The sequence below is a fragment of the Neopsephotus bourkii genome, unplaced genomic scaffold, assembly GCF_033783945.1.
Source record: "Neopsephotus bourkii isolate Nb327-2 ecotype Australia unplaced genomic scaffold, CSIRO-AGI_Nbou_v1 NB_954, whole genome shotgun sequence".
Lineage (NCBI taxonomy): Eukaryota > Metazoa > Chordata > Aves > Psittaciformes > Psittacidae > Neopsephotus > Neopsephotus bourkii.
Genome location: NW_026901448.1, coordinates 273,374 through 417,552, shown reverse-complemented (window position 1 = coordinate 417,552; position 144,179 = coordinate 273,374). Strand labels below are relative to the sequence as shown.

The window sequence follows — 144,179 nt, the reverse complement described above, 5'->3', positions numbered from 1 at the left end:
TTGGCACTGGTAATTTCTCTAGAACCAAACACACATTCTTAAAAGACTCTATCTTCAGAAAAACTGTCTAACCCTGGAATAAGCTGTTCGGTTATAGGCAGGAATTTGTGAACACTTTACCCATGGTGAAAGGAAAGCCAGTGTTGTGCTTTCCAACAGACTAGTCACTGCTATGACAAACTCTATTAGTCTCAAAGCCAGCTCTCTCTCAGTACCTCTTCCCACCTTGCCTAGCTGCTTCATTCAATGTCTTCTTCTGCTTGTCACCATGAATGTAACACTCTAAACCCAAATACCCTCTTTACTTGCCCAGTGCCACAAGGCCAGAGCTTTAACCAAAGGTCCCAGGTGCTACCAGATAATAAATGATTATTATCTTTGGATGAGTCCAAAACACACAACCAAGTTCCACTGAAGTCAGTGGAAGCTTTGCCAGAAACTTAACGCTGGCAGGATTTCATCCAGCACTTCTTTCATGTTAGATTTAATTAGTGGCGGGTAATGAGGCACTCTTAAAATTCTCCACATCTGGGGAAAGGAAAACATGATTAGAGTGTACAGTTATAATTCACAAATTGGATTGTTAGAACTAGTTTTGCTCTGCTTTTTTCCCTCCTTTTCTTTGCCAGGAATAACACAATTAAACTCAGCGTCTCCACACATAATTTAGTCGGGAATGACTGAAGTAAGGTGGTGGAGAAACCTGCTGCAGACCACTGAAATGGAGGCCCTGTTTCACAGTCAGGGAAAGTCAGATTACTTCACATATGGTACTTTACAGAAGATTATAAATTAACCACTAGTCACCCAAGAACATGCCTTCCAATGGAAAATAAATCAAGAGGAAATCAGTCAAAAAGTAAACACCTCACTTCTTCCATCAGGTTAATGAACACAGACCATTTTTCTTGCCAACAGCATCCTTAGCTGAATCTAATGAGTTTGTGCTCCTGGGAAATAAGCACGTCTCAGAAAATCTCAGTTGTGGGTACACTAGAAATTCACCTCTGGTCTTAAGGCAGGACCCACAGAAGCCAAGGTGGAGATGCACACTCTGGAATGCCATGCCACACCACTGCCTGCTCAGTCCGAGTCATGGACTGGCTTGGCCCTAACAGCAAGGCTAGTTGATTAAGGCTAGTTAATTAAGTGGTGTTAAATACACTCCGCAGTGATAGGAGCTCTCACTGACAGCATTGTGATAAACTTAATTTATCATAACATTGAATTGCATTTGATTGATTTACTGAATCTGCCAGAGCTCTTAGCATCAGAAACTGAATAGAGAACAGCATCTCAGTCACTGACACTGATTTGACACTGATTTGCAATCTGACACATATTTGCAACAACAACGTATGAATGCACACTCAGAAGTAGGTGTTGCAGGTCTGTGCAGGGACATCCATGCACTGAGAAAGAAATAAGTAGCAGTAAAGTGGGGTGGCATGGCTGGTATGAAAGATACTTTATGCCATAAGCCAAAGAAAAGGTTGCGCAAATTCAAAGCAAAGGGAAAATGGGTGATAAACAGGTGAAGCTCAGAAATCTGACACATGATTTTCGTATTTCTTGGAAAGAAAATATGACCACACCAAGTTTATTTACATTTGAGGATTCTATAGGCAGCTTTTTCCTTGATTTTCTAAGCAAGAATTTTCTTGGTCATGTCAAACTCCTAATATTCCAGGTCAGAAAAGAACAAAGACTGGAAGCTGAGCTGAACAGAAACCCGAAGTCAGACACTAGATGTAATAATGCCTGGAAATGTGGGGTTTATTTCCATTTCCTTTCCTAAGTGCTCCCTGGTTTTCACTAACATTTGGAAGAATTCATGTTGACTCCAAACTGACTAGAAGGCGAAGCCAGCAAATGCAACGTGGATTATGAGATTGTGTGGATTAAGCTGACTAGAGAATGGCCACAGCCTTCACTTTCACAGACCAACAGCTTCCATTTGTGAATGCAAATGAGTGAACAGCATAGTTGCAGCTATATTATTTTATCCAGGACTATATTTTGCTTTCACTTCCCAGAGGATTACTGGTTTTGCTTAGAATAATAAGCAGTAAAAATGAGTAGGCTGCAAAACCAAGTGATCTGGATGGATTTCCCCTCAGCCTATTTCAGAACAGCTAATGGTCATGATCCCTGGTAATGAATGACAGTGATAACTGACCATGGGCAGTCCCAAGACGAACAGGCACTCACTGACTTCCACACTTACAGGATGCAGAAGGATGACTGTACAGGCAGTCTTCCTCAGTGAAAATTCACATTTTAAGACTCCTGCCCTCAAAGCATCCTTTGCTGTAACTGTGGGGGTGTGGAAAATTGGTATCAGTTTCATTATACATCTTAAAACAAGAAGTATTGAGTTTCTAACCTGCTTTTGCTCAGTTAAAACCGAAATGAGCAATGACATTCAGCATAAATGCAAGATCAAATGTCATGAATAACCTGGTGCCTTAATTCTGCCCTGAAGGTATAATGTTTTGATTCACATCAGGTATAATTGTGCATATCTACCAATGTCACATCCATGGGGAAAAGAGTCAACTTGGCATTTTGCACACAATCTGAGATGCTGTCAATGATGCTAAAGAGAAGTTCTATCACTGTGGAAGCTATTTAACACAGTTTGCAGGAGTCAGTTATTTGCATCAGCTGAAATCTCAGTAAAAACACAGTATAGTGGCTGACGTTGCATGAGACTTTTTTTCATTAGGAAGTATTCATTAGGAGTAGGTTTGCAACCAAAAAATGCATCTCAATTCTCCAAAATGCTTCTGGAAACATGTAACCTTCAGAAAATGAGGTGATTCATTATGATTTGAGACTGATGAGCAGCTAAGCAAATGTTATTCTAGTATTTCATGTTGCTATTAGGAAAAGGCACTCTGGTACACAGACCTCCTTCAATTCTTGACGGCAATTGCATATTTGGGGACTTGGTGCTTAGACATATCACAAATTGCATCAAAATCTTAAGAACTGACAGAAACATACTTCTGAGGAAGCTCCTCCAGATTTATATAAAGTTCCTCCCTGTATAAAACAGATACATATTCATAAACATTAATCCATTCACTCGGGACATTCTGAATATACAACTGTATGCATGTAGCCTCTTTTCCAGAACCTGAAGCATCCCAAGGAGCCATATATATAATTTTACTGATTTGATCATATTATATGATAGAATTGTACTCTGTCACTGTCTGGCCAGCCTGTACAATCCAGAGGGAGTGAATCTCTGCAGAACATATTTCTGTTCCAAGCAGATGAATAGAGCTGTTAAAAATTAAGTGCTGCCGATGTACCAGACTTTTCTCAGCATCCAGGTCTGAGAACAAAGATGTTTCCCTCCAGCAGCAGGGTAGGGAGTCTGAAACTTGAACAATTGCTTCCTTTTTTTCTGCAGGACTTTTCCACTCAGAGCGTGCCTCTCTCCAATTCTTTTAACTCCTTGGAGAGCAATCACCTCTTCTAATGAAAGCGATGCCAAAACTCCTGGGAGCACAAGCATGGCCCTAAAGAATATAAATCCTTCTCCCACTTTCTCTCTTAATCTTCACTAAATCCTCTTACATTATGCTGAATTAGATAACAGGGAGGGCATTAATATTTCTGCAGATAAGAAATAAGCCGCCCTCAGTTAAACAGCCCTTATTATTTATATCCATGTGAGCAACGATCATGATTTAGAAGGTGCTGGCTTCCCTGTTTTTTTTTTAATGTTTTCCATCCATTAGCATGTTTGAAATAAACTTGTGAAGGTGGAGCCACAAGTTATTAGAGTAATGGGAAAAGCCTGATGGAACAAAAGTGATCAAAAACATGGATTGAGGAAAATTATGTAACTGTAAAATGTTTCCCAAAAGCAAGTGAATAGTGCCCTGAATCTGTGGAGATGACATCACAGCCTCCTAAGAACTTAATTCCCACAGATCCATTGTATCTTATTATTATTTACAGGGAGAGCACTGAGTGAGATTGTCTCCAAATCACACACTGCGTCCAGCCATTAGGCTTAGGAAGTGCTGTTGCCTCTAATGGCTTCAATAAGTGGGTTTATGGGCTTCTTTTTTGTTATCATTGCTGCTGAGATGTGCATCCTCTTCCATTCTACCTGCTTCTGTTATGGGGGAACTGCTTGTTGTTGATGGCCAGGGGCTTTTGAGCAACACTTACCAGTCAGGAGAGAGCATCTGATTGGAGGTGGAAAAGGATTGTTATTGTTTTCCAAGCCACAGATGGGAACATTAAAAACCCAATTAGAAAAGTATGTTTTTTATTCCCACTTAATCTGAAAGGTTAAGTCTGAACTGTGAGGATGTATGACACAACCCCTGGTAAAACAGAATTCGTTCAGCAATCCAGCAGGACCTGTTGATAAAATAATAACTACCAAATAAACTGCCTGAATCTGCATTTCTGAGGGACAGGTCTGGTTGTCCAGCAGTTCAGCTAATGGCCAGTTGAAAGCTCAGTGGACAAATGATTCAACAGAATATCAATTTGCCATCAGTAACCATATGCAACAGGAGTTACGTGAGAAATTCTTTGAACCTGTTGAAATTAGCAGCATCTAGACAAACTACCTGTAATAATTTCTTTGATGAATGAAGATTTTCCTCCTTGGCAGAGAGTAGACATTTAATTCTTTTTGTTCTATCATTGTCTCAGCAAATGAAAGGAAATGAATTGTTAGGAAACAAATATTTGTGGTTATTCAATCTGTAAGTTTAGTCACAAAATGAGCATAATTTTCTCTTCCTGAGTAGTAATTTACCCTTTTTCTATAATATTTGCTAAGAGTTCCTTGAAAAATACAACACTGTTGCAAATAAGAATAAAGAAGAAACAGTAATAAGCAAAACAAGGGTTTCCCAGCAGATTATCACACACTTCTGTTCATGTAGCCACTACCCTCTGTACTCCAGCTGGTGTGTTTCATTTCAAACTATGAATTGCACCTACTACTCTCAGTCTCATGCACCCACATTGTTCTTCCCCTCAGTCAAAGAAATGAACCTGCAATTTCCCTGTTACCCTACAATTTCGATCAACTCAGTATAAATGAAGTTGCAAAGATTTCACGGCAACAGCCAGGGAGATCGTGTTAATAATTTACATCCGCAGTGTTTAAACTATATCAGTCTCTGCAGGTCTGATGGTGTATTCAGCTCTGGCTTAAGACCTTGCTATGCTAGGCACCATCAAGTCATATGAGCAGAGGGAATGTGCCTTTCCTCTTCTCACAAGTGCTGTGCTCTCCAATCCCTGGCCATACAATCGATCCTTGTCCAAGGCCTGGAGAAGGTTTTTGTGTAGTCAAGCGAAGAAATAGCCTGACAGACTGCTCCCTGTGTCTAATCCTGCAAATCAGGACCAATAATCGTCTTAACTGACCAGCAGATCTATTTTTAATGAGTGCCACCCACTATCTGACTTTCGGCTGCTGATTCCAGATGTGAAGCTATTGGCTGGTGGCTAATACTGGACTTTCTCTGGGACTGTATAATCTGTTGGGATTATTCAGTGAGATGCTTCCCTCTTTTTACGTAACCAAGGGGACCTTTCTTATTTATCATCTGAGTTGACTGTTTTCTAAATTCAGGCCAGAAAAGCTGTTCTCTGAACTCACCCACTGTAACACTGATATTTATCCATTTATAAATACAATATACCAAACTCAGATAGCTAGGCTCCTAATTTTAGGTCTTTCAGATTTTCAGTAATGGTTGCAATTAAATCTCAAATAAGAATGTATTTAACTTCTCACTAGATTCCAATTTTCCCTGGGAAAAAAAACAACCAAATTTTAATCATTGCCCAAAATATAACTCTTCAGGATATGATTCATAGCACAACTGCATCGGATGGCAACTGCATTGTGAAAGATACACACGCAGACACTGATGTTGTCTGCCAGAATATCCATTTTCTTTGAAACATATAAACTCACTCTGCCTTCCTTTGACTGAAGGAAGAAATCTGTCAATGTTTCTAAAGTTCAATATGAAATACCTCTGTTGTGAGAAGAACTGAGTGGGAAGATTTTTCCTGTTCCCTGAAGAACTGTAAGATTTTGGAAGTGTTTCATGTTGTGCATCAGGACAATCTATCAACATCCTGAAAATCTTCAAGGAACAGAAATCAGATTTCACGTCATCATCTGTGCAGCCAGAAAGTTTCATTCCTGCAATCTGAAAACATTTTGTTTCTATTTGAAGCATTTACAGTTTTTGAGCTGAAAGTATCACCTAAAATATTGAAATTAAAAATTAATGCCTTCTAAAAAAACACCAATTTTCTTATTTTGAGAATTATTTTAAAAATCATTTAAAACTAAGCCAAGGAATTCCTTTAAAAGTTTGTCATTTACCAAAGGAAGAAATCTATTATTTTCATGTAGGAACTTCTCAGTGTGGCTATTTCTCTATGAATCAATAAGTCTGTGGGCTCAGTTACCTGTATTATAGTGTTTGGATTAAAGTAATAAACTTCAATAAGAGCCAGAGAAAGCTATTACACCTAGGCATTGCATTACCAGTGCAGTATCTGGGGAAACAGGGAACAGGGGAGGGCAGCTGTCTGTGTTATCTGTTTAATAAAGTAGACATATGTTTCTACCCAGGAATGCTGAAAATACTATATATTCCTCATGGTTTAATTAAGGAAAATACTGCTGCACTTTTTTGTTTTATGGAAATTGGAAGTTTACAGAGACAAAAATATGTGCTCATTTGGACTGTAATGTTTTTGGCTTTTCCTGTTAGTCTCTAAAACCTCAGTCTGAAAAAGAGTAGGACCTTTTCTTTACAATCTTTCTAAAACAATATTGCTTTTAAAACACCCACTTAATAGATAGAAGAATAAGAACCAAGGGATTTCAAGAACAAAAAAGTAATGAAACGTATGTGTCTGGATTTGACTTTTGTAATTGAAAACAGAAAGCATTCCTGTGATTTCTTGTCTACTCCTAAGTCTTTCCCTTCTATCAAGTATTTCTGCAGTGACCTGCAGACTGCTGATGCCAAGCCATATAGAAGAGCCTGCAGAAGTCAACACGTGCCTGGCCAACCTGAGGTGCTGTGAAAGCTTCATAAGCCCACTGGGAACACAGGCAGGCTGGGGGATGTCAAAAACATGTATCCTAGGAAACCATAAAATCCTGAAAATGCAGTTTTGCTTGATGGAAATAGCTCAATCAGTGATTTAACTACTTCCTCTAGATTTAATTTGGTCTCAATGACAAGGTTAGGTTTTCTCTTCTGTTTGGATTCTTTAAGTAGAAAAAGCCGTCACTTTATCTTTAACCACATCTTTGAAATTATATCACAGATAATTCCTAGGGTTTGGGCAAAGATACAACAAAGGTTGCTGGTAGGATTAGAGTGACTTTTGAGCTCTTGACCTTTTAGACCAGAGCTTCAAACTTTCTTTTCATGCTTAATTAAAGATTGGGTCTTCTTCATAAAATCTGTAGTTCCGTTTGAAGGTTCAGGCTTTGTCATTTTCCTGTTTCAATAACTGAGGGATTTCAAACCTATGGCATGAATGCACCAGTTACCACAAATACAGTGAGTTTGCTGTTGTGCTTTGTCCTTGATTGTGTCCACGTTACAGAGTTGGAGATATGTTTTAAGTCACGCATTTATTAAAGCATTTGGTTAATTTTGTAAGGCCCCACGCACTGCATTTAATGTCATTTGAACAAAGGCTGGAACAAAACATTATGAGATGCAGCAAGAGATTATCAGTGCCTGCTTCACATGTCTGGCCTGGGAAGAGCTAGAAGCAGACGCCATGACTCCTATTGTGCTGTCTGAATGAGCTATCACATACAATATCCTTTGTTACTTGAGGACAATTCCTAATGGACTGAATCACTACATCACTGTAATCCGATTTAAAATGAGAAATAGCCATAAACATCTGCTGCATCACTGTCCAGTTTGGCTTTACTAAACTCCTGAGTCTATCGCAATGAAGAATTCACCATCTGTTACTGAGGTCTTGCCCTTTCCGTCTTCTGTGCCTCTAATAATAACCTCCAAGAACAAGAAAATCCATAGGATGACCTTCAGGTAGAACAGGACTGAGACTAGAGCTCAGTGGAAGATGTCACACTGCATGGTAGGTCAAAGCATCCATACAGTCACTCACAGCTACCCATGTACTCCCACATAAACATATGAGTGTACTTGGAGAAGCTCCGGCTGTGGAGTCATCCCACAAACATCTGTGCTATTTGCTACATTTCCTCCTTCAAAGGATCATGGTGACATGGCTCATATTTGGAAGCTAATTGACTTTCCTAAGCTAAGAGGGGTATGAGAGAAGTCTGACTGTGGATCTGTCCCATGAAGTAGGAATAAAAGCAACCTCAGTTGCTGTATATATCAGTATGCTTGTGTCAGTTTCTTGCTTATTTTTCTACTGTCACAGAAAATAAACTGTAAGAGATCCATCAGCAGCTTTTTCTGGCTGCTTCCAGCTATGCTGTTATAAATATCATGGGTTTGGAGAATGCATAATATCCCCTGACCTTCCCCATCAGTCTCCAGCCCCAGTGAAACTTACAAGTGAGAGCAGCACATAGCAGCACACACACCTTTTGGGGTTATGGAAGACCCTTTGCCCTGACTAGCCAAAGATTTTCCTCAGCATTTCAGTTCAGCTTCAAACATTCATTCTGGATCCTGGTGTTCTCATTTCCCAGTGACTTTTGCCAGTGGCAGACCACAAAAAGTAATCAGGGACATTGCATTGTAAAGAGAAAAACAACCCAAACAAACTCGTTGCCAAATTGCCTTCTAAAACACCCCGTTATCTATATACTGAATTAAAAATAACACACTTGCATGATAGAGAAAGAGAAGAGAATGAGTCTTTGCTGCTTGGCTTCTTCTGCATTGGCTGTGTTGTGCAGAAGATATTATTTAACCCCCTCAATAATACTTCACTTTCATGATCTAACGGCTTGAGGATTTCAGCAGGCAGTTCTCACAGTGTTGTTTCAGTCTTAAAATCTCTCTGGTAAGTAAATGTACACAGCCCAGTGACAGATTGGGCTCTTACTGTGCAAACAGAAGTAATAATCAAGCACAGGACAGAAAATCCCAGACACCCATATGACTTTACTGACAGAGAAACCAGTTGGCTTCTTAGATTACAAAGAACAAATAGCAATAATGTTGTGAACTGTGGCTCAATCCCTGCTCTAACACAGTATGGTTTATCCAGCCCAGGTCTAACCTTCCATACCTGAGGTCAGATTAAAAGGAAATGCAAAGCTGGCACAAGTCTTTCAGAAAGATCTGGGGCAATGAGGATGGTTTTCATCTCTATATCATCTCTTATCATGCATGTAGTAAAGTGGGATCAGTTGTGGAAGGGAGACCCTGTGTTACCTAGCAAAGCTCCCCAAACCCCATGGAAGACATCTGTCTCATGTTGGTTATTTAATACAGGAACAGTAATGCTGTGCAATTCAACTTCCTTGTCCACAAAGTCAGGGTTTCCCCATCCCGAGAAGCCACCTCTGCCTGATCACACATACAAGAAGTGAAGCTGATCTTGGCAGGCCCATCCATTTCAGCCCAAGACTGAAGTCTTGACCTTGCTGAAACAGGTAACAAATCTCAAGAGATTAATGAAGCCAAATCTCATCCTAGTCACTGTTTTCCATGTCTAAGAATATTACATTTGTCCATGACCCTTGTAAAGAAGAGTTTCTCACAGATAAAGCATTTAGCCATTAGAGACATCAGACTGGACTTACCTAGGTAACTTTCCTTCTTTTCTAGACAAGTATGTGAAATGATAGATAAGCAGATACTTCTGCTGCTCACGTTTACAAAAAAACTGGCTTCAATCACATTGTCCATCCATGTCTTACAGTTACCACTCTGAGTGAGAAAAGCACCTTCACCTGTCCAAGGCCTCCAGCCAGTCTGGATGGGAGGGAAGGGAAAAAAATCCCTAATCATCAGCACAAGGGCTTGGGATGTGCTGAGAAGGTGTGAGCCTTAATATCTTGTGACACATCATGGGCTCCCGCTGTCCTCCAAGAGTTGAGATGGAGGTCAGTGCCTGTGCAGCAGATGACAGACACTGCTCCCTCAAGAAACAAACTGAGAATGTTGTCTTCTGGCCATCACTGACTTTGTGGTAACATCTACTCCCCTCTTGTGTCCTGCCTGATTTTTGGCTTTAACTGGGTAATGCTGCCTTGTTGAACCTGGATGGCTCCTGGGCTTTTGCAGCCTTAGGCAAACATTAGCAGATATCACCCTTGTTTCTATCCAAGCTAATTTTTAATACTTTATAACTGGTTTATTTAGCATAAAGTCACTGACCTACATTTTCAGTGAAGAAATAACAAATATTTTAAGAGATTTAGTCTCTCTTGTCTTGGTTCTTGTTCCCTGGTCAGCTATACCTTGCTCTGTGGCTTCTGGAAAAGATGTTGCAGAAAGGTTACTGCATCCCTCAGACACTTTCAATGTTCCCTTTTATTGCCCTCATCTTTCTCTATCCCACGTGAGGTGGGTTTTTTTCCCTCCTTTTCTCATTTTATAATTTTTCCTTTGATTTTCTGTCTTATCTTTCTCCTTTTCTTGAGCTGTAGGTACCCTGCCATACCCCCAGTCCTCTAGCTGCTTTTGTTTTTCAAATCCCTGCAGCTGCAGACAGAAAAAGAAGCAGGAGGGATGAGAATCCTGCAGTCTTGTGATGGGAAACAAGAGGGAAGCCAAGAGCCAGATGTGGGCAACTGGACCGAGGACTGTGAGGGAAAACAGCCTTGAGAAACGAACACACTGTGAATGGAGCTTGGAAACACAGCTAAAAGTTATAACCAGAGAAACTGAGGTGGCAGAGAGTGAAAACTTTCATTTCAGTAAAATGCATTTCATTGCCCCCTGGACTCTTCACTCCCACCAGATCCTCCCAATCTGAGTTAAGTCTTGTGGTCCTCAGACAAGCAACTTACCCACTGAGTAAAAGTATCCTGCTGGCACACCTCCTGAAGGATGCATCAGGCTCTGTTTCTTCAATGAAGAAACAACTTGCTCCAAACAGACATACCAGATGGACATACAGAACTCTGAAGAGAAAGGAAGGGAAAGGAAAGGAAAAGAATAAGGAAAGGAAAAGAATAAGGAAAGGAAAGGAAAAGAATAAGGAAAGGAAAGGAATAAGGAAAGGAAAAAGGGGGATTTAGTCTGGAGAAGAGAAGGCTCAGGGGGTACCTCAATGCTCTCTACAACTACCTGAAAGGAAGATGGAGCCAGGAGGTGGCTGCTCTCTTTTCCCAGGTAACAAGGAATAGGACAAGAGTTAATGGCCTCAAGCTGCACCAGGGGAGGTTTAGACTGGATATTAGGAACAATTCCTTCCCTGAAGGGTGCTCAGGCATTGGAACAGGATTCCCAGGGCAGTGGTGAAGTCACCGTCCCTGGTAGTGTTCACAAACTGTGTAGAAAAGGCCCTCAGTGACATGGTTTAGTGGTGGCCTTGGCAGTGCTGGGGAACTGTTGGACTTGATGATCTTAGAGGTCTTTTCCAACCTGGTTGATTCTATGATTCTATGATTGTAATTCCAACATCCGTCATCTAGTTTCTTTGAGGCAATCACTGTAATGCAAATAAATGCTTCAAGCCTGACAGAAAGCAGATGTTTGATTATATGAACAGCTAGTTTTCCAGCCAAAAGTGGCAACAAATTAAATAGCCATCTGAGATGTTAAATAATGAACCCATGTATTCTGGCACAAATTGCCATCTGTGTCTTGCTCACTGAGGTTCAGTCTTCAAAGGCACTGAGCATCTTAGCCTGGATCCAGCAAAGCATGTGTGTGGTTAGTTTTAAACACACATAGTAGCAGCAAAGCCCAAGAAACAACTCATCCAATGAACATGAACCCTGTATTTAGGTACTTTACTAGAATAAAGGCAGAAAATTCAGCTGATGATTTAGCATGTAGATATATCTCAACATTTAGTATTTATGTGAATAAGCACCTCCTTAATTAAAGCAAGTGATGAGTCCCTTCTAATTTGTACTATTAGAAATAATAACCTGCAGTAGATACAGATAGCCTGGTTATTACTTTACAATAGTTAATATTTAAACCTGAAGCAATAAAATTATGGAAATTCAGGGAACAGATTGGATGTGAATTTCTAACAGGATTACTTCAGCAGACCTCACAAGCACTGTTTCTCGTAAAGGATGATTTCTTGTTTCTGAGGTTCACAAGCTCCTGTGTATGCATTTGCTCTGCACAGCAGTGTCATCGAAGAAATGTCAGTTCTGAAGCACAAAATCACACTTCTTCAAATCTCTCAGGTTACTGCTCAGGTGTCTGAATTCTCTTTACAGGAGGTAGCTTTGTGTGAAAATATTTCACCTAAAAAGCCATTGCTGCTAATAAAGGAAAAAGCCCCAAATTACCATGTCAATGTGTAAACAAACTACTTGCCTGGCCTACAAGTAGCGTTTCCATTGCAGCATCATTGTATGGTAAATACGCTTTAAGGTTTCACAGCAACAATACACAAGATTAAGTCATGCAGCCAGTGTTCTGAATTTTGTTTTCTGCTGTTTGGTGTTTTTCCCTTCTTTCTTTAGGTTTCAGGTCCAGCAAGTTGGTGGTTCTGCCAGTTTTAGCCCATATTATAGAAAATAAAAAGAGGAAATGCAACACTAAGACTTCATGGTTGCAATGAAAAGGTTGAAAATTTAGTCTAAATATGCCTCTTGGAACCAAACAGATGGTAAAGGTAAGAGAATATCTTCATTTTTAACCAGTAATGATTTAGGAAGCTTAATTTGTGATTTAATAGCAGGTCTTGGTAATACAAGTGTCAAACACCTGCTCCATCCATATGAAACACTGTTGGCTCAGTTGCCTGGCTCACTTAAGTTTAAGTACATGAGCAAATCTCCCAGCAAGACTGAATTTTAAGGCAACTTATCTCCAAACTTCTCCAACAAAATTCCCTGATCTATTTGCTTACACAGTCAAACTGAAACAGGTTATGTGAAATACATGAAATACAGAACTGTCTTATGCATAAGAACATCTTTGGGATTCCTCTGTACCAATTAATTATGCTAAAATACATTTATATCACTTTCATATAAAGGCTTTGACAACCATACCCCATTATTCTGTATATAACTTAAGTTACCCAGTTTGATTTTACTAATTTTCTGCACTCACCAGTCTTGATTTTCTTCTGCTACTTCATCATGTGCTGTATGACGACATCAAGAAAGCAAACTACTAAGCCCTACTAATTTTGATGGCATTCCCTCTGTCTTTATATTCAGTTTCCGTAGAATAAAATACAATGTCTAATTTCTTCGAAGTTTTGAGAAGATGCCCTGAAGGAGACTATGGGACAAAACATTCTTTGTTAGAAAAAAACACATCACAATGGCTATGCTGCATGTTTATCGTATCACTAGGCAGATAGATGGTACCAGGAAATGCTGGTCCTGCAGTTTCTCATGATCCCATGGGGAGGGCACTCAGCACAATTTCATTTTTCCTATGCTATTGCATTTTTATTTTAATAGATGTCCACGATTTCCAGATGTTGATGAAAATCAGAGCATCTGACTAAGTCAGTACTCCCAAGCACTCCCAGTACTAGCACTGTGTGAGCAGAACAGATGGCCAGTCCTACAGCTTTGGATGTACATTCTCCTGATGGCGTGAGATGGAAGCTGCAGCACAAGAAAAGTGAGGTATTGGGCTTTTATTAGCTTTATTAGGTGACTGGCAATTTGCTGGAAGACAGTCAGGCTATTTCTGGTTGCCATGTGTGCTGCTGCTTATACTTACAGTGGAGATGAAATTGCAGAAATATGTGAAAAGTGATGTGAAAACTGTTGTGATGCAGCAGATGACAGAAGGATGAAAGTCACCGATCGAGATAGATTACAATAGAGTCACACATTTTTAGTTGACTATTGAAGGACATTTCTGCCAGCATTGGTGATGAGTGGACACGTTCTGCTATATGACAAAATAACCAATTGGCTTTATACAAAGAAGTGGCATTATACAAGTAGCAATGAATGATATATAAAGAGATATTATGAGCTTTTTACATTTGAATGTGTAGATGACAAGCTGTAGATAGATATACATATAAAGAAATAATATGCAGACAGGCAACCAGCTGTCAAGATTTTAGTGCCTTGGTACCTCTCATTAAATACAGGCCTAAAGGCAAATCTCCTAACTTTTGTATTATTGAAATAAAAATGATTAAAAAATATACAGAGCCCTGCCTTAGCTTTGTGCATCTCTGACCAGTAACAGGTTTTTCACAAAACCTTTCAAAATCTCTACAGAAAGACAACCGAAAATTGTAGCTGCACTGTTTATTTCATGATTAATTAAAAAGTCTCTATTTCCAACATAGTCATAGTGCACAAATCACCTATTCTTTGACATATTACTTGAATCCCACACTTTTGGATCATTTTCGTATTCTAAACTTAACAAGAATCAGGTAAAAAGTTGCTGCTGTGATATTGGTATCTTTCTGTCCGCGTAGCAGGGGTCAGTTGGGATCTTTGCAAAGATGCTGAGCTACGTAAGTATAAGCACCACCTCATGAGGTGGCTCAACTTCACAAGGCAGGACTGCGTTTGTTGTTGATGCTCCTTATTGCTGCCTTCCACCTTGCATTTAACTTACAGCTTGAGCTCACTGAAGTATGTGAAGTATGTGCTTTCTCTGGGAAACCACATCATATTCTGCATGCGGACTGGCCATACCACGTACTGCTGGAGGCAGAACAACGTTTATATGCGGAAAGAATATTTTTTTTTCTGTAAATAACAAGGGTATTACAATATCTATCTTATTCCTTAAAAATATATTGCATTGATGTTACAAAGTATTGCAGAAGGGTGATGCAGTAACAACTCTGTATCAACATTCCTATCTGGCATGTTGTCCAGTTTCCTCTAATAAATTAAAATGTGTGTTAAGTCACCTTGACACACTGTGCCATCTGCACAAGTTATTTGCACAAAACTACTGTTTCTAACTTCTAAAGTCCTGGGCTGGTTTTAACACATATTCACTCTAAAAATTGTACACTTTAAATGAAAAGCTTTACGAGTTAAGCTGCTCTGCTATATTTCTACAAAGAATGACTAAATCTTTCTCTAGTGCCCACATTAAAGTTGTGTGGACATATGAAATAAATGAATGATGGTTTATATTGACTTCCACACACCGTATTTGGCAACAATACGGCAGGTTAATGTCTTTGAGGCTGGGAAAGTGAGAAATAAGAATGCCCCTGGGAGTACTTCCAGATACAGTCACAACACACATTCCCAATAGGACCCAGGTCAGTTAATTTCATAAGGATTATATATAAGCCAGGTATTTTCCTGCCAGCTATTCTACATTCAAAAATTATTACATCTATTCCTAACCACAATAATCCATTATGCAAGCCAACCCCTGCTTTGCAGACTCAGCACGTTATGGGGTTGCCTGAATTGCTGCAAACACCGCGCAAACACCCTTAAGGGTTTGATCCTTTCCTAAGCTGGTACAAAAGCTTCCACTATTTCTGAAAGTGCAGGATGGAGCTCTAGTTTTGTGTTTATGGGCCCCCAGTCAGACTATGAGAAGTGCTGCGCACAACACCACAAGCTTCCATCATTACAATCTATTTTGGTATCTGTAGCCCAGGGGTGTAAAGAATACTAGAACATGTCTCTTGAAATAAAAGGAGAGCAATAAAGCTGACAGAAGAGCTGGAAAACATTGCTTACAAGGAAAGAATGGACTGGGAATGTTTAGTCCAGACAGTTATAACAGCCTTAAGCTGCAAAAGATGACTTTGTTGACTGCCCTTCTCTTTGTAGTTCTCCATATCCACTGCTGATGGTCAGGAAAGAGCAGGCTTGGATTGCAGAGAGGAGTTTGAAAACTAGATAAAAACCAACAACTGGCTGCTGTTAGAGAGAGTTCAGCACCAGCAGCACAGGACTGGACCAACATGGGATGTTCTCCATTTGCCGTTATAGCAAGAGACAGGGAATTGACAGCAAAGGGGATCAACTTGGGCAAGCATCTGTTAGAAATGGGATCATTCAAGCCTACTTTTAGATGATGCCTATGTGGCCCCTAGAAACTCTTTCCTTCTCCATTTAAGTGAGGCTGGAAGATTTCTGCAGCCCCTCTAGGCACAGATGATTTTGTGACTGCTCAAAGGCAACACCATTTCTCCCAAGGAGTGTCTCACCCATCTGCAGGGGATATATGGGCTGTGTTAACTATTCCCATATTCTGACATCCCAATATTTATCACATTCTGCTTGTTCTATCCCTCTGAGGTACTCGCATTAGGATGGAATTATGATCTAGGTGTTCTGGTTTGCACCATCACTTGTTTTAGAAAGACATCCAAAGAAGGAGAGGAAAGAAAGAGAAAATTGCTATTTTTATTTGGAGCACCTCACCGGAGCAGACAGTATGCTGTTTCTTCACCTACCTGCTTCTCCCTACCTGGTTTGCAATTTTGTTATTTACTCCTGATATGATATTACATAATAGAACACTATCATGATATAATACGTTAATAGACACAACAAAATCCAGCTGGAGATGTATAGCAGTGAGAAAACTAACCACTGAGAGGCTCTGAGTGGCCAGAAGCTAGTGGGATTCACACAAGGCCAGTGGAATGAGTTCTGTGACCTTGTTACACAGATTGGAACGAATACTACAGATTGCTTTGGTTCTAGAACTCTTTCTGGTATTCGTGCACACACAGAGGTACAGAGACAGGTATTTCACAGTTCTCTTATTGGAGCAAGCTGAAGTTTCTCAGCTGGTGTTTCAGATTAAAGAGTTATTAAGGACGGAGCAGTACAGATGCTTGAAATAGTACTAACGCTGGGAGACAGCTATATACTCTGTATTGTAAGCACTTAAATTCTAGCATGATACAAGTATACCCTGTATTTGAGAAGAAAATCGTTGGCTGAATTGTGCTCTGCAATAGCCTGTTGTCAGATAAGAGAGTGGCATAATCAGGTATCAGATGTAATCAGACTTCTTAGAGTAAGCTGTAGTCACACGATTCCTTCATTCAACAGTCCAGTGCTGCTGCGGATATACTGAACTGCAGGTGCCCGGGCACCCTTGTTATTTCTTGTCATTGAGGCAAATGCTTTTCTATTTAATTATGGCAGAGAACTGTCAGAAGAATGTGTCAGACAAAAGGTAAGGTTTAGTTTCCTTTTGCTTAATGAGCGCTGTTTCCAGTGTCAGGTATACAGAAAACCAATCCACTTACAATATGGTCACCAGAAGTTACCAGTAACCTAAGACAGCTCACTGCCCTGTAAAGACAGGCTATACCACAGCAGCCTTAGTAATTCACAGTGCTGGCACTGGTTGTCTTGTTCCCTGCTTATATAGCTGGAGTTTGCTCCTACATCTGCTTTTCCTTTTCCCTTTACAGATCTTTTCTTAAGCAGACAATACCAGTGAAAAAGATAACCCCTTCTCCCCAATTTCAAACAAAAATTATCACTAAAAAACATATTCTTAGGTTATTGCAAAGGCTGAGTATTTTAGCTACCACATAAACAGACTGCAATGTTGTGCAGAACACTGAATTCAGACCAGAATTATGCCACTTATTGTAACAGAAATATGAGAAATACGTTGTTAGCAGTTTGCTGAACTTTGTCAAACAGAGCAATTTAATTAACTTTTCCCTTGCTCACCATTCTGCTGTTCCTGAGACTGCTAGAGCATCATTACAAATCTCCAAGCATTATAAATCAGAATAAAAGCACCAATAAAGTTTACTTCCCCTCTGAACATTTAAAACCCGCCCTGAAGAGGGTGGCAGCTTGACTAATATCCATTCTTGGAACAACAACCTGTCTCTGAAGTGTGTCATTATTACAGACCTTCTTGTGCTGAACAACAGCTTTAGATGAGCAGAGATTTTCTAGTGAACTACATACCAATTAATTTGGTTCTAACCCTCAAAATGGTAATATACCAGATGACAAATTTTTAATAAGGTTATTAAATCTGTTTTAAAATTTAAAACTTATGACCAATTTGTCCTGAGTCTTAAAGAGAAACAGCCATGAAAGCTACATAATAAAAACCACTGGGAATATTTCAAAATCCTTCAAAATGCTTTCTGTTTGGGTGTAGTGCAGGGTCCTGGAGGTGCTGGCTCATACCACATTGACCACAGCGTGATCAGGGCATCTCCACTGGGTTCCCTGGTAGGGATAGAGGAGGAGAAGCAGACCAAAAAGCATACCATCAACCTAATGAAGCTAGGTGGGAGAGAGATCTGGCAAGTAAAATATCATCTACACATTTTGGTCAATGGGATGAAAAATGGCAAGAACACAACTACAAAGTGAGACTGTGCCCTCGTCAAGAAAACCCATCCAAGAAGCACCACAAAATCCCCTCCAGTTTCTCAGTGGTCCTGAAGTCAACAAAAGTTTTCTATTGGCTTTAATGGGCTTATGCTTTAAAAAATACACATATACATGACACTTTCACATGTGACACACATTGTCACATCATCTTAGACACTAAGGCCTGCATGACTAACACTCCTTACAGTTAAACAAACATCATGTAGTAGTACAGTCTCTAAAATGTTGTGACTATTTTGCTTAGCAAGTCTGTAGCAGCTGGACCCAGGCTCATGACAGTGTGAGAGATGGGCAGAAGTACATGTTCCTTCTCATTCTTTTCAGGCACAGATATAATCCTGAAGATATTAAAAAATTCATGATACTAAATATTTAAATTCTTCAACCCTGCTGGTCTGGATACTTCTGCATTCACTAAAAAAGTGAGAAAAAAAGAGCGTTCTAACATATGCAAAAAGCATATATAAAAAGCTAAACAGAAAAAAAAAAAAAGTTTGCTCAGCAAACACAGTTGAGTAGCTGGAAAATAAAAGCTTTAGTGGAATGGTGATAAAGCATTCCCTATGAAATATAGGTGAACATATTACAAAGGCATGACAATAAGAAATTACCTTCCTCACTATACAGTGGCACACAGAGAACTAAGGGCCAGGGTCAATGAATTCTACAGGTTTAAAGGGTAAGATTTAAAGCTGAGACCAAGATTTGATTCCAGAAGTCTTTAAACTACAGGGTCATGCAGTTACATGCCAAATGCCTGCTGCATTTTATTAACAACACATACTTTTCTTTCTTGGAATATTCAAGCCTGGGGCTGGAAGGCATTAGTTAAGCTCACAGACAGGCAGCAGGCCAGTCATTTGTGTTTGACTGCAGGGCAGACGTACTGAAAGTATAAAGATACAGATCCTCAGGTGGGATAGTTTTCCATTTGCTTGTAATAACTTGCTCACAGAAAGTAGAAGGGGAGACAAAGTTGTGAAACCAGGCACTAGAAACTAATGGAGAGCCCAGGTATGGGAAGCCTTCCTTGATGGGAATTTCAAAGCCATGCACTGGTGATGGACACATCCCAGGAACAGGAATTAAAACAGACTTCATAGAACTTGCAGGTTTTGGATGAGGGAGTTTGTGCTTATGAAGAAAACTTCCCTTTTCTCAACAAAGGATGTTATCAAGACTTGATGGGCTGACCTTTTAACAGAGGACACTTTATGAAATATGCCTTAAGAACCTCTAGGCTGAGTTCAAAATCACTTCTCTTTAGATACTTACTAACTAAGGCAACCAGATCCCATATCTCACTTGATTTTTACTGCTCTGCCTTTGTTTTCCAGAAACATTTGAGCCAGGATTATCCACAAATCCACAAAAAAAATGTTGGTGTTGGTATGCTGAATATAGAAAACACATGAGCAAATATCTTCCAGATACGTGCTGAAAACTGCAGTAATAAAGGTTATCCGACTCTGAAAATATAAAGACACAAAAAAGCCAAGCAAATAAAAGGCTCTTTTAACCTTGACAGTTTTACTTTCGAATGCAAACTCAAAGCATTCAAAACAACTGGAGCATTGCTTTCATTTCCAGCCATGATAGGCGGAAATGAACGATGCTGAATTAACACATAGGTTGCATTTGAAACGCTTTGCTCTAATGTTAGGCCTTTGAATACAATTTTTTGTTCCTTGTTTCTTTCTCCCATTCTGTTCTCTATAATCCTGGGGTATATGAAGTAGTTTAATCCTTTAGATTTTCAAGGTTTTATTTACCTTGACACAGCTGAAACCATAGCATCAGGCCACTTTACTGAAATACCAAGAATTGGTACTATCACTCATTACACTGTGACCAGCAACAAGAATTCAGAGTTCATAGGCAAGAATTAATCAGGAGCAAACCATTTTCCAGAATGGTTTAGAAATAGAGTTCTTTGAATTTGAATTCACCGCAAGTAAATTGCCCCAAGTTATGGAATTTCAGAGAGCGTTTCATTTGAACCTGACACACGGTTCCTGGAATTTTTATAACAAATTTTACATTTAAATATTCAGCAATTTTAGATCAAATGTGTTTTAGGAAATGTTTAGAGTGCAAAATTTATACAAAATCGTAAAATATATGCAGTATCCTGCATACAGACACAGTTACTTTGAATATGGTGATTCTTTTCTCCTTTGCACCACCCTCAGGTGCCAATTGCTTCCCATTTGCACCCATGTTGCAGCAGTGTACCCATGTACTCTGTGCAAGCAAAGAGCTGGGACAAGGAGGGATGATTGGCCTTTGCATCAGTGTGAATGCTACTCGTACCTACATGAAGGTTTTTGTTCTTTGCCTAATTTGGTTTGCTGGAACTGCTCTGCTCCGACCAGTCTGGCGTAGGCAGGAAATCAGCTTTTGCCAAACAACAGACTGATCTTTAGAAAACCTAATAGGATAAGTAGCGTCCTGAAAAGCAGCTCTGATTGCGGCAAACAGCCACACGTTCAGCTCTGACCCTACTGAAACATGATGGCAGGAAACTGAACCATTGGGTAGAGCTTTGTCTCTCAACACAGCCAGTTAGCATGAACAGCAACGCATAAAAAACGGGGAGGAGGGGGGAAAAGTGATACCCACCATTGTTCTTTGATGGGTTCATGCATGTTTTGAACTCAGGAGTGCTCTGCAGAGGAGTATGTGAAAGGTGTATCTCATTTCTGGGTCCCCACTGGACTTGGGCATGGGGTGAAGAAACAGAAGCAAAGCACTGTGCTCCTAAAAAGACTCAAGAGCTCAAGTAGCTACAAAAGGCAGCTCCCTCCAAAGCAGGATAGAAACTGATTGTGGGTTTTTATGGATTCCACCATCCACCATTCATTTCCCCTCCATCCCAGTCTCATTTTCAGTACCAGTAGCATCCTTTTCCTATTCTGGCTCTCCTTACTGTACAGACTGCAAGAGAACTTCCACACTCCTTGATCTAAGGTATTCCCTCTGACTGACTGTGATTCTACACTGACAAGATCTGGCAATGTGGGGACTCCTCCTTGTGCCATGGCTCCTGAGGAAGGAAACCTGCATGTGCAGGAGGTACAATGTGTTCTACACTGGGTTCAAGGTCTGGATAGAGAGGGGATTAGGTTCCCGGAGTTCACCAGGGGTCACTCCAATAGGCAAGGAAGGATGCAATTGATGGCCCTCTATCCTCTGTAAGAAAAATGAGGATAAGAGCTCTTTACCACTACTGAGAATGCAAAGGTATTCGCATTAAAACTGGCGAGATATTCAGATCCTGTGATAATGGGCTGGTGATAATGGATGTGATAAGGATGCTGGGGATGGACTCTTCATTAGGGACTGTAGTGATAGGACAAGGGGTAATGGGTTAAAATTTAAACAGGGGAAGTTTAGATTGGATCTAAGGAAGAAATTCTTTACTGTAAGGGTGGTGAGGCACTGGAATGGGTTGCCCAAGGAGGTTGTGAATGCTCCATCCCTGGCAGTGTTCAAGGCCGGGTTGGACAGAGCCTTGGGTGACATGGTTTAGTATGAGGTGTCCCTGACCACGGCAGGGGGTTGGAACTTCATGATCTTAAGGTCCTTTCCAACTCTAACTGTTCTATGATTCTATAAGAGACCCATGCAAGCAAGTTAGACTGAAAGAATGTAATTCCTAGAGAGCTCTTTCTCTTTACTTCCTTTTCTATGAAAGACAAGCTTTAGCTTCACACAGCCAGCTTGTTCACTAGTACCTTCTACACAGTTTTCAAACACTTCCCACACTCTGCCCCAGAGATACTTCACACAGGAAAGCAAAAGGGGCTAGGAGCCACGTTACACAATTCTCTTTCCTCACCTTTCCTTAGACAAAATCCTTAATACTAGTGCAACCTGCCAAAGTCACCCACATGACAGTGCTCAGCATCTGTGTGGCCATATGATTGCCTAATCTGCCTGTTTCATAAGATAATTACTGAATGAGACATTAATATTAGCTATAAGCCAGAACCTCCCCAACTGCAGTGGCTGGGGTTTTGCAGGCATGTCAAAACTACTCAAGTTCAGACATAATTTTGCAAGGAACTTTGAACACTTCATTGAACGTGGAAGGAGAAAGGACAAAACAAGCACTGAGACTGAAGCCTGCTGCTTGTGAGCTCCAAGTCCACAGTCAGTACAACCCCTGTGACTGTTTGCATCAGAGAAGCCAGTGTGAATAATCCATCAGCCATTTAAATAACTTGCCCTTCATTTCTCTAGCTCATAAAAGAGCATTAGTTCTCTCAAAATAACTGTGTGGAAACAGCAAATCTTGTTGAACATGTTAAATTTCTTTACAGGGAATTATAATGCTGAATTATATGCAGAAAACTATTGTATATCAGTCCAGCAGAAAAGTTAAGGAGGAAACTCCCCATTCCTGTTGAGAGACTAAAGGTTTCTTAAAGGAGCCAGCAGTGATTTTGCTCCTGAATTTCTCAAGATCATTCATCATTCGTGACATGCCTATATCATACCCAGTGTGTGCAAATGTATATTTATTTACGCACACAAATATGTTCAACACAAATCATGAGAATTAAGAAAATAAAGTTATGCAGTGCTACATAGTAGAAGTAAACAACAGTTCTTATAAAACACACGTGACAGTGATCCATATGAAAATGGCTGTGAGGAAATGTTCTTTATACATCCATCTTCTGCATGTACACTGCATGAAAAGAAAAACCCCTGAAATGATGTAAATATGAGCATTTGCCATGTTCCTCTCTCAGTAAACAACTGATCCTTGCCAACACAGGAAATAATACACTTCCATTCTTATGGAATGAATGCTTTGGTACTTGTTTTCTTTGGCTGTATTTTGTGACTGCTACCAAACCCCAGGGCTGCTCTCCTGCAAAGCCAGTCCCTGTGACCAGACACCTCGGATGCTGCTGTGCTGACAGACTGTGAAGGAAGCCGCAGTTTCCTGTTTCAGGGGCACAAAGGCAGGCAAAAGGATACAAGGGCAAAGCAGAACAGCAAGCTCATCTGCTGGGCAAACAACAGCAAACAGGCCGATCCCAAAACAATGATACCATTGAGGAGATGTGCTCTTTGATGACACGTTCTAAACATCCTGTCCTGGAATGATTCTTTTCATGACTGAGTCGGTGGTTTTAATGATGATCTCTCGCTACCCATGACCCAAGAGAAGTCTTTAATCAAGCCACTGCTGTTTCTTAAACCATTAATAAGGTATTTGACAGCACCTGGACTGTATATTGAAAGGAAGATAAACAGTCTTTGGGAAGAGAGTTATTTTCCTTTATCAAATGTCAGAGAAGAACAGTTCCAAAACCTGAGCAAAACTAAGACTTACCAGTGAAGAAAACTATTCCTGTCACAGTAGCTCCACTGATTTCAAACAAATTCACAGCACAGGATGGTTTAACAGGCATTTGCGGGGACATCACATTTCTGATACCTCCCCTAGGTACTTGCATAAGAGACAAGGCCCATCTCTTCTCAGAGGAGGGACCATTCTGCTGCCAGCATAACCCAAGTGTGGATAGCTGGTGCAGCTCAGTGGCTGATTGCTTCCCAAATGCTTTGGAAACATTCCCACTCTGTTCCTGCTGGATAACTCATGGGATTTGGTCACTTCAGGAGCCCAGCTTTCCCACTCTGGGTGTCTGTCATTAAGTCAGAATGACCCAGAGTGAATTTTAATAACAGATAAGTAAGAAACAAATTTTCCTTAAAAATGGAAAAACCATTGCATCAGTGAAACCAAACTGCAAAAGGAGGAAGCAATTAAAAATATTAGATTGATAATAGCATTTTCTTTAGATTCTATCAGTGACGGCATTAATGGCAGAAATACAGATGATAGGGGTTCACTCGCAAATGTCAAGTGTAATCCCATTGAATCACATAACTTTGTTTTGGAGGGGATAAAATCAGGTGCTGGAATGAAGTTACAACTAGAAACAATTCCATAAAGTCACAATATAACCTGTTCCCCTCTCAGACAAAGTCAGACACTGGCAGAAATCATGTGTCTATATTCCTGACTAGATGAGGCAACAAATAAATGGGTGAAAACTAAAGGTCATGTTAATCAGCACTAGACAACATCATCTGAAATACTCCCAGACAGAAGTGACCATGATATTAATATCTAAACCCCAGAAACATTCAAGCAAAAAGTCATGTTTTATTATCCTTCAATATGTGCTTTTGTTGTACCTTCAGTGTGGGCCAGGCATTCCAGACTGCAACTTCAAATACATGGGTGGATTTATTCCTTACTTATATAAATATTAAAGCATTAATATCCCTTAAAAAAATAAATGCTAAAAGCCAGGATATCAAAGGCATTTGTAGTCCCTATCATTTCCATATTCAGCATTCTTACAGCACAGATATTGACCTGGAAGAACAATATGGAATATAAGTTCAAGGAAGAAACACCAGGACCCTTGAAAAATCACCTTTACAAGATCCATGAAACTGGCTTCTTAAAATGAAGAATATTAATTGTTATTCTGCAGTTAGTTTGGATGAGAGCTCAGTCCCTGGTCAGATTCCTTAAAATGAACACACTTCTCAGAGCAGAAAGGTTCAGCAGTGACCACCAGTGTGAAAAACAAATACTGGTGACACTAATGTAAACCCAGTATTCCCCACTCCACTATGGAAAGAGTTTGAGTTGAGAGAAGTAAAGAGCATCTTAGACAATTAAACAAGGCTGGAATTTCCTCCAAAACTAATTCTCCTCTTATTTCTTTCCTGAGGAGCTCCTAGAGTTTCCCAGTAGAATTAGCCCCTTACATTCCAGGTCTTGTGCAGACACATGCTGAGAGACTGATCATCTCCCAGAGCCTTTAAATCTACAGAGAAGAAACATGAGTTTACAGACAGGGAACCAAAGCACAAAGGGTTGGATCTTCATCTAAATCCCTGCCTGCAGAGCAGGAGCCTCCTGCTTGTTAAGCCCATACATGTTACCTGATATCCTCAGGTAACAAAGGAAAACTGTGGCATAGATTAAGCACTGAAGGATTAAAATTAGGTTTCTGTGAACCCACCCAACAGGACAAATAAACACGATAGCAAGTAACTGATTTAAGATGAAGAAACTATAGGAATAGTCTCATGTATTCTCACAGCTAATCTACCCACAAATGCATTCAACTTTTTTTCTTCTTTTCTTTACTTGAAACATATAAGCATTATTTGAAACAAATGCTACCAAGAATAGCAAAACACCCAGTTTCTTGTCAATTATGTATTGAACCGTGAGGCATCTAACTAGGGACATTATGGATTCTGCATTAAAAAAACCCAAACATAATAGAGAAACACTTTGGTCTTTTTTTACGGATAATGTCATGAAAATGCCAATAATAAGCCAACTTTTGTGGGAGTTCTCATGAATACATAATCTTAAAGAAGTTTGTCATGAGACTGTATTTTTGAAGAGTCCCCATTCATATTTAAAGATGATATAACTCGTAGTAAAAGCAAAATGATGGATAGGTTCTATTTTCATCTTTAGGTCGGCCTAAACAAAATTAACTGTAGCCAAGTATATCAGGAGAAAGGAAGAAAACCATTTGCTGACATTGACATGCCCTGCACAACCTTGTCCTGGGAGGGGCATAATATATTTCTGACTCCAGGAATATGCAGGGTGGTGGGGCTGGGTGCGATCGTCACAAGCACTTTGCTATGCCATCGACACTAAATGGACCATTAATAAATCAGCATTCTGTATGCTGGGCATGGTTGGATCAGTAATTAAAAATTGATTTTTAAAAACTTGAATTTATTGGAAATTCAAGGATATGGGGATGCTTATATCTCCATATTGCATCTCCAACCAGAAGAGTTTGCCCCTTATAACAAATTCACTCCAGCTTCCATATACTGGCACATAAAATCAAACAACTTATTGAACAAAGACTAAGTTTTGCACAGAGCCTTTTATTAGAATTGTAAATGTAATGAAATTAAGCTCTTTCTAAAGCAAGGTATCTTGAAGACTACTGAATCTTTTATTAAGATGTGCAGCTTCTGACTACTTGACTGCAATCTGCTCTTGCTGTAGACACTCTAGGAGAGATACATGGTGTGATTCTAACAGGACAAAGCATCAGAAAAGCAAATAATTATCACTGGAATTTATTATTAAGTGATGAAATTCAAACATATAACCATTAGCCAGTAAAGTCCACTGTAAATAGATTCTGGAAGAGACTACAATTCAAAGTACTCATTAGATTAAGATGTGCTAATGTCAGCCAAAGGCCCTTAATGCCTGAAGTGAATTTAAAGTTGAAGATCTGAATGATACTAACACTGCTTCTCCACGGACTTTTCTGCATATGATCTAGAGCTCAGCATTAATTTACTGGTGTCTAAAACATTCAGCTTTGGCCTTGGCCTTAAAACATATGGCCCTTCTTTCTTGAACAAGTGCTGACAGATTCTGCTTATCATGTCCATAGGAATATTTCTTGCTTACAGTTAACAGCACAGAATCCATTATGACTGAAATGAACAGAATAATCCAGGGATAGAGGCAAACAAGATTTGGCCCTGGAATTATATGTATCAGGCAATTGGGCAGTTACCAACAATTACAGGAATTCATTCGAGAATTTGTCAGTGAAACTGGAGACCCAATTTTGCCTTTAAAACAGTAAATATTTTCATACAGTACTGAAGTCCAAAAAAACCCACAGTGCCTGGATTAGTCTGTTGCATCCATTTCAAGGGTGAGCTCCCTGAGACAACAACCATCTGTTTGTCCTGTGTTTTTATCAAACAAGAGGGTGTTCAAGACTATCCCTTGGACTCTTCAGCTCTGCTGCACCACTAATGACAAGTAATAGCAAACCCAATCTTGTCTCAGATACCAGAGAGCAAGCATTGATTTCTAGATAATATTAATGCAACAAAACATTGGGAAATCATAGAGCCATAATATAGCAAAGCCATCAAAGAAAGTACATGGCAAGGTAGATATGCTACAGAGACTGTTGTATTCCAATACCCTGAAACACTTCTTCCTGTGAATTGGAATATAAATTATATTATCAGTTCCCATAAAAATAACCACACTTCTGTAACACTAAAGTAATTATGGGCACTACCAAAATGTGAACATGGAATCTACAAGTCCTCCCAAAGCCCTGAAGCCTGCCAAAATATGTAACACAAATCTTCACAGAGCTATTTCTTAAAATTAAGATCTCATCCTAAACCCAGGATACCACTTCTGTTTTTTCCAGTCAGCTTTAGTTCTTTCCTTGTCATTTCATTGGTAATGAAGAATGTATAGTCCAAGCTATGCTGGCTGTACCCTTGGGTCCCCTTCATCAGCAAACTCTGCTTGAAGCTAGTGACTAGTTCTGTTAACAATGCACACAAAGGAAGATGATTTGGTTGCTTTTCAGCTAGCAGGATTGCTCCCCCCAAGCTGGAGGAGGGCAGTGCCATCGGTAGTACAAGCAGTACTTCTGCCTCTGTGTTCAAGCAGGGAATCAGAGATGCTGAGTAAAGCAGTACAGTTTTTCCCTTAGTCATTGCTTAGAGTAGACTGTGCTTTCAGTAGATACTCTCCATTAACCTCGTATTTAGATGACAGCAAATCACGTATTCTCCCTGTTTTTATCTGCTGGTGCATTTACAGAAGAAAGTAGTAAGCATCTGTGTTTATTTTACAAGCTTTTGCAATAGTGTGTGATCAGGAGGGCTTGGAGGAGAATACGAACAATAATACACTACAGTCTCACCTCATGCATAAAATGACGCACCATATTGCCTGACTCCATCAACATGGACTGATACACTGAGATGACTCCTCAGAGGAAACAGGCTGGCTGACATTCCTCTGAAAAGGACAATTACTGCATGAGCAGTACAAAATGGCAGCACCAACAAACCATAGCAGCAATAGGAGTGTGGAGGGCTATGAAAATTCATTAAGTATATGATTAGGAACAAGGGAGTTGAAGGAGCCCATCAAGAATGATGTCAGGGAAAGCTTTCTGATATTTCTGCTGCCTTTATCACTTTACGAGCTTATGACAAATTGGGTTATTTCGTCCTAACCAAAATATTTTCCTATTTCTAATCCCTTCAGCAAATTAAATATTGCTAAAGGAAAATTGATGCCTGTGCACAAAGCCTGGACTCATCCATTTAGTTTAGTTATCAATTTGAGTTCGTTAAGATTGAAAGACAGTCCCTTTTGGACGGCTATATCCCCAGTAGAGGACAAGCAACATAAGAGAGTCAGCCTTTTCGAGATCTCCATCACCCTTTAAGTAGCTTCTTCTTTTTTGCTATGCAAATAAATAGCAGGAATGAACACATTTGGAATTAGTCTCCTTAGTTAAGTGGATGGATCTTCGACAACTGTTGCCATTTACTTAGGTCCTTCTACATCACTGTTAAAAAGGGACATTCTAAATAGTCACATCTTGGAGACAAGATTTGTCCTGGGCACAGTTTGTGAACAAAATCAGAGAAGCACAGAGTGGTTTGGGTTGGAAGGGATCTTAAAGATCATCTAGTTCAAATCCCTGGCCACAGACAGGCATGTGTTAATGGAAAACGTAAATGCACTAATATAAAAGTACCAGGGACTTACACTTACAGTTTCTAGAGCCCATGTCTAACCCAATGAGTTTTTTACTAGGGGTAAAAACTAACTAAATATGATAATTTCTTCTTGGTTCAAGAAAAGGGGTGCATGGTGACATGTTCATTGTGTTTTTCCACGTGAAACAGTTAAGATGAACTACAGTAATTCTGACTTCCATACATGAAGAAATATTACACCCACAATAAGCCTCCAAATTCTCTTTTCTCTCTCATTAATGTGCCATATATTTATATGTAACACAACTGCCTGGTTATTTCCCAAGCAAGCAATAAGAGACCAAGTGGTAATTAAGTTACCTCACTCAAACATCAGGTTTATTTTGAGCCATGGTAATATCTCAGCATCTCACATACCTTTCATGTCCTGTTTAATTATCAAAGGAGCAATGAAAAGGAGCACAGGAATGAGGTGTAGATGAATATGAATTATTTAAAGGGACTAGGAAAAAAGCACTGCAGAAACAGGAGTATCTGTCATTAAAGTTCTATGTAAGAGGCTCTACAGGCAAATGTGAAAATGCTCTAACTGGTGTTTGCACTCCTAATAGAGAGTAGTGGGTGTTGGAGTTCCCACACAACCTGCCTCTCTGCAGTATGGGGAAGACCAGTACTGGGGGAGTACCCAATAGCACCCATCATGTGCAGCCAGCTTCTACAAGGCTACTTCTGCCATCTCAGCTTCAGGAGGCAACTCAGCAAAGGACTGGGGGATAGTGGCATCTTCCAATGCCTCCTCTCTGTCTCACCATCCTTTCAGGACCATTGTTGATACAGTTTACAGCAGTGAGCCGATGGTAAAGATTCGTTCGCTCAAACAACATTCCTTCCTGCTTACACTGAGGGCTTACACTCATCCATATCAGTTTCACTGGAGAAATTCCCCTTTTTATTTAAAACTTATTCTATTGTCTAGCCCAAGCTTTCAGACTGAAACTTTTGGTCTACACCTGAACCATTCAAAGCAGCATTTCCTTTCCTTTCATGTAAATACCCATTGAACAGCTGCGGATGGTTGTCAAGTCACTGATGAACACTTAAATGCTTATTTCCTTTTTTCTTTTTTTTTGTTTTTATAAGACAAAACTTTTATGTCTTCAGATGACATTGCCAACCTCACTCCTTTCAAATTCTGCAAATCTTTTTCAAGCAATGAAATCCAAAGCCCCAGGAATTGAAAGCTGGACATTATTTCCATTTTATCCATGCTCCACAGCATCATCATTTTAAATATCTCTGCAAACATCTTTAGATTTAGTTTGGGGGATGGCCTATATGAATGGAGTAATTTTATGTCTTGTTTTATGCTCCCTTATCATATTATGAAAACAAACAGCATTTCTGCTTTCCAGACACTTGCTTTTCATTGCATTCATCTCTCTTCTTAATTTATTGGCTGCTTTACTTTAGGTTAGTCCCACATAGTGGACACAATAGTCTATTTTCCCTCAGGTCTGGCTTAGTTTTAATAATACCTACCATTTTCTCTAGGCTCTAGCTCTAGCTCTCTATGCACCATAAATGAAGAACTGGACTTGTATGGTAATTAGTTTGAACAGTATGGTATTAGAAAAAACAAGATCAAGTAATCAATCTCACCAGTAAAAAAACCTCGGACCTTCCCTCCCTAGTTTTAAATTATTTAAGAAATAAATTAGAAAAGGGAGAAAAATCAACAACATTCAGTATTCAAACCCACCTCACCTGCTTAGCAATTCACATTTTAATCTGGCTGTTTGTCACAGTAGCTAATACAATTTTAACACCGTTTCAGCAAACTGAAAGCATTATTTTATTTTATTATTGAGCTATGTAACTTTAGATAATCAGTCTTTCTGGTAACTTACCCACTATTAAAAGACAGCCTTCTCCAGCGTAGCTGAAGATCAAACTTTAATACCTCCTGTCCTCCTCCCTGGCTGGGAGCTTGATGTCATGTCTTAGTATTATAAATAGGATTTCTCCTTATAAAACCACAGTAGTTATATTTATTTGATTTATGACTAGGGAACTGAGGCACAGAGATATTAAGTGATATGCCTGGGATGACAAAGAAAGAATTTTACATCGGTAGGAGATTAACAATGAACTTCGGGATTGTAACCACAATATTACCTTTTCACTTTCAATACTGCACTGTCCAACTGCAGACATTGTACTGTGCGCAATAAGTCAGGTGTGTGTCTATGTATACCGATACCATGTGAGCTCCAGGACCAAGGATAATTATAGACCTACATATTCCTCAAGTGAGTATTCTCCTTAGCATCTAACAACTGTGCTCATGCTACTTGGAACACCTGGTCAAGTGTTTCTTCAGTTTTCCTGCCTAACAGATTTGTGAAACCTTATTCTTCCCGTTTCCCTCTTCAAATTCTAAAAAGTGTATTATTTTCTCTAACACATGGTGGCACAGGTACAATTTCCCTGCTACCTATCCATGGGCTGATAGCTTCAGATAGCTTTTCTTTGAAGCAAAGATTTCTCTTTCTTAACCATGTCTCTTGTTACTGACTGTAGAAACGCATAAAAATGATAATAAAACCCCAACCTCAGCACTCAGATGGCAGTAAAATATCAGATTTTATAGGGCCTTTGGAACTAGTAGAAGTTGTAGCCTTATTGCTGTAACCTGGACCATATATTAGGTACTTGTGGTATTTCAATGATCCTGAGGTAGACCACTGAAATCACTCTTTTAATATCTGTCATGAAAATGGTGTGATTCATAAGTGCTTTGGAATTTTGAAATGGAAAGCACTTGGTAAGAAAAATATTTATCTCACTTCCAATTTTTATCTCACCCAAGGTTTTACATTGTCAAGATGTTTTCAGCTTCAACAGAAATGTCAAAATGCACAGCCCAAATCTGCCTGCAGGGGCTCATACTGATATTACCAGGGACTGCTTGAATTCCCTCAGTTGCTATGCTCTCAGTGGGGTCAAAAATGGAGACCAGGTGTTTGTTACTGAAGGCCATGCAGTTAGACAGATGTGCCCTTTGGTTTGGACTCCAGGCAGGGAAGGTTGCATGTATGTCCCATAGAAAGTTTTGGCACCTCTTAATGGACCAGTGCTCAGAGCTGGTAGAAACACTTTTGGTAGAAACACTTGGCTCCATTTTTGGTGGTGCTCAGGGTGAGATTGATCACTGGAACTGCGGTCAGGAGGGAATTATCCTCCAGATCAGCTTACAAAAGACTTGAGATCGTTTTCCTCTAAAGCATGAATCTCACATTACCTGGACATATCTTACTTAATCCATCTCTTGCTATGTGGAAAGATAGAGTAGCACTCAGCTCTATGCCACTGCATTCAATTTGCTGTTTCCTCTGGCTATGCCACACAACATTTTAATCCCCTTTTAAACCTAAGTGATTCAACCGTAATGCAAAATTCATTGGGACTGACATAGGTATGATTATCCATTTGAAATCAGTTTCCTCGGGTACTGTCCATTAACAGGTACAATTTTCCAGAGCAAATGAGCACAGAAAACTTTATGAAACTTCTCTGAGGTGAAATCCTAGGTTCAGTCTTCATGCTGAAGAAGAGTGAAACGACCCAGAAATGTGTTCATTATCTATCATGAACTTTATTTCACATTTGCATAGCAAAGAAAAGCTCTAAATAGTTCATTTGCTTCAGTGGCATTTCACCTAATAAGAAGTGGTCCCTTCTGATTTTCATCGAACTCAACAGAGAAAAAAGAAACAACTTTTTCAAAGCCAAGGATGGAAATAAGGAATAAAACACTGCCACGTGTGACGTGACTCAGTTTTTCAAGACATTTTGTGGCATAACAGGATCCTGGATCATACTGGGGCTTTGAAGGGTTGGGATGACCTAGCAATATATTATAAGAGTGCTTAATAAATCAAGGGCACCCATCGCCTGATTTGTCACATATTCCTGGGCGATTGCTGCATTATTCTACTGGAATCAATAATGCTGCAACTTGGTAAGACTTGAATAATGAAGAGGTAAATCTAACCCCTTATTGTCAATTTAATTATCCACACAAACTATGCATTTGGCAAGAAAGGGTATTTCTATTGCTCTATAAAGACAAATTATGAGGAAATAAACAGGAACATGAAGCTAATATTTCTGGACTGAATAAAATGGTAGCACAAATCCTGAAAGTTTACCTTGCTATGTGTAATGTCATAATTAAACTGAGAAAAGAAGGTTAAGCTATTCTTTATGCCCACTGAGTAACATAAGGATCTGAAAAGATGTTGAAATTCCGTGTAACAAGGCTATCTAAATCAAATTATTTCCAGAACTGTTAACCACCTGTGAAGAAAATAGAAGCATTTAAACTAAGTTTTGAGTGTTAAAAGGCTCTTTTCTATTCCATGTCAAGTGTTCTGCAAAGAAATGAAAAATTATTTTATTTATCATAACAGCTCACGTAGCACAAACACAAAGAACCTGGGAAAGGCCAGGTCTGTACACTGAGTTTTAACAAAGAATTAGCCTCAAAAGGCTGTATACTCAGTTAATAAAAGAAACAACACCTGATGATTTTGTAATGAAATCGTACCAACTGAAGATTCAGCACCGGGCTAATTTATAAGCCAAGGAATGAAGACAGTACAGGTGTTTAAAACTATTTTATTTCCTTTTATTTTGTTCCTCTTTTTCAGTGCATTCATATTTCCTTATATAATTATTTTGATTTACACTTTTGTTTTCTCTCTGACTTTATAAGCCTGAAATGAATCTTCCATTATAAATGCCAGGCAAGGTAGCTATCTTCGTGTTATATTTAAGCGTTACAAAAAGCCCAGTTGGGAAGGAATGAAGATTGACAGCAGTGCCTTTATTAAATTACATGACTGCTCCCTACAGAATGATTGGAAGACCTGCAAGCACATACAATTTCAGTGTGCAGTCGACCTCTTTGTGTGATTTCCCATTGCATACAGACATCATTAGTCTTGAATAAATATATATGTGTGCATACATATATAATCAGTTTTGTCTTTAGCTCTTTTTTGCTGTTCTAACAGAGAAATACTGTAAGTAGCGCACATTCAACCCAGAAATGCATAACCAAACTAGTCCAGCCTAGACCACCCTCCTCAGGTTTCCACAGGGTCACACCAGGTCTGTGCAGCCCCTGCGTACATCATTGTCCTGGGTTCAGCAGTAGCAGTCGTTTTTCTCCTTCTTAGTAGCTGGTGCAGTGCTATGGTTTTGACTTTCAGTCTGGGAACAGCGCTGATAACACCGATGGTTTTAGTTGTTGCTCAGTAATGTTTACTCTGACCAAGGACATTCTGAGTCTCATGCTCTGACAGAGAGGAAGTGAAGCTGGGAGGAAGCAGAGACAGGACACCTGACCCAAACTGACCAAAAAGGTATTCCATACCAGAGCACGTCATGCCCAGTATATAAACTGGGGGCAGTTACCTGGAAGGGCTATATCACTGCTCAGCAAGGCTGGGTATCAGTCGGTGGGTGGTGAGCGTTTGTATTCTCTTCCCTTGTTATTTACTTTATCGTTATTATTATTGGTGGTAGCAGCAGTGATTTGTGTTATACCTTAGTTACTGCACTGTTCTTATCTCAACCCGTGGGAGTTAGTCTTTCGATTCTTCTCCCCATCCCTCTGGGAACCAGGGGGAAGAAGTGGGGGGGAGTGAGAGATCTGCTGCGTGGTTCTGAGTTACAGCTGGGCTTAAACCACGACAATCACCTATCCAAAATCTAGTGGGGAAAAACCCTGAACAGGGCAAACATATACATTGTGGGAAAACACCCCCCTGTTGCTCTGCCCTGGGTTACTGACTTCCCATGTCAGGTGCTGGATCTACCTGGTGGGCATCCTTGCATAAATTTGCTCAGTCCTTTTCTGAATATATTACACTTTTGGCCACCACAACATCATGTGCCAATAAATTCTACAGTTTTATTATGTGGTTTATGAGGAAAAGTGCTTGTTTCTCTATATCTGTATTCTGTATGTATGTGCTGCCTGATACAGGATTCTGGCATAACTGCAGAGAACAAAATACAAGAGATGAAATCACAGGTAAGCAAGTGACAGTGAACATCACTGGCTTTCTTATGTTCAACAGCATTTCATTGTCATCAATATCCAAATTTCAGTTCTGACTGATATAATTCTTGAACTGTGCAAGAAAAGCTGCTCACCATAACCGGTGTTTGTCACCAGATTCTCCCGTGCACATCACAGGGACACGATGTTATCTGCACCGTCATACCCACAAGGTTTCAAGCCAGCCTAGTACATCTCTGCTGTGTGTGTTTGAATTTGAATGCAGCAAGTTAAACTATCAATTATCACACAGTTCAGACTGGGGCTTTAACCTTGGTTTACACAGGGCGAGGGTTAGTCCAGATGAGACAGCTGCACAGCAGCTTGTGATTGCCTTGTCCCTGGAACCATCTGGGTACAAACTACCTCTTCTGCTCAGCTTTTTTTCCAGAAGTAGTATGTTGCCCTTGTTGTACAAAGGGGATGAGAGAGGCAGCTCTAAAACAAATTACAGTAGAATGGCCAAACAACAAAAGGAATGGGACAAAAGGGGAGAGACAAGGATGTCATTAATGTCAACAAAGAAATGAAGCATATGGAAACTACACTTAAGGCATAAAGAGCATGTAAAAGAATTTGATATGACCAAATGGCTAAGGAGCAAAGGGAGAGCAGTTCCAGAAACTGTAAGGGAAATAGAGAACGGAAAAAGAGAATAAAGATTATGAACTTCATATTAAATAGGGAAAATCCAAAGGGAAATTAACAGGGAAACTACAGCAGTAGTTATGAAAAAGAAAACAAAAAAAAAAGGTGAACAGACAAGTCAGCAGAGGTTAGAATTGAGCCAGGAATGTGCCCTTCTTTCCTGGGCAGAGATTTCAGTTTTGTGGTGTCAACATTAGTAGTTTGAGATAATCCACTACTCAGGAGGATCTCATACAGACAAGGGAGTAGGGTCCAGGAGAGCAGAAGGCAAAGACTGGCCAGGGTGGAAGGACAGCTTTGGGTTTGAATGTCTAAGCTCTTCAGAGCTGGGTTCAGGGCCTGGCTTGCTCAGGCACCAAATGAAGTATTTTTCTTTTTGGTGCCTTCCTCTCCCCTTAATAAAACTCAGATAAAAATGTTTCTATCCTTTCTCTGTCTCATTTATGAAGACAGATGACTCTTACAGACTGACTGACAGATACTTGTACGGTTCTAGCTGGCAATGAGGTCCTGATCTAGCTATAGATAAAGCTGCAGATCCCAATAAAGCAAATACTGGAGTATGCAGTACTGCAAGGGAAGGCCTAAAAATTAAAATAGATGCATTTCCTGAATATGAATTAATAAATAACACTCAAGTTACTTTTGTACAATATTTACCCATGGTTTTGGATTTATTCATCTTCTTGTCGGCTGCTTTCAGAAATAGAACATTTAACACCACCACACAAGGGCTTTGCAAGGTGAGAAGGAAATGCTAATTAGTTTTATCCTTTTGTGCAACAATCCACCCAAAGTTAATTAGAATAGGTTTGCTTTTGCTTTGCAAAAATAATCCACAACAAAGACTGATAGGCAGAGCAAACCGCATCTCGCACAAAGGTGGTAGGATTTAAGTGATTTTGAGCTATGCTCCCAGAACTCAGTTGCCTTCAGGCATCCGCCTGGTCTTTCTCTGTGGACGCAGTAATTAGGACTTGAGTGAAACCCCCAGTGGTGAAGCCTGATAAGACGTTAATCTTCAGGGCACCACGTGGACCAAGAGAGATGTGCCTAAAAGTCCAATTAGCAAAGACTTCCCATCCTAGGCTGTGCCACAGCATTGCTCAGCACTGATAAACACCCATAGCATCTGCTTCTGAGGAGCATCAGTTCAGCAGTGCCCAAGTCCCACACACATTATAAGAGTAAGTAGCCCAGTGAAAGCAAATGGCATCACTGCATCCTGTACCCACTGTCCAAAGGTAGAAAAGCAGCTCCGTGAATCAAGTTCATAACACTTACCCATGCGACCTTCATACTCAGAGTGGGATATGTAAATCCCACAGATTCACACACCCCTCTAGTTATAGCTGCTTCAGTGCTTTTAGCCACGCTGGATACAGCCATAAACTATAGCATTCAGTATCTCTTACTGTATTTGGAAGTACCACAGAAGTTACTTGTCAATGTGATCTAACTGTAGTTTCTTGAACCCTCTGACTGAGGCCAAGCAAGTAGAATACAGGTCAAATCCACATTACCCCAACTTGAGACTGAGGCACCTACTGGCAGTACAGAACCTAAAAGCATCACAGCAAGCTCACTCTGGTACAGCCATGTATGAGAAAAGTGAGAAAAGGATTATGTTTGATTTTCCATCATCTATAAAGAAAGATGAAAGTTCTTGGCTATTGGAAAAGCATTGCAGATCTGGAAAAAGAGCACTTAGCATCTCTTCTTTGCAAGCCAGAGACCCTTTCCTTTATGGGATGAAAGCACTTCCCTAATAGCTAAAAGAATGAGGAGGCCCAGCATTCCCAGACCAAACCAACTATCCACTTTCTCTAGGGTTATTTAAGAGCAAATCCTGGTTTCAAGAGGGACACAGGACATGGAAACTGCTCCTGAGGAATTTGACTGGTGTCTCCAAAGCAAACAACTCTGGTATGACTACAATGGAAGGAGTTAAAAGATACTGAAATTTCTTATTAAGTACCTTTGCCAGAATTTATTTATCATTAAAACTCATTAGTCGGAGACTGTCCTTGTACTCCATGTACTTACCCAGTTGCTGCCTGCTGCCTGCTGAATAGACGGAGGGATGCTGGAGAGATTATTTCTAAGCCCTTCCCCCTTCCCTCTCCCCTCCTCTTTCAGGACCACATTGACAGTCCCAAGGGAAACAGAGGATAGACAGGGAGAGGGCAGGATCCACTAGCTCTCACTCAGCATATTTCACCAGGGCACTCCAGGAGTCCAGAAGAGGAGCTGCCACTTCGGACACGGTTTCCTCTGCAAAGGATCTATCAGTACAACATATGGTACATGAACTCATACAAATATTTTTCCCTTGCAGGAAGAAGAGAAAGAGGAAAGAGGCTGCGATCTCCACAGTGCTATAGTGATTTTTTCATGCAATCCATATTGCAAAGCATCCCCAGGTCTTTCTGCTGGTCAGTTTGCGGCATGTGGACTTCACCTGCGGGGAAGACAGGTACCAGGCAGCAGCCCGGGGCACCGTGGTGAGTAACTTTGGGAAGTTTCCTTGCAGTTTTGCAGTTCACTGATTTGGGGTAAAAAATGCCTTTGAATCTTCAGGGCTTATGAACAAAAGCAGAGATTTACTCCTGAAAGGGGGAAGTGAAAGGGGAGGCATCTTTCAATTGCTTTTCCCTTTTGACTGATGAAGTACATTGCTTTCTGTCTGTGTAATAAAGTTTTCTCCAGGGTGGGCAAACGTTCCTTATCATCTTCTCAGCTGTTTGTGGTGACATGAGACCAGGTTGAAAAGAATAGTCATAATTTATACAGCACTTTACCTCTTAAGGCATATTTAAAACATCTACTAGCTAATCCTTGCAATACCCCAGAGAAGCAGGCAAAACAGGCATGCAGTGAAAGGAAGAAGAATTGCAATCTGAGCATTCAAGTCAAAGCAATTAGGAACTTTGTATCCAGCTGATAACAGATAATTGACCGCTCTAACAACTATTAAGCAGCTTAGTTGAGTTAGCGTGTATTTAAGGGTTTATAGAAATAAGAAAGCAGAAGCGACAACCCCTGGAAAACACATTGATCTAACACTGACCGAGATCTGCTCGGAAAAGAAACCGACCTGGTCACATCTAGATTCACAGGAATCCAACCCTTTGTGATAACTCTGAATGAGGCTTTAGCTCTCCCCGTGCCTGTGTGTTGCCAGACAACCAATGAGGCTGCAAAGCACATCTCATTCACAGGCTGCAGATTTCAGGAAGAAGCACAGAAGTGACTTTTACTTACTAAACAGCACTCGTTAATTTTGTGATTTAGCCTGGAACACTTTTTCTCTTGCAATAACCTCTGCTATGTTTTCTCCTCCTTCTTATGTCTTTTGGCTGACAGATAACCCTGCTCTGATGCCGTTTCGGATGTCCCAGTGAGAACTCTTAGACATGCCTATTCTCTCCAAAGGCAGTGACCAAGACTATAGTAACATTAGCTACACTTCTTGTAATTCCTTGAGCCACTTCTTCCCTGTCTCCGTTGAAACCCCTCCTGTCAAAGGGGTCCATTACCAAAGAGCCACGAGGATTTACCACCCTGAACATGTCTCTGCAGTCGATCTGAAGACAGAGATTATGATAAATGTTGGAGGCATCAAATACCTGCTACCTTGGAGCACTTTAGATGAATTTCCCCTGACCAGACTGAGCAAACTGAAGTTTTGCAGCAGCTATGAAGAAATAATTCAGCTGTGTGATGATTACGATGAAGACACTCATGAGTTCTTCTTTGACAGGAACCCCAGTGCTTTTGGGATGATCGTCAGCTTTCTAGCAGCAGGGAAGCTGATGCTTTTAAGAGACATGTGTGCCTTGTCTTTCCAGGAGGAGCTGAGGTACTGGGGGATTGAGGAATCCAACCTGGAGAACTGCTGCTTTCGAAAACTATTTCAAAAACTGCAGGAGTTGGCTGAGGTACGCAAAGAAGAGGAACTTCGGAAGAGCAAAGAAGCTACATGTGTCTTGGATGAGAAAACCAAATTTGGACAGTTTATGAACAGACTCAGAGATATGGTAGAAAATCCCCAGTCAGGACTCCCAGGGAAAGTCTTTGCTTGTCTCTCCATTCTCTTTGTGGCCACCACAGCTGTAAGCCTTTGTGTTAGCACAATGCCAGACTTAAGAGCTGAAGAAGACAGGGTAAGTAAGTCCTTTTTAACTGGTCTAACTGCAGAATTAAATTTGTCTGCCTTGCTAGGCATACATCATTAAAAAAGATACAGAAAATCAATAACTATGAGGGTCAAAACTTGCTGGTAATGACATGGTCTACAATGGAAAATGCAACAATGGTTTAAATGAGTTCTATCATCTTTAAAATGATATTCAATTAAGAATAATGTGAACAAAGTTTGTCACTAACTTTTGGACAGACTACTTATTGCAGCTCCCTGGTACAGCACTGATTTTCCTTCTTAAGAAGTTGTTGCAGGGGTAGTTTATATTAACTTGTTAGCATTGAGACTCTCAGACTGACACTGTGGAGTTTTCAACATACTTTACTTACTAGTTACAAACAATCTCTTTGGGCACATCAGCTAGAGAAATATTTTCCTCTGACAACTTTTAAAATACCTGGGTATCTTCCCTTATGATAACGCAGTCAAATCTTTAAAGAAGAATAAATATTCATTGATTTTTATAATGTTATAATGTTACATTTTAATAGTTGCATAAAGATTGAAGGATGAGAGACAGATTAAGCATTTTTGCAGATACCGGTACTTAAAAGCTGTCCTTCCAAAAATCATAATTCTGTATTTGCTCACATATATAGGTACATATTGTAAGAGTAATGCCAAATACTACCTGAACTGCTAACTCCATTTCAAACATTTTCAAGTAAGTCATCCACACTAATTCAGGGCAAACCAATCAAGCCTGTATCATACATGAAGAATTCTCTATAACATTGCTGTGATTTTTTCAGCATCTTAAGTATTTGTTATTTTAATAATAAAACAGAGGAAGCAACAATCCAAAGTTACTTCAGATGTAGTAATGCTCAAATTCATCAAATAACCTTGACTAATCTCTTTAATGAATAATGAACTTATTTGAAAACTGCCCTTCCAAAAGTGCTGAGAAAATCCAGGTCAAATAAACTCTCTGTCCCAACCACTGCTGTAAGATAACACACTCCTCAGCGTATCATATATCGATGAATAAAGTCATTTTTATATTTATAGCACAGCACGGCATGCACAATACAAAAACTTGTGTATATTTTATTGTTCCAGCAGTAAATCAAAGCGGCACAGTCATGGTGAAGATAAGTTATAATATGAATGAAACTAAGGACTGCACAGAAGGCTGAAATTTAAGATCATTCCCTGTCCCATTTAAACCCTTGAATATTAACTTACATTTGCATGGGAAGACTATTACCTTTCAGTAATAAGTCTGGTGCTGTTGCAGCCTTCCACAGCTATTACTTTTGGCAGGAAAAACCGTAACACTGTTCCAGTGCTTCTTCCCAGGAAGTGCTTTAAATATAGAACATCCTTCTTACAGCTAGATGTAAAAACATTACAAACTTTGCTCTACCAAGTGCTTCCTACTAACTTTGTTAATGGAAGTAGCCAGCTGCATTTTATCTTCATTTCCCAGCCACTGCACAAAAAGCTTTTATAAATACTTTTCATGTAAGAGAACAAGCACATAATGTTTCAGTGCTCAGCTAGATGTAATATGTTGTGCGTTTTAAAAATAGCTGTATGTTAGAAAGGGAAGCATATTGAGGGTTGTATATCTCGTAGCTACTGTCTAGATGCTGTTCCTGGACTTCCTACAACACACAGATATTAGCACTTCTAGTTTTGCATATAGATCTTACGACTTTAAAAAGCAAACTGAAAAGATGGAATGTTTAAAGTGAGAAGGAGAGGATGAAGGATGAACTTGAGCAAAGAACCACATTTATCCAAATACTTGGAAGCATTACCTCATTTACACTTGCAGCACCAGCCTAATGCACTTTGTCACTGTGCAGCAAAAGCATAAAACTAAGCAGTAAAAGTCCTAGCATGTGAATAATTTCAAGTTATGCCAGAGAAAACATAGGGGAATATACAAGACAAAATACCCGTGCTTTGTGGAAAAGCAGGAAATATGAACTGCTAAATAGTAGGTTTTCCATCCCTACAGATGAAAACAATCCTAAATTTCCATCCCTGAATTCTTAGCAACCCCTAAAATTTTCTTATTGGTGTCACAAAACAGCATTTTAGCTAGAACTGGGCAAACCCCTCAGGGAACTTAACTGACTAAAGCCACTACTGCTTGTTTGTGGCTGAGTCATACCCAGGCAAACTGCAACTCTACATTGATTTGTAACTCAGAATTGGCCACTGGACAACTCTGAAAGTGATTTTAAGATAGGGCCACATTTGCCAGCAACCTGGGACAGGCATGCAGAATCTGAAATTCTGGCTTTTGTGGCTGCATATAAAGATCTCACGTTATCTGTTTGCTCAGCAAGAGAAAACAGCCAAATTCCTTCAACAAAGTTTCTGAACAACCTGTAATTCCACACCTGAATTCAGACATGTGTGAAAGATGTTCTTATCCTGAGGTTTAGCCATTTTTGAGTTAAACCTTGGCAAAACCTCTACCGTAAAAGTGCTTACAAGTACTGCAAGGGTCTGTTTTCCAACGTCACTAACACTGAAAATTGAATTTATCTGTTCCAAAATACAAATGAAAAAAAGGCTTTACCTCTGCTGCAAATGCACCACTCTAGGGTCCTTTTCCTCATCATCACAGCCACATTAAGAGTGAGAACTGTCTGAAGGGCAGCTCAAGGAGGAGGATCAGAGACAGAAAAACAAAGGAAAAATAATACAAGGTGACTTCCACTTCACTCAGAGGCTCAGCTGATCCCACCCTGCAGGCACATGGAATCACTTGTTCTTTTAGCAGTTGCTAAATCAGGTCTGCTCAAAAGGGAGAATAGCTGCCTGGGCAGGAGGAAGAGCAAACAGGAGTCACCATCCGAGAGAAAGGGAAAACTCCAGTCTCCGGGAGACAGAGGGATGGCAACAAGCCAAGGCAAGAGCATCCGCATCAGGGAAGCCCAGTCACCCTAGCAACCAGAGGGGAGGGAAGGAGCCACTTCCATGGGCAGCAGACAAGGGAGGGGAGGGATAGCTTAAAGACAGGAATACAGCTGAAAGTAAAATAAAGACTGAGTTATTATAATTGGTTCCATGCACATGCTCTAGAATATGTCAAATGACATTTAGGAACCTCCTCATTAGAGATACGAAAGAAAAACACAGACAGATGGGCAAACAGCCCTGTAATTATATGTGATATCAGCACCTGCTATGAATCCTAACCCAGAGCAAACAGACCTGGGACAAAGTTGACCAAAAGTTCAGGAAAATCTTGGAGTGATAAATGTGTATCTCTGGTGATGGCAAGTTTATGTCTGATCATGGGACAGATATACAAAAGTATTTACCATACATGATGCTAAGGAAACAGGACTCATTAGTTAAATTATGTTATTTGGGCATAAACCAACTGAAATGTCAGCTCCTCCAATGGCAATTCATCCTTATCCAGGATATTTGCATCTGTTCTTTATGGAGACCAAATTGTCTTCAGTAAGGAAGTAAATATAGTGTCACCAAGATACAGCAATCAAGGCATGTGTGTATGTAGATATAGAAAGAAAGGCATATTTGAAGGTGAGAAACTTTATTATTGATCTGAATGGGCAGCCTGAGAGAACCACAAATCTGAATCAGAAGCCATACATATAGGATAAGAAACCTGAAGTAACAAAATCTACCTGCATCTCCCTCAAAGGAATTAAGATCATACCACCAGAGACACGACAAAAGCCCCATCAAAGCCCCCTGAAAGTCCCAGTAGCACATATGAGTTACAATCAGGATCCAAGAGGTGTAACTGAAATATTCACTGCTCAGCACACCTAACCCAGTGCAAAAAACACATCATTAAACCAGAGAACTATGGAATGAAACCACTGCAGAAGAGCTCGGACAGGGAGACTGGTTTGAAGGACTCCTGGGATTTTCCTTAGGAAGGGGCATTTCTTTTAGTAACTCCCTAAAATTGGCATCCTCTGGAGAAACGACTCAGCAGAAAGGGTACAACAAGGTCCTTTTTCAGTCAGGGAAGCAAATTAAGGACAGGGGATGAACGGGGAAAAAGAAACCCCAGAGAGTTCCATTCTCTGCCTCTCAGCACCAGTAACCACCAAATCTTCTCCCCGTGTAGGTGTCTCCCAACAGATAACACCGTTTAAGATTGGTTTTTTTTGGTGACCAGTGACTGGCCAGATCTTGTTACTACTCATTTTTGTATTTGCTCTTAACTGACCTTGAGAAGCCTGTAACTGCTTTATGTATTGTATGTAACGTAAAGAACATAACTGACATAAGTGGCAACCAGTATTGCCAGATCTAATGCCCTTATCTTGAAACCTAGACCATTCATCTTGTTAAACGTTCCTATTCAGGGGGTCTTCTGATTATATGAAAATCTAATTCCTTTTAAAAGGGCAAGGTTTTAGTCTCTAGTTGCACTGAGAATCCACAAAACATGATCACAGCAAAAAGAACCCAACACCAAATATATATAGAAACATTTCAAATTTTCCATTTTACACCATTATTCTGAAGGCACTGGCTTATGTTTTTCACTGTTTGGTACTGAAACAGAATATTCAGCCTGCACGCTGGAGGAAACTGCTGAAAAACTCGTGTTCTTTAAAAGTGGAGTAATTTTACCTTATAAGGAAAAAACAATTTGTTGGTCTTATTGTAAAGAGAAAGAAAATCTAATGCTCATTAAAAAGTGCAAGACTATAAAGGCGTATGTGTACAGGCATATCTATAAATACAATGGTATATGCATATCACTTGGAACAAAATAGAGCTGGATATGCTTTGGTTTTACTGCATCTGCTCAGTACATTTTTCTGTGTTCCTATGAGGACATTTACTGCAAACACTTGACTCTCCGAAGTTATCTAATCATCTAGTACCATTCTCATTTCTTCTAACCATGAAAGTATTGTAGCATTTTAAAGCAGGAAATTATGCTTCACCAAAGCACATAAAAACTTCCAGTCTAGTAGCAGTAGACACAGGAGAGTCCAGGTGACTTACTTGCTCTGTGGATTGAATTAGCTAAACTAATAACAATTGAAGGAAGATATGACATAAGAAGTCATGAAACAAGAGAAATCACAATATTCAGGCCTGGGACTTTGGCATATACAGAAACTGTTGCCTTATGGGATCTTTTGAGGTTTGCATATCTGTCCAGTAACATCAAAAGCTTCCACCTTGAAATTGCACCATTAAGACTCTGATTTCATAGTTCCACACTGTGACTGTTTTTCAAGCATCTGCCAACAGAGTTACATATTTAAGCATTAAATCTAACATGTACAACGTTGATGAAGTTCATATTACTTAAGTCTGTAATATGACTTAAGTAATGACCCCCAAATGGGGGGTGGGCACTGCTGAACATCTGCATCTCAGTTTATCCTCACTGCCACAGAAAACAATTTTCTTGAGGAAGTCTGGACATTCCCATGAGCACATGGATTCTGCACAGCTTTCAAGGCTGGCTCTGCCAGTGCACGGTCCAATGTCCAGAAAGCACAATTAGACGTTATTAGTTTGCCTTATGTTCACCCAGTTTTGGCTGTATCCCAAGAGCACTAAGTCTCCCGGCTTTGCACGCTATCCTGGGGGGACACCCAGCTGTTCCAGCTGCTCTGCAGCTGGAGGTCAATCCACAGTTATTCAGTGTGGCAGCACACATGTTCCTTGCTGGGGGTTGGGCTTTTCTTACCCTTTTGCCACTTTAGCGTTTGTGATGCTTATAACAGAAAAATACTCTGTTCCCTTTCCTCACTTGACTTATCTCAAGGGGCTCAGCACAGATGATTACTTAATAAATGCCTTCCTTAAGATGGGTATTTCCTCTGAGGGAGGCACTTTATCTTTGGAAAACGCTATCTGAAATCAATGCATCCTCCAAGTTCATAGCAATAATGCAACAAGTATTAAAAATAACTAACCACCCAAATTTGTGCTTTAGAAATTTCTCCTTGAATGCGATGGGAATCTTTGAGGACTCTTCTTCCTTCTGCTGCAGTCAAACTCACAATGCAGTATTCTAATTCTGAGCAAACCTAATTGGTAATTTCTTTGCAGCATCAGGGCTATGCACTACATATGCTGCGTGTATTCCCACAGCACCAGCACCTCCTATTAGCACGAGCGTTTTCCCTTATATCAGATTCAACCATATTTGGGACCCCATGGTACACCGTGCGCTACACAGGTACAACAAGAAGTAGTTTCTGCCCCAAAGAACTTATAAAGCAATGAGGAAAGAAGTCGAGAAGAGATAGTAGCAGAGCAAATGATCTGATCAGCAGCAAAACTGGAAACTCAAGGTCATCCTCCTAAGCCCCAGATAAATACCTTGTTATTTCAACTATATTGTTCTTCAGTTACAAAATGAACTCTGTTCAATTTCTTACTAGAAAAACAAGAAGGGAATTCTTTCACGTCCTTCTCCTATCACATATACTGTCGGATCACCTATTGGTTTAAAACAAACTCAGATTCTTCCGATTGATTCTCACAGTGTTTGCAGAATAGGGACCCAAGTTTAAAAGTTAATTGAAATACTTTATTTCAGTTACAGAGTTACAGTTCAGAGGAGATAATTATGTGTTGGACACACAGATAATAATTTCCTTCTATGTTCTTTGTAATGTCCACACTAATATAACCCCAATATTAGCTTAGTTTCCTCATTTGTACTAGTTACGGTAATAGCATTCATAAGTCTAGGCTTCCTTCTCATAAAGCAAAGTGAGTGGGAGATCGTTCTGTGATCAGAATACGCAGCACTCCTTTAACAAGCTCATCGTTCTGTAAATCAGGTTACAGCCTCTTTCTCAGCAGGCTGTAAACCTTTTGATTTTATTGCAGCAGTCTGTAACCATAAATCCAAGTACTGAAGTGATCCACAACACAGGGGTTTCAAGTTCTCCCTAAACACCACTTCATTCAGCAGAGCATGGTTTAATTTTTCAAGCAGCAGCAGCAATGCGGTCGCAGTGATTCAGCACTACCTGCAGCACTGCAGCTGGGCCCCACAGCCCCAGGTACACAGACTGGCACAACACTTCCTCACCGAGTCATCATTTTACAGCCAAAAGGGATTTCTCCCCTGCATCTCTTCATTTCCTGCTGTGGACTGGGATAAGAACAGCCCAGAGTTAATAAGGTATATGTTGTTGCCTCTGCTTCTGCCTACCCACTCTCTAGACTTGTACTCTCACCCTGTAAATCCACCACCTTGGATTTGTGCACAGGCAAAAGCAAGAACCAAAGATTGTTTTTTTCACTATTACGTTAGCCCATGTTTTTTTCCACAGAGGGAACTGCCCAAGAGATGCTATAAACCAGGATGCACTGTACACACATAACCTTGAGATGCGCGAAGGGCTGGAAAACAGTACCTTGCCCAGGAAATGCCAACCGTGGGCTTAGAGAGGAAAGTTCCTGCCTGTTTTGCTCCTAAATCCTCTACATAGAGGACTGAGTGTTTCATCTCTGAGTGGGCAAAAAGGCCAGACTGCAAGAAGAGCAGTCTTGCTGAGATAAGCCTCTCTACTTAGCGCTGGGAAGCACAAGCAGGCAGAAGGCAGGTCGATCCCCATAACACAGGCTCATCCCATCTGCTACCACTTCAGAGGACACTGGCCTCTGTTCATTAACCAGTGTGTAGATCAGAGGGAGCAGGAACTGGCAGTACTTGAATGTGCCAAACAAAATCTGGACCTGCAAGGGTAGGTTTAGCAGATGTGAATTGTGACCTTGCATGAGCCAGAGACAGGCACACTTCTGGTGTGAACGATGATGTTCTTGGCAGCCTACCTTTCGAATGCAGAGTGCTGAGCAGATCCAGGTCCTATGTTTAAGGAAACTCTCCTCTAAGACTCCAAAAGGAGTCTGAATCAAGAAGAGTTAAGCGTATTACTTTATTAATGCCTTCCCTGCTTTGAGTCTTTTTAGTATGGGTAACTGAACACCAACACAGCCTTTACTCAGAAGCACCTACTGCTGCATCTAGGGTGGATCTAGCTGGGAAGAGATTTCAGACCCTTTCTGTCGATCATGCACCCGTTTTATGATGAAGAGCCAGCTGGTTTCCATAAATGTATCCTGGGAATAACAGTGTTTGCATACCGTGGTTCAATCATTACTTCTAACTGGGTTCAAGGACTTATACCAAATTGGCTTCATAAATAATATTGGTTGCCTCTCCCCTAAATATGCTGTATAAGCAACACATATTCATATTGCTGATGTACAGATTGCTTTCCACTTTGAAGCTTTGAAAATATTAATCACTAAGGGTGACATGATTCTCAAAGGATCCATATACTGATATAGCAGAACATATTAGCAAACTGTTCTACAAGCACTGGTGCAACTTTCACTGTTTAACTAGGAAATAGATTACTGCCATAACACTTGAAATCACTAACATTATTATGAACAGTGTTAACTGGCAAGCGTAGAAAGGAGATCACAAGAAATTGCCCTTATCAAAAGACCCACCCTATCAAAAGATTGCCCTTTACAAGGGCACATGATGAAAAGACAAGGGGGAATGGCTTTAAACTAGAAGGGGGTAGGGGTTTAGAGTTGGGAAAAATTCTTCCCTGTGGGGGTGCTGAGGCACTGGAACAGGGTGTCCAGAGAAGCTGTGGCTGCCTCATCCCTGGCAGTGTTGGACGGGGCTTGGAGCAAGCTGCTCTAGTGAAAGGCATCCGTGCCCGTGGCAGGGGTTGGAAATGGATGAGCTCTAAGGTCCCTTCCAACCCAAACCATTCTAGGACTCTATGTTTGTGTGAAATCTTAAATTACACACCATGGAAAACAAGTTCAGATTGCTGCCAATGAAATTCCACCTGGAGTCAGTCACAACAAGGCAGGAAGTTGGTACCCATGCAATTCCTGTTCCAGTACAGGTGCAGAATATAGGCACTTACACTATAATGGGAATAGCAGGGTATTTTTCCTCATTTTTATCAGATTAAGAGAAACTTTGCATGCTTCCTTCTGATATTTCCAGTTGATAATGGTGAGGGGACCAGAGATAAAACACAACCCCTTTTCTATCATTGTGCAACACAGCTGTCAGCTGCTAACAGGCCAAGCAGACACAGGTTCAAATGCTTAGAATCCTCAAAGGGTTTTATAAGAGAAGCACACTGAAGAGTGTGATTTATAAAATACAGATTAACACTGGTTTGTGTTTGCTTCAGCATTTACAGAAAAACATCTTACAATGGACTGAATACCCACTGCAAAAAGTACTGAGATAAATCTTTGCAGTAGGAAATTAATTGGCAAATCAGGTAATGATGCAGAACAAATTTTACAGAGCATATATTAATTATAAAGTGTCTTAGAATGCAGCCAAGTGGGACACAAATGGCCAGCACGGAGCAGACCCTGAAGGCACAAGAGTACTTCATTGGTGTTCTCATCCGGCTATCTATAGAATAATAAGTTTTTCCTTGTCTAGAAAATGTAACAAAGTGAATTGCATCTCAAAACCAAGGTGGATAGGCAAGATACATATTCCAGGGGGAGAAATTCTGATTCATTCTCCCTAGGCATTGCTACAATTACTGACGCATGTAAAGATACTATTTTCCCTAGATGAGATTTATACCTCTTGTAAGATAGGTTAGTGCAGCATAACTCTGAGATCTGATTTTGCTATTATCCTAGATGTCATTACAAGTTAAGTAATGTTTCCTGGTAAACTAAGAAAGCACTTGGACCAGAAATTCATCTTATTTACCTTGTGAGTGGCATGAATCTCAGGTTCATTTAGTTTGAATTCAGAGTTAGTGAATAAATCTTTCTGTAAACTCACCTCTGTGACTGAAGGCACTGGGCTAAGCAGACTCAGCACTGCTGCTCTTACATTTTACCGTGGGCCTGTTTTTCCATATCTAAAGAGAAGTTAATAGAAGTATTGCAAAATGAGCAATTTCACTGTAACACTATAAACATTCCAGCGCGTAAGAGGACACACAAAATAAGCCATTGACTTATACAGCGGAAGGCAATAATGAAAAGGAAGCATGAATTGCTCATTATCTCTGGTGGTACAGAAGTTTCAAACAGCCCCTTTGCTTCTTTGAGACTGTTTATAAATTTAAGAAATCACTCAATATTTCAGGCATCAGGCTCAGTATGTATCTTTTTGCATACAAAATGTTTCCTTTGTTGCTGGGCCAAATGTTCTTTTCATACGCACGGTCAATACCAGGCATGTATTTTATTACATTTACATCACACTTCGTAGGATTTCACCTAGAGAAAAATTCTATAAATCCTGATAAATTCTTGCATTGTTCAAAAGTAAATCTGCATGATAAATGGAATATAAAGACTTAGATACTCACAGCGGCTTTTGTGATATCTGTTCTCCCATCAGAGTCAATGATTACTGATTTGTTTGAGTAATCAGTTTGAGTACTGATTAATGCTATGGTGGAGTAAAACATGTCAAGGCATTATGTTGAAAAGCCCATCTGAAATATGTTGTGGTCAGTGATAAATAAAACCTCATCTTTCGCTCATGTTCACAGTCAACACCATACGGCTTGGAGCTTTCCCTCCACTCCACCACGATATTCTGGGTGCAAAAATGCAGACAGGAGGAAAAATTTGGTCAGTGACAATTTTGTCCCAAAGATCTGAAAATAGAAGCTGAGAATTCTGCTCCAGTTAATGGTGATGTTATGGGAGGGAGTTGTTTGCTGTGGTTTGTGTTGGCAGGCACTGATCACTAGGATGTGCTTGCTTTGTTCAGAAAGAGGAAATACATAGAAGCTGTTGCACAGAAATTGGTTTACTGGCCATTTATGCAAAGAAACCCAACAAACACAACCTTTCATGGATCACAGCATTTGGGCTATAATTTGAGAAGCTGCTGAAAGTAACTAACATCTAATGGGAATTGCAACAATGGCAAATTTGAATTCTACCACTGGCATACAGGCATCCATATTTTGGTATGAACCTGGTATTTTAAAGTCAGCATGTTATTCTGCCTGCTGTACGGGCAACAGTTGTAAGGGGAACATTAAGGACTCAGGTCTAAAAATCATCAGAAATACTGAGAGAAACAGCAAGTGGCTTTGGTAGTTAATATTTCTTCTCTTTCCCCTCTTATTCCAATACATGTTGCTTTTGAACTGGATGTTCAAAAGGATCAAGAATCTTCAAAGGGACTGACATTAGAGAGGGGTATTATATATAAACCACATCAGATATATTCCATAATATATACAAATATTCCTAATACATAAAACATTCACATACAAGCTCACTGGATGAAATCTGTCTCCCACTGTGAAATCAATGAGCATGTTCTCAGTTAATACCACAGAGTGAGGGTCTTACACTCATTATCTAGACACTGATGACAGAGAAATAAAGACAGGCAGAGAAAGAGGCTTGGAAGTTTCTGGCAGATGTTGTATATGGACTGAATAAGTCACGGTATATCTAGAGTATGTAATGGTGTGAATGGCCTTTCTGCAAGTGTAGGTCACCTGCATTATTTCTAGGGCTTAAGGCAGTCACCTCCATACCAACTACCATGCTGCATGGATAAATCAATTCCCTCTGAGAGAAACAGGTCAAAACAGACAATGTGCTAGCAAGGGGAGAGCTCACTGTCCTTTACATCCACAACTATGCACCAAGGAAAACTAAAATGCACAGTAACAGTCCTAAAAAATTTGATGTGAAGGCCACTTTTCTGAAAAATGAGATATGCATTTAGGAAGCTGACTGCATGAAATTGCTTTCTTGAAGTGTATGTAATTTTCCACGGGGAATCCTGAGGCAACTGAGGATGGCAAGAATTGAATAAACAATCTCCCAAGAGTCCTTACAATGCTATACCTTGAAATTTCATGCTCATATCAAAAGACATCTGAAATGTTAATGGTTAAAACCTACAGCAGACAACAGCTCGTTTCTTGCATTTTCCAAGGAAGGAATAGCAAAACTTACATCATGATCTGAAAGCGATGTCACCTGAAAATGTATAAAGGTAAATAAACAACAGATGTACTGGACATTCAATCCATTAACAAAATAAAACCAACCTTGATAGCAACAATGACTAATTCCCAGACCACATCACTAGAGTGACCCCAGGCAGGTCTGTGCAGAGCCCAGTCTGCACTGTACAAATAATCAAAGAAAGTGAACACTGCATAACACAACTTCTGATTGCAAGCAATCTTATCAAGCCAAGTCAGCAGACTGCAGACATCAATGCATTCTAGTTATGACCATGGCAATGACTTCAAATGGAGCTATAACCTGATCCTCTAGCAGGGCCAAGGCTTCACTATCTTTGGCAATGCTTACTAAGAGATAAATTATGATCTTGATGATCTACTGTGTAGAAAATGGAAAAATCCCCAAATGGTGCTACAGAGCTAAATCATTATGAGAGCTAGGCAGGGAAAATGTATGTCAGGAATACGTTACCATTTTACCTGCGGGACATCAGATAGCCAACAACATAAACACTGCCTGAACAAAAAGACTCGCTACTCCTGAGAATAGCAGTAATTCTATCACAACAGACACTCTGCAATGCAGAGGATAACAGCACCGGTAACAAGTTTAATTAGTAGTAGGGTTATCTGTTTCCTGTGGTGTTTTTAATCAACATTTCCTGTGAGAATGGATAACACTATATGAGGAGCTGCTTCTATAAATTGCTTAGTTCCAGAGACAGGCAGCCAGGAAAAACACATACAGAGGCCCTGACTTTATTCTACAGAGGATACAAAAAGCCCTTCACAAACCAAGGATCTGCAGTGATTCCTGACTAAGACATGGCCACTGTGCCATCTCAAAAGGAAGTCCTTTCTCTGCACGGATCATCCTTCAACACAGAATCATAGTTAGGGCTGGAAAGGACCTTAAGATCATCCAGTTCCAACCCCCCTGCCATGGGCAGGGACACCTCACACTAAACGATGTCACTCAAGGCTCTGTCTAACCTGGCCTTGAACACTGCCATGGATGGAGCATTCACAACCTCCCTGGGCAACCCATTCCAGTGCCTCACCACCCTAACATGAAAGAATTTCCTCCTTATATCCAATCTAAACTTCCCCTGTTGAAGTTTTAACCCATTACCCCTTGTCCTATCACTACATTCCCTAATGAAGAGACCCTCCCCACCATCCCTATAGGCCCCATTCAGATACTGGAAGGCTGCTATGAGGTCTCCACGCAGCCTTCTTTTCTCCAGGCTGAACAGCCCCAACCTTCTGAGCCTGTTTCCATACAGGAGGTGCTCCAGTCCCCTGATCATCCTCATGGCCTCCTTTACACTTGCTCCAGTGGCTCCATGTCCTTTTTGTGTGAATCTCTAATTCTGCTTGATCTTCTGCAGCTGTTAACACCTCAGAGATGCTCAGCAAAAATATGAGAAGACTCTTTAACCTTATTAAGCCCTCATGTACCCCAGCTGTAGCTAGAAAGAGCTATTTGCCAAATATTATTTTTCAAAAATCAAAAATGAAATTACCACCTCCCACATTATTTTTCTGGAACATGCTGTGACAACCCATATTCTGCGTCTGGCCTGGAATTTCAAAGGGTTGCGATACTGGTCAAGCCCTTTCTCTGGTTCCCAATTATAGCTGAGATTTCTCATCTTGACCAAAACCTCAGAGCCCATACACTTCATGTGCCAGTGTTTTGATAATGTGCACACAAAAGTGCTTCAAAGTCAGCCAAAGTCCATGAAAGACTCTAGTTCACTTAAACTGTACTCCAAATATTTGCACTGATGCAGGAACTTCATGTAAACAGCTGCATACCACTGAAAATATCTTACAAGTACCTGTTCGGTGGAATTCTTCAATAAACTTATTCACAATGCTAAAAACCAAAAAAATCCAAACAGCATTAGTCCAATCACAAGACCAGGTTTCTTAAGAATATATGAAGTAAGTTTCTGAACAGGTACAGGAATGTATTTATCAGCAGGATAGACAGGATGTGTAAGAACACAGCGACACCAGTATTTTAAACAATGTGTTTCTTTAAGAGGGAGGTTCCCAGCTGCTAAGCAGTAGATGCTGCTGTCATTGCTGTTTCTTATCTCTTATAAGGAGAAAAATGGTGGCAGGACCTGGTTTGCTCTTTGCCAGTTGGAATACAGTAAGCAGAAACCTCAGCCCCTGTAATCGATATGTGCATCTCTGTTAAGATGCTCTTTCCAGGGATAAAATCTAGTGGCTGCCTATCACTAAAGGACAAAGTTTGCCCAAATAATTACAAGTTCATTTGCATTTGCCTCCTTAGAATTGGCCAAAAGAAGTTTTCTTTTTTTAAGTGTAGCTCAGGAAAACAATGAACGCGAATTCAAGGTAGTTGAATTGAAGCAATTCCTCAGTAATAGAACCAACGAAACGCTTTCTGTAGCATGTGGCCTCAAAACTGGAAAAGGAGACTTCAACACAAGTTTCAGCTACTGGGTGGATATTTATTTTCCTTTAGAATAAAACATTTTCATGTACATAAAGAAACAAAATTTATATATGGCACTACTGAGCCAAAGATCCAAATGACTCAATAAGTATCTCTGAACAACATTTAACTGCACCAGTGCACACAGTATTTGTGAAAGCACCATGCATCAAACAGCACCAGAAGTCTACAGAGGCATTCAAACATGAATCTTTCAAAGAGAAGCTGATTTTTGTACAGGCTTATAAACCAGTCAAGTTTAAATCAATTTCCCTTTGAGAGCAGAAAGTGAGACTTATTTGGGACTTATAAGCTGCATGCCAAGACTTTATACAGAGATAAGTTTCATTCGTTTATACTGGAAGAAGCAATGTAATAAGAATAGAAGCTCAACACATCCCAGCAGTGTGTGCTGACAGTCCAGAAAGCCAACTGTGTCCTGGGCAGCACCAAAAGGAGTGTGAGCAGCAGGTTGAGGGATGGGGTTCTCCCCCTCTCCTGTACTCTGGGGATACAAGGTCTGCAATCCTACATCCAGCTCTGGGGCAACAACATAAGAAGGACATGGAGCTGTTGGAGTGAGTCCAGAGGAGGCCACAGATGCTGCAAGGGCTGGAGCAGCTCTGCTCTGGAGCCAGGCTGAGAGAGCTGGGCTGGGTCAACCTGGAGAAGAGAAGGCTCCAGGAAGACCTTAGAGGAGCTCCACTGCCTAAAGGAGCCAACAAGAAACCCAGAGAGGGGCTTTTGACAAGGGTCTGTAGGGACAGGACAAGTGGAATGGCTTTAACCTGCCAGATATTAGAAGGAAATTCTTTGCCATCCCTGGCAGTGTTCAAGGCCAGGTTGGACAGGGCTTAGAGCAACCTGGTCTAGTGGAAGGTGTCCCTGCCAGTGGCACAGGGCTGGAACTGGATGAGCTTTAAGGTCCCTTCCAACCCTATGATTCTATGAAAAATAATCAAGTAGATACGTTCGTTCATTCGGGTATTTCATGTGCTCATTATTGTCCACATACCACTGAAAAATGACCGTCGTAAAACTACCTGCTAGGGATTTGCCTGTTTCTGATACCAGTGACTCAAACAAGTACATATTGCTTCTTCCTTAGTATTTTTGGATGCTGGTTCATAGACTGTTCTTTTATTTAATTCTCTTTTTGTTTTTGTGTCAGGGTGAGTGTTCCCAGAAGTGCTATTACATCTTCGTCATAGAGACCATCTGTGTGGCTTGGTTTTCCCTCGAGTTCTGCCTCCGATTCATTCAGGCAAGGAGCAAATGTCAGTTCTTCAAAGGACCCCTAAATATAATTGACTTCTTGGCTATTTCACCATACTACATTTCCCTCATCTTCTCAGAGGATGACTCAAATGAGGAGGACAATAGGCCAAGTAGCAACACATATTTGGAGAAGGTTAGTTTGGTGCTACGGGTTTTACGAGCCCTGAGGATCTTATATGTAATGCACCTTGCCCGACACTCCTTGGGCTTGCAGACCTTGGGCCTCACAGTTCGGAGGTGCACACGGGAATTCGGCTTGCTTTTACTCTTTTTATGTGTTGCTGTCACTCTGTTTTCTCCCTTGGTCTATCTCGCCGAGAATGAATCTGGGAAGGTGCTCGAATTTACAAGCATACCTGCTTCTTACTGGTGGGCCATCATTTCAATGACCACTGTGGGGTATGGGGATATGGTACCACGAAGTGTCCCAGGCCAGATGGTGGCTCTCAGCAGCATCCTCAGTGGAATTCTCATCATGTCGTTTCCTGCGACATCAATATTCCACACTTTCTCCCATTCCTACTCGGAGTTGAGAAAGGAACATGAACGAATGCAGTCTCGGCTAAACAGAGTAAAAAACGCCAATCACTCTGGTGAAAGTGACACCTTCAATGAGACAGATAGCTTAATCCTGGAGGATCCGGCATCACCAATTAAATACATTTACAAAGGGAACTAAGCCTGGTTGTAAAGCATTCCCAAGAATAAGAGCAGAAATATACACATCTCTATGTCAATATAATACAATAGCAAAGCAACAACACCAGTTACAACACTGCTTTCTGTCAGCATAGGTATAAGAAGTACTCAAGCCAACACATCTAGCTCAAACACATCATTATGGAGCTGGAGGTTTTGAGAATGTCAAAAGTCAGAGTCTATTCAATAATAAGTATTCATTCTTCTCTATAACTAGTAAGAATAAACTCTGCCAGTCATGTATCTTGGTGAATATGTAATATTGAATGAGTAACAAACAAAACAGCTTCTGTCGGCACAAATACACTTACTGTTTTATTTGCCTTTGAGCTTCTAATGTTCATGCAATTAACAACTTGAGCCAAGCACTAGAAAGCATTCTTTCAGGGCTACGCACCAGTGTTGTTTGTACAATGCTCATCCACCAGGCATACAGAAGAAGCCTCGATACAAAAATGAATTCTGTATCTAAAACCACTAACAAGCTTAAAGTAAAAGCACTGTATGTGGAAGCTTTCAAAGTTTGCCTGTAGCCAGACTATCAACCTATTAGTAACAAATTGCACTGCTATTGTATGAAATACATAGTGTCTGCAAAAGAATTCGCTTGAAGTGCAGTTGCGGTGTGCAAACTGTGAATGTTTCATACTAGAAAGCAAAAGTTTCCAAACTTTTTTCATATACTTATTTAAAATAGGGAATAAAAATAACAAGGAATAAAAAGAAAAAAAAAAAAGCTTATTGACCATATTGAAAAGAGTTGGTGTTATCTTTTTTACTGAACGGTGAATGGCTTCTCTGGAAGAAAGATGAAAGAACTACTGAGAATGAGATGATAGCTCAGAAGCATTAAAAGGGTAAAGAATGAGGTGAATAGAGGCAGTGGGAGTATAAATGAGAAATAGTTGTAGTTTACATTCTACAGAGCACACTATTTAAAACCAAATTGAGGAAACAGGGAAGGGGATCATTTGTCCCATAATTTGATCCTTCAGCTCACATACTGCCCTTGTAGTCTGCTGCCTTTTCTTCCAACCTTCTCAGCTACTTTTCCCACTTCCCTTTACAATTGTCTTCAGATTCATTCAAGGATTTAGCCATCTCAGTCAGACATCCTATAGTGAACAGAAAGTGGAAGTAAAATCTCAGTTATGTAATAAAGCATATCCCAAAGAAAACTGGAGAGTCAGTGTGCAATGTGCCTTTACCATCTGCACTGCTCTTGCATGGTACAGTGCCATTTGGAGCACAGGGGTACTTCCCAGTTTTGTGACCTGTCTCCCACATGGACGTACAAACACAGTCACTTGCAGAGTTACACAAGTTCACGGAGGCATTTGGGAGTTTCGGGTTTTAGATACTATCCTCACTGCACTGCATAGCTTAAGAACAGAAAAGCACAGTTGTTGGCACAATTTGGAGCACGTGACTCAAATTAATCTCTTGGATTTACCTTGCTATTGACCCTATGATTTAAGCCACAGAAACTGTAGCGGATTATAGATGGGATGTTCCAACACAACTGAAACAAGTCGACACTAGATGACAGGCATTTATATTTGCCACGCAAAGGGTTTCTGCTGGTTTATGCATAGGTCCAGCTGTATTTTATGATTTTATTTTTTCTTTTCCTTAATTAGCACTTATGTTTTGCCAACAACTCTCTACAGCAGGTGGGACTACTTAGTAAGATTACTTAGGTGGTAAAATAGACAAGATTCCAACCCCAATCTGGACCATGACCCAGACCACTCCAGGATCCTTTGCACAGTGCTGCTACTTGCATTTCTCTGGGAGAGTCTGTATTCCTTCACAGTTACATCAGTTCCTTAGGAAAATAAATTGCACACTACCACAACAGCACAGCTCACTGCTGCCCTTCTGGTCTAGTAGAGCCAAAGTCAGTGCTGACTGTGCCTGTTAGAACAGGTGTCCTATGTAGAACAGACCCAGGTAGTGTAACTGATCCGCTTTTTCGGAATAAGAGTTTTCTTACTAGTGCGGGAGCTAGTTCAACATGGTCCCACAGAAAATTAGCCCTGCTACTGTTCTAAACATGCAGATGTCTGGAAAAATACTGGGGCTTTTACTGCCCAAGTACTTAGACCACTTTAATATCCACCAGGTTCTGTGATGTAGGTGGGATTGTGGACATAACATGCATCCGAATTTACAGCAACCCAAACCTTGACTCACCATTTAAGCCTGTGTAAGTTCTTCCAGAGCGTAAGTTCTTTACATGGAGGTAAAACAAACAAATCACCACTGTTTAACAATGAAGTGAGTGCTTGTACTTTCAACATATTTCTGTTTTCAACTCAGTCTCTTCCTATAGCTGGGTCTGAGCTGCACAAGCTCTCATAGAAAATGTCCTTCATGATTCATTGTGTTACTAGGGAGCGAAAAATATGTTGAGAGGAACATTTAGTGCTGGATAATTCAACTGAGAAACAAATTCAGAACAAGCAGTTACAATTAGCAGATATTGTTATTGCCAAGATCTTAACATTTCATAACCAGACATAATTAAAAGAGCAGTGTAGGTGCCTGGCATCCCGCTTCATTTAGTTCAAAGCCTTTTCCCTGAATCTAAATTCTAGAAGCAGCAGAGGAACAGCACTCATTATCCAAGGGGAAACCATGTTGTTCAGCCCTCATCAATGCATTGCATCTCTTTTTAAGCTTCTAATTGCTACTCTGATGCAGCAACAACTCCTACGGTATGGTGAAGGGACGCGCAAAACTCCCCATCACGCGGCTTTATTTGGGGAAGTTGATAGATACTCTGCTCTAACACCAGAGTGTGGCAGAGTCACATGAAAACACAATAAAGGACCCTTCCAATTACTCGTCTGACTTGGAACTAAAACACAGTGAATGGGTTTTGATCAAGGACTAAATGCAAAATTTGTATGTTGTTGGAATTGCACTGACGGGCTATGACCTTTGCTTTGACCTAACTCACTTCTAGGGATTCTGCAGATCGTTTCATGTTCTCACAGCAGCCCTTGTACCTCCCAGCTGTTCTCCAGCTGTTTCTCCTCTTTGACTTTCACCAGTTCCTCTGGTAGGGAAGCATACATAAGAAGGACATATTATTATTTCAGTAATGAACTCTCATTAATTTTGCAGGTTCGGTATTTTATTATTTCCACCTACTGTTAGATCACCTAAAATTTGCTTTTCATCCAACTTTGTTATAAATAATAGTGACTGGATGCAAACTGCAGATTGCCAAAGTTGCCAGGTTTATTCTTTAAGTCATATAAGCTCATTGGAGGCAATAGTACACTATTCTGGGGTAAACTGCAAAAAAATTCACTAAGTGGACTACATATCCTCTGCATAAATTATAGTAGAACTATTTAAAACTTGCATTGGTCTATGTTTTTATTTCAAACGTACCCAAACAGCATTCTGCAGTTATCTTGAACAATTAAGCACATGTACTGATAGAAATTACCCTCTGATTTTACTTATAATGAAAGATTTTTTTTCCCCCATTCTTTTTGTTCAGAAAATTATTTTAATACATTGCAGTAATCTATAAATAACGATGAAAATCCTTAATGTCAAGGAAATGAAAAGTACAGCACATTCCCTGTAGGAGATGGGCTCCCCGAAGGAGCATTAGAAGGTTTTTACTTTGACAAGTAATAAATTATTAGCCACATGTTAAACTGATAAAAGGCTGATATAATGCTCATGTTTCCTAAATGGAATCTGGTTTCTGCATGGTAAAATCTAGATATTCAAGCACATTTTACTGAAAGTATTGAATTCCTTCTGAACTCCTTTGCTTCTGTAGCAACAGCTTATCTGAGCTAAAGGAGGCTTTGATCAGTTCCCCAAGTCCTAGTCATGGCACAATACCTGGCAAAGCCCTATGAAAGAGGACAAGGTTGTGAATACGTGATGTACTCAATATGCACACTGGGTTCTCTGTTGGCCTCTGGGACAGGACATTAAACTGTATTTTCCAAGCAGGCACAGCACAGAGACTGAGCTGAATGCTCTTCTTTCCCTTCAAGACACCAGCATTTAGCTCCATCAAGGTCTACAGACTTCCCCACCTACTCTGGGCAAACCAATTGTTGCATAAAGGCTGCAGATCTTGCTGAGAAGCTTCAGTTCTTAGTTTCAATATTAGGATGCAAGGTCATACTCTAGGTTACCTTATATATTTTTTTTCTGGATGACTAAAATTGTACTCATGGGGAAAAGATAACGAAGGGAAACAACTAAGGGATTTTCCTTTCCCATGTCTTCCTGTCTTTACCATTGTACTTCCAACAGAACCTAGTTCTCAAAAAAACTTATTTTCCCTAAAGTTTAGTGTTCCTGCAGTTCCCTTATGACAGCGTCTGAGCTCCATGAAAAGCTCACACAGAAGGGGAAAAAGCCCAGCCCAAAGCTACTTCACTCTGAGATGTGCATTCAGAACAGTACCAAAGCAGCTCATGTAAAGATCTGGGCCTGGATTGTCAGCACCAAGTAGAGCAGCTTGAGGAGCACTTTAGCAGAATATAGAATCACAGAATAGTTAGGGTTGGAAAGGACCTTAAGATCATCAAGTTCCAACCCCCCTGCCATGGGCAGGGACACCTCACACTAAACCATGTCATCCAAGGCCTCATCCAACCTGGTCTTGAACACTGCCATGGATGGAGCATTCACAACCTCCCTGGGCAACCCATTCCAGTGCCTCAGTACCCTAACATGAAAGAATTTCCTCCTTATATCCAATCTAAACTTCCCCTGTTTAACCCATTACCTCTTGTCCTATCACTACAGTCCCTGATGAAGAGTCCATCCCCAGCATCCCTATAGGCCCCCTTCAGATACTAGAAGGCTGCTATGAGGTCTCCATGCAGCTTCTCTTCTCCAGGCTGAACAGCCCCAAATTTTTCAGCCTGTCTCCATATGGGAGGTGCTCCAGTCCCCTGATCATTCTCATGGCCCTCCTCTGGACTTGTTCCAACAGTTCCATGTCCTTTTTATGTTGAGGACACCAGAACTGCACACAATACTTCAAGTGAGGTCTCAGGAGAGCAAAGGGGCAGGATCACCTCCTTCGACCTGCTGGTCACACTCCTTTTGATGCAGCCCAGGATACGGTTGGCTTTCTGGGGTGCAAGTGCACACTGACGCTGGCTCATGTTCATTTTCTCATCGACCAGCACCCCCAAGTCCTTCTCCGCAGGGCGGCTCTGAATCTCTTCTCTGCCCAGCCTGTAGCTGTGCCTGGGATTGCTCCGACCCAGGTGTAGGACCTTGCACTTGGCATGGTTAAACTTCATGAGGTTGGCATCAGCCCACCTCCCAAGCGTGTCGAGGTCCCTCTGGATGGCATTCCTTCCCTCCAGCGTATCAACCGAACCACACAGCTTGGTGTCATCGGCAAACTTGCTGAGGGCGCACTCAATCCCACTGTCCGTGTCAGCAACAAAGATGTTAAACAAGACCGGTCCCAACACCCATCCCTGAGGGACACCACTTGTTACTGGTCTCCAGCTGGACATTGAGCCATTGACCACAACTCTGTGTGCGGCCATCCAGCCAGTTCTTTAGCCACTGAGTGGTCCATTCATCAAATTGATGTCTCTCCAATTTAGAAACAAGGATGTCATGTGGGACAGTGCTGAACACTTTGCACGGGTCCAGCTAGATGACATCAACTGCTCTACCACTGTCCATCAGTTCTGTATCCCCATCACAGAAGGCCACCAAATTGGTCAGGCAGGATTTGCCCTTAGTGAAGCCATGCTGGCTGTCACCAAGCACCCTGTTGTTTTTCATGTGCCTTAGCAAAAAATATAACAGTAGATTCAGCAAGAGGGATAAAAATCCAACTCAGATTTCAGTATTTCCATACTCAATTCCTGACACCAGTTGTAAAAATCAAACACATGTCTACAAGGGAAGGACTGTAGAAGACCCTTAGGGTATTTCACTTCTGAAAGTTATAGTCTGTTATATCATCAGCAATAAGTACCATAACTAAGTAATAAAACATAATCATCCTGAAACAAACACTTACAATTTTAAGTCTGCAATGAAAAGGTCTACTGCTTCATGACTGACAATTGTGTTTAAAGAAATATATTAGGACTTAAAGTATTAGTATAGGACTCCATGCACGCATATAATAAGGTCATAATATCTTATGAAATTTCCTGTTTGCCAGTTCTAGCATTCAGTCATTAGTCAGCTGGACACTAACTACAAGACAACAGGTTTTATCTCAGCAACCTCAAAATAATTTCATCAGCTCCCAGGGAACTGTGACCATTCTCAGAATGGAGTGATACAGAATTTCTCTTCTGCTTAAACTTCAAGCAGATGATGAGGCACAATTTATATTGACCTTACAGGGCAATGAAGCTCTCTCAATGCCTCTGTGAGAACCCAATGATGTTTCACTTCATTTCAGACAAGCAGCATAATAATTTGCCCTTAACTCCACATTCAGATGCACAACACTTCCCACACAGACAAGACGCAGACCAAGTACACCCTAGTTCCATTGCAGCTTTTGTTTCTGTCTTCCCACTTTGAACCCCACATCAGGATCTGTTACTTTGCTACACAAAAATTCATCTCATTAAAGAGTTTTCTTATTAAAATTCTTAACCTTAAAGGTACTGTATGACAAATACTGAAGATAATTGGACCTCACTCATGAAGAGAGAATACTCATAAAACAAAGGGAGTGCTTTCATGTCCTTCCATCAACAGGTCTTCTACTGTCTTTTTAGTGTCTTACACGGTATTTTAAGAAAAACCCCATTAAAAATTTCTAATTAAAATTTCACTTGCAAGTCACTGTTTTTGAAATATCTTCACCAGAACAACAAAGCAGGTAGCAAAAAACTTTATGCCCTGAGGTTCTACTTCTCAAAATTATATATATTTCATCGGTCTGATGTTTTACTTTTACCCAGCTAGCCTGAAGCTGTCCAAAGTGCATAGTTCCACACCAAATTAGTTAGAGCCTCTCTAACTCTGAGAGACTTAGTTGAGAATTTCACAAAAATCAGCTCAAAGACAAGACAACAAACCCCAGGAAATTTCAAAGCTTCAGACAGAAGAAAGACCTATGAGCTACTCATGATTAAAGGCATAAAATATTACACAGTTCAGCAAATAACTTGAATAAACTTGAATAGGCTCATACAGCACAATTACTGTTTTTGCAGGATATTTTCAGGAAAGAGAGGGTGAAACCATAAAGGTTTGCCTATCTGTAATTCCAAGTCTGATACATAGCTTCATTCCTTGAATGGTGCTTGCAGGACTTAGTACAGTCATTTCCAGAGATGATAAAAATAATGATTTCAGCTCATTATGATGGAAGCACGCACACTTAAACAAACTAAACTACTTTCATACTGATACAAAGATACCTAAGGGAAACTGAAGGTCAAATAGATTTATGGCATAAGTGATTCAAAGTGTTCTACCAGAATTTAAAAGTGCATTTTGTCTACACAATTTTGTATTTATGAATAAAACTGTAACTAAGGGTCTGTTACTCAGTGTTATTATACAAGCAGCACAAAAACACTCCCCAAAACCAACAAACAACAAAACACACAGAAATACATTTCAAGAGCAAGAATATTGTAAAGAAAACTACACAGAACAAAAGATAAATCAGTTTCAGATTATCTCCCCAATGACCAAAATATGTCAGCAGCATGGGTTTGCAGGTCTTTAATCACTGTTTGTTAAGTAACAGCAAATTAAAGGCCCATTTTTGCAGCTTGTTGTGAATTGCTAACTGCCTCTGGCTTTGTTACAGCCTAGAGAGACTGAATCACCCAGTATACTGAAAACTCTAAGTGCAACTAAATATTATGATAAGGTAGTTAAATTTTATACTTGACTATATTTTAATTTCATTGAAGTAACACAGATTCTGACTGGTTTTAGAAAAGACCTCCATGTTTCACACTGCCTGCTTCTGTACCTCAGCTTCAGATACCAAAGGAAAAAGAAAACAAAAAGCAGCATAGATGTGGTGTAAATCAGTATCACTCTTCAAATCCATACACTTAATCCAGTTTACCACAGATAAGAATAAGGCTGTAAGCACTTCTAAATTGCTGCAATGCATTCACTGTCATTCTCTTCCTTCATCAAGTGATTCTGAAATGTAGAAAACTCAATCAGAAAACTGAAGACAAAGATCAACTTTCCTTTTATCACCAGTGGTAACCAACACTTCAGGTTCCCCAGGTTTTTTGGACTGTGATCCCCGTGACCTGCTGGCAAGAACTGCAAACCGAGACACAAACACAAGCTTTGGTATTTCCATGCTTATCTATGCTTCTATCAATGTATGCTGTAGTTTTATGTATACATGATCTGCCTAAAAAAGTTAGGATGTTGCCACAACCATTCCAACACTCTCCAAACCAGCTACACCAAACACTCCCAAACACACACATTTCCAAAAGGGAAGGAGTGTCATAAGACCCTCAAAGATATCCAGTGTGGCTGATTCTGGGTGGGAAACTGGAAGAGAAGGAATGTGGTTCTTGATTAATCCCATTTCCAGTAGGCCCACCAAAGGCTCTCTAATGCCAAGGAATATCCCAACCTGTAAAGCATTATTAGGCAAATGTTGTGCTGTTGTGTGTGAACGGCACTCCAGTTAAAACTACAGTGAGGTGCTGAACCTGCTCCTTAAGGGCATGCTCACTTGAGAGAAGCTGAGGTTGTCACAGCTCTTTACTCAACCCTGACTAAAAGGTAGCACTGAGGACTGCCAATATTTATGCAACTCTCTCATTTTATTCAGAGAGCAAGATCAACCAGGCAAAAAGCCTTGGAGCACCCTGCACATAACAAGTCAGCAGTAGCACTCATTGCTCCTAACTGCTTTCCTGCTGAATAATCAAGCTGGTATTAACTCTGGAAGTTTTTCTCTTCCAAGATGTCGTGCGTAAGTCAAGAGGCTTCAAAGCTGAGGACTCTGCACAGAGTTTACTCTGCTAAAATTTATGCATGGAAATTGTCCCAAGGAACTCTATTTCCATGACTGGGTCTCATGAGATAGCAGGGAAGCAGGCCTAGAGGAACAAGTAGTAATGGAGCTTTTCCCTCAGGAAATCTGTGGGTTTCCCTGTGAGGAATTACTCCAATTACCACAGCTCACTGATTGCCACAGATACAGTTTCTTCTTTCTTTCTCTTTCTCTCCATTCATGCCTTTTGTGCTGCATGGGCCAATCCATTTTTTATTCACAGGCTCTGAGATGATCAGTAAATTCACTGTGCCATGCCAGATAGGTTTCAAGCTAACATCTCCTCAGCTGTCACCTGCAGTTACATATGTCACCAGTGAAGTGCCCCTATAACACTGCATTGGCCTCCCTTCCCAACATAGTCCCTCAGTGTACTTCTACTGACTGACGAAAATCATTGAAGAAGCATCTTACCAACCCCTCATGGCAGGTGGATGGAACTAGGTGAACTTAAGGCTCTTTCCAACCAAAACCATTCTATGACCCTATGTGCACCAAATGTGCAGATGAGTTTAACTGAATCTGCAGGAATACCACTTCGGTCTTGAGCCAGTATTAAGACACCAGTGTTCAGGATTTTATCCCACTCTTCCAGTCCATCAACAAAGTGAAGCACACATGGATGGATGATGTGCTAACTCTTCAGGGGCTGTGCTCCACCAGCTCTGTTCCAAACAGATCTGAGGATAAGACTAGGTGCCAAACAGGACTCCCAAAGTCAAGTCACTGTGCGAGTCCCTTCTTATTTAACATCTCTGTTTTGTTACTGACTTCTGAGAAACATTTTGTATTAACATAGGGCAGCTTTAAGATACACCTCTAATGCTGATATACAAATTATAACACTAAGCTGAAAAAAGGAAAATGCTCCAGTGATTCGCTCTTTTGATTCTGGGATCTCTGTCTCTTCAACATATAACTATCAAATCAGGGTTTAATCAACCTGACACTAGTAGCTCATAGAGATGCCTCCAGCCTAAATCCCTCAACAGACAATGAGCATTGTGCCTCAAAACCACAGAATGGTTCGGGTTGGAAGGGACCTTAAAGGTCATCCACCTCCAAGCCCTGCCATGGGCAGGAACACCTTCCACTAGAGCAGCTTGCTCAAGCCCATGTGTCCAACCTGGCCTTGAACACTGTCAGGGATGGGGCAGTCACAGCTTCTCTGTGTACCCTCACAGGGAAGAGTTTCTGCCTTATATTTGACCTAAATCTACCTCCTTTCAGTTTAAAGCCCCCTTGTCCTACCATTACATGTTGCTTTCCAAGTTAAAACATCAGTCCATTTATAATTATCGGTGATGATTCGCATCATACAATGCCAGTTCAGCATGACTAGGTCTCCCACCTTGCCTCAAACTTTCTGATAGTTAAGATCCCACCTCAAAAGCACTTTGTAAAGGCCCTACGTTGAATCCTGGTCTACCCTGGGTGCTCTTCCAAAGATTCTCCCGCACACCTTCAGTCTGACAGCCATCTAGTGGTACCTGCACTACTCTGCAAGGTAAACAAGCAGCTAACTCAGTGCTTATAGATGCGTCTTCTTGAAGCGCTGGAAGTTGTTCTGGGAGAATGTATTTACATCCTTTATTTATTTACCACTATCCTATAAAAAAATTACAATGTATTCCTACACATTAAACACATCACCAGAATGCTGTTCATGGATTTTTATAGTTGCCACCTTCCATGCATCCTGCCCCCTGAGGTGAGATGAGGTAACAGGGCTAACGCTGCTGCTTCCTTCAGACCAATGGTGCTGCAGAACCCCCGTCCTTCCTGCAGCCAGGCCTCTCTTCCTCTCTAGAGGGAAACAAAGCATGGGGTATTCCTGCAGTCTTCTTGCACGGCTGCCCAATGGATGGTTGCTCCAGGACACATACATGGTATACAAGTGATTCATCCATGGATGCAGACATTGAAGATGCTATTCTACCCTTAGGCAACACAGTATGGCAGTGATTTTTACAGCTGCCTTTAGCTGCTGCATACTCCTCCTCAGTGCCCCTCTTACCCCTCCTCTGCTTTCAAGCATCCATCTTGTACAACTCAATGACAATTGTCAGATTCCTTCTGCAGACTAAGCTCGTTGTTACACTAATTTCCAGCTGACTCAGAGGGACTTCTGTAACAAATACAACCTGAGCTTTTCTAGTTCCTTCCTCAGTTCCCATCCTTTCATATTCTAAATGCTCAGATTTACCCTGCCTGCCCTCAATCACGTAGAGGTCTTTGTAATGATTTTGTCTTCACGTATCCCCTTCTCTAATCTCCTTTTACCTTAGCCTTGCTCCCACCAGAAGTAATGAAAGCAAAACCACATCTGTGAGATGCTTTGCATGACAAAGTTACAGAAACCCACATAACACTGAGCACATTTCTAAGCTCAGCAGACCATGGCACTCATTCCTAACTATAGACATAATTTACTACTAGACATAACATAGACTGAGAGACAGGCTTGAGACTTTACAGGTTCTGTATTGCCCTGAGGTTTTGAGAACTGTGAAATTAAAATATCTTGGGCAATTTAGCATGAAGGCAAAAAGATTGAAAATTAACATTAAGTTTTATTTAGGTTTACCCAGAAGGCAGGAATGTATTCTAGTGTTAAGGGAAGAAAAAAGGCAAAAGAAGATTTATGGAGTCAGCATCAGTACTCAGAGTCAGGTATGATTATACCATATATTACAAGCAACGCAAAGAAAACCAACTGCCTCTGATGTGTGCCTTTAGCTTTACATGTAGGGGTTAATTCACAGTAGATAGATTGACACAGTTGAGGGGAACACCTCATTGCCAAAAGCATGATTTGACCCCAGAATACAGTAACTTGTCAAACAACTATCCAAGTGGCATCAGGCAGATTGCTCAGCCAAGGGCTCATACTGGAAAGAAATATTGTAAACAAGATTTGAAGGAACACAAGCTCTGGCGAGCTACAAAGACAGTGGCAATGGCAGATCCCAGCATACTGGACTTCATGCCTTCTTTTCCTCTACTTTTAATACGTTCAAGCCCTAACCTAATTAAACCCTCAGCTTACCTCAGCAGAAATGCCTTGTAGAGAACTTGTGTGCAATGTTTTCCTCCAGCACTCAGAAGGGATACAAGAAGCCCTACAACCAATAAATAAAACAAGAGAAACTAGTTCTACCTTTACCACTTGACAGAGAAACCCCCCTTACATTCTCCAGCCTCAATTCCTACAGCAGATAATCTTCCTTCTGACTGTCAGCATGCTGACCACTCAGCCCCAGGCATCTGAACCTTCCATGAGGCCCAAGCTGCTGCTGTTCCTCAGCATTTATAATGATCCCAGCTTGCCTTTAGCCCCAAGCCTGATTAGTTAGCAACAAATTATTTGCTTACTGTGGTTCTATGTCTCTTTGTGAAGTTCTGCAAGCAACCAAAAGAAAGAAGAGAAAGGAAAAGCTCTAGCTGGCACACATACAAACACGTATCTTGATGTGGAAGATAATATCCTTAGGGAGGAAAAAATGAGACATTAATTTTCCCATGACACAGCGCAGCAGAACACAGTGTTATGCACTCTCTAAGAAATTAGGGTTTTTTTCTCCCATTAAAAAAGGCAGCAGGTTTTGTCATGGACCTTATACCAGCTCCTTTCACAGTTCAGATGCATTGATCACGGAAAGCTCTCACGACAGACCCTCCTTCACAAGGAATTCACAGTGAAAAAAGTAAATAGACTTAATTAGTGGTGTGTGCCTTTCCAGAATGGAAGTTCTAACTAATAGCTCAAAAGCTACCTGGGAGCTCCTTGTGAAACAAATTACTTCTTTCTTTTTATGTATCAGAGGAAGTGAACCAAATTACAGAAGTATTAAAAATCATGCTAATATTTTGTCATTTATAATTGCAAATACAGTGCATGCAAGTATACAGAAAAGCAAACAAATTGCTCCTGACCCCTCTGAAACTTGAAAAGGTAGATGGGAAGGAAACATAACAAAATGAACTGATCTTTAGACATCAGCCTTTTTCTGTGCAGATAAATCTCTGCTGAAATTAAACAGAAGTAAACAAGATAAAAAAGTTAACCACAAAACCAAAAGATAATTCAAGTTAGTAATGTAAAGTCAATAGGAAAATAGGGACTATTGAAAATGAGCTCATATCTTTACATTGGCAAAAGATTAAATGCCGTGTTTAAAAGACTTCAGTTTATTGTGTTGTATTACATTAAATTTATTTTTGACAATGGCTTGGTTTTACACTGAGTAGTGTGATATCCAGTGCTATTTTAAGTACAGCATAAAACTCTTAATTATTCTTGAACACAGTTGTTATTACTGTACCATGTTACATTGACAGGCACATATAAATATGGTTCCATTGAACTGGGAGCCCCTCCCAGACATGATTTTGGTTTGGCCTATAGACTTTTTCTTCACATTAAGCCACTAAAATAACTACTTATCACTAATTATCTAGAGGTCCAGCAACATTGTATACTGAGTGTATTACCTGTAGAAAGAATTAAGATGTCTGCTCAGATAGTTCACAGTCAATGCAAAAGGTAAAGGAAGGAGAACCATAGAATCATAGAATAGTTAGGGTTGGAAAGGACCTTAAGATCATCAAGTTCCAACCCTCCTGCCAGGGGCAGGGACACCTCGCACTAAACCATATTACCCAAGGCTGAACATTTTCCACGTCTTCATAGCTTCACATTTTTATGTAATGTTCTTGTTTTCAGCCACCTATTTTTAAACGTCTCAGCAGGATATGCTAGTAAGTGAGCCAGGGGGAAGTGCTGAAGGAGGCAAATTAAAAAGAGAAAAATGAAGCCCAGTGGACAAGGTTAAGAAGGCAAGTTTTAACATGCACAGGGAGCTGGGCTGGAGCACGTACAGTGTGGGAGAGCTGTCTCATTACCAAAAAAACACTTTTGAAATATGGCTTTAATTGTAGCCCTAATGCTTGTCATCACCAGGTCTCACTGATTTTCACTATTGCCCTGACTTGCCTGTGAAGCATTGTCAAGGCCGCATTTTGTGTGGCAAGCACCCAACAAAACAATGTGACCACTTCCCCTCCCTCCTGACAGCAGTAAATATGCAGTAAGGTTAACAGTAGAAGCATTGTGTTCATTAGTCCTGTTTAACAAGTAGATTTTCCCAACTTCAAGAACATCACAAAATCATTAATCACATTATTGACAACAAGTGAAAAGTCAAACTCTAGGAGAGCATCATACAAGACTTCCACAAATTCCAGATAAAGGCCAAAGCTGATAGCTGAGTTAAGGTTATAAAGCTCAATCGTGACCCAACTCTCTAATTCTCTGCTCTTTACATATTAATGTATTGGAAAAGCCCGTCAGCTGTTTCAGTATCACATACCAAGCATGAAGCAGCACAGCAGGTCCACGAACAGCAGCTCAAAGTATGCACCTCAGTCTGATGAGACATTTGCTGTTGGCCTGGTCGTTTTTAAACTTACCTAAATTACCTTTCGGACAGTTTGTATGATCACTGCTATGGAACCTGGAATGATTTTTTTTTAATGCAGAAAATGAGTGGCAGATTAGGAACACATGTTTCTTGAACCAGCATAATACTGCTGAAATGCCTTTAAGAGAAATTGCTGCTACGACATTTTTGTCACAAACTGTCTTCAAAAAACACATTCCTCAAATCAACAAAAAGTACTAGTGATATTTTGCAAATTTTTTCTATTTATAGATTTTTGGTTGGTTGATTTTTACCATACAGCTGTTTTTTGTCCCCAGACAATTAAAATTGTTGATTTATGTAAAGCTAGATCAGATCTTTCAACATAAACACCAACTGTAATTAACAAGTTTCCTTTTCTTACTTGTTTACTGATGAAGTGGAAGGGCAGAACTTTGGTCTGCTATAAGAGAATATAAAATGAAACCCAGTAAGGACTGGCTATCTAACACTGAGGACGCCTGAAAAACCTGAGAACACTGTGATTAGGAAGTTCACTGAAAAAAAACCCAAAGCATAAAATTGAGGAGACAAACCCCCTCCACACATTTCTTTTTCTTTTCCCTGTAACAGCACAAATTTTAACATAAGCTTTTATCTGGCAGCAGTAAAACATGAATTATTTCTTAGGCTGAACTATCACTACATGTTTCATAAGGATTAACTAGCATGTTATTAGAGTAGTCAGTGATTCAGAATGCCAGAAGACTGGAAGATTAAACAAAAGCTAATCTCTGGAAAAGTAGGACAAAATGCTTTGTTTCTTTTTCAGGAAAAAGAATTCACAGCATGCAGGTTCCCAAAAGCTAGCTTCTCCCTCTCTGAATTGGTAAGACAAAGTTTTTCTCAACCATAATACTTCCCCATCTACCTGTCCCACAGGAATGCAGCTTTCAATAACTGTATTACAAAACATGATGGATAGGGAAGGAAAAAGTGTTGCTCATGTTTTTGACAGCTTAACACTAGTAATAACGAATTTTTCTATGAATCAGGCAATTCTTATTGCACTGCTGGTCAGACAACAAGGGTTGACATGTCAGGTTGCTGCTAAGTTTGAAGAGGTATTCAGCAAACCACTGAGAAACAAAATGCTGTGAAAAACATTTTAAAGGAAAATATTGGCAGAATCAACATTTACTTTAACCTGAATACAACAGTATAAAGCATATTTAAGTTCCCATCACAGACTTATCAGCTGTAGGACACATTCTAAGAGAATAAGATCAGTTTGACACATCGTGTTCTACCAGAAGTCCCTTACTACAAAGGACTGTTGCTTTCACAGAACTGTGAGTGCTGCCAACCTTCAATTATTCTCAGAAAAGAATAACAACTAGAGTTTTGGATGCAAAACCTGAAATCAAATTATTAGGGGTTATAAGCAGTGCCTCTTTATTCTCTTCTTGTGTTTTCATGATGGTATGTAAATTTAATCCAAAGCAGCTGTGTGTTCAAGTCTTAGCTTTAGAACTCTGTTTCTAAATGTCAAAACAATGTACTATCATCATATTGATGGAAAAGTTTATATCCAGGTTATCCTTGACTAGGCAGCAATGTCACATTCTTCAAAAGATAGATGAGTTTTCATTCAGCATGACATTTAAATAATGTTAACTGTTCATATGAGAGAGATGGTGAATTTAGAGTCAACCTCCTAATACTGTTCTGCATTAGGTTTGTCTTTTATATTTAACTATTACACTTTTAGCAGCATCTCTCACCAAGTTCTGCATTGGAAATATCAGTGGCAATCAATCAGGACTCTGATAGTAAAAGATAACGACAACACAGTTCTTGGTAACATAAGACATAAACAGAGAGCAACGGATATGCCTCCTACATAATACTTAATTTTCAAAAGTGGCTTAAGTTTTTTTTTTTGACATTTTAAAGACATTTTAAAGAGAGTTTTAGTATTTAAAGGACCTTTGACAGCTATCAATAAAAATACCCAGGAATTCAGCACTGAACTTATGCAGAAAATCATGAAAATGGTCTAAAATGGCCTTTGAAATGTCCAAATATCTTCAGTAACTCTGGAAAATATCTAGTATCATGGTGTATGACAGTGAAATGTCACACATTAAGTAGGTCTCTTGAACACTTCTATTAAATGATCTCCTGAACTAGAATAATCTTCCTATCCAAGTGCAAATTGCCCAGGAATAGCAGTTGCACAAATACTGCAGCTCCTGGGAGGATTTATCCAGGGGTGAGTGAAGCTTTTAAACATTTGCAATTCATACCTGAGTGATCTCTTACTTCCCTCCAAGCTCCCTCTTACAGTCATGTTCTGCTGAGAGACCCAATTAAACAGATGCAGCTGCCGAAATCAGTTCTCTTAACGGTAATGCATCAGTTCATGACTCTCCTTGGGACCAAAGGCACCTCAGAGGAAGCAGCTCTCTGACAGCTGGAAAGGAAGCTCCTGCTCATCTGCTCCAGGGTCAGACCTTTCCTGTGGCAAGGTCTGGACCCAGCAGTTGGTACTGGGCACTTCTTGCCTTCAAGGATGCTCTGATGTGGATGCAATGATCTGATAAGAAATTGGAAGCAGCAGGGCTGGGTTGTGAGGTCTGCTCAGTGCATCCCGTTCAGTTGAACTATGCTGGAAAATAAAAGAACCAACTTAAGACTTTCTGAATTAATATTTCTTGTCAGCCTTGCAGCGCACAGTTGGCTACCCTTTGAGACTGAAACTCAGCATAGATTGACAAGACATAGATAGTGGTATCTTGCAGGAGAAAAATGTTAAGACTACTTGCCAGAAGTAAAGTACATAACACATTCACCTCAATTAGGCAAATTACAAGAAGATTAAAAGCTCTTCTTCCTCTCCTAGGTTTTGCTTTGCTCCCCATCTCCTGTGTATTCCACGTATGGAACCTGATTTATTGTTGCCTTGTACCTCTTCTCAAGAAATATGAACCAAATCAGTGTTCAGTAAACACATAAAAGCCCTCTTACTGATCCATAGTTTCAGCCAGGTCTTGTGTTAAGCATTGCTAAATGTGGAAGTGTGAGCTAGCTTTAAACTCAGAAGACTCCAGGCTAGCAGCTAGTATGGAATGTTTATCAGTCAGATCATCACTTACTGGCTTGTTCTGTTCCCACAAGTTCCTCTATCCAGTCCCTTAAAATTAGAATAACCACTTCTCAGAAATGAATGAAGTTTCTATAGTTTCAGATCTTGCAGTTAAAAATTAACTGTTATCAGTGTTACAATATTTAGCATCTGCTGCAAGTCACTCCTGGCTAGTTATCAGCTCTTCTATGGCTCCCTAATGATTATCTTTGAGAGGGAGAGGCAAGGACAAACTATATTTTATCCTCAGTGAGATAATTCAGCTCATGCTGGCAGGCAGACCTGGCAAATGTTTCTCTTGAGTAGACATTTTTGATGGACGTTGCCACAGTGACATTTGCCAAAGCAGCATCTGTAAAAGAATAAGGGATGAGCACATCTATGCCCATGTTCTGTGTAGGCTAGATGAAAAAAGCCATGAGGAAGAACTTAGCAGATGTTACCATTTGCAAACAGCCATTTTGGAGGATTAATAGCTCCTGTAGCCTGAATAAAATGGCAGAGTTGGTGGGTTTTTTCTCCCACTGGAAAATAACTTTCCTAACTGACCCAAAATCGGAAGGTGGAAGATGTGTTCAACGTCACATGCATCCTTCCAATTTCAGTGAATTCCACCTTGAAATCAAAGGTAGACACCAGCACCATTTCCAGGGTGTTTTGGTCATAAAGCACACAAAATGCAAAATGCCAATATTTGATAGGTAGGGCCTAGATCCTTCCACACGTATGTCAAAAAACACACAGTCGGAAATTTTTATTCACATTCACAGATGTGTATTCCCAAAATACTATATTTGCAGTGACTTTTGGAAAATCTAAGGAAATATCTATTACTTCTCAGGAGCTGGCATTCTGTGATTCAGGTTTGGCTTCCTGCCTGCTCGTTTACTTAAATTTTCACTAAATAATCATTTTTGGTTGACACTGATTCCATTGTATTTTATATTCTAGGCTTACCATTCACTTGAAAGCTCAGGAATTGACTATTGATGTCAAGAATTATGAAGAGATGTAGCAAAGTGTTCTGTTAACTAAGCACACAAGGCAGAGTTATGCCCTGAGACAGATGGAAATTAAAAGAATGCAGAATCTGGAGAATTTTATGATCTTCTTACTAAACACAAATTAGTCATGAAAAATCATTTTCTACATACTGATTTACAGGTACCTGAAAATTTAGGCTTGAAAATAGGGATGATATTTTCAGAGACATAGTAATTGTCCTTTCTCAAATCAGCTTGTTTCTCTAGACATTAACAGTTCCTGGGTGGGCAGGTTTTTATCCTGAAAACACTGCTGCATTTCCATATGGTTAAATGCCGTAAGAAGTTTACATCCCAAGTTGTAATGACTGATTGGGATCTAAAAGCACACAGTAGGCCAGCTATCAACCAGGAATGCCTAGCATAGCCTGGAGAAGAGGAAAATATGGGCAAAACCCAGTAACACATACATCCCCCAAAACCAAACACACTCGTACACAACCAGTAGCTTTTGGAGATGGATCTGACCAATGTGCCATATCCACATGGCAGGAAATGGTAGAGTTGGAGGATGCCTTGTCCAGTGCTCCCATTCAGGTTGGTAATTGGGGTCCGAAATTACCATAATTTCCCCTTGTAATTTGTAACCTTTGGATTAGAAAGGGTCAACTACTGCTTATAACTGTTACTCAGGCTGAGGTGCATTAAAAAGCCTAGAGTGAAAGGGCATCAGAAATCAAGAAACCTAACTTATATTCTCTGCATTTGTCAGAGGTCATAACAACAGGGTTATTCTGTACTCAGGCTACTAAATGGACACAGAAAGAATTAGTTCCATAGTTGTGAATGATTGATTACTCTCCTTGGTTTCTAATTTTGTGTCAGCAAATATCTCAGGTTCCGGTCTTAAGGTGGTAAAATAAATCATGATATAATTATACCTTGTCAGTGTTTCAGTGGAAAAAACTGCATGAATTTATTATTTCTGAACAGCAGTCATATAATAACAGAAGCCTAAGGTTTACCAAATTAAACAAATAAATTAACTTCTATCCATGCATTTGAGTCCAGATTAAAAGGACTAAACTCAGATTTTAAAACTGACATGCTTCATTCTGGAAGATGAGCAGGCTACTGCTTATAGACACAAGGATTATGCAGCAAGATAAGCACTTGTAAGTTTGGAAGGCAGCTAGTTTCAAGCTATGAAATACATCAAGTCAAACTGTACATTGAAGCATTGTATCTACTGTCAATAAATATGAATTGTTTTAAATGATTAAAGAATTTGTAAAATTCTTTTGTAAAGCCAATGCTTGGAACTCAAGGTAGTGAATTTATGCTGTAAGGTACCTGATTTTCGGCTGTCAAGCTAAAAACCTGTCTGGAGAGGATAGAAGTCAAAGGCTGAGATTCATTAGAATTCCAGAGCAAGACTGCCATGACAGATTGGACATAAACTGTTCAACAGAAGAGAAAATCACTTAATGATATGTGATAACTCTGCATGTTTCTAATTAGAAGAGGAATTTCCTTGTAACCTCATCACTGCGTAGCTCCAGAGATGCCTTCCTCTTTTTCTTAGGCACATAGGTAACATGAATAAATAGGAGCTGGCCTCAGCCTGTGTGCAGAAGCAGAAAAGTGCAATTTAGAAAAGCTGAATTAGCTTAATCACTTTTGATTTACCCACGCAAAAGCATGAAGACTTGATCCTGAATTCATCCTCAGATGCAAGAGGCCAACAATTCCCTTGGTCACTTTTGTACCCACCCTGTTGCTAGAAAAACTGGGCCTTATTCAACAGCTATGACAGATAGTAAGCTAGCTATTCGAGTTAATGCATAGTCACTCAGCAAGAACAGGACTCTGCTTGGCAGGAATCATGACCCAGACCCATAACAGCACTTAATGTCACCAGTCTTCTAAATTTACTGTGATAAATGGAATATTTCATTGGGTCCTTAATGATTTCTATTATGAGAGTATAAAAGGCAGACACCTGAAAAACCTAAATCACAAGCCTTTGCTATTTGAATAATAGCTCTGCTCCCTGTTTGCCTGGCAGGCAGGGTGAGGTGCACAGAGCAGCACATGGCAAGCCCTTGCCACATTTCTTTTCTGTAACTCGTTTTAATCAAGCAACACTTGACCTGGGAGACATTCATGTTACATCTGGCATATCATCAGAAAGTAAAGGGAACTGCAGCTTGATGAAGCTGGAGTCCATGCTCCATGCTTGCTCTGCACAGCAAGTAGTCTCTCAATATGGATTACTTTCAGCCTTCTAGTCATCTAATTTTTTTCTCTTTTGAGTCTGAATTATCTACTAATACCTTTTTTTTTAGCAATGGAAACTCATTATAATCACTCTGCTTCTTAATCTCATTGCAATTTCAGCATTCAAGAATGAAAGGGTCTAAAATTACATTAAACTTGTCAGGAGACACTGGGAAATGCTGTTTTAAACACCAGATAGCAACCTGAGCCATAAACTCAGAACAACGGACTTTCCTAACCGGGTAAAGAAAAGAGATTTAATTTCAAATTACCTGATTTTAAAAGACACTCAGCTGTAGTCTTCCCATAATCACCAGACTAATTCTTTGAGGACTTGGCTCAGTTAAAGTATGTCATCTACCTAATGTGATTCCTGATGTACTTTCTTTGCTCATTTCAAAGATACAGGATTGTTAGACCATATTTGTGGGAGAGATTCTTGCTACTTACCACTGATGCTCTCTGAATGCCCAATTCACTGTAGTGCACGCTGAAAAATTCCTACTTATCCAAGGCCTTTAAAACTCCAATGATCTCTGAAACCTGTTGGATTTTGGTGATTGACCTCCATATTGAAATGGTTCCCCAAATATCAATTCTTTCCTCTTTGTTTCAAAACGTCCTGTTTTAACAAAGACTGCCAATTTCAGAGCACCAACAATGATGATGCCATTGTTATCATCTAAACCATTAATAGAATTGCTCAGGTAGTGGTCAGGCTGCTGCAGTCACTCTGGGTTAGAAGACCTCTACAATTGTTATGGCTTTCTACTAAATTAATTAAAAGTTCTATAAAATGTATCTACACAGATTTAAAGCTAAGTGGTGGCTGATGCATGAATGGCTTTAACCTGAGGTTAACGTTAAATGAAAAACAAAGGTAAATGGTACTGCATTTGAATGGGCAGTAATGACAAGAAATAAAAGTTTACTACGTGGAAAAGCAATTTTAGAACAAAATTGTGTATTCAGAGATACTGAATATTGGAGGATATTAAAAAAGCATTTAATACAAGCCACTGGTAGGTAATGTAATTTTGTAGAAAAGCCACAGTGAATTGAAAGAGTTCATAAAGTGGAAAATAGAAGATTAAAATAATGAAATTTTGACACCACAAGATATTTTAAAGCTGTGATTGGGATAAGGCAATCCCATTATCAAGTTCATCATCTGATGTTATTAAGGGAAATAGCTATGAACATTTCAGAGAGTAGATTAGATGCTGTGAATAAGTACATCAATGGCTGTGAAAAAAAAAAAAAAAAAAAAGCCAGGATGTGGAAATCCATCCCTTAGTCTTTGCAGCAAGTCAGAATGCTGAAAACAGCCTAGTTGGAGTAACACTAAAACTCTTACATACATGGAAGGATGGGAGATAGAGTTTTGCAAACATGACTGCTATAGAAACCAATTCCATTGACTGCAGAGGATTCCCAAGGTAAGGCACAGAAGTATTCCTCCCCAGAGCAGTGTTTCATGAACATTCTGGTGACCAAAAGACTTGATAGTAGATGAATCTGAGGCCCATGATATTCAGCACGAATGCTGGTATTGAATGAAGGTTCCTTCTACAGAATATCCCACTGAAAAGCAAAATTTTATCCGAAACTGATGTCTTTATTGCCACTGAAAGCAGCCTTTTAATAACAAGAGCTTTTATGACAACAGATTTCTGGTTCACAAGCCAGGCTACTCAAGTGCCAGCGAAAATGACTTCCCCGCTAATTCCTTCTTCACACTCAATATTTGTGAAAGAAAACAGAACCATGATTCAAATACTGAGAAAGAGGAATTTTGTGACAGCGACCAGAACCATCTGTGCTTTCCTGAAAGTCTAGGACGCCATCTCATCTTTCTTGTTTTTCTCACTTTGTTACTAAAGCACCAATGTTAATTCTACCATACTAGCCACTTCTATTTAGCTTTGTATTTCAGATAAGACTTATCACCTAATTTACACGTCTGTGGCTAGCACTGGCAAAACATCTTCCTTGTCAATGCACACGCAAAGTCTGCAGCAAGCAGCATTGATCATTCTATTATCACTCTGTTATGCTTAATTTCCTCTTTATCTTTCAAGTCTAACTGTCGCACACAGAATCAAGTGGTGGCAACACAAATTACCCTTGCCTTTGGCAGGCATGCTGCAGGTACATCGCTTTTGTTTTACCCCAGCACAACTGAGGACTCCTAAACTATTCAAAGAATCAAATTAACAAGTGCATGGCAAACTTTAAGCGCTCTGATAGGACTTTATAACAAGCAATTAACTGATGCAGCCAGCCAGTTTTACAAAGCACTAGAAATCTCTGCCAAGAGGGAGACTGCTGCAAGCATCAACCAGCTTCAGCATCCACCTGGGTAGCTCCCTGCCTCAGTTCTGCCCCAGCCAGCAACAGGCAGGGCTCAAGTGGTCTTACCCCACTCATAGACAAAGGAGGCAGCACGACTACAGTACAGAGAAGCAGGGATAGTCATTCAGTATTCTCCACTCGGAATGAAGGAAGGAAGAGCAGGAAATGAAATACAAGAAACTTTGTGAATGAAATTACACATTGATGAAAGAATATCCCCATCATACACATTATTTGCTTCTAAAGCAAAGGTGGTTTTGGGAAGGAAAGTCCCAAGAGTTCCTCCTGACAGTACCAGTAATTCCCTGATGAAAGCAGTGGTTGCCACTGGCTTTGGTTTAAAGGATGAAATAAATACTTTTCCTCTTCCTTCTTTTCGGATCCAGCCAAAAACCATCACTTGCCTCATCCACAGGCCAACCTATCATCCTATGCCCCGAGAAATTAAATTACTGAACACACTGGGATTATAAGAAATGCCAATGCAAATATAAATAAGTTGCATCAGTCTATTTTTTCTGATACTTGAAGATTCTTTGAACCTTCGGCATTTCCAAACATCACCAGGATTATCAGAAGCTTGATTTCACAGTTTATCAACACAGTACCTTGCAAACTGTCCTGCATAACAGCCATGCATAGATAAGCAACTCTGCAAGCAGAACAGAAACTGAACAGCAGGTCAGAAGCACAATGTGGTGACCCTTTCTTCTCTTGCTTTATGAAGTTTTTGTCCCTCTGTGTTTAGCTGTGTTGGCTAAGGCCCAAAGCGATGGAAGTTTGCTTCCCATAGGACAGGTACTACTCCAGATGCTGCTTTCATATCTGCGTTGTAATCTGCAAGCCGGTGGCAAATAAGGGAATCTGCTCTATTCCAATATCAACCATCTCAAACAAGAATACTCCACAAGTTCCTTGCCACTACAGCAAAACCTTCACTTTCAAACCTTAATGAAGAAACAATTCCTTTTTAATTGCCATCATTAATTAAGCTTTTTAGAACATTTTAACAATTTTTCTTAAGGCACTGGCATTCCACAGATTAGCACATGCAAAATGCAATGCCCAAACTGCTGAGAGTACTCCATCCATCATTTACCACCCTTAGTGCATCTCTTAGGTCCTGCCTTTACTGTATCTGGTCTAGTATAGTATCCATACTATACACACAAGTTACATGAGCATTTGAGAATATTAATTAACAAGAGAACTTTTGCTCCATTTTTTCTCTGGCAAGGTCAGTTCAGTAAATTGCAGTGATAATTACAGGTGCTCTGACTCAACTACTGTTTGTGTTCCCTAGACTCTACTGGTGCAGATCTGAACACAAGTGATAACTAAACCAGCCAGTATACATTACTAACTCTGCACTAACTTAATTGCAGCAGTCTTTAATTATGGAAAGTGCAGGAGAATAACTACTAGCTTTAGATGGAGTTTTATTCCTGGCTAGCTGAATCATGAAATAACAATGTGCACAAATAACATGTTGACAAGTACTGACTCACAAACATTTATCATATTGTTTTCCAGTTTCAATTTATTTCCAAAATGTGCCTCTTCTAGGTTTCTTTCTCTTACTTGCATGACTATGTGACCCCACTCAAGTTATGTATTTTGACATCTGAAAGTGGGAAACTTATAGTACATAATCTTAACTCTTCCCCTGGCAGTCATGCATGCTCAGACAACTCTGGAAACAATACACTGTGTAAAGTTTTTCAGCCCATGTAGCCTTAAGGCAGGGAAATGAAAGATGATCCCTTCATGTCCTTTTCAGGTTATGCTTCTAATGGATTTCTTCTATAGCTTGAGATAAAGTAAAAGTGTTTATAAGATAATGTAACCAGAACTAGAAGAGTTGAATTTTACTGCCATGCAATTAGAGTGCTCTTGTGGTTTGATTTCTTCTTGAACTTGCTGGTTGTTTCATCCAATGGGCTATGACTATGTGATCCTTTCAAAAACCTTCTGCTTGGCACAGGCTTCACATTTTTGCACAGAGCTAGACAAAATACATCCATGCAACTGAAGATTATAGCAGCAGCCCTACATACATGTTTACAGATTGATATTGAATATTGTTATGTATTTTACTGCATAAATAAGCACTCACTATAGAATATCAAAGGAAACGTTTTGCATCGAAGAACTGAAAATACTCATGTACTATCAATGCAGTCTAAAAATAGGCAGTGTTTTGAGACCCAAGAACAGACATGTTCTCTCACACACAGACAAGCATAGCTATCATTTATCACATGCTCTGAACATCTTTATACAGTTTACAACAACATAAAGAAAGAACTAGTTCTTTCCAATACTAGCCACTCATATTACCGATATAAGGGGAAATTAGATCAAGATGTTAAAACCTGGTCTTTATCATATCTGTTAGGAAAAAGCCCTAAAACATATTCCTAGCGCTGCTTCACAGATACGACACCACACTGAATCCACCAGGAGCTGGAGCCACAGCTTCTCATAGGGAATGCTTACTTAGAAATAGAAAAGAAGAAATTTGGATCAGTGGATATCTTTTCACAGCCATGACACTTTCCGTGCTCTGAGAGTCTTCTTTATCTTAGCAGAGACATATGTCCAGTGTTAGGACCAATATGCTGTTAAGTTCACATGAGGAGACCTTGTTGTATTATGACGAACAGAAACAGAACAGCACTGACATAATCTGAAACTAAGACATGAACTGATGAGGTGTGGTAGGATAAAAAGCTAACAGCATGTTTTAAGTGTATGTGAGTGGGACTAATAAGGAGGAGTAAGAAAGTTATTTTATAGCATGGTTGAGGCAGACTGGAAGTCTGTGTGCAGCTCTGGTAGCCATGTTTGAAAGGATATTGAAAAACCATGAAATGATGGATGAGCTGTGTCTAGTACCTGAGGTTCTGTCTAGCTGTTGCATGGCAACAAGGGGTGCACGCTTCTGGGCCAGCTCTTGATCTCCAAGGAGTGCCTGTAAAGGGAACAGATCTGCAAGCTGCAATATTTCCTACAAACCCTCCTCCATTGTCTGACCTGGGATATGGGCTGTCACAGTCAGGCTCAGGAAAATGGTGACAAGTTTTCTTTCCTCCTGCAGATAAACTCACTCCAGGAGTGTTATGCTGACATATTGCCTATAATTAAAGCAGGTTTGTTTTTTATTCTCCTTTGAAGCACTTCATATTGCCAGATATGATATGCTTAAAGAAGTATTTATTTTTCACTAGTGGCATTTCTAGTTTGTCTGTGATGACAATTTTCTGTATTTTTGCTACTAAAGACATTTCAAGCCTTTCCTGAGGAAGAGAAGGAACCAAATCGAATGATGTTTTTTCCTCAGTTTTAGAACAACAACAACAAAAAAAAAAATACAATCTCTTTTGTGCTATGAGTTTTTGCAGCATTGTAGAAAAAATGATACATGTGTGTTCCACACCACATTTAAAACTCGAGGAAATCTAAATCTCAAGGTTTACTTTTAACACTATCATTCTGCCATTTCTTAAAAACTAATCTTCCCTTCCTGCAGCAGGGACAGCAGGAATACATCTGCCTTTTACATTCCACCCTATCCTCTAGCCCCTGGCTGAAAAGCTAAAAAAAATAAATCAGTCTACCATACAGAGGCAACTGATTTGGTTTGTGTCGAGTGCCAGAAGCCTGAAAACTCAAAAATCCAAAGTCACACTCCAGAATCCATGTGACTGTCCCCAAAGAAAATCTAAATGATGCTCATGTCCACAAATGAATTTTCTACCACACTATCTGTTGAAAAGGATCCATGTGAGCCCCAGCCCAGTGGGGTTCAGAGACCCCTTTGACTTCAGTGGTTTCTGGTATGCATTTTTGTGAGAAAACTGCTTTCTTTTCTGATTCCTGCTCATTCTCACCCCAACCTGATCCAAGTTGGCCTAAGGGCAGGGACTGCACTACCTTTAATTGATGAGGATCTTGCCTTCACTTTATTAATGGGAGTGAGAAAAACAGACTGGGAGAAAATGATCACATTATAAAAGCTCTATCCTGTCAAAGACATAGTCTTGAGAGTTTGTTTACATAGATGTAGCGATTGAATTTCACTTGACATGTCACAAGCATCCAGTCTGCTGGCCACAGAACAAAATGAATAATTTAGCAGGGAACTGCTCTATGCCAAGCAAACAGGTTGTAAAACAGTTCTGCACAAAACCTGGGGAACCAGCTGTCTAGATCTGAGGCACAGAACAGTATTTACTGCTTATGCATCATCCTGAGTTGCTAACAACATAGCCCAAAAATTAGGAAAAGGATGATGAACACAGAATAATTTTTTTTTTTATTGTCCTTCATCAGAATATCTTTTAACACATGGACAACTACAGGGAAATGCAGGCATTGCTTTTATGGTTGCTGACATTTAAAAAGTGTATACTAAAGCAGATCTATCTGGGGAATATCACAGTCTACGTACAACAGATGAGACAACTGCCAGTTTTCATGTGATGAGAGCACTGGCGCACAATTTGGGCAGAAAATGGAGAAGTCATTCCAATGAGTAATTTGGGAAGCTAAATGTAGAGCCATGTTTGCCTGGATGGTGCAGTTATAAAACCTTTCCTTTCCTATCATGACACTGAACAAATGAACGTCGGTTTTATTCACTCCTCAGTGGGTGGATTTTACAAAAGAGCTCTGCACTGACCTCATTGTGATCACACTGGAATCAATGGAAATTTAACGCCAGATTCATCCAGAGTAGGAATTGGCTATCACTGCCCAAGGGGTCCAATGTTACACATTCATACATTCTGCAAAGCCTTCATAATTACCCTGTCATTCAGAGTGGCCGCACATCCATGTAATTGCTCCATTTTCTGGCCTGGCTTCCCTGCTAGCTTCCATGGTAATCCGTTTGTTTCCCAGGTGGCACCTCTGTCCATTTACAAATGACATCTTTCCCCTGGCTTTACACAGTTGGAACTGCAAGGAATTAATTTAAACTTCAATGAGAAAATATTTTGACTGTCCTTAGTCTAGGATATGTAGTTGTAAATTTGTGATCAATTGCCAAACTTTTAATTTAATAACATAGGGGAAAAGCATCTTAGTGGAGCAGACACTAAGAATTATCAACTATTCTCTTCCACACAGAAGTATTTACAATTAAATACATCCAGGTTTGTCCATGTGAAGCAGCAGAAATGCCAATGTATTCTTTAATAAATATTCAAGAAAACGTCATCCTTTAATTTTTCAGCAAATTCTGGATAGATTGTTAACATTCAAAAGGTAAGACATACTTAACTACTATACTTGACTGCTCCTCCAGAAAAAGGCAAGAAACTAAATAAAGGAACATTACAGTATTGTGCATAAAACACTAAAACTGGGAAATAAATCATTAAGTTGTATTTGGGGAAATAAATGAAGACTTCAGCAAACGAGTTGCCCATGGAGATACATTAAAAAGAGACAACAGCTGAAATTTAAACAAAAATGTGTAATTCTTAGAGCAGCGAAGCTCTTTTAATAGAATGACAGCTATCATAAATGGAGTTAGAAGGCACAAGAACAACAGCATTGATGTCTCTCAGAAAACACTAACAATTAACAGTGATAATAATTTTACAGGAAAAAATGGTGGAATAAATAGTACCATGTAGTTATAAGTCATAATTTGGATATAGTTTACAGAACTCAAACCTCAACAATTACTGAATGGAAATTTCACCCTCAGCCCACTGGAGTCTGTAACCTCCAAAGCACTCCTCTCCCCATACCCCACACAGGATTTTAAACAAGAGTAAACCACCATAATTTGTGTCCTTTACTAAGGGCTGCTGTTCTAACCTTCTATTCAATTTAATTTCTGCTCTTCAAACTTTCCAGCTGAGATCAAATATTATCACCTCATTTGTAGCCCAAACATCTCTGTGAGCACTTTCAGTGTTTAAACCAGAAACTGGCCAACATTTAATTAGTGTCTGGCACACTCTGTAACTCAGAAAAACTACTGCAAATCTGAATACATTATTTAGGACTTACTGCCTAGCCTCTGCTTAACTTGGGAGCATGAACAGTAACATCGCATGGTCAAAGCCAAGTTCAAAATGGTTTGGCTACACCCTTAAACACAACAACTGAAGTGGGTAAGATGTTAGTTTGACTTCCACTTTTGAGTGCCCAATAGCAATGCTGTAATATCATAGAATTACAGTATCATAGAAAGGTTTGGGTTAGAAAGGACCTTAAGATCTTCCAGTTCCAATACCCTGCCATGGGCAGGGACGCCTCACCCTAGACCATGTCGCCCAAGGCTCTGTCCAACCTGGCCTTGAACACTGCCAGGGATGGAGCATTTACCACTTCATTGGGCAACTTGTCCCAGTGCCTCTCCATCCTCACAGTAAAAAACTTCTTCCTGAAATCTAACCTGAAATTCCCCTGTTTCAGTTTGAACCCATTTCCCCTTGTTCATCACTACAGTCCCTGATGAAGAGTCCCTCTCCAGGACCCTTGTTGGTCCCCTCCAGATACTGGAAGCTGCTCTGAAGTCTCCGCACAGCTTCTCTTCTCCAGGCTCAGCAGCTCCAGTGTTCTCAGCCTGTCTTCATACGTGAGGTGCTGCAGCCCCCTTATCATCCCCATGGCCCTCCTCTGGACTTGCTCCAACAACTCCATGTCCTGCTTATGTTGAGGACACCCCAGTGTTTGCAAATAAAGCACTGAAATGTCTCTTGATGCATTGGTTAAAAGCCAGTTCTTCTCCCTGCAGTACCACCTACAAAACAGCCTCATCTGTCTCTGCTCTGAAGGTGCATGACCAGGACAGTTCCAGAATTCAAGACAAAGATAGATTACTTCCGGTGATCCCAGGCACAAGTTTCATATCTCACCCAGGCCTTGCAATTCCTAGGTTAGGATGAGAACGGTCATGCAGGAACCTCTGAAAGCAGCACATCAGTGACTTTAACAGAGGTAGTGATCTGTACTAAAAACACTGCACCACAGCCAGACCCAGTAAGATAAGAAGATTTCACTGGTATCCCTACCCAGAGAAGAAAATGAGTATCAATTAAGAAAGTTCTCTCTTCCTGCACAGCAAATGTCCTTTTGCCACAGAGCATCACTTATATTTAATTAGCACAGCAAAATTATTCCTTGTATCTGTGGCATGCTTGCTCTTTTTGGGAAGCTCAATGAAATGCCATCTGGAATGCTTATAATTAAATGAGAAAATAGACTTCAAGTTTGTAAAAATTAAGGTCTTCAGGCACTACAGGTCATAAATGAAATATTTCATTTTCGTGCATGGACCATACTGCAAAGAGGTGCAATGAAAGATTCATATCTCTACATTAACATCTTACCTGTATGGTACTGGGCATCCACAGAGCTCACTCTCTTTCAATGAAGTTGGACTCACATGTCTCTTCAGCAGGTATTTGGTGTGACAGGGCAACAAATCAGGGGTGGACCTGAAACTGTCAGTGAAAGAGGGGTGTCAGCCAGACTGTTACCTCTAGAACTGTTAAAAAGAGACTGAGACAGCAATACTTTGTCCTAGCCAAGTATGGCCCCTTCTTTTCTACTCAAACTGCCTTAGCTGTGGTAGCATTGAGACAAGGAACAACTCAACTTTATGCTAATGAAGACTTTTTAGCAGGAATTCCTCCAGGTCCTTTAGCACTCAAACAATTCCACAGCCTGACTTTTCTCTCCTGTGCAGATGCCTGTCAGAAATAATGGGATTCTGGATTCTGTGGGCCTCATGAAAATTTTATCAAGGCAGAGCTAGAATTGGAAGGTGCAGCTTTAAAGTCAAGTCTCATTTTAAGGTTCACACCTTCTTACCTCTCCCACCTTTCAGTCTTTTCTCATGCTCAATTTAAAATGTCCCTACACACAAAATACAAAAAATTCAAATAGCTTTATAAAGTTACTACACTTTTTTGGTTTTCGTCTTGTACAATCATAGAGTTCTCTTGGTGAATTTAATTATTGCATTTAATGGACTGTTATCAAATGACCTGTGCACATGCTGACCACATAGATCGTGTATATGTTTTTAAATATGGGCTGTCATGCATTCTCTTTGACTAGCATCTCCAAAGGCTGAATCTACCAGAAGACAGATGGCTGTGTGAAGCAAAACGTATCTTAGTAGGTTCTTTAAAGGCTGACCTGTTAATAACAAGAGTATCTATAGTTAGTTGACTTTTCTACTAGTGAAATGTCTTGTGTTGTACCCATTATTAATCCTTTTCCTCACAGAACTATTGGTTCCACTGAAGATAACAAAGATAACATTAATCTTATAATCTCTTCACTGTTACTATTGTCTTCATTATGGTTGGACTTAATGATTTTAAAGGTTTTTTCCAACCTCGTTGATACTATGATTCTATGATTCTCCTCTTACAGGTTGTTTCTTGAGCACAGTTCCTCTTGTCCTGGCCCTAGAGATCCCACTAAGCACTGACATAAATTACCATGAATTATAAGGCAGGTATTATCAGGCCGCTGATACTGCCATGCATCACACTCTGGCATTATTTCTGATTGCTTTATGCCGCTGTCAGCTTAGTAAATCTAAAGGAAAAATAGTGTAACACCCTTCTCCTTCCAGCACCTCAACAGTTTTGGAAAGGGTTCTTGGCTTCGTGGTCATTGACCATCAGCAAGCTTTCCCCTTCATGAAAGTATAGATTACAAAAGTTTTTGTTTTCCCAGTCACAGAAAGTTTAGTAGCAATGATAACGAAGGTATTAAGGTAACATTCTGAAGCGTCTGTGTACAAGAACAAAGTGTGAGAGTGAGGAGGAATGAGACAGTGAAAGGCTAAGGTATGAAGTACGATAATATCGCTCTTACCTTGCTCACTTTCCTCTGGTCCAACCTTATAAAATTAAATCGGTTACTCCTAATGAATCCAGGTCTGTCTTTCTTTTCCACCACATGGCCCAAAGGCACCCAGGGGAGTACTCCTTGATCAGTTCAGATGGCAGGCAACAGCAAGCTAATCAAAGACTGTAAATGCAAAATATGGGATAAATTGCTGGAGGGGAATAACTGCCGCAAAAATAACTGCATTTCATAACAGCAGTTAACTTTGTGTGAGAAGTATTCACACCAAAGTTATTTGGTTTAGTTGCTGAAAAAGCAGTCAGTTGTTTCCGTTTTGATTCAAATCACTCTCACATTTATTCCAGACCTGTGTTTGCTTTATCAAGTTAAATATTCATGAGTTGTGATACTGAACATTTACTTCTCCCATGACAGTTGTTTTCTAAGCACAATGCTTTGCTTAATGTGTTCTGATCTCCTGTATATTTGACAGCCTGTTAGGGGTTTTATTCCTCTGGAAGTAATAAATGAGTTCTATTTGTTATATTTTTATCTTTTCTCAAGAATTTCTGCCACAAGCAATTCAGGTTGCATTTGAGATATTGAAGATTTCTCCAGATTTCATCATGAGTCTTTGGCTTCAATAAAAAAAAACCCAAAACTCTGATTTTAAACGAGTATCTTAAAATCCACAACTCACACTCAAATGGAGCAGGTGAGAGCAGCTGCAACAGTTGGAGTGCACGATCACTCTGTGAATAATATTCAGAACTACCACAACTATTTGAAAATCATCAGGGAGCCCAAATAAGATCAGATAGTCAAAGCAACTGAAGCATGGTTGCTATTTATTGCCTCACAAAATACACAGACATAACAATATAAACTTTTTGATTGAGCTAATGTGCTGGAATTTTACCAGGAACAAAGTCCTCTGGAAGAGCTGCTATTTAAAACAGAGGTAAATATAGCACTGTTCCACCTCTTTGAAGTCATTACACAATTAACAGAAGTGGGTTTGGTAAAAGCAGGGTCTTTGCAAAAGTTGCCTTTGGGAAATTTTATTCTGCCTTTTAAAATTTACATTTCATTAGCTGCCTCCCGACCCCTCTGTTGCAATTACTGGAAAGATATCAATGTTAACATATATCAACATTAACATATACAACATTAATTGTGTATCAACAAATATACAACTAATACTGCAGCATTAACTACTTAATGTGATTTTGGCATTAACTGGCACAAATAAAAAAGCTGTAAATTAATAGCCTTTTTTTTCATGTTGTTGAACTCTAATTCTACACCACCGAACGAAACAGGAACTTAATCACATTTAAAGATAACCAGTACCAGGAATCTCTATCATGTTTCCACAAGGGCAAAGTTAATTTTGAGTTCTCTGGAAAATTGAAAATGTGCCTGGTTTTGTACAGAGCCTGACCATGACTTACTGCTACATGAGATCAAATCATTCTGCATTCTCAACAGACCTGCATATCCCTACATTTTAAAGAGTTTCACTAGGTGGTTTTAAATTTATCTTTGTAAATTTCCCTTGATTTTAAGGAAAACAACAGGCTTATTCTCTCCTTATTCTCTGTATACTTTAAATTAAGACCTTGTCGGTAAAAAAACTAGCAAGAGAATTGAGCCTTCCTGAGTTCCTTTCATTTTAGTAATCTCTGAACATCACTGTGGAAGGATCATTAATCCTAGTAGCCCTCCTTGCACAGCACTTTCTTTCAGTCCAGTCTCAAAAAGGAGACAAAACCCTGTAAATTTTCAGTCACTGTTTCATGCTAGGGAACAAATGAATAATGAAAATGTTTTATCCTGACATGAAAACAGTTCCTGAAGTTATGAGAACAAAAGTGCAGCCATTGGACACTTACTAAAAACCCTAATGGCCCTAATCAGATCTGACTCCTTTCATTACAGCAGTTTAGGGGACACACACTTTAAGCAGTATGTCAAAACCATTTAAGCCTTGTCCATTCCCTAAAATGGAACATGGCTAGAATGTTTGAGCTAGAAAGACCACCAGCTGAACGTATTAAGCACTTCATCTAAACTTGACACTGCTGGTAACAGTATGGTCATCAGCAATGTCTCATTCTCACGGTCAAGCTCCAACAAAACCATCTACAAGAAACTAACTGGAGAATCAGGCCAATCATATCTTTTCCTTGTTAAATCATAGAAAACCAATAAAGGCATGTGCATTGTTACCTGCTGAATCTTAAGGGACTGCTGCAGGGACTCTGGACCTTGTGTCTTCTCCTGCTAGGCACCTGGCCTATGGGCTAAAGCCTTGACATCCTACTCAGGATGCTGCAAGAGACAGAAACGGCCCCTCAATAGTTTGACAGGTCCAGCAGTTTCCTGGAAGCTCCCCCTTTCCTGCACTTCCTAAGAACAGTAAGAAGATAATGGGACACCAGAATTTAGCTTACCAGGAGAACATGTAATAAAATAAATACCATCCTCTGCTCAGAGCCAGAAGGCAGAAGCACACACATCAGACCTCTCCTACTCTGCACATCTCTCCCCGCTGTTTTGCACCTCCTGAACTCATGCAGAAAGCCACACTTCTCTAAGTGAGCCACACACTGTGCACACACGAGATCACTGTGTTGTCTCCCCGTAAAGTCGCATGCTCAGAAGCATGCTGGGGAAGATGCAGTCCCCTGACAGGCACTGATACGCCACATTCTGTGGGGTTTGGAGCAGCTGGACAGCAGCCACTGCCTGGCCCCATGAACGCCCCTGTCTACCATGGGACACACCAGATCTTGGGGAAGATGTAAGATCTCCCTCAGTGAATATGCGGACAACATCAAGTTGGCTGGGAGTGTTGATCTGCTGAAAGACATAAAGGGTCTGCAGAGGGATCTGCAAAGCCTGCATCAATGGGCTGTGGCCAATGGTATGAAGTTCAGCAAGGCAAAGTTCTGGGTCCTGCATTTGAGCCACAACAACCCCATGCAATGCTCCAGGCCTGGGGAAGAGTGGCTGGAAAGCTGCTCGTGGTAAAGGACCTGGGGGTGCTGACTGACAGAGCCTAACATGAACAGCTTGTGCCCAGGAAGGCAAGAAGCCCGCATCAGCAATAGTGTGACAGCAGGACCAGGGCTGTGATTGTCTCCCTGTATGAGATACTGATGAGGTGAACCTTGAATCCTGTGTTCAGTTCTGAGCCCCTCATTGTAAGAGAGACATTGAGCTGCTGGAGTGGGACCGGAGAAGGGCAACGGAGTGGTTGCAGGGCCTGCAGCATAAGTGTGATGGGGAATGGCTGAGGGACTGGGGAAGGGTTAGTCTGGAGAAGAGAAGGCTGAGGGGGGACGTTATTGCTCCCTACAACTACCTGAAGTGAGGTTGTAGTGAGATGGGGTTGGTCTGTTCTCCCAAGTAACATGTTGATAGGATAAGAGGTAATGGCCTCAAGCTGCTCCTGGGAAGGGTTAGACTGGACATTAGGCACGATTTCTCCCCAGAGAGGGGGGTCAGACACTGGAACAGGCTACCCAGGGCAGTGGTGGAGTCACTGTCCCTGGAAGCATTCAAAGAACATGTAGAGGCCCTTAGTGACAGGATTCAGCGGTGGCTTTGGCAGTGCTGGGTTAACGGTTGGACTTAATAATCGTAAAGGTCTTTTCCAAACCAGCTGATTCTATGTTCCATCTGCACTCGGATGAGCACCCAGAGACCAGATAGGCCCTGTTTAAAACAACAGTTTATCTCATTGAAAAGAGCAGTTACAAACCCCACCAACTTTCATAAGCACATCAAACAAATAAATGGGAGTTATTTCTCAGCATTTTTCCAAACCAAAAGCCACATTTACTTTTAAACAGGCAACATTTCCCCAAAATGGCACTAAGGGGCTTTTTCATTACTCCTGCAGTGCTCCAAAAGGCATATTATTAATTCAAATGCCCTGCGTCTCAGATGTGTTGCTAGTTAGGGGGTAAGGCAGGGTGTGTTGGTGCATTGCATTGGCTTCCAGGTGAAATGGGACATTTGAGAGTCATCTGCTGCTAATGGGAAATGTTCTTCATTTACAAACACATACTCCATGCTTTTGTTGTCTTTTATGGCCATACACAATAACCAAGCCATGTAAATACCCACCCACTTCACAAATGAAAATTACAAATGAGTAGTTTTCACCTGAAAAGCCTATAAACATACACTTAGGAAGAGCTTATTCTGCTTCCATCCCCACTGAGGAAATCCAGTCTACAAAGCTTTACAGTATCTTAAGGCCCATGTCGCTAATCTGCGGGAGACATGAATTTAATCTAATGCATGAACTTTATTTGTACTTTCTTTCATGAAGACAATATGCCACAATAATATATTCTCTTTAATCATCAATCCATTTACGTAACATTCCCAGCTCCCAGTGCTAATCCCTAATGCCGCCCACTCCACAGCCAGCCCCTGTCTGAAGCCAGATTACCTGCACACGTTTCCCAGCCAGGTTTAACTGCTCATTCCCTTTTAAATTAAACAGTAAAAGGGGAGATGGGCTCTTCACACAGCACCACTACTCAGCCTAGGAAAATACATCTGTAATCCCCCCAACCTACAAAGTTATGTCCTGAATGCTTGAGTGAACTATTCCATCACTGTGTGAGGAAAGCTTTTACTCTCAGCTTCAGATTAATCTTAATGTTCTGGTGGAAAAAATTGCTTTCCTAGAATGGCTTGGGTTGGAAAGGACTTTAGGATCATTCAGTTCCAGCCCCATGTGATGGGCAGGGACGCCTCACCCTAGACCATGTCACCCAAGGCTCTGTTCAGCCTGGTCTTTGACACTGTAATTTACCACTTCCTTGGGCAACCCATTCCAGTGCCTCACCACCCTCACACTGAAGAACTTCTCCCTTATATCCAATCTAAACTTCCCGTTTAAGTTTTAACCCATTACCACTTGTCCTGTCACTACAGTCCCTAATGAAGACTCCCTCCCCAGCATCCCTATAGGCCCCCTTCAGATACTGGAAGGCTGCTATGAGGTCTCCACGCAGCCTTCTCTTCTCCAGGCTGAACAGCCCCAACTTTCTCAGCCTATCTTCATACGGGAGAGGCTCCAGTGCCCTGACCATCCTCGTGGCCCTTCTTTGGACCTGTTCCAACTCCTTCCTTCTCCATACAGCTGCGCTACCGCTTTCGGCACACCGAGGGGCGCCCACCGCCCCTTACTTCCACATCCCGCTGCCAGCGGCGGCCAGCCACGACCGGCAGCAGAGGAGGCAGAACGCAGACCCACAGCCAACGGGAGAGACAGGCCCCGGCGCGGACTACACCTCCCAGAGTGCTCCGGGGCCCCTTCTTCTCGCGAGAGGAAGAGTCGGAAGGGGCGAGGCGCGGCCGGAAGCGCTGTCGCTACCCTGGAGCCGGGACCAGCGCCCGCAGAGCCCGCCATGGCCGAGACCGACCCGAAGACCGTGCAGGACCTCACCGCCGTGGTGAGGGCACCGGGGTCGTGGGGAGCGCCGAGGGGAGTGCCGAGGGGAGCGCCGAGGGGAGCGCGGCCCTTCAGCGGCCCCCCTGAGGAGGGGCCCGTCAGGAACCGTGAAGCCTTCGGCCTCGCCCCGATCGTTACCTCCTGCTGCCGGGACCCGCGTCAGCTTGCTTGGCTTGGGAGGGGAGGGAGTTAAAGGGAGGTTACCTCAGCCTTTGTTGTTATAAACCGTTGCTACTGCGGAGCTATCCGGGCGCGTCCCATGGCGGCACGAAGCCAGGCGCTTCCCCGAGGTGCTGGAGGCCTCCTGTAAGGAGGAGTTACCGGAGGGCTGTGGTTGAGAGCAACGGTCTGGGAGAGAGGGGAAAAGGGCCGTTATTCTGGAGTCCTCAGCACGGGAAAGACGTGGACCTGCTGAAGAGAAAGGCCACAAAAATGATGGGGGGGATGAAGCACCTCTGCTGTGAGGAAAGGCTGAGAGAGTTGGGGTTGTTCAGCTCGGAGGACGGAAGGCCCTGGAGAGACCTTGTGGCCTTTCAACCTTTAAAAGGGGCCTTTAAGAAAAATGGGGGGGCACTTGTTAGCGGGGCTTGTTGCGAGAGGACAAGGGGTGATGATTTTAAACTAAAAGAGGGAAATTATGGCTGACGAAAAAATGTTTTATACTTAGGGTGCTAAAACACTGGCCCAGGTTGCCCAGAGAGGAGATGGATGCCCCATCCCTGGAGACATTCAAGGCCAGGCTGGAGGTGGTTCTGGGCAACCTGATATAGTTGAAAATGGCCCTACTCATTGCAGGGGGTAGGACTAGATGGGCTTTGAAGGTCCCTTCCTACCCACTGTTTTGTGGTTCTGATACTGAAAGAAGTATCATTGTGATTAACACCAAAGGTGTTAGGATTAGGAGGCTGGAAGCAGCTGTGGTGGGTTTAGTCCAGGTTGTGGAGAGCAGGCATTTTTGGGTCTTAAAAATTTTTTACTGTGAGCTCAGTTCTCCTGTGTATATATATGTATATATACACACACAACACCTAAATACGGCATTATACTGCAGCTTTTTTGCACAGTTGAGCTCAGCAATGAAAGAAAACATTGTACTAACCCCATTATGTGGGATTAATTCTATAGCAACCTCTTTAAAAAAATCAAAATGGAATTCTTTCTTTCCTTTCCATTAGGTGCAGACATTGCTCCAGCAAATGCAGGACAAATTTCAAACCATGTCCGACCAAATAATTGGAAGAAATATCCTTTTCTAAAGGCAGGTGGTAAACACTATAGAATCGTAAGTATTTTAAAGTATATTTACAGTGGGATTTGTAAGATAAAGTAACCATAAGAGTTTGAGCAAAACTGTAACCAAACAAACCAATGCAACCAGTACTGGACTGCAGTCATGTTCCTTAACTCCAGTGAACTTGATGACATGAGCTGTCGCATAGACGACCTGGAGAAGAACATTGCAGACCTTATGACTCAGGCAGGAGTGGAGGAGTTGGAAGGCGAGAACAAGACCCCTGCTACTAACAAGAGTTAAAGTGAGACAGTTGCTTGCTAGCATTTAAATAAATCCATGTATTACTTGAAATTACTGACTTTAAAGTAGATGGACTTTTTCCTTTGACTTGTGAAGGAGTCTGAAATTCATGCAGAGCAGATTTACGTATATAGAATTGTACTGTATAGAATTATGTACAAGAAGCCTTAAGAAGCTCTCCTCAGCAGGCTTCTGTTAGCCACTTCACTGAAGGTATTTTCCTTAATCAGTATTGAGAAGAGAGTTATTTTCTTTGTGTCTAGTTATTTTTGAGGAAGCTGAATTCATTTTCTTGAGTGAAATCTGAAACAACGACTGCTTTTGCAGCATGGAAAGGAGGTGAAGTGGGGAAAAAGTGTTGGTGACAAACCAAACTGTTCTGATTTTTCCTGTGAACTGCATTTGAGTGACCTGAAAAGGACCATAATCTCGTGTACATTACCAACATCAGCTCCAGCTTCCATAGCTGGAAAGCTGGTAGCAGTGTGGCGCTACTTCTCCATGTACTGCACCCTGTATTGTTCAGCTTCTTTTTAGCTGCAAGAGCCTGTGGACCTGCTGTGCACAGGGGCTGAAGAGCAAGGTACTTTCCATCAGCTGTAAATTCCTGTTTGTGTAAGTTAGGAGGTTGCTAGGAGTACAACAAAAACATGTAAATAAACTCAAGTAATCAGGTAGCACCACACACAGCACTACAGCAATCACTAAAGGTGTTTCAGAAGATGGGAGCAGTGCAAGTGTGCGACAATGGTTACAGCATTGTCCTGGGTTCAGCTGTAACAGTTGTTTTTCTTCTTCTTAGTAGCTGGTGCAGTGCTTTAGTCGGAGAACAATGCTGACAACACACCAATGTTTTAGTTCTTGCTAAGTAATGTTTACCCCGATCAAGGACTTTTTAGTCTCGCTCTGCCGGTGAGGAGGGGCACAAGAAGCCAGGTTTCATCTCAGTTTGTATAGAGCTTGAATTTTGTCATCCATGAAAGGTAAATTAAAATACTAGATGTATCATGTTAGATTAAGTTTTTTTTTATTTTTAAAGTGGAATTGACATGTCTCAGCTTCTCTTGGGCTTGAGATTCTGGGATCACATCTGGTGTACTATGCAGCCTATGTAGTGGGCATGTGTGTTTGCAACAGGTACACGTCTTGCTTGTTAAGGTACCTGTTTTATATAATACTTTAACAGAAAAGCAAATTATTTTATTATTCTGTTTCCCCAACAGGTTGCCAATAACTGAAGATGAATCCTGAAAGACAACTTTTTTTCTTTTTTTTTCCTAGAAATCCTTGGAATTACAGAACAGCTTTTTGCATCTACTGTGTGTAAAAGCATTTTTATATTGTTACAGAGCTTGCATTCCTGATGTATATTGTATAGCTACGGATAGGTAATTTATATTTTGATTTGTGTACTGTAATTTAACTTTTTGAATTCTTGTTACGAGGATCAATTAGTTGTGTTATTAAAACACAGATCTTAGGATCTCAACTACTGGGTGTATTTTTTTGTGAAGTCACTTTTTCTCTTTCCTATACTTTTTCTAGATGTTTAATATTTGATAGCTAAAGGTATAGTGACTCCCATCAAATAGAAAACTTAACTGTCCTGTGTAACTTTGTGAAGTGAGGGACAAGACTAAAACTTAACATTAATCTTAGCCTGTCGCTCAACTACGTGAGGACTGCGTGTTGCTTTCTCATACATGTAATAAGGTGATTTTTGGTAAACTTGAGACTAACATGCAAATCATATGTCCTATTCCTGGTATTATCTTATTTGTGTGTTTTAGAACCAGAAATTTAGATTTAGTACTAGAGATGTGTGTACGCAGTTGCGCAACCACTGCCATTCAGGTCTGTTTGTTTGACAGATAAGGAACTATTGACTATGAAAAAATCTCACTGTGGAATTTTAAGTTTTTTAACACTGTAAAATTCTACTTTGAAACCTTGTCATTTAGCATCACCTGTGAACAATAATTGTCATTAGAACAGTAGGCAGAATAGGGATGGGATTGAGCATCTCTCTATGTGGGCTTACAGTTTAAATCCCTGGCTCGCTGCACAAAATGGTTTGCTAACAAACTGATGACATACTGAGTAACAAAAAAAAGGAGTTAGAATTGCAAATCCTTGCTTCTCTTTGAATAACAGCTGGCTAGAGTTCTTCAAAATACTTGATTTGGAAAGATGTTCACTTTACTAATCACATCCACATATATGAGTCTGGAGTTTAATGCGTTACATTAGGGTATTTTGGCAATGGAATATTTAGAAGAGTTTGTATTATGTCACTTGTGGAGAAAAATGACCAATGTTGGACACGACTGACAATCACTGCAATGCTCTTCCATCTTGACACACAAATTTAAAAGGGCACTGATGCCAGTCAGCAGTTACATGTGGACCACACTTAAAACTGTTCTTCGAATGCCACCACTTTGGCACCTATGTATTCTGAAAGCAATATGACAGGTCATTTTTCAAAGCTGGGGACTCTAATGAAAGGTCATAATGGGAATTTTATGAATATTGGAAATGTATCGCTATACATTGTAATACCAGCCTGGGGATCTTTGTAATGTCACTTAAAAATCTAATAAAACTATCGTGGTAACAAATAGTCAGCTCGTATATATTAAAGCAAAATCTAGCATATATGTGCGTGTGTTGTGGTTTAAGCTCGGCCGGTAACTGAGAGCCATGCAGCCGCTCGCTCACTCCCCCCTTTCTTCCCCTTGCTCCCGGAGGGATGGGGAGGAGAATCAAATAACTCCCATGGGTTGAGATAAGAACAGTCCAGTAACTAAGGTTTAACACAAACCACTACTGCTACCGCCAGTAATGGTAGTGGTAAGGGAAATAACGAGGGAAGAGAATACAAACGCTCACCACCCACCAACTGATACCCAGCCTGACCCGAGCAGTGATCTAGCCCTTCCAGATAACTGCCCCCAGTTTCTATACTGGGCATGATGTGCTGTGGTATGGAATACTTTTTTGGCTAGTTTGGGTCAGGTGTCCTGTCTCTGCTTCCTCCTGACTTCCCCTCCTCCCTGGCAGAGCGTGAGGCTCAGAAAGTCCTTGGTCAGAGTAAACATTACTGAGCAACAACTAAAACCATCAGTGTTATCAGCGCTGTTCCCAGGCTGAAAGTCAAAAACAGCACTGCACCAGCTACTAAAGAGAAAAATGACTGCTACTGCTGAACCCAGGACAGCATGGTTGTGTTTAGTTACACGTCATAGAATGACTTTAGCACAGCCACTTATAGAACATAGTTTAGGGTACAGGTGTGTTGTGTATAACGAAAGGGTGGGCAGTTCATGCCCTGTCAAATTTGGGTTTTACTAAGTAATTACAACATAGACCAAATTCATAGGAAAGTATACTAAGGTAGAGAGTAATTTTGTATGGTGTTCATTCAACCATAAATCTTCACCTGGCCTTCCTCCTGTGGGAGAAATGAATTTGCTTCCCCTGTCCTGCACACAGCAGCAGTCAGCCTTCTTTTCTGCAGTTTATTGTGTCAGAATAACTTTCTGGAAACTATTTCAGCTGTAAGAAGTAAGTAGACTCTTCACATCACTGGGAAGATTCTAGCCACTTTCTAGGAGGGGTAGTTGTCCCTCATAAATTTAACACTTGACTGATCCTGAAAAGTAACAATTCAGTTCCAGACAGGCCCTTCAGACAGGAAGGTATTACTTTAGCTCTGTCAATATGACATATTTTGCAGAAACAAGTTTTATTATGACTCAGAACCTGTGACAGAGCTACGTACAAACAGCACATGGAAGCCAATGCACAGTCCATTTTCGCCACGCTTTCTTGAAGTGCAGTTAGTTTAATAGACAAAGCAAAGCAGGTGATGACTGTTCTTAAGTGTATTTTTATATGGATTTGGTAAAACTTCACCAAATAGTAGTGGTTTTGGTTTTTTCTACTGAATATGCTGGTTCACATCTTACCTGACAAATATATTTGTCTTTTCCGCTGGGCTGCCTCACTTGTGAAGAAAAGGATCAATAGCTTGGATAAGGACTGCCTTACTCATAGAATATGAAGAAAGCTGTTGTGTATTTTCATTGAAATCAGAGTGCTGTGTTCTGTTCAGGGCTGCCTTGGAGACTTACATTTGCATTTTTTGGTTGTTTATGCTAAACTCCATATGAACGCTTTAGGCTGCTCCCTATCCTCACGGTAACAGATACTTGGATTTTATTAATGTATTTATGTTTTATGTTATTTAGGTTATACATATTAGGTGAGATAGGTGGAAAATGCACTGTAGAGTGTGCCGCATCCTTTGTTCTTCCCCATCCCAGCCCAAGCTCGAGGAAGGGGATAACAAAGCATTTAGCAAGAGAGCATGAGGTATGGAACTGCAAAGAACAAGTGGAGTATCTATGGGTCCTTCAAAAAGAAGAACAGCTGAGGACAGAGGAGACAGAAGCCCCTGCTCCTGTTTTAAGTCCCTCAAGCTCTCCATTGTCTCTGCTCTCACCTCATTGGATTTCTATTACAGTCATCCTCCCCAGCCCCTGCTTCTCTTCCATGCTGACTCCTCAGAGCTCCATGTCGGCTGTTGCTGAAACGTTTTTCAGTTTCCAAACTGTCTTCAGGAAACTACTACGTATGGATGCTTGTTCAGAGAAGATCTACACTAGGAACACCAAATAGAATGAGTTCTTTTCTATGACAGGAACTATGAGTGACACCACACATCTCTTCAGCCACACTTTTCAAGGCTGTCCTTAATAGCAGTACTGTTTCCTGAGTGCTCCACTTAAGACCTGCGAACCAGAGCAAGCCGAAGACTTTAGGAGCCTTGTGGCCCATGTATTTTACACTGGGTAATAGAAATAAATTCGAAACTCATATCTCAACATAAAAAGAACATGGATCTGTTGGAACAAGTCCAGAGGAGGGCCACGAGAATGATCAGGGGACTGGAGCACCTCCCATATGAAGACAGGCTGAGAAAGTTGGGGCTGTTCAGCCTGGAGAAGAGAAGGCTGCGTGGAGACCTCATAGCAGCCTTCCAGTATCTGAAGGGGGCATATAGGGATGCTGGGGATGGACTCTTCATTAGGGACTGTAGTGATAGGACAAGGGGTAATGGGTTAAAACTTAAACAGGGGAAGTTCAGATTGGATAAAAGGAGGAAATTCTTTCCTGTTAGGGTGGTGAGGCACTGGAATAAGTTGCCCAGGGAGGTTGTGAATGCTCCATCCCTGGCAGTGTTCAAGGCCAGGTTGGATGAGGCCTTGGGCGATATGGTTTAGTGTGAAGTGTCCCTGCCCATGGCAGGGGGGTTGGAACTTGATGATCTTAAGGTCCTTTCCAACCCTAACTATTCTATGATCTTCGCTCTTCTGCTGTTTTAATTCATATGTTCATGGCAGGAATTATACTGTCTCAGTACAGAGGAAAAGCATTATAATAACTCCATTTATTGGTCCATTTTGAACCACTTAGGCCTGCTGGTAAGTGATCCAGAATTATGGTATCCTTAAGAGGATTTTTCATTTAATCTCTGTCCAAAAGACAATGTACGGTAAATAAGACTGCACACACATAGCTCTTCAACTAACACCATCTGGTTCATGCACTAAATGTAGCTGATTATAGGCCAGAGAGGCACACTAAATGATGACACTTGCTATCTGCATGAACTAGATTCTATGCCCTCCTTCCCCTGAGCTGAAGCCAGGTCTCGCAGATGCCTGGCAAGTCCTGCTGCTGGTTTGGGATAGTGCTCACCAAAAATTACTTGGACTTCATCTCACAGTCTGCTGTTGGCAGAGGAGACGGGGAGCATTTGTGCAGGTTCATGTTATATGGCCTCCTCTAGCCTTCTCAACACTCCCAGTGAAGTACCATTGGTACCACTGGTTCCTTTCCTTAGATGAATGAACCACAGGGAATTAGTTTGCCTGAACGTACCATTGAAACCTGGGAGGGACCGAACCCACTGGTCTTTCAGTCCTTGGGGGAGGCTGAAGTCACTCAGCAGTTCTTCCTGCAAGCTTGAAAACACCTGAAACCAATGACTTCATATTGTAAATACATTTGACATTGTGTTTTCAAAAAGAAAATCGTTTTGATTCCATACGGTTTGCTGTGAAACGCCTATAACCAAGGCCAGAGACACTGTCCATCCTCTTTCTAACGTTACACCTGAGACAGCAGTTCTGCAGGTATTCACATGGAATCACTTAAAGCTCTTCACTTTTCCTTAGGATGATAACTTTCTAGCAGATAGTGCCTTCTAGTGGGCACATTCTCACTAATAGAAAAAACACTACTCAGATTAATTATTTGGTTGCCTTTCACATACAAGTTCAGATGTTAGGACTTTAATGAGCCACATGCTGGTTTGAAATGTGGTTATTACACAAGACACTAAGGCTTTGTTTACAACGAAGAAAGTTAACAGGATACACAAGCCACTTCCTGAGCTTTGAGACTTACTGTGCTTTGAAAACCCCTGACGCTTGCTGAGATTTATTTTCTGACTGCAATGTAGAGTTAATGAAATTAGGTCATTAGGAAAATAAAGCGTGGGAATAGAAACTTTCCATCTTACGAGCACTCTGAGATAGGAAAGATTAAGCACGAATTGCCTGTGTGAAAAATGCACGTGTATTAATAGAAAGCGTTCTTTCATGTCGCTTTACTAAAGACTTGACATTTTTATTTATGAAGCTCTTCTAGCTGGATCCGTATGTAAAAATATCTTCGGTTTACGGAGCTGCAGAACATACAATCCTTGCTCAAGAGATCAAATCCTGTTCAAAATAGCACCTGGAGAAGTGACAGAGTTAAGTGTTCCTCAAGTCTCACATTCATAGGCTTATATGGCAAGTCTGGACGGAAGACCCACTACCCTTTTGGGCAAGCCCCCATACAGGTGTGGAAAATACAGCAAAATAATTCATCTTCTTCTGGGCAAAATGGAGAAAACAGGCAAAGGGCTACCTGAAAACCTTAGACGTCCTCACTTCAAAACATGTTCATTCTAAAAAGTATTATTTAGAGCTAGAAAGCAGTAAGAAAAAATCGAAGAGCACTGCAGTAGTAAAATATCTAAGGCCCAAAAGTACAAATCGTATTGATCTTTGCAAACAGAGTGATTCTTCAAGGATTTTGTTCACTTGTGAAGTACCAGGAAGATGACCCTCCAAGGCTTAATCACCAGGTCTTTTAGGAAAAAAAGCATGTGTATTTTTTCCTGGCTTTACAGAGCAGTCAATTCTTTTGATGTAAATGGCTTGTCACCAAAGATAAAACCACCTGCGTGCTTGTTTGCCTAAACTCATGCTGAGAGACACAATACAGGGCCTCAGTCATGTTATTATCTTTAAAAAAATACCTGGTTCCAGCCACTGAGAGTGATTGTTACTGAATGTTATTGTGACATAAGTGGGGAAAAAACAAACCAAAACCTTAGGCTGTTTTTTGTCAGTGAAACCTTAGCCCTCCTGCTGTTGACATTCAAAACATCATAAATCAGACCAAAACTTCTTAACCAAATTAATGTGACTGCAAATGTTAAAACTAATGACAAATGCAATGGACATTTATTAGAAAGGACATCACTGGGATCTCCAACAAGTCAGGCAAAAAATTAAATCAGGTTCTTCCGAGAGGGTTACAAATAGATGTGTCGTTTTAATAACTTTGACAAGTGTACCATGCAGCTGAGAACTGGGTGCATCTTAAAAGACAATTAACCATAGATGTTGAACAGGGTTCACTGCCCTGGAAATTCTTTGTGAATACCTCGTCCATGTTATCAGCGTTACCCTGTTATATGAGAAGGTGCAGAATTGTGCATTTCATGAGTAGCCCCAATTCTCACTTTTTTAACGAAGAATATATTCAGAACCAGTACAGAATCCATAAGTGAGGGCTTTTTAATTCTTTGAGTGTTGCAGGTGACAGTGGAGATGATCAGGGTACCCTTGATAATGTGGTTTTAAATCATAGGATCATAGAATAATTAGGGTTGGGAAGGTCCTTAAGATCCTCTAAAATGCTCTTAATGTTATTTTTATACAAGGTCCTTCACATTAACGTTGTTTTTCTTTTAGGTCAGAAGAACTTCTAAATAAAAATCAATGCAGCAGCTTAAGACTTTATTGAGCAGCTGTGGAAGTGAATGACCGTGATGTTTTAATTGCTTCTCAGGGATTCCGGACATGATCAAGGCCTTCCTCCCTACATCCCCACTGAAGACACTCTTTGGGATTCAAGGTGATTGACAGGTTAGATTATTAGTGCCACTCATTAGTAAGAAATGTAGTAAATTGAAGCCCTTGCAAGCTCTTTTGCTTGCTCAATAAGGCTCTTGTAAAATTCCATTTTGAGCACTTCTAAAACAACAGGCAACAGTAAACAATATTTAGCAGAATGACACCATCTGCCATTTATTTAGTTTTAGTATCATCTTTCCAGTGTTTTAAGCAAAGATTTGGTTACAGGTGCTGACAATTGGCACTATAAATTCTGATTTTCTGCTGTCTGAATAGTAAGGAGCAAAACCAAATAAAGTGCAGATTTAAACCTCAGTTTTCACACATTATTGAGCTTATGAGAGGTGTTTTCAGACCAATTCGCTCTTGCCTCATGTTCATGGGAGGGGATCTGTAAACTACTGAAGAGCATTCAGTGCTGTTTGTAATTGGTTCTGCTTTGGCTGGGTCACCTGGAAGTGGGGATGAGGTTCTGCTTCATAGAGGTAACAGCAAGATGAATGGCTGACGGTGTGGATCAAGACAAAGCAGTTGCTCTGTATCTCCATTTGGAGGCCCTTCATGTCCCAGTGCTGTTCCTTCTAAAGCATGGATTTGCGGGAGTGTCCTGTTCTTTCAAGCACTGGGAAATTTATAGGAGCTCTGTGTTCTTCCTGTGATACAAGACAACAAACCAAATGGAGATTTCTGCTGTTTTTACTTGTTTGTAGCCCCATTGATCCAGAGCAGTTTAGGAAATCCTGCTCCAGCCCCCTGAAAACACTGAACAAGATCACTGTTCCACACATAGTACAAGATTTAAACCAAATTCATTGGACCTGAGGTGTATATAAAGATCAGGAGGCTTTTTGTCCATAAGTTGTTTTAAAACATCTTTGAAACTGCTCCACAGACTGAAGTTAGACAATTAAAATGCATAATCGCATTTCAAAAGCAGCACCAAAAATGTAAGTCACTTTGTCACAGAGGCCGCTCCGGCATGGTCTGATTATTTAATGTTATGCCCTAAAACCAATTTATACCCTATACCCTTGATCTCTATTTCAATTTCAGGACGTTAATGCGCTCACCATTGCTGTATTAGCTGGTAGGGCAGAACAAATATTTCAGGAAAAGATATGATTAGAATATGAAATCTCTCTCAGCCATGTTTAATACCCAAATGTACTCGCCTTGCTGGCTTGTCCTGCAGGTTTTCCCACTGGGACCCCATGTCTTATACCAGAAAAGAATGGTTATTTGACATTGGTAACCTGTGAGTGTAGAGCTCTACAGGGAGTATATAGGTGCAATCACTACTATGAATGGTGAAATTATCAGGCATCAACTAAATCCCTCCAAACTGAACTGTCAGACAAAGAGTCTGTCTCTCTAGGCAGGGAGAACAAGCATTTGCCATGGAAATCTTAGGATCCAGACAGCCAAGTCCAAAGGTGCAAAGATTTTGCTCACGTTCCTCTTGGCATTCCTCCATTTTATGCAAACTTTCCTCTACCCTCTGTGCTGACCCTGTTTCACTGTGTACAACACTGCAATGAGAAGATACTGAGGGATTTGGACCACCAAAGCCCACCAAATGTTTTGAAGTCTAACATTGCGCTGAGTTCTGTTCAGTCACTACTAAAGGAAACAACATGCTAGGTAGATAAACAAGGAGACAGAATCATTGTTGCAGGATAAATGATTTTGTATTCCAAGCATCGGCAAAGAAATGAGTGAAATTTGAGGAGAAGCTTATTTATAGGAATTTAGCCGGCAGGCAACATTAACACAAGGGCTACCATTCCCTGTGCTATTAATGCTTTATTAATTGTATGCATGCAGCTAGTAAAGTGATTCATTACCTTGTTCAAGATATATTATATATAAATATAGCCTACTATTCCCAAGCATCTCATATATATCCTGCTAGACAAGTAGTTAACATGCACTCTTTGCAGGAGGCATGGGGGGAAACTGTTCACATACTCCCCAAGTTCATCCAGCAAAGGAGGGGTGTTGCAGTTGATTGTTGAAAGTCACAGGGAGATAAGGGCAGTGTAAAGCATGTGTATCCATGTCTCAAAGCTCAGCTGGGACAGATACAAGTCTTTACCCCCTCAAATGAACATGTGGATACTGCTCAGTGCAGTTACCTATGGGACAGTTGCCATTTCAGGTAGCAGAGGGACTTGCACTTGAAGTGGGATTTATAAGGCCGGTGCCTGCTTTAGAGAAGGCAGATCTTTGCTGCCAATCTTCACAGTGGCACAGCAAAGACCACAGCAACCTTTCTCTATATCTGCAACAGGGCTGTCTCAAAAACCCTGCTTAAATAAGCCTGATTCCAATGAAAAGCAGCAAGTAACTTGAAGGAGACAACTTTGCCTAGTACTGAGTGAATAGTTCTTTTCGCTGCCTGTTCCAAATTCACTCTTAAAGATCTGCCTGGTGTTTGTGTAATGAATTTTCAGTCTGAGGACAGAAAGCTTTAATTTTTGGCATCAGTTGGTGTTTTTCTCGCTGTTTTACAGCTTGTCTCGGAAGAGGATGGAAATCGCCGCCTATAGCAACATCTTAAAAACCAAAGAAGCAAGTGGCTCCTTCCTGATAGCAATGCCTATATAATTTCCAAGGAAGGTTTACTAAGCGAAGGGACTGTGACACTTTGCAAAAGTTCTGCAGTTTCTCTTGTACAAGACAGGGAGGGATGACAAAAGTAGAGAGCTGTCCTTCAAGTGCCCTTGCCTAAACAAAATGAACAGCTTGAGTGCCTATCATTAGCAGGCAGAACACCTCTGCAGGAGGCACATGGCTTGAAACGCAGAGAATTCGGCATGTTTACAGCTAAGTAACCCCACAAAAATCAAGCAGAAAGTTTTCCCGAGGGAATTTATCTATGAGAAAATGTTTACACTAAAGTTAGTGTTTATTAACTGAGTCCGAGTGGAAAAACTGCTATTTGGAGATAAACAGGGAGTTTCAGCTCTCAGAGGCGGAAAGGGTCGAGGGCGCACACCCTCAGTGCAAGGATACAGGTGATATATGCTTCACCTCAGGGTACTGAGAGCTATCTCCAGCTCCAAGGTGATGGGTAAACACACACTCATAGCATAGCATAAATACACAATTATTGGAAATTTTCCTTAAAGATGGGAATTGCCATGCAATGCAAGCCTGCTTGGAAATGTCTGCTTCTGTCAAATGGGAAACTGGAATTGCTAACTGCAATTATGCCATATCAAGGCTTTTCTAGCTTTGTTTTCTATGATTCTGTGTTTAGAATCATAGACAAAAAATAGGAATTACTTTAAGAAGTCAGTTATCTCTCAGTCTGTTTCAAAGCATAACTATGTTAGAAAGGTTGACAGATTTAGTTTAACTGTTTTACAGATGCTCAACGATAGAGCTTTCAATGACGTTTTGTGATTCTGGAGCACTCCTACCTGACCATTCTCTTGGACGAGCCTCAAGGATGATGCTCAACCAGTAATTCTTCAGGCTTTAGATGATGTGTGCTGAAGTGAAAGACCAGAAACATTGAGTACAGGTCAAGCAGGTCAAATTCCTAATGATAAACAAGGCTCTCATACTTTGGTAAGAGATCCTACAGGTTAAGCTTTATCACAGACTAAGCAGACACAGTATAATTCCTCAGAATTATTGCACAAATACCACTAGGATTTTTATTTAACTAAGGAATTTGGATCTATGACTAAAACCCCTCTAATCTTCACCCAAATATCTATTGCTATTTAAACATCAGCCCATTCTTGTTGCAATGAGCGTTTGATAACTCTTAGTCTTATGGTAGTGTTAACTAATTAGATTCCCACTGTTCTCCAGTGCATAGGACTGAATTGTCAACTGTGGCAAAAAAATCCTGCTAACAGAGAAATATTTCTATAGGTTCAGTAGTATAAATATGTTTTGCTTCTGAGCAGACGTCTTCAGACTGGTGCTACAACTCTATTACAGCAGCTTATTACAGCTGGAGTTTCGCTTCAGTATGAAATTAGTTCAGGTTTTTGGGATTTCTTGTAAACTGGCTTGCATAGAAAATATATAAATCTACTTTTGCCATTGCTTTGATTTTAACACTTTTCAGATATAGCTGGAACTGGTTAGTTTCTGAAAAGATCACATCAGTGAGCAGACACATAGGCCAGACCCAACCTAGCCAGGTAAGGTTCAAAGTCAAACTAAGAAAGTTCAACAACCTAGAAATCTGCAGTTGTTACACTGGAGTCAGAGGCTCATGATGACAGCACAATCCCTTGATTTTTCCTGTTCCAAAGAGCAGGAACAGATTTATTGCCTGAAGGGAAGGAGTGAAGCAGCACTATAGCATTTATAACTGTCAAACTTAGAGCCTGTGGGACAGCAAACCTCCCATGTTACATGAAAAGAGCAAATCTCATCCATTTTCCCCTTTAGATGACAGCTGTGTATAGCCTTTAAAACCAGCCAGGACAGTATTGTTTAATTCATTAGCTGTAGAAAACCTCAATGTTTGTTTAAGAATCAGTCTCCATTTACTGTAGAATTCTGGCCCACCAAGTAGATTCCATACTCTTTTCCTTTCTCAGAACAGCTGTGTTCTGCATATGTTTGTCAATAGAACTAGGAAGCTTTCATGTAAGTGGCAGATACAATAATCATTCACAGCTAAGAGTTCAAGAGCTATACAATTGCAAAAGAGCCTAAAAGCTGATGGAAATATACATGATTTAGATAAAGATTAGGTATTTTCTATGAAATTTGTCAAACGATCTTCAAAATGACACAAAGCCATACAGGAAAGTGCTTGGATTAATGTGATTTCAAAATTGCTTGTGTGACTATTGTGTACTATTGATGCTAAGCTATTGTCCATTATTTATCCTTAGTGTATTCAGCTCTTGCAGAACACAGACAAGGACTCAGGCTGAACTGAAGGAGCAGAAAGTGCTATCTTAAATGAAGTCAGCAGAGATAAATCGATAAAAGTACAGGACCATTTCATATTTTTTGAGGATACAGAAGTACATTGTCAGCCTGATGCAGTAGATGGCACTCTACCCTCTCTAATGAAGCCGTGCTTCAGCACAGTGCTAAAGGAAGAATCAGGTTCTGGATGAGAAGTACAGCAGAGCTCCTTACTCCTTATAGTCATTAGATGCTCAGATACCGTGGCGGTAAGTGCCACTGATGGGCCTTAACAGATGGCAGGATCCAGGGTGCATTTCAACTCCAGGCTTGATAGCCCAATGACCCAGTTGTAGATGGGGTATTGACAATCTGCCTCCCAAAATTCCTGTAAAGTGGAAATTGGGCATAATGGCATCATTCATTTCCTGTCCTAAACTCCTTGGTCATTTCCATGTGACTTCCCAAAGCAGCAGTGGATTGTTTTCCAGGCTGTGCTGGATGATTTCGGAAAAGATGTGTCAGACAGCAAGACGTCTTGTTTAGGCTTAGGGGAGGCACTTTACAAGTGACATTAAGTAAGCAAATAAAGACATAGTCCTTCAGTTTTTCACAGCCAGCCTCCTTCATGGTGTGCCTTCCTTTCTTTTGCTCTTTCTTTGCTAAGGAAAGCAATTCTCTCACCTCAGTCTCAGAGAGATAGACAGACACATTTCAATAGTAGCACTTTTGAACATGACATCTTGTTGCAGTAACACCTTAGACTGCAACCAAATTCCCCATGGTGTTAAAACTGGGCAGAACAGCATCCTTTATTCCACGTCTTAAATTGCTGCTGACAGCAGTATTCCGACCCAGTACATAGGCTGCATATCAACTACAGATAAACCATATGGGCATGCTTGTCCAGCATTTCAGGGGTATAACAGGGGTGCAAGGTACTGCAAAACTGAACAAAAACAGTACAACAAGCAGAAGATATTTTACTCTAAATTTGGTGACTGAGAAATGAGATTGATCAAAAACTTAGCAATGAGATTGATTTAGTGACCAAATAGGAAGCGGCATTCTGGCCTACTTTGTCCTACAAAAATAGATATAGAAGATTTCAAACTTCTTTCCAAGCAATGCAAGAACCTGCAGCATTTCTGCAGCATCTCTGCGGAAATCCTATTTTCTTTTATTACTCCAGCACAAATCAGAAACAACTCACTTCAATGAAGCAGAATCAGAATGGTGTGAGGAAATAAATCTTTTTGTCCCTGAGGGCTGGCACCGTGAGTGAGGTGGGATGGATGGGTACATTACTGATCTCCTCCTCCTCCTCCCCTTAGAATATTAAATATCCATGACGTTAGGGATGGTGAGGCAGGGAATCCACAGATGAAAAGCACAAATCACACTGTTATCTCACTTTTATATGAAAATAACAACCTTCTTCCTCCTTATCTTCACCTGAATTTCAAACCACATCTTGGCAAAAACAGGATAAGCACAATTTCTGGTGGCAGTGAAGTCAAATTCACATTGTGCTATTATACCTGCACTGTTCCACTCTCATAAGAAAATACTTGCTCAAGAGAGATGGTGTGTCACCCATTATACTACTCCCATAGCCTCTAAGCAAAAAGAGGAAAGAATGGCAGAATCACCCACCTTCTGCTGAGAATTAATCCCCGTTCCTTAGTTTTTTTGGTGTTTCAGACTAAAAAAAAAGCAAGCCCCTGCTTTACTTTTGAAGAGTGATTTTTCAAAGTGAACTCATTCTGCCATGATTCTTCTCATGACACTCTCCATCTTTTTTTTTCCACATCAGCAACTTTCTAATAGCAGCAGAGAAGGAAAGAAGAGCTCCATAAAACAGTATTAAACAAGGAGGCTCATTGGTAATTAAAGTGGGAATGGAGATAAAGGAACAGTGGGTAAAGCCTGCTGGAATGCCTCTTTGGGATATTTCAAACCGCTTTTTGAAATAACATTTCTGTCTTTCTAGAGCTAATTATACATTTGCTGCACACTAAGCAGAAGGCTAAATTAATTGGAAGAACAAAGGTAATTTGTTGCGGGTTGGAATGAGGCCATGGATGCTTGTATCCCCTGTGGGAGAAGAACCGATGACCTGCCCTAGGTTTGTCATAGAAAAAACATGGGATGAAGGACCAGAACATGCCTCCCACCCAGCCCATCCGGTAGCAGTACTACCCTCCATCCTCCTCTTCATCCCGAGCTATACCAGCCACTGTGACCACCGACTGGGTAGCAGCAGGTGGAAAGTCTCTCTGCCTCTTCTTCCAGCCTCCCTTCATTCTTCCACCATCTGGCAGAAGATTGCTTCAGTGAGAGCTGCCAAATTCAACATGTCAATATTAATCACCAGAGTCACAATGGAGTATTTGTGAGGCCCATGCTCATGTTCTGCCTGTCAAATAGATCATCTCCTTTGCGCTGGTTCTTCACAAACAGCTGGAGATTTTTAAACACCTTATTAAAATAGAATAGATCATCAGCAGCTGGAGCATTTCAAAGATGAGTGGGCTTTATGCCAGCAAATGTAGTACTTGCCAAAAACCAGGTGGCAACTATAACTGCAAAACTCTACGAGACTGCTGCCCTTCTTGTTGTATTTACTGATTTGGACAGGCTATACAATGCAGGACACGTTTTGAATACCTACCTCCTTTTCCCAGGTTGTCCAGAGTTGCAAATAGAAAACATGTATTCTTAGGCTTCCAGAGTGTTTGCTTAAATATGAAACAATTCAGTAGTTCCTTTTTCTGACTGGGGATGGGGCACCATGATCGAAAAAATCTGCTGAACGTTTGCAGCAAATCAGTTTCTCTAAGGTCCAAGAGAGCCTATACATTGCCAAGCTTGGAAGCCATTCAAAAATAATACATTTCAGTTCGAGGTGTTAGTGCTTTTATGGCAAAATGTACACATGCAGTTGGTGTCCTTAAACTCAGTTTTACTCCCCCGTGAGAAGGATTTAATTGGCTTCAAATAAGAGATCACTGTTCGACATAGTACAATCGTTCACTTAACACCCAAGAATCCATGTCACGTATTTAAATTGTAAGTAAAATACTTACTAATGAGCTAATGTTTTGCAAACACCCACAGAAATATTTGAACCTAACCACTTTCCTTTTAAACAGGATGTGGTGTAGAGAGGGAGGTAGCTTTTTTGGGTGCTCACAGTATTGGTGAGAGCACATAGCTGCTAAACAGAATTGTGGCCCTTCATTTTACTCCCAGCACTTCCCTCTAATTCACTGTTTAACTTCAGGAAGGACACTTAACCTCTATGCACTTCAGTTCACCCGTCTGTAAAGTAGTAGATAAGTCACCTAATTCACAGGGATGTTATGGAGATTAATTAACTAACGTCTGGAAAATGTCTCAAGATCCTTCTGTGAAAGGCATTGTAAGGGCAAAGGATGGTAGTATAGCCATATGCAGAAGGTTTTATCGCTTGGCACAAGACAGTTTGGTGTTATCCTCCTTCCCACTGCAACATCCCTGAGTGTTTTTACGGGGACCATTGATTAAAAGCAGACTCACGCAGCTTCGCAGAGCACCATTATCTTAAGTCAAAGGACATGTTGCTTCAACCTCGGGAAAATTGTATTTAGTTAGCTCCCGATACTGCTGCAAGATCCCCAGTGAGATCAGAGTCCTGGCAGGCTTGATACTGTACACACAGTCCTTGAAAAACAGTCCTTGAATACGTAAGAAAGCTGCATCTATTTAACGTAAGAGATGTTTTTAAGCTAATTTAATTGAACTGACAAATGCACTATGCAGGCTGTCTTTAACAGCAGTGTGTTTTCACAGCCAGCTTTAGGTAGAGGCAAGGCAGGCAGTTGCCTTGAGCAGCACACTGCTGTGAGTAACAAAATGGCCATGGGCTTCCTGCCAGCTTTGCCTGCACCAGATCCATGAGAAGTCTGACTTCCAATTGCTGCTTCCTGACAGAAGAAGAGTTGGGATGGACTGTGCTGTTAGTCAGTGACTCCTCCTACCCCCAAATCAGCAGGCTCCTGCTCCTGCCCTTCACTCACCATTCTGAATATGCTCTTTCACTCAAGCTGAAAGAGCAGATTGCAGCCCTCTGACATGAGTTTGAGTCAATCAATTGATTTGAAGTCAGACCTTACGTTAATCCAACCGTCACTGCTGTTTGGTGTTTGCCATGTGAATAGGGAGGAAGAAAAGGCAGAGCAGAACAGGGACAAAGTGGGGAAATTACATAGCCTTCAATAGCATAGTCAGAATAACCTCCCAGAGTCCCCAGTGCCTATTGTCCTAACTCCCGCATGTAGCTGGTTCCGAAGGAGGGCTTTGTCTTGGTCCCCCTGCTTTTCCATCAGCGCTTTCCTGTATTATCTGACAGACCTTTTCCCTGAAAACTGAATTCTACCATGTCTTCTTCTCCCCGGAGCTCTGCATGCAGCTTGACATGCTCCACTCCCCTTCACTTGTTACCTGCTCTAAGAGCTGGTTTTAAAATAGAAAAGTATCTGTCACAACCACATTGCTTTCTGCTGCAGCACAGCGTGCTGCAGTAAATTTTTACATTAGGAGGAGAACTGGAAAACTCTACTTTAAAGCAGCTGTTTATCTTCCTGAGCTATTCTGATGCAGCTTCCTCTTGGAACAGCAGACCTGGATGGGCAAGGGAATGGGGAGAAAGAAAGATTTGGTCACAATTTAGAGTCATTTGTTCCTGTCAGAATTTATATGAGTTAGATCTCAAGCCCAGACAAGCCTTAATAACTATCATATTTAAAGTTCAGCTTCACAGGGGAAGACTGCACGGCCCAAGGGGATAAGTAATAGAATATAGAATAGTTCACCTTTCATATGCCCATTCGTACCCAATCCAGGAAGGACAGGCTGGTGCTGGCCTTTCAGAGGCATACATGACATGAATTTAGCAGTCTCTAGCTAATCCCATTGGACTAAAGTACTGCCAGTTGGTGTCCTTGCTGGGTAAAGTCACTGAGTAGGTCACTGGCAGTCAAAAGAGCTAACTTCACTGCTAGTCCTGTGCCTGAGGGCTGGGAAGACTTTGCTTTCTTGTGATAAACTGACCCAAACAGCTTTTTAATGTTCCTGTACAGGAATTTTTATACAGAAAAAACAGATTTTTTTAATGTTCCTATACGTACTATATCTTTACAATCACACAAGGTTTGTTTCAAAAGAATGCACCCTACTGAGACAGTAATCTAAAAATAAGAAAAAGCGACATGTGGGCTGATGGGTTTTCCATAGAGTGAGGTGCGTTGTGGATAGCAAAGACAAGAAACAGAGCCAAAGTTTCTCTTCCACTGAAGGTGGCACAGGTGAGAAATGAAAATGTCCTACAGAAGATGCGGGAATAGCTTTAGCATCCTTTTACCACTGCAGACTGCTAAGAAATGAATGGTGGCAGAGCAAAGTAATAATCTGCCAATTAACTGTACAGAAATTGGCCATTAACAAAGACGTGTCTCCCATTATCAGCCTCTCAAGTTCAGAGCTTCCCTGCTCAGGATTACAATATTATACCTTCTTGTTCCAGAATAGAGGAGAGCTAACACAAGCAGTAGGTCTTTCCCATGAAGATTTCTATGGTAGTTGATAGAGGCCAGTGTTTTCTGCATGGGAGGTCCCAGAGCTGGTCACTGCTCGGAGGTTTATGGTCAAGGGTCATGAAATATAATGCTAAGAAATCCCTCTTGCTGAAATCACTTCTGGCGCTAAAGCAGAATTCAAAGCTAGTGTGTTCAGCTACAACCTATTTCTTGTTAGTGGTTCCGTTACACAAGATACCCACAGCAGCAGTCAGTGTTCCCTGTGGAACTTAATGGAAGAGGCAACTGGTAAAGATGTGTGCCTTTTTGAGAAGGGAGTAAGGTAGAGAAGAGCGGGGGGGAAAAGGTAGCTAGCAATAAATTCAGTTGGGCAACAACCTTAGTGGGCATGTGCGTGAATGCTGATGGTGTTGAATTATTCATGTGTAATTTGGTGTGAAGAGGCTCAGCACAATAACTTTTTGTGGTATCTGTCTGGAGTAAGAAATCACATCAAAAACAAGATCCGAGAGAGACTGATCTGGTGAAAGAACAAAAGCAAGAGGATCCTCCCATAACAGCTGTAGCTGGAGAAGATGCATTTCTCCAGCACTCGAAGCTGACAGCTTTCTCCAGCACGTAATTTGTTCTGGCAAAAGGACAAACCCAAAGAACAGGTCTGACATTCACCATCGAGTCTTTAACCTCTCTCCTCATGTCCCCATGTTCTGTATGTCAGGTAGTATGGATACAGAACAGGTGAATCCTGACAGCAGCTTGCACACGTGAGCTCACCGAACCACGCCATGTCTGGACACAGACACAGCAAGGGCTTGTTATTTCCTAGGGATAACCAGAGAGCTCCCTGTCCTTCAGTACTGACAACCACTTCTGTTGAGGGGCAGCAGCAAAGCCTGAGGTCTGCAGACCATTGAATCTTGTTACTCATTGTGGCCATGAGTCTCTCACAGGGTATCAGTCACACAAAAACTCACTCATTTTATTAGCTGCTGTTGGAATCCTTCCTTATGTGAGGGGGCCTCCTTTGTATTCCCTGCATAACACCCTTCAGATGGAATCTAGGACGTAGTGAGGAGCTTTAATCTATAATGTGCTTACTGTTAGTGGGAGTCCACAGTGAAGAATGTGTGTGCACGAAATACAATGTAGGGGAATAGAGTATTTCTTTATGTTTTAAAAATCAATCTCATAATTTGTTTTTAATTCCGTAAGTTGAGGCTGAAGCCAACTTCACACTTGGTAAGGCCAGGTTTGCACAGGAGAGAGAAAAAGCAGCTCTAAAATTAGAAGACTAAATAATCTCGGATTTAAAAGCATCACAAATGCTGGTCTTGTAAACACTCTCATCAAGAGGAATACAAGTACGCTTGCCATGTAATTGCGTATTCAAAGATAACACAGAAGAGAACATTTTGTAAAGAGATGTAAATTTAGAAAGGTCCTTTCTGGACAGTGTGCAGAAAGAAGCTGCTGTGCTGACTCACTAAGGTGATATGGCAGCACGGCAGGTTGGTCTCCCTCCAGTTCTGCTCATAATGGAACAAAATCACTGCAAATGGCCCCTTATTTACACTTGCTGTTCCTGTAGTTACCCCACAGATTTTCAGCCTTTCATTGTACCTCCACAGCGAGCAGATCTGTAAGGATACACGTTCATTGATGGTCCTCAGTAATTCTGCCTGAAGAGATAGCTTGTCAACAAAAGACAGAAAAATACTTCCTGCCACAACTCCATCACCTTAGACCTCCAGGCTACATGACGCTCAGGCGTGTATCCTTGCTATGTCTCTTTTTTACTAGTAATTCCATATATTTCCAAATCTTTTTCCACCCTGAATTAATAAAAATAGGGACAGAGAAAGATATTTCAAAATAATGGAATAAAAGAGGTTAAAATAACCTCAATTTTCAAACACTTCAGGGGTCTAATGTAGGCTATATCCATCTTAAAATGTCTTGGGGGCTTTTGGAAGGCTTAGTTCCAAATATGAATTTAAACAACAATCAGTCCATCTCTTCAAACTGGAATACATTTCAACCATTATGAAACTGAGATGCTGCTATTCCAATGATCTAAGCCCAGACACTCCTACTGGTGGGTGCCCAACCTTCAGACCCAAATGTTACAAATCTGAGCAGTCTTCATTTTTTTCACACTTACATATAATGTGGAATAGGGGATGGATCTCAGAGCTGCTGTTAAGAACTTAAAAGAGGTTTATTAAGAGGTTTCTCAGAAAACTTCACTCTTCAGTTTCAGCGTCTCAAAAGGGCATTTGCTAAAATGAACCGAAACATCAGAATTTCAAACCTCTGCTCATGGCTTTCACACAGGTCTAGGATCAGCACTAAGCTGCTACCAGATGGTACCATACGCTGTTACTGAGCTGCAGCTGAGGGACCAGACCAAATTGGCTTAAAAAGCAATGAAAAAAACCCTTGTATCTCATGCAAATAATAGACTTGCAACTCTTGCAGTACATTCACACAGACACATTCTTCAAATAAAATCTGAAACTGTGCTATCATCAAAGGATACTGAGCAGTACATTATGCAGCTTAAAAATAGACCCAGAAATTGGTTGTACCAGTTACTGTAACTTTAATCTGCAAGAAAATCTTTTTAATGAGGCATAAATCATAGGATCACAGACTGGTTTGTGTTGGAAGGGATTTTAAAGCTCATATAGCTCTATGGGCATGGACACCTTCCACTAGAGCAGCTTGCTCCAAGCCCCTGCGTCCAACCTGGCCTTGAACACTGTGAGAGATGGGGCAGCCACAGCTTCTCTGGGCACCCTGTGCCAGCACCTCAGCACCCTCACAGGGAAGAGCTTCTGCCTAAGAGCTCATCTCAGCCTCCCCTCTGGCAGGTTCAAGCCGTTCCCCTTGGCCTGTCCCTACAGGCCCTTGTAAAAAGTCTCTTTCCAGATTTGTTGTAGGCCCCTGTTAGGTACTGGAAGGCTGTCTGTCAAAAACATAATACAAATCCTATCTGGTAAACCTGAACATTTAGATCCCTTTTGATTATATAATCTCATTTATAGCGTGCAAGACTTAAAGAGAGTCCTGCTGAATAATGTTTTCCGTGTTAAACTTGAGCACCCTTCTTCCAAACTCATTCTAGCAATATATTAGTTTACCACAGGAAACTGCAAACAAAAAAACAATGACTTTATTCAGATGCTTTGGTGGATACGTTTTTAGTAGGTGTGAGGTGGAAGTGGGTAGAAGGCAGCATGCTTTGAAAAGGCTCTTTGAAAATACTTCAGTGGGCATTTTCTAATGAGCTTCGTGTGATAAGATCACTCGTAACTCTGTCTCTGCAGCTGTGTCAGTCAGAAGAAATGGGGTGATAACTGCAGCAATGGAGGTCTCCAAGTGTTTCCAAAAGGAATTCTCAATTTTATCGCTCCCTGTGTGATATTATGTGCTTGTAACAGTGCCCAAAGACTTCAAAAAACCTTTCTTGAGGGCCTGCCACGCTAAAGTCTTTAGATTTACCTAGGAAGACACATACGGTAAAGACTCGGTCTTACCTAGCCTTGCTACTATCACGCAGTATCTGTATTGTGAATGGTAACACAGGATGAATAGGGATTTTAATGGCATGAATACAATCCGACCAACTTTTTGAACAAAACAGCAAGGTTACATGTAGCTGAGAGAGTTTAGCAGAACCTACCATGATTAATCACAATACAAAGAGCGGGCATTCTCCTGCCTTCAATAGAGGTTAACACCATCCAATTACTAGAGTGCATCCTGGTGAGTTCAGCCACCTCACCCTTACGTGTCTTCCATTTAGACAAATAAGGCCAGCTTCCCATTCTGCAATACAGACACACGAAGCAAAATTTATGAGTAATGTTCAGCCAGAGTATTTGCTTCGCACTAACAACCAATGTGCTTGCATCCTAGGTCAGATCAAACGCAGCACAGGGTATATGCGCTTCCTCTGAGGATTAATCATCAAAATAGGGCTGGAAGAGAACCTCAAAGGTCATTCAGTCTATCTTCCTGCCTAAGGCATGCTCAGCTACACAAACTATACCTGACAGACATTTCTCTAATCTGTTCTTGAAAGCCTCTAAGGATAAGGACTTCACCACCCCCAAGGAAATATCTTCCATGCTTAATCACCCTTGCAATTCCAAAGTTTCTCCTAGTAAGTAAAATCTCCCCTGGTTTAAGTGACTCGTGAAATAGCAAAACAGAGCAAAATGGGGTCAGAGAGACCTTGTCTCCATCTTGCAGATTTCATTGCAATGATTCATTTTTTTAAGCCACAGCACTTGTATTTGAAAGATCCCCGTATCTTGTCTAAGAAGACATCAGCCAAGCGACAGGATTGTCAGGACAAAATTCTTTCCAGTTGTGACTTTATCTTTCAGATTGGAATGGAACAATAGAAGCAAATTTAAGTAGTGCCTGTAAGAACAGTGTGTGTATGAACTGAAATGAATTAAAATTTTATCTTAATGTGATTGTTAATTGGGCCTTTTTCACATTTAAAGACTTGACTGTTTCTGCCTGGTTTTGCTGTGACACAGGCAGAAGACAGCATTGATTCAAAATGGATCCATAAGGCTTCCTCATGAATCAGCACCAATTCCATCCATAAATCTCCCCCAAATATTAGGTCAATAGCATCTCATATTGCACCAAAATGAGGTCCTTAAGATAATTTCTTCTTCTGATGTTCAGTGTTTCAGAGGGACTTGCCATTTTTGTCAAGCACATGGAAAGCAGCCCAAAAGAATGAAATTAAGGGCAGAGCAACTGAACAAGAGCCCAGAAGAGGAAACTCACTGCAAGGATCCAATAAGTAGAAGAACCATGCAAAGAAGCGCTCAAAGCCAGCCAGAAATGCTAGGAATTCTGAAGACCCTTCCCAGCTCTGCCACTGATGAACAGGTCAGAAGGCCATGCCTGCATAAGTAAGCTGCACAAGCAAATAGAAACAGTCCATAGAGAGCTATTGCATTTGCTAAATGGAAAATGACAGCGAGTCCCTCACCAGGCACAGGCTTGCAAGCTCTCACTTCTCCCTAGCGATCTTTCCTTTCAAGGAATTCAACCACAGTACTCACAGAAACGGAGGCACGACATCCAGGAGATGGTGCTCTTGGGTAAAGCACAGTTTCTGGATGAGAAAGGTTTCTTTGAGATTCCTTTGGTTTTCATGGTATAGCAAAGATTCCCGCACCTTTTGTTTTTAATCCACCGAGGAAGCTTGTGTAATGATCACAAAACAGCAGAAAGGAAGGCGTTAGGAGGCAGGCAGATTAATGGAAATAACACTGTCCCATTGAGAAATGTCCCTCTCCCCAGTGAGTAGGTCCACACTAACCATAAAATAGAAATAAACAATTTTGCCAGCAGCTTAATCAAGATCTATTCAGGATTAAGGGACTATTTGGAGTCCTCCTCTAAAAATAAGGGTGGAAACCATCACAGAAATCATTCAAGGCAGGGGAACAGATAAAACATGAAGACCACATCCAGCAATTCCCTCACATCACATAATCTTTCCAGGGATACTCATGAGGGGCTCTGGTGTGCAGAGAGCACCACTTCTGACTATTCCTCACAGATCAGGATCGGTTAATCCCAAGGAATCAGGAAAGGAAGCAGCTGCATTACAAAGCCTCATGAATCAGTATTATTTAGCCAGTGCTTACTTTTTAACTGCATCTATCAAATAAACAACATTTCCTCTCAAGGATCTCCAAGTATTTTACATAAATAAATAAATACAGTTATATACATAGCAGAGATTAAATGGAATTATTTTCACTGCCAAGAAAATCTGTTTTCCTTCCCTTTGAAAAGACCAAAACAATTGTTGTGCTCTGGAGATGATGCACTGGAATAAGCTACTGTGCTTTGTTCCTGTATTTCAATATACGCACAGTCCAGAAAGAAAGAAAATATATGTTTATTTAGATAGATATCCATAAGCTTGATTCACTGGAGATCTGGTTGTGCTTTCATCTGGGTAGTGAAATCAAAAGCAAACAGGAGACTCACTGGATATTAAGGTAAGCTTCAAGAGACTTCCAAGGCTGGAGACTGAATGTGTGGCAGTGCCAAAGGTAGGGGATCTCCTGCATTCAGCTGATCCCTCACTCCCATCTTTGTTAAACCCTTTGTTTCTAAACTTTCAATCAGCCTCTTCAGCCAGCCTTAGCATGGGAATGGAGGGAAGCCCAGGTTGCATTTTTGCTAGAATTGGGCCACCCAGTGAGATGCTGAAAGCAGTCTCTTCACTTATTGATCTAAAAAGAAGTTAATAAATCTGTTCTTCTTTAATTATTATTTTTATTTGTGGTGTTGTGGTTTGTGGGTTGTTTTTTGGGGGGTGGAGGTTGCTTTTTTTTTCTTTTATTTTTTAGGAATAACCTTGTGTCTCAGTTCTAAGCTGAAAGGAAAAGACTTCACTAAAAATAAATTAAGACCAGACCAGCAAACTCACAAACCTCTATTCCCTAAGGTGAGAGTCAATTAGTTATAATCAATTAAATAAAATTAAGGAAAACAAAGTCACATGGGCTTGGGAAAGGAAAAAATGATAAATGAGCTACCATTATAGCCACTTGGGGGGGGGGGGGGAATGTCACCATCAAGGAGAAAAAAAATGGAAGCAATTAAAAAAGTTAAAGACTTTCCTTATTGCAGGGAGGCAAGGGAGTGTTCCAGGCCCCAAGGTTTTCATCAAGGCTTTTCAATTCATTTCATTTCTGTCTCTTTGCTGACAGTTTCTGGTGGGCTGTGGGAAGTACATGGGGCGCAGAGCCTTGCTGAGTGCCCTACTTCGCAAACCCAAGTGTAGCTGCCATCACTTGTGCTAACAGAGTCCAGATGCTCACAGCTGACTTCAACTCGAACGTTTTGTCCCCATTACATTCTAAGCATGCCCTCCATGGGCAAAGAACAATCCTAGAGTCTACACAACTGTCAACCTGAGAAAATGGATGGCCACAGCCAAGAAAATGACTAATTAGATTCTATGACTGCTCTAATAGCTGCATTTACCAGAGTCCGTGTAAGACCCAGGCAGAAAATATTTTAAAGGAAGTATGCAGATTTCAGTAAAAAACCCCAAAACCAAGAAGCTCTCACAATAGTCCAAACTGCCCAGGACACAGGGCATCTTCTTAATGATAACTTCAAAGCCTGCACTGCCTGGATTTGAGTCCAGACTAATCTGACAAGGCTAGTATTAATACATCTCACTTTTAACATAGACAGACCTTCCATGACACACTGCCAACAAGAACGTCAATGAATAGCAGCCTTGGTGGTAGGTTTCAAAATCAATATAATCAGCACAGTGTTCTAGTCACAGCTTATAAACTGCTGTCACAGTGTCTAACTTCACAGCCCCATCAGTTCCAGAAGCCTTGTTAAAACTGCCTGTGAACTTTGCTGGACACAATTTCATCAAAAGGTATTTTGGCTTGCAGCTTAACACATGCATGCTATTCAGTGCATGCGCATTGTATTAGAAACAGAAGTGGCATATTTGGAAACATAAATTGTTTCTCTCCCCCCCCCCCCCCCAAAGAAGCATTCTTAAAAGCCTTGAATTTGAGAACATTCAAACAGAAGCAAAAGGTAGAAAAACAAAGCAAATAGCACATAGTGTTTTTCCTTCAGCAGTTCACACTAACACCACAGACATCTAAAAGCACACGAAGGCTGAAACAGGCTATTTTTCATCGCAGGACAATCCTACTCCGCCTACAAGGCATATCTCCTTTCAACACGAATTCACATCATTATAAACTGACTAATTTAGTCTTCCACCTATGAGGTAATTAGACGAAGATCTCACCACCCACTTTCAGCAAGCTCACATATTATTTCAGGATTCCTGTGATATGTGCTTTGGATCTAAATTTCACAGTATTTCCTAATCTTTCAGTCACTACTCTGCAAGTATCTCATTTTTCAAGCAATTTGAATAAATAAATTCTTGGTGTTTCAGTTGAGTTGTATCTTTCAGTTTCAAACTTACCAACGTATTCTTTAAGTTTGGAAGAATAAAGTGCTGTTTTCTTCCCCCCAGACAGTTCCTTAAGGCCATAATGCTTCATCATGACCCTCAGTGGTAAAGTGTCGTTTATTAGAATATTTTTCTATTATTTTATGCTTTATCCTGCTACTGTCAAGATCTTCAGAAATCAAACCACCACCGAAATACAATGGAAAAGTACTATTGCAGATCTACAGGGAGAGAAATGGACATGGACATGAAGTGATTTGCCTGAGACAGTTGAAGAAAACCCGTATCAGGGCTCGAAAAATGAAGTGATGCCCCTTGGCTCTTCATTCAGTCTTTTCTTCTTGAGATCACTCTTATCTTTCTCAGCTTCAATAGCCTGCAAAGACAATATTTAAGTGCCTTGGGTGGTGTCATCTTCTTTCATTCAGCCTTGCAGCTCCTACAGCAATGACAAGCTCAGAAAGCATGAGTCACTTTCACGGGCAAAGCAAGGTTTTGCTTTTTAATGGGAATACGTGGTTCAGCAACAAGTTTTAGTTTCTTCCCAAATGATGTCAGGAATTTTAAACCACAGAGGTGAACCCATTACTCTTTGCATTTTCCTCTTTTGTTCACAGCTGTTGTGAATCCGTTTCACAACAGAATCTGTCAGGAAACAGATTAAATCTCTTATTGACAAACTCATGATGCCAAAGCCCCAAATTGCTACAGTTATGAACTTTTATCACGTAACCTGGTATTTCTGCTGAGAGAGGGACCATGTAAGAAATATCTAAAATAAAATAAAATAAATCAAAACATTAAAAAACTTAAAAATGTTAAAATATTAAAAATTAAAATATCATACTTACAAATATATCAATATAGTCTGGACTATTAGTATACGAACTTGGAAGTCAACTGGTCTTTTCTCCATTTCTGTTGATAGAAATCCTTAAAGAAACTGGGTAAAGTACAAAAGCAGCTTGCTGGAAATAGGAATCACAGACCGGTATCACCTGTCCGTCATTTCCCTTTCCCTAAAGGACTGTAAACACACACAGTCCTTATTGGTGTCTTCCTACTCTAAATGCAGCAACATGTCCTCATTTTCTTTCCCTGATTTCTATACATGCATCTCTCACCTGCAAGAGATGGACAAATCCTACCCCTCTTGTACTGAACTAAGTGGAAAGATAACAAGTGTCTGACCAGAAAGCTGAAAACCGTGCTTCCAATTTTCACCTCTTTCATCTCTCTTCTGCACTATCTCCTATGAGCACCACACAGGTAATGTGAATTTTCGTGCATCTGCCTGAACTGCCTTAGTGTTTTTCTGGAGTATTTTGCTGCATTAAGAAAGGGATGCACTTTACTCAGTCTTTTCTGCATCTATTACCTTGTGTAACATCATGGACATTAGTGACAAGCTCAATACAAATGCTTGCAAACATCAGCTGTCAATGTTCAGTATAATAATCAGATAAAAACCCCCACATTTTGCTAGATTTTTACCACCCCTTTTCTATACTATCCCCCCCCCCCAAATTTCTCACAGATCTGTATCAAAATAGTTCTATTTAAAGATAAACCTCCACAATGTCAGCTAGAATTATCCTCCCCCTTCCCCAAAAATATGAGTTCTTGTTTCTTCAAGCTGTAATTGCTGCTCATTTTAACAGTGCTGGAAATATCTGCTACTGAGGTCTTTCAAACAGGTCCGGTTTTGGTAGGGGTGAAAAGATGGCTACATTTCAGCCCTACATCACATCTCCAGTCACTATACAGGTTGTTCTGGTTTTGCCTGCGACGGAGTTAATTTCCTTCCTAGTAGCTGGCATGGGGCTGTACTTTGGGTTTGTGGTGGAATCAGTGCTGATAACACAGGGATGTTTTAGTTACTGCTGAGCAGTGCTTACACAGAGTCAAGGTCTTTTCTGCTCCTCACCCCAGCAGCAAAGAGGGTGCACAGGTTGTTGGGGGGGACACAGCTGGGACAGCTGACCCCAACTGACCCATACCATATAGCATCATGCTCAGCATAGGAAGCCTGGGGAAGAAGGAAGTGAGGGTGTTCTATGTGATGGTGTTTGTCTTCCCAAGACACTGCTATGCGTGAAGGAGCCCTGCTCTCCTGAAGGTGGCTGAACACCAGCCTGCCCATGGGAAGTGGTGAATTAATTCCTTGTTTTGCTCTGCTTGTGTGCAGCTTCTGCTTTTACCTATTAAACTGCTTTTGTCTCAACCCACAACTTTTCTCACTTTTATTCTCCCAATTTTCTCCCCCACCCCATCAGGAGCAATGAGTGAGCAGCAGCTGCTGGCTGGGTATAAACCATGACAAGGTAGAGACTCTAAGGCCTCTTTCACAGGAGGACCACATCTTTTCAACATGAACGCAGGGCCTATCTTTTAATGCTGAGCATTATAAGCTTGCTGTGTTATTCACACCATGTAGCTACAGATAATTAACTTCCAGTGTACCATGTTTGAACCCAAACCCGTGGCCTTCAGTAAGCAAATCTTCTGACCCCTGTCCCTGCAGGCAGTGATGGATGCTCCTCAGAGAGTCACGCTAGGGATCAGGTTTGCAAAGAGGTGGAGCTGCAAGCTGAGATTTTTCTGTCACATGAGGCTCAGAGTTGTCGAAACACTTCCCTCTGTTTATGCTCACAAGCTCATGTACATCCACCCTCCTACCCTCATCTAAGGTGTCATCTTCCATCACTGTCTTTTAGTCACTGCATGCTTATGAGCCTGCATCCATATAGTCTTACTTGCTCATAAAAAGAGAGAGGTACTAAGCTGCTTTGCCTACAGCATACACCTCCGAAGGAGGCTTTGCAGCATTCTCAGAGGGGATGCCAGAACAGGGCTTGAAACTGAACTGCTTGAAAGCTCAGTGGAACTGAATTCTACCTTAAAAGCTGGCTCGATTTAACTTACTGGGAGCTCCTTTTCACCACTGACTTTGCAAAGAGTAGAAGACCTTTAATGTCTATTTAGGGTGAGATTCAACGCATTCACTCCCCTCATCTGAGTTGGGTGTCTAGTCATCTGCACTGCCTCACAGCAAGAAGTAAAGGGGCTTCCAGGGAGCAAGTTATGCACTCTCTTAGCATGTAATAATCACTTTCTGGATATGTCCGTCTTCCATTTGGCTATAGAGAGCTTAAAGATGACACCTTTGTAAGGACAAGTAAAGTTAGCTGAATGGCTCCGTCCTTAACTTCACTTTCATATATAGAAAAGGTGTGGGTTATATAGAGCCCACACTTTTCTGAAGTACTGAACACATGATACCCTACACTGACACAGCATAAAGATCTGTTTTTCCAAGGGAGTAATTGAGGTAAAATAAAAATCCATTTTCTTTGCCTGGCTTTTGTCACTGATTGTATATATCACCCTGGGCAGGTCACTTTATTTCTCTTAGCTGTGTTAGTTTCTCGAGTATTTTCTATAAGTGAAAGTTATAAGAGTGCCTCACAATAGCAGTGCCTGGTGTAAAATTAATGTTTACAGAGAGCACTCAATCCTCTATGAAAGAGGCAAGGTCAAGATGAGGCATCACTTACATGGATATTTTTAAAGAGGCAAAGGCTATATAATGCATCTTATTCCATTTGACAGGTATTACAGATTCAGATGAAGTTACTGTGGATTCTAGCACAGTTCTTTTCTGTAATTATGTAAATTACTTCGGGTACAACCACTGGATATATTCACATAAATGACCCTGATTTTTCAGAAACACTCCTCTTTTTCAAGTGTAATTTTGCACGCACAATAAACTGCGTATTTCAGAGAAGCACTTTAAGCATCTAAATATCAGACTGTGCCTACAAATTGTTTAGACAGATATTTTAATACTGTAGTTTGTTAATGCAATTACTTATGTAGGGAAGACTGCATGCAAGGAGGCAGTAAATAATTCAGACCACCAAACTGGAGCCTAAGGCATCGTTTTAAAATCTCTCATCTAATATCTAAATTTGGCAAGTGGAGGGAAAAGGTGCTTAAAGGAGAACATGTAGTCAACCAGAACATAAACCTCCCGTCGCACTACACAATTCAGTTTCACTTATTGCTGAGGATTATTTCTGAGTGCTCCGATTCTGGAGTTATCAAAATTGGCTATTGTAAGTAGTTGATGCTGCTTGGCTTTTCAAAGCCTCATCAAGTTTTTAAAAACACAGATGGCTGTTCTACAATAAAAAGGAACCTACCTGCAGTGATGCATTTACACTGGAATTATAAGGCTGTAACAAGAATATGCCATGTATTCGATATGGAAAGCTACATTCATGAACTCAAGTTTTGTCAGTATAAACAGGTGCTATGCTGAAAATTTGGTGTCTCATTAGTGCATCATTTAATAAAATGCCCCAATTTTTTATGTTTCAGTTCTCTTTGCATCTTCCATAAAGATGTAAGTTACACATCTCAACTCATTGATGTCATAGATGCTGAATCTCAGAAATGGTTCTGACTGCAGCAGTTGACAACAAAGAACCATACAAAAGAGATACTGAAACCTTTATATGTGTGATTAAGGCTACTCAGAATGCTCCATCTATAGCCCTGAAAATAAAAAGCTTCTCACGGCTTGAAAATGTTGCTCTGGCAGCATTTTAATTCAGCAACATTGTAGGAAAAGCAAGAGACAAAAGAACTTCAACAATCCCCCTTGCAGAAAACCCATTAAACACAACAAATTTCACAGTGTCAAATCAGTAGCTTGCAGCTTTTTAACAGGCTCAGTATTTGTGGTGGGAAACTGTCCAAGCCATCAGAGCATGGTATGAGAGGGCAGAAAAACCTTGTAGAATCAATGTATGAGAAGTCCTGGAGTCAAAGGAAATGACAGGCAGTGGGATGGAGATAAACCCACTGTTTGGATGGTCAGTTCTCTGTGGCCAATTGAGAAATCCCTGTAGAGACACCAAGTGATAAAACACTGTCTTCTCTATCAGGAGGAGGTGGGCAGTGTGGTCTCTGTAACACACTTCTGGCTGTGGACATGAAGAGGAAAGAGACAACTGTGTTTGTGGGAAACGATCTACTCCAAAAAAACCAATTGGTGGCTTTAAAACCTTATTTTTTCCTCATCTCCTCAGGTTAACACAAACTTCTGAATTGTTTCTGTGTTTCTCAGATAGAAAAGCTTACATCCTGTAAAGCTCAAGAACTGTGGGTTTTGAAATGCAAGGATCCTCAAGGATTTGAGACCTTTAAGCAGGAGTTTTCCCAAGATGTCTTCACCTTTTGCAGTTTCCACAAAGTCTCTGTACTGGTCAGTAACATCCTGTGAGCATCTTTTGATTTCACAAGCCTTATATTGAATTGTGTGGTAGAAAATTCAAACTTAAATCCTGGCTTCAGATAACCTCCATTTCTCTGTCCAGCGACCCACTCTTTGATCATCCCTTGCTTTGTCTTCCTAAATTCCCCTTTGTGGGTTAAGACTCCACATAGGCCTGACACATGACAAAATTGGGCTTGTATAAATTCTTACTGCCATCCTGTCTCTTCTCCCCCCAAAATCAGAAGCAAAATTTCCCTGACTTCATATAGGAGTTATGCAAAGGACAGCTTCAGATTCAGAGAAAATCAAAAATGACCAGCCGGAGGAAACTGAAATACTTCAGAGATAAGTTCAAAAATGTAGTGCAATAGCAGAAACCCATTTTGGCAAGATAGGGTAGAAAATCTATAGAAGCAATAGGAGTAGTAGATATGTTTGTTGTAGCTGCATAAACATACCCTTTATCAACACTAATTGTTTCTTCATGAGACTTCATAAACCTATACTGCCTTGCATATATTCACTGATGTCTGATAATGTGGCTGAACTGAAATTGCAATCTTTTCCACTATAAGAACATCCACTCGGCTTTCTTCTCCCTGCCCAACTGCCTGTTTTTGCAGAAGTGTTAACAGAAAATATCACTGTTGCCATCACATCTCTATCAAGTCTGACTGAAAATAGCTAATAGGATCAAAAGTTATTAGAAGAACAGAGAAAAGACAGTGAACTCACGAATCTTGTTTCGTTAAGAAACCAAAGGAGATAACATGCTGCATTAAATAAAAATTCCTGTTCTGGAAATTTAACATTTCACCTGTTAATGATGACAGATAGTTTTAAAAGTGCTTTTCAGTCAATTTCCTTGAGGCAGTGGATTCTCATTGCTCAAAGTTATAACGTTAAGCTGCAGTGTCCAGATAATCTTTAGAGAGCAGCTTCTGATTCAATGAGCTAAGAATCTTTCCTTGAAGCAAGGATAACTAGGTGGATCAGAAAGAAGAAATCTTTTGTTTAAACAGAGATCACAGTCCTCTAGCAGATACAGTAGAAATGTTTAGGTACTCGTTACAGCTAGGCACAGATTTGTTTGAAGTCATGTTGCATTGCTCCCTCTATTCACTCTTTGTGTACTACACCCTCATGAACAAGCAGAGATTAATGTTTTAAACTGTATTCTTGTAATAAAAATTCTGAAGACTTCCAGAGACAAGTATACCGTTAACTCATACCCTAGTACTTAGTTGCAGAGTCAATTAAATAATGCTTTATTATGAGGGGAGGGGAAGGCTGGAGAGTTATAATTTCCAATGTATTCAGAGATCTTAAAATGAGATCTAAGTGGTACTGTGTTGCTACAAATTTTGCTAGCCAAATACATACCTGACCTTTGATGAACGAAGCTCACAGTAACATTGATAGTGCTGCTTCACTGTCAGACTACCCAAAAGTTGTCAGATTTTGTAGTGTACTTGTCATGTTCCTCTATGTTACAGTAATACCATTCTCTTTTATCCTCACATCTCAAGGTAAAAATAAACAGAATTCATATACCTCTCACATAACCTTTTCTTCTCTGTCAGACCAGGTGTCCCTGAAATGTTAACACATACTCACGGTAGGTAATGAAAATATCTTCAGGCTGCTTGTTGGGTTTGGGGTTTTTTGTTTAGTTCTTGTTGACTTTGTTGTGGGCTTTTTTTGTTTGTCCTTTCTTAGCCTCATTTCTTTTGGGTTATCTCCTTGTCCTCAAAATAAGCCAGGATCATTCTGTATTGAAGTTATCAACCTTTTCTTGACAATGATCCAGGAGAAATTCCTGCACACCCTTTTCACTCGCTTCTTTCATCTCCATAAGATAAAAAAGGGGCATATATAACACAGCTGAAGCCAGTACATAGCTGGCTGTTCTATGTGTTTGACTGTAGGCTCAGTTAGAACCAAGTCACATCATGTTAACAAAGCCTCATGAAAGAATCCTCAGCCTCAAGGAGTCTGCCATATCAGAGGAAAAACACGAAGATGAGGGGGAAATGGATAACGTAAAGATATAACATGCTTGAAGGAGGAGAAAACAACACGATGCAAGAGCTTTAGGGTCCCTACAAGTATTTCTGAGAAATTCTTTTTTGCTAGACAATCTGTGAACAGGTTGCATCTATATTCTGCCTTGTAAGAACTGCTTTAGCCTTAAAGCACCAGAAATGCTTCACACCATTACCCCTGCAGGGACTTTGTTGTGTCCCTACTGACTGAAAAGGAAACGAGAGGCAAGTACATGCTATGCAAAACACATTACTTCAGATAAAGCACCAATTCTATAGAAGGAAATATGTTTCCTTAAAAAAAAAAGGCATTTAAGAACAGACAGCTGACAAACACTTTGGTTCAGTGTGACATTTCTTGGCAAGTTTCAGAATAGAGATAATTTTTACCTTTTAGCTGAAGTATTTGGGGATGAGGGAGGCAATGAAGTGGCCTTAATGCTGCTAAATCTTTCAACTAACAATAGCATGAGCAGAGCCTGCAGACAGACTTCAGCACACAGATGAGACCCACAACCGGAACAATTCTTGCCAAAGTGCAATCTTTGCTAATGACTATTAGGAGCAAATAAACACAATAGGAAAGGTTAATGCCCACTTTGCTAGCATTTTCCTAAAGTTTATTCTTCTGTACCAAGTGCTTCAATAATGCTGAATGCTATTTTTACTTTATATATAATCAGGGAGAATGAGAAACTAAGGTTTTCAAATTGCAATTATGAAAGAAAGCATGTAACATTTTAGGTGCTTTATTTAGAGAACACTCCAGGTTAATTACATGATTTTTCTAATGAAGATATTTCCATGAATACTTAGGACTGTTGCATTCATCTCATTTGGTAATGACTAGATTGATACGCAGATGATTTCAGCATTTCATTAAAATAGCTGCAGAATAAATGCTGAAATTCATTCAAGTGAATTGAGAATGCTAGTTCTAATTATGCTGCTTCCCAAGTTTAATTAATAACTTGTATTGTTACAATTAATCATAGTCAGATGGTTATGAAAAGTGGGTTTTTATGATCTGAATGCTTTCTAAATGCATACTGTGAAATATCTACATCATTCAAGTTCACATGCAGTAAATCAAGCAGTGCACAATAATACCCAAGTATCTGTTATAACAGCTCTTCATGTTGAACTATATGCCAGCCACCTTTTTGGAACAGCCTAATCTAGGTGCCCACCTTAATGATGTCATTCACTATAGGAAGTTGTGTGTAAAACATGCAGGACTGGGGCTCCAGGCTCATCTCCTGGCAGAGAAGGATCATAGGAAACAGAATGAAAACTCTGAAGGACCAAGGAGTAGAGTAATTGAATAACATTTGTATTGAGCTGCTGAGTTTGCCCATATACACAAATGAGCAGAACAACAACGGGAGGACTGCAGTATCCCATCAGAGCAAAGGCAACACTCTTCCCTGGGCTATAACGGAAGGATAGTTAGGCTGTGATCCATGCATGTTACTCACCATGTGAATCAGCACCAGAGCTTCTTGCAGGTAAGCAGGTGTCTGGTCAGTTCATGCATGGCCATGCCATGTACTTCATCACTGCAAACTCTCCCAGTTTTTGTCCAGCTCCATATCCACTTATTTTCCTGGGTGAGGGGCTCTCAGATCTGTGCACATATGGAAGTTTAAGTGCTAGCCATTGAAGATGGGGCCATGGATCATACAGGTCCATGTTCTTCAGATACCAGCAACTGGAGAGACCAGAGTATATGTACATTGTGTAAGTGTGCATGTTATGTTTGTGGTTTTTAGTAAGCATCAAGCTAGGTAAGCCAGCAAGTGACATAAGAGGCTTGAGAGTCAAGAATTAGGGTGGCCGTAAGTCTGAGCTGGATACTGGAGAAAACAGTTCATAACAGTAACTAGTGACCATATCTGTGTGTGCTTCTGTGTCTCTATGGGACAATGGAGCTATCAGTGGATCCAGGTGCTAGCTACTGCAGAGACTAGGACCAGCTACTGAAGGGATCTATAGCATACATAAGTATATATTTTCCACTAACAGGCTTTCTTCTTCATCAGTGGTGCTGCTTGTGTTGATCAGGGTGGCCAACAGTGCATGCACATTGTTTGAGAGCGTGTCTAGTGGGAAAACTTGCTCAGCATCAGGATGGACACAGAGCCCTCATTAGGCTAGTGCACTGAGCAGCTCCTAAAACCAGCTATTTCAACTGGCCCTGCTCACAACAGATCTAACTGTGTTTAGGGGATGGCCAATATTTGCTAAAGGAAACTTCCCTGTAAGTTTCTTGTCTGTTATTTTCTCCATGGGAGGAATCACAAGGAAGCAGGGAATTTGCAGTCTCCTTCCAGCATGTGCTGGCAACCCTGGTTGACCAACTGTGCACACAGCCTGGGCATTTAAAAAGGACAGTTTAAAAAGGACAGGGACCTGCTGGAGAGAGTCCAGCGCAGGGCAACTAAGATGATTAAGGGAGTGGAGCATCTCCCTTATGAGGAAAGACTGAGGGAGCTGGGTCTCTATAGTTTGGAGAAGAGGAGATTGAGGGGTGACCTTATTATTGTATATAAATATATAAAGGGGGAGTGTCACGAGGATGGAGCCAGGCTCTTCTCAGTGGCAAACAATGAAAGGACAAGGGGTAATGGATACAAATTGGAGCACAAGAGGTTCCACTTAAACCTGAGAAGAAACTTCTTCTCAGTGAGGGTGACGGAACACTGGAACAGGCTGCCCAGGGAGGTTGTGGAATCTCCTTCTTTGGAGACATTCAAGACCCGCCTGGACACGTTCCTGTGTAACCTTATCTAGGTGTTCCTGCTCCGGCAGGGGGATTGGACTAGATGATCTTTTGAGGTCCCTTCCAATCTCTAACCTACTGTGATACTGTGATACTGTGATTTACAGGCACCTCCATAACTGCTGCTGCTGGTGGCAGTCTATCTCTCTTTAAACCAGCTCTTCTCGCTGTTTCTCACCTGTCCGATTTCTCCACTTCCTCTAATTTATGTCATAGCTGTAAGAGTAGTGAAAGTACCTCAGAACACAGTTTACATTGATACCCATTACTTCCCTTGAACTGGAGTGGTAAAAGTCTTACTGTCACTCTCAATCGAGGGCTTATTTCTAACTGTAAAACAAGTGACCTTCTTTTGACCTGCTAAGAAAGCGTTTGGTTTTCTACTTTACTTGGTCATTCTGCAGCTTTCTAACATTCCATCCTTTATGGACTATTAAAAGAAAACCTCCTTTTATACTGCATCTGAAAATGACTCTTAAGAACCTTTCACTGATAATAAACCAAGGGCCTGATCTAAGGGCCAGAAATGTCAAAGGAAGACTTCCATTTATCTATTTCAGTGAGCTTTAGATGACAACTTTGGTTTACCAGTAGGTTTTTAATCTTTTCCATGTGTACTTTTCCCACAGTTTGGCATAACTGAGACACTTGGGTTGCAAAGACAGAACATTATCAAAGTTGGAAGAGAAAATTTGTTGACTTCTTCTTTTTTTAAGAGTTGAATCTCCAAGGGTAATACAATGGAAAGGGATTATTTCAGATTCCCTTCCTTTTTTATTTCCAATTACAGTTCTGATATTAAACAACCCAGAACTACAGGTTCTTCTCAGATCAAAGATAAATTGTTTTCACTGGATTCCAGTTGGTTGAATAAATAGACTGTGCTAATGTTTAGACATACCTTCATCTGCAAAAAAACACTGAGGTTTCATTTCTGCTCCAGAGTGATAGATGGTTTTCAAATAATGTTCCTTGAAATTATGTAGTTTATTCTTCATTTGAAAACTGCCATAAAATGGGAGCCCCTAGTCCTGTAATATCTTGAAGGGTGATCTGTCAGCAATGTGTTGCTTTGACACGCTGTTTATTTTGGAATAGATTTCGAAAAGCAAAGATGACTTGAATAATGAAGCCAGAGTTATTATCTGGTAATGATTTTTGGTTGAAGATTTAGGCCAAATTAATTTTAACACCACTGTAATTTATTTCTGGATGCCTTTGTGCTAGATGCTATCATATTATTTCTACCAAAAAAAAATATTTGGTGATTAAAAATATATCTATTTTGAATAAATCACACCATCATTGCCAACTTTGAATTCTGGTTAGCAATGACTTTGTATGTATATGAAATATTCTTAATTTTTGCCTCAAAACTAACTACTGAAGAAGAAATGGAGACTACAGAAGTGTTACTACTTCCATAAATGCGAAACTAAAAATGTTACATTGGGAAAATATTAATTCTTTTGCAAAACTTTAAAAAGGAGGCAGAAGAGGAAAAATCCATCACACATTTTCTTCAATCCTGGCTGGATCTACACATTTTACCTACCTTCTTGTTAAACTGCTCATGGTCTAAAAATCTCAACTGAGGTTAAGATTTTGGTCCATGTATCATGACTCCTGACAATATTTTGTGAACCACGATGTAATCATCCTTTAAGGTCTCCACAGAAGCACTGCCCGGATAACCGGCGTGCACAGCAAGATTTTCAGACTTTCAGTCCTCACAATTCCCTTTGATCTTTTCTGGAATCCTCACATCAGACAAGTTAAAAGCAACCCAGACAAAACGAAGCTTTGCTGCATGCCAGGTTACTCCAGTCCTGCATTGCTCCTCCAGCCTTTTGGAAGTAAATGCCTGCTTTAAAGTTGTTAGTGTGTAATTTAAGTTCCCATTATCCGATTTGCTACTTGAACACACCTAATAGGTGCCTGGTTTTGATATATCATGCATGGGTGTGCTCAGGGTCAAACCAGAATATTTTAGAACTGTAATATATTCAAAAAATCTGAATTTAAAAGAATTCCTTGGCTAAAGTATCTCTCCCAGGATTCCTAGAATTAAATATTCATTCACAGAAGATTCTAGATGAAGCATTAAGTAATGGATAAGGAGGCAGATGACCTCACTCTTGAATAAGACCTCAGTTTAAGCTATTCAGTCATAAAAATACAAGGCAGGAACAATAAGGACTTCACTTCTAAGAAGTGTCTTTTAATACAGTTGGGAAATAAGTTTTCTGCAGAATACACACTTCAGTCTTGCCAAGGCATATTTTCAGATGCACAGAGCATAGGCAGTTTGACAACAATGCAAGCTTGCTCTTCAGATTTTTCACCCATAGGGAGGGAACTTGACAGTGCAAAGTTGGATGGTAGTGTCTCAGTCAAAAATACAGCCTTTTCTCCTTAATAAGCAAGGGCAGCACAGCAAACCCACCATCGACTAAGATGACTGGTCTTTAATAGCCACTGCTCTACATTTTATACTAGGTACTGGGGACCTAAGGTGTGCAGTTGAATTCCAGAAACAATTAATCAAGTCTAAGAAGCATAGCACTTTGGTCATACCAAAACAATATAAACTGAGGATTTACTTTTTACAGCAGTTCCTGCAGGTCACTTATGCTAAAATGTGTCTCAAACCATTAGTGTAGCATATGAGAGGAGACCTACATTTCTGGGAAGCTCCATTAGAAAAAAAGAATAAAAAGTGATAACTTTGTGGTGGCTCTCCACATTAATTGGTTGATGTGGAAAAGGATGTGCAATCAAATCACATCAGTGCACTATGATTTTTTAATTAAACAATAAATTAACAGTGCTGAGATCAATACTCAATTCCATTTGAAAATGCCAGATGGGTCCAAATTCAGAAAAGGTCACACATGTTGTAGATTAGCTCTCCTGAAATAATTAGTAAAAGAAGACGCAGTCTAGCCTCTTAATTTGGAGCACATTTTGAAAAATGTGAGTAATTACTTATTTTCAGTATTAGGAAATTAATACAAAGATTATTGAAAGGCTAGAATTTTACAACAGCTTGAAAAATGTGGTCTAAAGGTTATGAGAAGGATGCTACATTTAGAGGAAAGCCGTCTGGGCAAAAGTGGGAGAGGGATGAGGTGTTTGCACTTTCGTTCTGATCTCCTTTAGAACAACTACCCAGCACAGACATGCTATTTCAAGCCCTACAGAATTCCTCCTTTTCAGAAATGAAAAGTCAAAATCAACGTTATTTATTTAATCAAAAGAACAGGCAGGAATTAAAAAAAATAGCAGGAAGAAAGCTAAGTAAAATTATAAACATATACCATTCATAGTTATCTCTCACGATCTAGCTAACTTGGTTTTGCAAATATCAAGACTGAAAATGCAATTCTATATGCTACTGTGTTTGATATGCTATGTTTTACTACATATATAACAGATGCAAGGAAACTCATACTGCTAACATCAGTTTTCCCATTTACCTGTGTGACCCGCATTCTAACAAAGCTGAGATCCAAACTAAAGACAATTTGATTCAGAGATGCCAAAAGCACCAAGTGAAACATAGCAGGTAAGGATTTCTGGACAGTTAAGCCCCCATACTCCTTATTCAGCCAAGCAATCCTAAACCCTGCAGCAGTGCTCTTTAGGAGGTGAGGATCAGCCACAGCAGCTGACAGATGCAGCACTTGGGTAGTGCTACAGGAGAGAAATAGATGAGCATCCATCCCATGACAGTCAAACCTACACAGTGAGTTTTCCTGTGTTCAACAGCCAGCTCAGCATTACTGTTCTTTCTTCAAACTCCTGAGCAAATCAGTAAGTCACCCTTAAAGGGGGCAAAAGGGAGAGACCCAGACCCCAAGGGCCCAAGTCTGGATTCCAGTTCCCTGGAAGAGAGGTAGGTTCATATATTAGGCATTTTAGAGCATGTGCTTAACTTCAGAGTCTTGCTCTCTATTTATCATGGGAGGAGATTAGCCTCTCTAAGCTTCTAATATATTTTACTAAAATTAGGCAGTACTAATCTCTCTGCCTTTCCCATTCTCCCAACTTTTCCCTGCTAAATTCTCATATTACTTAAGCCTCATGGATTACAGACAAGAAAGAGGGTCTCCTTCTAGTGAAAAGTTCCCTAGCATAACTGACAGGAAAAGAGATGCCTAATTATTTTAAGCAGCTGTATTAATGGGACTGCACTCCAGGACAGAGACAGACTTCTGAAGCTCCAGCTAACCTGGTAGGGCTTCAATTTATTCACATTAAGGACCTAGCTCAGAAAGCTGAACACTGACTTTGTTACATGAGATTCCTTATATTATTGATGTAGGAGATACTATATTCTTCAACAGAGCTTAATAAGGGTAATAAATGGAAATAGACACCCCGTAGAGGATTTCTTCTGTTCCAGCAAGCTAGAAACACACCTTCCATCCCTAAGTATTATTCTCTCAAAATGAGTATGAGCCTGCAATCATCAGGAAACGGTGCCTGAAGGTAATTAGGGAAGTACCAAGCTGGAATCACTCCTCAAAATGGGAATGACTAACTTAGCAATAACTCCACTAGTACCCTGGTAGCTACAGGTCCTAATTAGATCTAATATGTTGTAGTCTGTTGATTATCTGATGCAGTGTTAAAACAGGAGTGCAAAGGACACTGATGCCAATGAGCAAACACACAAACTAAGGGTGTATTTGTTATGAAAGCTTTTTTCTTCCTCTTTACAAAGCAAACTCTGATGTACAAGAGACAGGAAGATTGATTTTCACATAGGAGCTGATGCTCTCCCCCCACCCTCTATTTTTTCTTCTCTTCAAAAGGAACACGATATTTGACCAAGGTGTCAGTCTGTCTGACACGTTTGGCAGAATAAGTACTCTTGCTCTCTCCTGTACCCTTTAATGGCCTGGAAAGAAAACACAGCTCTCGGGGGGAGAAGACTAGAAGGAAAGTGCATGCAGTCACCAAGAAGAAACACAAACTTCAGTCTAAAAAGTACCTGTGTACTATAGTTCCAGTTTAATTTGCTACTAGGTTTTGAAAGAAAAAATGCATTTTCCTGTGGAGTTATCACAGTATATGAAGGAGCTGAAACCTTTCTTAATTAGCATTTAAGAAAAATAGCAAAAATCCTTGAAACTAACAGAACTAGACACTGCTCTGTTAGTTACAAAAAAAATATAGGCTTTTCTTTCAGCTTTGCTGTAGTTCTCCAGTGGTATGTAATGGAAAAATCTGCATTGGAAGTTTCTGCATCCTTAAAGATAATAAAAAGTATAAGTAACTGAGCAAACAGGAATATATGGGGACAGAAGGAATCTGTGCATCTCAGACTAGTAACATCAGCACACCCCAAATAAGAACCTGAAACAGGGTCTATCAGATGTCACATTGCAGCTCAAGCTCTTGAAAGGCCGTTTCTCCCTTAAAATTCTGTTTCTAGGTAACTGTCACACACAGGGCTTTCCACATTCTCACTGAGGACACTGACATGGGCAGCACAGAGACCACTGCTATCAGTAGGTAATGCCGCTATCTTTATCTCTTTATGAAATGTCACAAAAAGGGTAACATTACATTGTCACCTATGGCTGGGGGGAGAACAGAGCTGCATATGTTGGGATGGTTGCGTGCGTGCTGCAGTAAACCATTACACTTCTGCAAAAACACTTCACATGGCTGGAAGGCAGCAACCTTAAGATCTGCAAAAGCATCCCTGGTTGAGGAGAACTGTGCTGTCACAAGGATTAGCCTTAAAGCTGTGAATGCCTGGCAGACTTTGAGCTATTGCCATCGACAGGGTGAATGGGCTCACAAGGAAGCAGCTCAGAAACTAGCAGTGACTTTGTATGGAGATGCCAAAGTCTTGTAGTAGCAGCTTTCTAAAGAGATGACAGTTCTTACAGTTACTCAAAACCAGGCAGCACAAGGACTGGCCTGTAAATAGCAGATAGGGCAAGTCAGTGGAGGATAGCTAATTGTAGGGCTTGGGGGGCTGACTGATACCACCCAGAAGTGTGCAGAATTTGCTGCATGAAATCTGAGGCTGTCACTTCAGCAAAGAGCCATGACAATCCAGTGTGAAAGGCAACCAAGGAGCTGAACTGCTTCCTAGCGTGGTGACATAGGTAGAAGAGGTTGTTGCCAAGAAACTCCTTGTGAACAGTGGAAGCAGACAGAAAGAGTGGAAGGGAGCACTGGCTGCAGGTTTGATGGTTGTGCAGGTCAGAGCAGGCCATTACATGGGAATGTGATTGCTGTCCAGATTCCTTGTGCCTGCTGCTCCTCACCCACTCCCCTCGGGTGCTTTTATAGGCTTGTTTCAAGCCCAGCAGTGGTACTTGTGCTGGATGCAATACTATTTTAGAAGGCGTTTTCCGTGAGGCATCCTTTGTTCTCCATTGTGGCCTCAGAACGGACAATATCAGCAGTTGGTCACTTAAGAGCCCCAAAATATCACCACAAATTGAAATCCCATTGTGAACAATATTGCTTGGATGGGAACAGGAAGAACACATATAAATTATCTGCATTTTTAAAAGTTCTAGCACACTACTTCTCCAATTTTACTAAAACCTTTTTAGCTTAAAATGAAAATAACTGACAAAAAGACCCACATTTCAACCAGCAGGCATTAGAACATTCGTTTTCATCCAAACAACCTTAAAAAGGTTCATAATTGTCCAATAGAAGGCAGTTCCTCTCCTACTCTCAGTAGGAGATACAGACAGTAAGTTTCTTAATACTTTTTTTTCTCAGAGAGCTGCATTAAGGCACAAAGTAGTAAAATGATAATCCAAAGATCAAACTATTCAGGCAGTGCTTGGACAAAACACAGGAGACAGAAGTCTAAAGGCAGTAAGTTACATTAAATGTTTGAAACGTACGACCAGTGACTATTGCTGTCAAAGAAGTAAGTTTGGGAAGAATCATCAATGCTTATGTCTTTCCTAAAAAATACTGCCTCATATGTGGATCTAGATGAAATCCCCATATGCTTTTAACCTCATATAAATACTTCATAACAATACATCAAAACTGTAGGTATCAAAAGCATGAGGTAAATATTGGCTGGGAAATTGTAATGCCTTTAAAAATGCATCAGAACTGGGTCAAAGAAATTCAATGGTTTATTGATGAAAATCATGCCCATCAAAAAACAATTGCTTCACACTCAAATCTACATAAAAAGCCCAGGAAGCCGTCCCTGTTTCTCACAATCAGGTGGTCAGATCTATTTTTAAATACAGATAATAAGCAAAATGAATATATCTTAAAAGTTCTTGTCATCTGCTTTAAAGTTTTAAAACTCTAGCAGTAATGAAATCTTAGCTTCTCTCATCAGTGATGCCCCCTCCTATGACCTGCATCAAATGTTTGGTTGCTGGCACACTAGATGATGGCTGGGAGAAAAGCTGAGAAGTGGGGTGGCATTTCAGCCTGAGTGGAATGGAAAGATTGGCTGCAATAATAAAGCTGCTGAGATCAATATGGCTTTGAAAAAGCATTCACCTTTAGTCTAGTCCTGCTGTCAGTCCTCACTGCTGCTGTATGTACCTGGGAAGAGAGGCCTAGATGGAAGACAAAGGGGATAGAGACATCTGACATAAAGGAAAGACATTTGACAGGGAGTTGACTGAGCACTGTATCACTCAGCTCATAACCCTTAAATATATATCAAGCTGCAAACAGGTTTCAGGGATTGACAAGAGCACCGGCATGACAAAATTTGGCGCCAACAGACTGCAAAACCTGCCTGCCATTTTAGTTAAGCACTGAGAGAGCCAACTTTGTGTGCTTCTGTGCTGCAGAATCACCCCCTCTCGCCAGGCCCCATTAACAGATTGTGAAGCCGTTCATCTATAGCTGTTTTGTCGCGCAGTCCTTCCATTCTCACAGGATAACACCAGCACTGCAAGATGACAAGTTTTACATGGATGAGATTCCTCAAATAGAATCACAGAATGGTTTCAGTTGGACAGGGGCTAAAAGCTCGTCTAGTTCAAACCCCACTGCCACGGGCAGGGACACCTTCCACTAGAGCAGGTTGCTCCAAGCCCCGTCCAACCTGGCCTTGAGCACTGCCAGGAATGGGGCAGCCACAGCTTCATCACGCAACCTGTTCCAATGTCTCACTACCCACCCAGTAAGGAATTTCTTTCTTATATCTCATCTAAATCTGCCTTCTCTGAGAGTAAAGTCGTTATTCCCTGTCCTGGCACTACATGTCTTTGTAAAAGCCCCTCTCCAGGTTTCTTGTTGGCCCATTTAGGTACTGGAAGGCTACTATAGCTGTATATGTATGAATGCTGTGTATTAACTGCACTTGTACTACCCAGCTCTAAAGTCACAGTTCAACATCTGTCTTTCAGAAATCTGTCACAACACACACTATTGTCTTCAATAGCTCTCAGGAGCTGCTGGGTACACAATTAATGAAAACAAAAACAAAAGTCAGTGAGCAAGTCCATGGATTTAACTATGAAAAAATGTGCCTCTCACTTTATTCTTGCAGCAAGTTTCAAAGCTTAACAACTCAAACCCTTTTAAAATTAGAACAGTGAAAGGCACCTTTAAAGTGTTCTTGTACAGAAGGCCTGAATTAGGTTCTGGAATTTTCAGTGCAGTCACAGCCTGTCAGACATGTTTCTATCTCTTCCATTGGCTGTTTTATTGCTCAATTTTGTATTCTTCCACGGTGGATATCCCTGTTGTGTCCAGATTTCTGTCTGAATATTCCCATGATTGGGCTGCAAAGACAGAGATCTCATGACACCTGTGGAGAAATAGTGCTCCTTGTTCACCAATAAAAGTGTTCCAGTGCTGATGTGGATTAGAACACTGATTCCCACCTGCAGGACTAATGCAGAAGGGGAAAAAAGCTGCAAGACAGCATCAAATTTCTTGACTCAAAGATGCAATACTTCTTGACTTTGTTTGAAAGTGTCACTTAGGAGAGCTTAGAGAATTTTGCTGAAGTCAGGACAGGCTATCTACTGTTTTCCCTGTAGCCACAGGTGTTTCCTCTATCAAGGGAATTTGTTTCTGTCAAATCTATGTTGGTTGCTATGTCTTTTTTTCTTTTCTACTTTCACAATTGTTTGGTAACTTTTTCAGTACCTTTCTGGGAACTGAAGCTAGGCTGAGTTACCCTTTATTTCCCCAAGCTGTCTGAGTAATATCCCCTTTTCGAGTGTTTCTAGCACCTCATCCATTCCAAATAATCAGTTCAGACAATCACTAGCACTGACTAAAGCCACCTCAAATAACAGCTCTGCCATGCCTGGCTTCAGGATTTCTAAATTACATAAACATTCCATAGTCTGTTCTTTACCTGCTTTAGGTACAGCAATTCCGGCATTAGCTTGATTAACAGTCTCATTGCGAGTCACTTTCTTGGGGAAGGATGATGCAATATAAAAATAGATAAACAAGAAAGTTTATTTGTATCAGTAAATGAGGCTACCTTTTTGTTTGGTTTTTTTTTTTTTCAGTCAGTAGAAAGCCAACACTGTCTTTGCTGTTTCTCTTATTACTTACATGCTTCTATGATGATCAAACTAACATTACCTATCCACCATCTTTACAATGGACTATACCTTTCCAATTGTTCTAGAAGTCAAAGTGATAAAATTAGAAGCTGTTTATGTCAAAGACTTAACTGCTGATATCCTCTTCAGACTTTCGAGATCCTAATGCTTTGCTGTGCCCTTTTCTCACACACTGATCCATTTATACACGAAGCATGCACTGTCAAGAGTACTTATTTCACACATGGGCAGAATTTACTAACTTGGCAAACAGCACTAACATCTGTGCTGCCTTAAAGGACAATTTCAGAACCAAACTTTAGGAAGTTGATATATATAAAAGGCTAGCTGAGCAAGTGGTTTACTTCGTGCCTTCAAATTATCCAGTAAACAGTTTGATGACCACAGATGCAGAAACTACTACTGAGAAGCAGCTGGACAGGATTCAAGTTTGCTGAGTTTTGTTCTTCTAAATACAAGAACCTATGTGATACCTAAAGTTTCCAACAATAAACAACTACCTTCTTAGTCCAGAGATATTATTTATAGGCAAACAACAGTGAATTCAAACCGAGTTCAACTCCTCAAAGCCAATTCATATACTACCATAACCATTAAACACACAGGCTCTAGCAGATTCATTGTTTATAATTTGTGTTTTCCACCTCCAGCATTTAATGTGATTTTGTGTATACATCACTATAAATGAAATGACCTTTTTCAACTCATGCACTCAACGCATGGAAAGGTACAGCTCTGGCAATTGCAGAAACCATTTCTCTGTTTATGCTAACAAATACAATACTGAAAGCAACTCATCTATTATGTACTGGCTGTCTTTTCTCAGTCCACATTAAACAGAGGTTTAACAAGGCTGCTAGAACTTTCCATTCTTTTCTTCCATTAGACCCTAAATTCATGAAGATTAACAGCTTTTCAAAAATGTATATTTCCTGAATACTTTAACACCCCAATGGAGTTAACAATGTCACATTTAAGAAGACAAATTTGATTCCACATTGGACCAGACTGAACCTAGACCTTCTATTTTCTGTATATGAATAGACGATCCAGACTATTGAGCTACGGAGTATCCAGATTTCTGTCTTCCTCAAAGAAAGAGAAGACACCTCATTTTCACCAGAATAGGCATTAAAAGCCAAACCCAAACGAAACAACCTTAATTTTTATTTGCAAAATAAAGCCACTTCCTGCCCAGGAAGAAAATCAACTGCCAGAGGCTACTGTTCACACAAATGTTTACAGCTAGCTTTCCTGTTCATGACTATGTCGGGTGCAGACCACGTCAGCTAGTATGTGTGGTGATGGGTGGACGTAAGCCTCAGGCAACTGAATCAAGACCAACAAACTCATTTCAGATGGTGTAACCAGAGGTTAATGGCAACCTCACAGCTGTTGCAATATGTTTGTCTGCAACTATAAATTGCTGATTCCAAGGATCACGGATTCCAGATATATTTGCATTACTTCCAGCTCTGGGAAGGGCTTACACAGCCAAAGCACAGCTATATGCCACTGGTATATGTCATATAAAAAAATGGTGTGGGAAGGTGCAAAGCAACATGTGAGGCTGCTCATTTAACTATAACACACACTTCACAGAGAGAAAGAGAATTACTGCAACACTGATATTTATAAAAGGACTTGGTGATATCAGATGTTCTGTTTGGAAGTTGGGTTCTAAACAATATTAGCAGTATTTGATTTTTCTTAATCCTAAAACTTTGAAGCTGTAAAAAATGTATTTATTTTAATCAGTATGTTAAGTTAGGGATCATTTTCTGCTGAAACTATGGAATCATTCCACCAGCTATATCTATCAGCTCTATGGTGACTGCTATTACAGTAATGCCATTTTGTCAATTGCCCTTTCATATTTTTTTCTTAACATGGATCCATTTTTAAACCCATCATAGATTTCATGACACACCACTTTAATGTGTCACTTACACTCTTCCCACTTGAGCTTCAGTCTTTGTCCAAGACTCTGGAGCTACACGATAGTCTGTTCAATCCTAAAGCAAAGCAAAATAATCTCATTTCACTTACAGAGGAGCAACCCATTTTACTTTGAAATGTAAATAATTCTAAGTGTTGAAGAAATGTGAAAGACATTTCCTCACACAAATTTTCTATTTAATAGCTTACAAAAGACAGTTTTGTCCCACTGCCACTGAGCTCTCAAAATTCTGGCTGAAGCTCAGTAGAATGCATAACACACGTTTAAATCCTGCTGATCAATATGGGACTTATGTGCTTTGTCAGA

At 40.5% G+C, this 144,179-nt stretch overlaps 2 protein-coding genes and 2 long non-coding RNA genes across 6 annotated transcripts; 2 read left to right on the top strand and 2 right to left on the bottom strand.

The window, feature by feature from the left end:
* The first annotated feature begins 37,179 nt into the window (after nt 1-37,179).
* On the top strand, nt 37,180-56,763 carry KCNG4 (potassium voltage-gated channel modifier subfamily G member 4). Its single transcript, XM_061358897.1, has 3 exons — nt 37,180-38,344; nt 39,207-40,006; nt 55,643-56,763. The coding sequence occupies exons 2-3, from the start codon at nt 39,257-39,259 to the stop codon at nt 56,426-56,428; spliced, it is 1,536 nt and encodes a 511-aa protein (XP_061214881.1). The 5' UTR covers nt 37,180-38,344; nt 39,207-39,256; the 3' UTR covers nt 56,429-56,763.
* Nucleotides 56,764-57,438: 675 nt separating this feature from the next.
* LOC133215130 (uncharacterized) lies at nt 57,439-87,074 on the bottom strand. 3 transcript variants are annotated; one of them, XR_009726322.1, is made up of 5 exons: nt 84,480-84,714; nt 73,212-73,573; nt 68,529-68,601; nt 58,645-58,840; nt 57,439-57,563 (listed from the first exon to the last, which is right to left on the bottom strand). It is a non-coding gene; the product is annotated as an uncharacterized LOC133215130 (long non-coding RNA). The 3 variants fall into 3 exon arrangements; XR_009726321.1 differs by lacking the exon at nt 57,439-57,563 and adding an exon at nt 87,021-87,074 and having other exon boundaries at nt 58,458-58,840; nt 84,480-84,630; XR_009726320.1 differs by lacking the exons at nt 57,439-57,563; nt 73,212-73,573; nt 84,480-84,714 and adding an exon at nt 69,036-69,482 and having other exon boundaries at nt 58,458-58,840.
* A 10-nt stretch (nt 87,075-87,084) lies between these two features.
* LOC133215128 (uncharacterized) lies at nt 87,085-93,770 on the bottom strand. Its single transcript, XR_009726319.1, has 3 exons — nt 93,636-93,770; nt 88,525-88,680; nt 87,085-87,134 (listed from the first exon to the last, which is right to left on the bottom strand). It is a non-coding gene; the product is annotated as an uncharacterized LOC133215128 (long non-coding RNA).
* Nucleotides 93,771-93,822: 52 nt separating this feature from the next.
* Nucleotides 93,823-98,131, top strand: HSBP1 (heat shock factor binding protein 1). Its single transcript, XM_061358896.1, has 4 exons — nt 93,823-93,977; nt 95,152-95,218; nt 95,392-95,511; nt 96,734-98,131. Exons 1-3 carry the CDS (start codon nt 93,933-93,935, stop codon nt 95,508-95,510), a joined length of 231 nt encoding a protein of 76 aa, XP_061214880.1. The 5' UTR covers nt 93,823-93,932; the 3' UTR covers nt 95,511; nt 96,734-98,131.
* The last annotated feature ends 46,048 nt before the right edge of the window (nt 98,132-144,179 follow it).

What these genes read in the sequence shown, in the direction of transcription:
- HSBP1 (XM_061358896.1), top strand. Translation starts at nt 93,933, where the DNA reads ATGGCCGAGACCGACCCGAAGACCGTGCAGGACCTCACCGCCGTG. An exon ending in TGCAGGACCTCACCGCCGTG is followed by an intron (nt 93,978 to 95,151) that starts GTGAGGGCACCG and finishes CCTTTCCATTAG; the next exon opens with GTGCAGACATTGCTCCAGCA. An exon ending in CGACCAAATAATTGGAAGAA is followed by an intron (nt 95,219 to 95,391) that starts ATATCCTTTTCT and finishes ACTCCAGTGAAC; the next exon opens with TTGATGACATGAGCTGTCGC.
- KCNG4 (XM_061358897.1), top strand. Translation starts at nt 39,257, where the DNA reads ATGCCTATTCTCTCCAAAGGCAGTGACCAAGACTATAGTAACATTAGC. An exon ending in TAAGAGCTGAAGAAGACAGG is followed by an intron (nt 40,007 to 55,642) that starts GTAAGTAAGTCC and finishes TTTTTGTGTCAG; the next exon opens with GGTGAGTGTTCCCAGAAGTG.